This window comes from Peromyscus eremicus, chromosome 9 (assembly GCF_949786415.1).
Source record: "Peromyscus eremicus chromosome 9, PerEre_H2_v1, whole genome shotgun sequence".
NCBI lineage: Eukaryota > Metazoa > Chordata > Mammalia > Rodentia > Cricetidae > Peromyscus > Peromyscus eremicus.
The window spans coordinates 95,345,552-95,487,782 of NC_081425.1; the positions used below are offsets into that span (position 1 = coordinate 95,345,552).

Here is a 142,231-nt window from a genome sequence, read left to right on the forward strand (position 1 = left end):
TCAGTATGGCCTCCATCACCCCATCAATCTGCTTTACTTTCCTCCAGGACAGCAGGTCTCGCACAGGACTATGCACCTATTATATCTTGATCCTGAATTGCTGACTCTATGGAAGGTGCAGGTCTACATCTAAAGGTGACTGGGGGCCCCTTCATTAGTGTCACAAACACAGAGACACCTGAGCTCTGCAGGGAACATATGAGCTGGAACAGGACCATATGTGTTCTGGGCAAAGGGCAGAGTCACACTGAGCTCTGCAAACAAGTCACTGTGGAGAGGAAGACAGAGCTGTGGGTCCACATCTCCTGACATCTGGATGGTTAAATAATTGCTTTAATTTTTTAAATATTGGCAATGAGTTCCAGACCATTTGAAATCAATCTTTAATCCAAATCTCATATAACTAGGGACGCATTTTGAATGCTGGTGCTGGTGGCTGACTCAGGGAGTACATAACCTGCGTGTTCTACTTTAATCTGTATGGTCAAATCATCATTGCTGTCATCTTATCTCACCATAGGGGACATGGAACAAGGGGCAGAATAAGTCATCAATGCCATTACAACTTAGTAAGTGCTATTTGAAAATTGGCAACCTCAGATGAGTTCCCAAAAACCATTCTCAGGGCTTTGTCTCCTTTTATTGTAAGACTTGGTTCATGTAGGACACAGCCAAGGTTCATATCAGTAGCCCGTTTCAGTAAACATTTTATTTGCTTGGTAAGCATATGCTAGCTTGTTCAAGCATACAGCATCCTTGTTGATTCATAATGGCATCTTTACTCTGGGGTTCCGATAACTGAGGTTGGAGGGAGTTACTTTTCCAGGGCCTCTTAGTCTACGTGTAGATGATGGCTGTGACCAGTACTCCTTCCATGGAACCTAGTATCTGGGTCCAGCCTAATGTTGGACTCAACAGGACTCTTGACGCTGGTGGATAAGCATCTGGCATGGCTCTGAGACTGTTGGGAAGTATGCTAGGGCATCTTCCTGGCCAGGGGCTCAGTCCAGACTTGCAGAGGTAGGCTTGATTGTGATCAGCCTTTTGAAGAATCTCACTGGGTTCAGTTCTGCTTGCTTTTCTGTGGAGATAGGCACTGCCAGATTCCTCTACAGACCATCTCGCTGTGCAAGGCGTAGTTGATGGCGTTGATTGTGGGCATGGTTTTGGCAATGAGGGCGGGTACCTGTTGTGTTGGAAAAGCCCATGAAAGATGCCTTGAAGCCTCTACTTCTCTCCCAGTCCCATTTTATAACTTGTCCCCCTTACAACTGCCAATCATTTGTCCTCAGCTTGATTCTTCAGCCTCTGAGCCTTTTCTGGTGGATGTCTATAGTTCATAGAATGTTGCAGAACTCCCTACTACATCCTACCCAAGGCCAACACACCTGTTCCCAACCTGGATGTCAATCACAGCCCCTAGCCCTAGAGCACATGCTCACTATAGGTCTAGCTGTCTCTGTCATCTCAGTGTGGTCCAAGGGGTGGAGAGGTATGGAACAAAAACATTTTCCACACTTTGTGAATATTTAAAGGAAGAAAGAGGGAGGAGAAAGAAAGAGAGAACAAGTGAGTGAGTTAGCAGAAAGCCAGAAGGCATGATACAGCAAGACAGACAGATGTGAAGATGTAGTGTAGAGAGTTCTTTGGGCTTTGGAAGGGTCTGTACCATCTGTAGTTTGGGAGAGATGAAGCTCACATCTGCGATGGCTGCATATAGGTACAGGAGGGCATAGGGGCCCCAGCCCAGCAGCAGCATCCTGCCTGGCAGAGTGGTGTTCACCTAGGAAGAAAACATCAGAAGAAGCATCTGTTCACTCCAGGTGGCCATAGCCATGCAGAGGCAGGGGTGCTAGCACAGACTGGGCTCTAGGAAGGGGTAGAACCAGCAGGAGATCTTGGCATCACGTGAGCTCTTTGCTCTTTGAAAGGCTGTGTTGCCTTAAGCCTGTTATTTAAACTACCCGACCTCAATTGCCTTGTCTATAAAATGGTAAGATACAGCTGGGTTGCCTGGAGGTAGGGGCTGGGGGATGGATAATGAGCTTCCTTCCAGGTCTTTGTTCTTTAGGAAGAATCTTTGACTCTCTGACAATGTACATAGGGTACCCAGGGCTGAGCTCCCCTTAGGCTTAGAATGAATTCACTATCAGCAGATGCAGTCACTTCATGAGATCATCGTGTCTGGGCTCAAAATTTTTCACATTATCAGTATAACCAGGGAGTGGAACTGGAAAACATACTGAGTGAGACCCAGACCTAGAAAGACAAGCATCACACATGTGATTCACTCATATGTGGATCTTAGCATCAAATCTTTATATTTATGTGTTCAATTTGGAATACCTGTAGAATATATGAAACTGGAAAGGGACATTGATGAGGTGAAGAGGAAGATCTAAGGGAGGGGGTATAATAGTGCATCAATGATATGGATGAAAGGGGAGAAAAATGGGGAGGGAGAAAAGTGGGGAGAGGTTTGTGAGTATAACTGGGGAGGTGGGGGGTGGTAGCTAACACTAAAGATGTTTGAACAAGCCAAATGGAAATCTGTTTTTAAACTTCATTCAGATAAGAGACTTTAATCAACATAGGGCTATGCTCCTCCCAGAGGCCAGAGCTTGCCAAACAAAAAGCCCAGTTCCAGGTGTGGGATATCCCCTTGAATTGGTCATAGGTGTCCTGGAAATTCCCCCAAACTATACAAGCTATTGCCATTGTTCTTAGTTGCCCACAAGAACTTGATAGCAGTACTCTATTGATGAAGATGCCATACATGTTGGTCATAGCACACAGGGATATCAAGTTGGTATTGACACTGCTCCATGATGGCTAATTTTCATATTACTGGAAGGTGCTATGCAGGTAGGTGGGACAAAAGTCATTAACAGTCTTACCCAGCTGTGAACCTTGTGAATTACAATAATGACTGGCATGGTAAGATATGACCATGGGTGTAATAATGGCACAAAAGTTACGGGGGTAACCAATCACTTTCTGATTGGATTTAAGGCCCATTGTACAGGAAGAAAAATATGCATTGTACTGTAAATCCAGCCAAGAACCCCATTGTTGAGGAGCTCATAGGCCCCAGGGGTGAACCTACAACTATTATTCTGGAAGATGGGGTACAGGCTGTTAAAGCCCGGGCTCATGGAGGGGAGTGTTCATGAGCTCCACCTCTAAGAAGCTTTGGGCAGTTGAGGGCTTTGAAGGGTGTGGACTTAGGTTGGCTGACTGTTCTCCAGTAGATGGTCCTGTGTGTGTGAATATATGGGTAGCACACATTGGGGCTGGTGAATTAAGTTATTAAAAAAGAGGACATGAAGCTGGGGATTCAAGAAGTAGGGGTGAATCTGAGAGGAGTTATGAGGAGGAGTGGGGGTTGAATATGATAAAACTACATTGTATGAAATACTCAAAGAATTAATAAAAATATTTTTCTAATGTTGAGGTGATCAATGTGGAAGAGAACCTAGGAGGTGATGCTCTGGCCTCCAAAATAGGATACATGTAGCTGGAAGTTTTCCTGTGTCCCACCTGGTCCACAGCCGCTCAGACCCAAGTAAATACACACAGGCTATATTAATTAAAAGTGCTCAGCCATTAGCTCAGGCTAACTACTGATTAGCTCGTACACTTAAACTCAGCCCATTTCTGTTAATCTGTATGTCGCCATGTGTTCCATGGCTTTACCTGTGTGTCGTTACATGCTGTTCCCTGGACGGCAGACTGGTGTCTCCTGACTCAGCCTTCCTCTTCCCAGAATTCTCCTTGTCTGCTTATCCCTCCTATACTTCCTGCCTGGCTACTGGCCAATCAGCATTTTATTAAACCAGTGTACAAAAGCATTATTCCACAGCAGATACAAGATTCTTGTCCCAGTGCAGCCCTCAACCTTTTAGCTAGATCCACAGATGAAAGTAACTTATAATGTTGTTTTCTAATTCATAGTAATAAATTTAAGTGGCAGATTGTCTCAATAAAAAAGAATATTTTTATGCACTGAAATTGAGCACTGAGATTTGTTGAAGAGTTCCAGGTCTGAGTTTTGATCCATCTCTGCTATTACTAAATGTGTGGCATTTGGTGAGTTTGTGCCTCAGCCCAGATTGTGACATGGGAGTCATAAAACTTTCATTCATCAGAAAAGATTCACAAAGATGGAGTGAAAATACATATAATGTCTATAATATCAATATTTGCTTTCATTAAAAACAACCTTTGTTGCTTGTTGTGATTCATCTATTAATTTTTTGTAGGTAGCAGAGTCAAATGAAAATTTCTGGCAAGGGAATTTTAATATAGAAATTCTGAAATGGCCAGGAGGTCTTATTTCAAAGCATCATTTTTCTTGGACAAATGTGCTTGCAGGTGTGATTTTATGTGGTGGGTAATAGCCTGTGACTGTGATTAAATTAAACATCTCAAAGCAATTTAAAAAGCAGCATTTGAAGAGTTCTGCAATTTAGTGCCAAGCCTCAAATCCCTAGGGAGACTGGAGTGTAACAGCATGCATGATGTAATGTAGGAGCCTGGATCTCAGGGTTGCAAGGCCTGGGTGAATCTGTCTTGTTCTGGCCCTTGCTGCCTAAGCTCTGGAAATCTGAGTAACAGGAGGGTGTTTTCTAGCCCTAACAACATATTCCCTGTGCAAGCTGGTTTTTCTCAGCATTCTTGCAAACACAGAAAACACAGACTTCTGCTGTGTCATGCATGTTTCCAGAGTCTCAGAGAGGATCAAGAGACTCCTGCTGCTTCAGGAGCTGGCTTCTTACCTGCAGATGACCCCTGGAGAATTTGTGTTCCATGAGCTGGTATGAAGTGAGTGTGATGAAGAGGGGTACAACGAAGTTGAAAAAGGCCATGATGAAGAGGAAACTGATGATGTTTCTATGGGTAAAGGGTAGAGAAACAGAGGTCAAACTCCAGGATCCAGCAGCCCAGGATCCAGCAGCCCAGGTCCACCGACATCTATGCTGGACAGTGAGAGGTGTCATGCCATCTTAGACAGGCACTCAGAGTAGCTGCTCCTGTGCCCCGCTGAATTCTCCTCAGTAGTCAGGAGCCATAGGTCTTCCTGAAGTTTGCCTTTGGGAACCAGGAGCTGAGATGTAGAAAGGATTTCTTCAAGCTCAAATGCTCAGCCTTGCTGTCTTCTTTGTTAGCTGAGGATAGATGGGATTCTTCAATTTGGAAAATAAGTTCACTAAATCCTGGAGGTATTGGTGGGCCAAGAGGAAAGACTATCCAAGCAAATCTCTTGCATTGCCTAAGGATTTGAAAATAACCTATGGATGACAGAGACTGGATACTATCTCTTTAAGAAATCAATAAAGGGGGCTGGAGAGATGGCTCAGAAGTTAAGAGCACTGGCTGCTCTTCCAGAGGTCCTGAATTCAATTCCCAGCAACCACATGGTGGCACACAACCATCTATAATGAGATCTGGTACTCTATTCTGACTTAACAGGCATACATGCTGTATACATAATAAATAAATACGTCTTTAAAAAAAGAAGTCAATAAAAGGGGCTGGGTGTGGTGGCTCATACCTGGGAGGCCAAGGCAGAAGGCTTGCCACAAGCTCACTGCCAGCCTGGCCTCTAGAGCGAATTTCAGGCCAGCCTGTGCTAATGTGCGATCATGTCTCAAAAAATCAACAATGGCAGAGTCATTAAAGGGACCACAGAGGGCCTTGAGGAGATGGGAGGATGACCAGAAACAAGTAGAAACCACCAGGATACAGAGCCTGACTTCATGAAGGGGAGGCTTCTCAAGAGATACATTCACTAATGGGAAGTATGAGAAATCTTTGTTGGGTGATGTTCTGCGGGACATTGGGACCATCCAAGCTCACAGGTCAGTTTCACCTGAGAAGCCTATTATCAGGTGTAAATGCTTCAGGAGTCTGCATTGTCTGTAAAACGTGAATGTAGTGTGACTGTGCCTGAAACAAGAAGTGGAAGAGGTGGGAGGCATGGTGCTAGAAGCCATGTGACCAGTCCCCAAATTGATCCCTGATGGATTTTCTAAGCTGTTTCTCCCTGGAGTCACACAGATAGTGTGGTAGTAGAAGAAAATTCCATGGTTGTGGAGACTGCATGCATTCAGCCCCATTTTGTCAGGGATTGGCCCACAGTAGGTGCTGAGAGAAGATGGAGAACATGTCTCCATGCTGGGAGGTCCCTACCAATGCAAAGCCCTTACATGATTTGGATATGTTGATCTAAGGGCATGGGTGCCTCCCAAAATCAATGCATTCTGAGCCAAGATAACTCCATGTGCTGAAGAGGGCCAAAGAGTAGTAGGGCTCTGTGATAGTTATGATCAATGCACGTCAACGACCCCAATCATCCTTTGGATTTCCCCAAACGTTGACATTGTTCCAGTTGGGTTTTCATCTGGAACATCCTTCTCACAGAAGCTTAAAGTCAAGATCCCTGTGGAAGGGAGCCTCAAAGCTACAACTTTCATCTCACCTGTCACGTCTAGAATAGTCCAATGTACAGCATGTCCCCAAAGGCTCATAGTCATAGTGGCCCCAGCCCATCAGGGGCAGGGATGCCCAGAAGGCAGATGATAGCCACACAAACATCACCAGGGGGATGGCCGTGTTCCATGCCAACTGTCTACCTGCACGAGATAGAGGAAAGATAGGTTGTAAAGAGATAGGTTGACTACATGGAAAAGAATAGGCTTTGTAGCTTCAGAGCATCCCCAAATCCCTAGTCCAATAGTAATAGCATGGGTATCTTTGAGCCTCAGTTTTCTCCATATTGAGCAAGAAGCTCTCTGCCTTTGAGGACTATGATGAACAAAAGAGATCATGGGTAGTGATGGTCTCCTCAAATATCCTAAATCATCTTCAGAGAACAGAGAGGAGGAGGGAGAGAGTGGAAACAAAAGACAGATGTGTCTTCCAAAGCCAAGGTTAAGGAAGAGACATACACAGTAGTTCGGGTAGAGGCAGGGTACTTGCTGAGAGGCAAGGTGTCTGCTCCACAATGCTCTACAAAAGCTCAGGGCCCTAAGTCCTATCTCAGTACTACTGGCAGAAGCCATTGTCCTGACGGTCTCTTAGGGTGTGGTATGATCCAGCTGTGGTCTTGCTCCCAGTCTTCTGTAGCCTCATTACCGACCTGACTTCAGCACATCTGTCTCAGCTATCCTCATCTGTCTGTCGATTACTTGTTGATCCCTTTTGATCCCAGGACAGAAGAATGGGCTCCAGATAGGCTTGAACCAGCAAAGAATAACAGGTCTATAACCTCCCTCACCCCACACCTAGCCTCTCTTGACATCACCTCAGATGGACTTTGCTTGAATGTGCTTCCCTGCTAAAGATAGGTTGTGTCCTCAAATTCAGGTGCTGAAGCTATCCATTTCCAGTGTGATGGCATTTGAAGGCAGGACTTTGGGAGGGCATTAGTCATGAAGGGGGAGTCCCTGGTGAGTTTAGTGCTCTTTCAGTGTGGATTTTTCTAGGCTGCACCGTGTGCACAACTCTCATACTGGTATAGGGAGAGACATGAGAGCAATGACCTTGTGGAGAAGTAGTTTGGTGAACATCTGCATACAGGAACTGCACTAAGCAAGACTGGACGTGCTGGCACACTGATCTCAGACTTGAGAGAAATAAAGTTCTATTGTTGAAGCCACCTGCTCTTCGATGTTTTGTCATAGCGGCCCAGGCCCACCAAGGCACTCTACTCCAACAGAGAGCATGGCCCACTGCTTGGCCCACATGTGGCAAAAGCCTTTTTGCATGAAAAAGGTTTCCAAGATGAAGTGTTCACTGTTACCCAGGAATGGAGCAGATGAGCCTGGCCTTCCTCCTCTCTAGTCCCTATCTTTATGCTGCTCTGCTGCACCCTCCAAGGCAGGAAGGGATCTGATGTGAAGGCCTGGTGGGACTGGAGGTCAATTACCGAGACATCTCTCTCTCTCTCTCTCTCTCTCTCTCTCTCTCTCTCTCTCTCTCTCTCTCTCTCTCTCTCTCTCTCTCTCTCCCCCCCCAACCCGTGTGTGTGCACACATGCCTGTGTGTTTATGTGTGTATATGTGCGGTGTGTGTGTGTGTGTGTGTGTGTGTGTGTGTGTTGTGATGATCCTGGGGATATTTGAACAGGCAGTATGGAAGCAGTAAAGTGGCGGCCTCAGGGTCATGTTGACAGGAGAGGCTAAACTATCATCACTCGGAATAAAAAACAAGGCAGTTTTTCACCGAGAGAGAGGCTCCTGATGCCTGAAGGTTAGGCTGTGGTGGTCATGGACCCAACAGGAGCCTTCATGCTGAGAAAATCCCCACACAAGACTTGGACTCAGTTGAGAAGGGGAACAACCACCTCTGGAGACATCCTGGCCATACTCAATGCCAGCCCTAACTAACTCTATTTCCTGGGCACACAGGGCTAGTTGCTTACCTTCTGTATGCCTCTGTTTCTTAGGCTACACACTGGAGGTTTTCTGTCTAGGTCAGTTAAACACAGTTCCTCAAAGCATGTTTATGTACCTCTCTCTGGTAATGATAATGCTGTGTGTTTTAACATGTATTGGAATCTAAGTTCATTACACCTGTGATTTCATAGATATCATTTAAAATAAGACATTAAGAAGAATAAAAATTATGGGATTTTGTTGTTGTTTTTAGACAATGACTTGTGTAACTCAGGTTGGCCTTTAATTCATTAAGTAGCTGAAAATGACCTTGAACTCCTGATCCTCCTGCCTCTAACCCCCAGTGCCAGTATTATAGGCATGCACCACCATGCCAGGATTTTGTGGTATTTTTGCTAGATCTAAGGCCTGCAGATGTTAAGTAAGGACCCTACCAATTGAGCTATATAACCAGATCCTAAACTAAGTTCTAAAGAGAACTGGGCATGGCATAGTAATCACACTTGTAATACCTAGTTGTTGGGAAATGGAGACCGGAGGACCAGGATTTCAAAGTCACCTGCCTTCATATGGAGAGCAAGACCAGCCTGAGCTGCATGAGACTGTCAGAAAACAAAACTAAGGAAATAAAACAAAACCCATAAAACTAAAAGCAAAGTTTGACATTTTTAAAAGTAACTCACTTGTTGGGAAAAAAAATAACAAGCAAGGGTTAGGGACACCGCTCACTAGTACAGTGCTTATCTGGCACGCAGGAGCCACTGGGTTGATCCTAGCACTGCGTGAGCCAGGCACGGAAGTGCGCAGCTGTAATCCCAGCACTCCTGGGGAGTCGGAAGCCAGTTTGAGTTACCAGAGATCCTGCCTCAAAACAAAATAAAACAAACAAAAAATGACAGACAACCACAGAGCAGGTGGTACACTGATAACACATCTAACAGTGAGCCTTGGGGAATCTAGACCTGGATTCATCTTTGGGTGGCTCTGCCATGGACCCATGAAATGGCAGGGTGGGCGTGCGCACACACACACACACACACACACACACACACACACACACACTCACTCACTCACTCACTCACCCTCCTTCTGTCCTCCAATTTCATCTGACTGCCAGGACATTTTCTATGTCCATGATCTCACCTGATTTTCAAAATGAATCTCTGAAGTCTTGCAGAGAAGAAAACTAAGGCTCAAAGCCTTGAGTCACCAAGGCTGTAGCAAGGGCAGACTCAGTCTTTCTAATGTGCATCTCAAAGTAGGCTTGTCCACCCTCCCTCTCCCTTTTTTTCGGAAATGAATGGCCACAAGTTGTGTACATGTACCTCCCTCCCACCCACACTCTCTTGTTTGGAAAACTCTGAGCTGAATTGAATACTGACCACCCTGCCCTATCTTCTATCCTCCTACACTCTGCAGTGACCCTACAGTCAGGGGCCCAGAGACATACGGGTGCAGTAGTGGTGGTAGCGACCCCAGGCAATAGCTGCGCTGCCACAGATGCTGGCCAGTGCCGTTGCAAACCCCTGGAAACCATGAGCCTGGCAGCCCTCTGAACCATATGGCCAACGCCTGTGGGAAACAATGAGCAGAGTGACCCTTCCCTCCAGCCTTCCCACCCCACACCTGCCCGGGGGGAACCTGGAGAGTCCCTGGATGTTATCCCCGCTCCTGCAAGGAGGACCTTATTATCTGTGTCTTTCCATGATGCAACTGGGGCCTTGGGGTTTAGGTCAGTGGGCCAATGAACCACCATGGGCCAAAGGGTCTTTCTGCATTCAGATGGAGACCATATGTCTCCCTCACATGTGGGTAAATGGAGGCCAAGAGAAAAAAAATTACTTATCCAGGGTACCACAACAGATGAAGGCAAAGCAGAGGTAAACCCCCAAATCGCTAGACTCTCATCCCCATGGCAAAGCAGAGGAAGAAGCTCTTATTCATCCTCCTTCAAAGAGGAGGAATTCTTTTTGAGTCAGGCTCCAAAGACATCTTTGCAGGCCACATGCCAAGACCCTGGTTTACACATAAGGTATTAGAGTGTGGTATAAATCATGTTTGCTTTACCAAACACTTATTTAGGACCTACCAGAGAGTGTTGGTTCAAGATATTTGTAAATAATTAAACTAGTACATCCAACAAAACATATGAAATAGGTTGTAATATGTAATTGACAGAAGTATCCCAGGACTGGAAATGATGGAGTAAGGACTCAAGGCCAGACCACATGAATACAGGGCTCAGGTTCTGAATCCCTCCAGCCCACTGTCTCTTTGGTCAGGTCTGAGCAACCCCTGCATTCTAGACATTGGCTATATCTTCATAAATAATCAGGAATTTGAGTTTAACTTAATTCAGCCTGTCTAACCTCTGACCTTGTGACAGTTTTCTCTAGGTAGAAAGAAAGACTCTGGTCTGCTTGCCCATGATGTTCCAAGCAAGGCCCCAGAGCCTGTGGAAGGGGAAGGGGCTGGTACCGGAGGAGGCTGGATACAGCTGCAACAAGGGCATTCAGGCTGATCCCACTGTCGGCCAGGGCCAGGCTCAGTACGAGCAGGTTGCTGGGAGTCCGCAGATCTGGAGTCTTGCAGAAAGAGAAGATGGTCAGGCCATTGAGGCTGAGGCCAGAGAGCGCTGAAAGGAAGGGCGAGGGCTGGTATTGAGGCTGGTATGGAGGTGAGGCCCATGTGGGTGTCAGACGCAGGGTCTGGGGTTGATGGGGTTTCAGTGACCTCACAGACTCCACCTCAGCAACCCCTCAGCACAGCTTTTCAAAGACTACTCTGGTGGGATGACCCCAGGCACTAAAATCTGTGGCTCTCCCTGTTCACTGCCTACTGACAATCTAACAGGAAGATGTACGAGAAGACCGCACAGCCCAGTGTGGCTCATGCTGTGACAATTGGTCACTGACAAGTGCTGGACAAGTGGGGGGCCAGGCACCCTGGAGAGCCCGTTGCATGGGTCCTTTCATTCAATCTTCTCTCCATGGCTCAGAGATGCCAAATAGCGAGCGTGCACTGTAAGTGCACATAGGAAGTGGCAGAGCTAGGGACAGTCTCAAGTCTTTCAGATTTCAAAACGCCTTCTTCAAGGGCTGTGGGGCAATGTCAGGGAGGGACCTGGAGAAGAGGATCCAACTTAGAGCACAGAGTGACCAAGACACCAGGCAGCAAGGTGAAATGGCAGGAGGGATTCTCTAGCAGCAGAGAACTGACCGGTTTTAGCTTGGTCACGCTCTTGCTGTTCCTTGAACTTTCTTAACCTTGGCTTCTTGTTTCAAAAGAGCAAGAGAGCTGGGCCTGGTGGGCAAGATACTTAAGAAGCCGAGGCAGGAGAACTACAAGTCTAATGTCAGCCTATATAACCCTACCTCAAAACTAAAAGGCAAAAACCGGACTAGGGATATAATGCAGTGGTAGAGATCTTACCTAGCTTGTAGAAGGCCCTGGGTTACATCCTCAGTTATAACTTGCTCTCACTAGAAAGGGGGCAGGGATGATGGAAAGGGAAAGCTTTTCCTTTAAAATTGTGGAGGTCAGTGCATGGAAAAGAATTCCAGAAAGAGAGAGAAGCATATGCAAAGATGTAAAGTAGAATTTCCCAGCATATTAGAGGACCAGAAAGCAGGCTAAGTTCCCAGGAGATGGGGCCTGATCAATGGTGTCCACTATCTGCAGGACAGTCCTAGTGGCTGGCACTCCCTCCCCATTGTTGGTCCTCAGCATGTAAAAGAATGTACAGATTCCTCTTCTGGGTCTGGTTTGAATGAAGACTGTACTCCATCAGCCTGGCTTCAGGGAGGATTCTATTTCTGTGCTCACTGGGGATCTTAGAGATTCTAGCTTGAGGCAGGTGTCTCTTGGGCCTAAGTAGCTGCTGTTGGAGAAAAGCCTTTGGCTGTAGGACTAGACCTGGTGGACGTAGTGGCAGACTAAGGCAGAGGTGGCAGGGGGATAAGGAACTTAAGTTCTCTAGATGTCTATTTAGACCATGACTTTATACATATAATGATTCAGCTTAGCCTCTGCAGACACACATTATAATGATTACTTTGAGGGTCAGAAAGCTAAAATGACTTGATATGATCCCACAGAGAGCAGGTGCCTGAGATGTCTGTCTCTGGAGACTTCTGAGGGCCTGGTCTAAAATGAGAATCTTAGCAAAGTTTCTGGGGAGTGGATTAAATTTTCTCTTGGCTTGAGGGATATGAAAAGTCTAGGCCTGGCCCAGTCACCTCCTGAGCAGGTATCTTCTGCCAAGTGTCTCTCTCTTTGACCCATGCCTGGCTTCTTTCCCCTGGCTCCTATGCAACACGCTACATCCTGAGGGGGCTGGGAAGAGAATAAGCCCTGGATCCAGACACAGAGGAGAGGCAGCCAAGATGATATACCCACTCCACAGCTGTGGCCTGGGTTCTGGGGACCACTGGGCCCTCACTCCACCCAAGGTTTTGCTTGGCTCACCTTCCATCAGCAGCACTGTTCCCACAGCCAGCACCTCGAGTTCCCCAAAGCCAGCAGGCAGGGCTCTGGGCGCTGCCATCGTTGGTCTCCCTCTTTGTCAGCTGCCCAGCTCTTTTCTGGCTCTCTGAAGCCAGGCTCTTCCTTTTTAAAGGGCCACCCCACCTGCTGGCACATGGGGATTACTACGGTAGCCTTAGGACACCTTTGGTTTTTCTCACCCTTCTAAGTCTCCCACTTGGCTCACACAGAAGGAATCCATTCAGTAGAAGGACAGTGCAGCCTTTGTGAAGCTGGAGCGAGCCCTGCCTTGTTCATGTCAGCCCACTCGGCAGGATTAAGGTCTAGGATCCAAATGGTGTGTAACTGAAAGCTGAATTGGGAAAGGGTTGCATAACCCAGGGAGGGAAGTGGAAGGAAGGGTTTGAGCTGCAGCTGTCCCTGAGAATTGGAGAGTAGCCAGCCCTTCTATGTGCACAGTTGCTGACAAGCTGTGTGTGCGGGTGCATGTGCGCGTGCGGGTGTGTGTGTGTGTGTGTGTGTGTGTGTGCGTGTGTGTGTGTGTGTGTGTGTGTGTGTGTGTGTGCGTGCCCATTCACGGAACCAGAGGCATGTGCAGGGGGAAGGAGAAGGCTTTTGAAGTCCTGTGCTGTCATAAAACAAATGTAGACTGGGACCAGACCCTGAGCTTTGGGTTCCGAATCTGCCATTATTGGCTCTATGTTCTGCACTGCAGCCATTGGGTCATTATCTTTTCAACTTGGGCATTTGTGTGCCATGCCCTTTCCCAGCTAAGTGCTAGGAAATGGTTGAATCCATTGTGGATTTAGACTCTGGGGCTTCACTTCCTATTTCCCATACAGACTTTGAGCTATGCATGCATAAAATATATCAGGATGAAGGATGGTTTGCACTCTTTCAAAGTGCCTCAGGACTCACTAAGAACTTTGGCTTCTATACACAAGGTCTTAGTACAAATTGTATACTGGTTCACAGTGAAATCCACTTCAGAAAACAGTAAACTATGCCACAACTAACTTCAGATGGAGAAACCAAGTCCCAAAGGGCTATTAGCAAAATAGCTCACGTCTATTAAAGTTAGGGACTACACTAATGGATGATTATCAGAAGACTCCTGAAAATAACTCCATGAACAAACTGCCAGTTCCCCTCCATTTTAAATGAGGAAAATGGAGATAAGTTAGTTAGGAATCAGCCCAGGGCTGTGTAGTGAGTGTGGGGGTGGAAGGCAACCACTCTTGCCTTCCATCGTGCAGGCCCTGGCATTTCCTATTGGCCACCTCTGGTCCCCTCTAGAAGAGCAGTTCATTCTGTTCTGGTAACATCCAGGTCATAAACCTTCCCTCCTGCCAATACCCACTTAAGTCTGAATTTAATGACTCTTGGAGCCTGAAATTCCAGCTACATCCTCCAGGGCCTTCCCTACTCTTTTTCTGATTTCTAACTTGCTGGTTAACACCTGCGACTGTCTTCCCATGCCCACAAGATCACCAAAGACACCAGGAAAGAAGAGAAGGGACAAGGTTAGGAGTAAAGTACAGAGTCAACTAGATAAAGTCTGAGTGAAAGCATTCACTCCAAACAAGAGGAAAAGGTGGCCTGGGTGTGGCAGCAGGTCGAGAAGTCTTTGATTACAGGAGGAGGCTGACAGGTACTGCCCTAGCACTGAGAAAATGCTACTGGCTGGATATGAAGAGAAGATATGAGAAGCATCATTTTTTGGGAGCTGATACTGCCTAGACAGGCTTGGCATGGAGCTAGGCACTGTATGTGTATGCACTGGGTTCTGTCTTAGGGTTACTGTTGCTACAACAAAACACCATGACCAAAGCAACTTGGAGAGGAAAGAGTTTATTAGGCTTACACTTCAACACTACTATTCATCATTGAAGGAAGTCAGGACAGGAACTCAAACAGGGCAGGAACCTGGAGGGAGGAGCTGACACAGAGGCCATGGAGGGGAGCTGCTTACTGGTTTCCTTCCCACGACTTGCTCAGCCTGCTTTCTTAGAACCCAAGACCACCAGCCTAGAAATGGCCCCACCCATAATGGACAGAGCTGTCCCTGCTTAATCACTAATTAAGAAAATGTCTTACAGGCTTGTGTACAGTCGGATTTTATGGAGGCATTTTCTTAATTGAGGTTCTCTCCTCACAGATGACTTCGGCTTGTGTCAAGTTGACATAAAACTATCTAGCACAGACCTCAGCATCTTCTTTGGCCAACCTCATCAGCCTAGGCTTGACTAGGCTCTTGAGCATTCCAGAGACAGAAAGCAACACCAGTGAATGGGTGACTTACCAGGAAGTCTAATATTCACTTCTCCCTGGCATTTCGAGAAGATTTTCCAGGATGGAGTTGGAGAAGAGAAAACAAATACAATCTCCAAAAACCTCTGTGAGATCCAGCTCTAGGACCCTTCCTGCTGCATGGCCCTTGAAGAGGGTTGACCTCTCTCCTCCTGCAGTGACACACTTGCCGTCAGCATAGGTGGTAATGCCTCAAAAGGTAGCCCACTGACAGCTTTGGGTTCTGAGACTGGGTGTCCATGGGGCATTAAAGAAAGGCAGATGTTTGCCCATGTTCATGAGCATATGTAGACATCTCTAATGTCTCCCTGCAAGGTCAGAATCTCCTCTGTGAGCAAGTGCCTGCAAGTTCCAGAAATTTACAGTTTGTGGGAAGGTTCTGTCCCCTGGACAGTCAAGGATGGGCAACCCTGGGCTACTTTTCAGCAGCACTCCAGGTGGAAAAGCTTTATTTTCTTTTGTAACTGATGATCCGAGGTCCGAATACAGGTATTGTGCCCTGAAGCACAGACTCTTTCTAATGCTTGCGTGGTCTTCAGAAAGCCTTGCTTCATGTCGCTCCTTTTTTCTAGAGACTATCATAGGAGACAATTTTCAAAGGCCCTTCTTAGAGACCACAGTCTCTTTTTCTTTTTTTCCTTGAGCCTAGCACCTCAAGGAGACAGATGTTACCCATGGCCTGGTTGAAATAGAGTTCTTTGCAAGTAGACAGCCCATTCAGCTAGTCACTAGTCGCTTGCCCCTGGGCAGCTGCCCATCTGCTTTATCTTGCTGTACCCCAGCTTCTTGTGGCCTGAGCTTGTTTCTATAGAGGGATTCTCTCCCTCCCCTGAAGACTGGGTGATTCAGGAAGCAATAAGCTGCTGAGTGCTGGGGCTGGGGCTCCCTCCCTAATCCCCAGCCTGTGTTTATCCCATGGCCTTGGGGTGGGGGTTGGAGAGTGATGAGCAAGTGGGTAGCTGCTGGACCTACTGGACAAGCAGGACGGAGCACTCCCGGGACAGGCCCCCTGCCTGGGCCCAAGAGGAGCCAGAAGCCATGTGGGTGGCTGTGGGCATGCTCTGGCTCCTTGCCCTTGGGGGACCTCACCAGGCCTGGAGCTTCTGCCCCTCTCAATGCAGCTGCAGCCTGCACATCCTGAGTGATGGCAGCAAGGCCAGGTAAGACACCATCAGGTGTGGGATGGGTCATCAGGCCTTCATAGGTCCACCAGCTCGGCAGAGTCGGGAGGGGTTGGATGCCAGCAGCTGTCCACTTACAAGACACCTGCTCCCACCTGAGGCCATCTGGTACACATAGACATGCCGGTTTGGGGGACCCTTGAAACCCAAGGTCTTGTGAAAACAGTCACTGCTATGTCATCTTCAGTAAGCAGGGGGTTTACTCTGCCCAGAAGTGTGCGGGCCCTGCATGGGCCAGGTTCTGGAAGTTCTTCCTGAGCCTTCCTTCATGTTTCTGGTAGGGAGAAGCCCTCTTTAAATGTGTAGAAGTTTCTTCCTTATCTTATTCTTTCCCTCCGTTTGCTTCCTTCCATTTTTATCTTCTTCTCGGTGTCCCCCAGCTCCTTCTTTCTAGGCATCCCTCATTCTCATGCCTGACCTCCACAAGATACCCAGTCACATTCAGGTGCTTTTATCTCCTAACCCATGGTGGGACACATGCCTCCTGATGTACTTCCCTCCTACTTGGATGTCTATAAGACCAGCAGTACCCACTCCCTTGCAGGAAGCTCCCGCCATCCTCAGCCCACTTCTTGATTTCCCTCACGCTTTCTTCTCCTCTTCATGGACCTTCGAAGCCAAAGCCACTGTGGTTGGTGGACCCTGGCTTTTCTCATGGAGCTCGATTTCTTCCTCTTGTCAGCCAGCTTTAAGTCATCTTTTCTCAATGTTCTTGGCTTATTCTGGAGGGAACTTATTTTCTGATGTCTCAAGGATTTCAGTCCCTCACTCAGGGCTTTTCCTACCTGCTTTCCAACCTTGTGGAATCCATCATCCTTTCTTCTTTGTCTCACGTGAATACTGGAGAAACACTGATGGTTTCTGATGGTGGAAATGAAGTTATTGAAACTACTTTTCACATGATGCTGGCAATGTTGAATTGATCGGGGATGGTGGAGGCTGGGAATGGAGAGGGACCTCCAGAAAAGATAACGTGTATGTTCTGGAGAAAAGAAAGCATTCCATTGTTGATGTGTTTGATGATTTCATTCATATGGAGAGTAAATTTCCTTTCACTAAGTGAGAGAGGCTGATGCTTAATGATGCTTAATCAGCCTGGAAAATGGCTGGTGACTCAGGACAGTGTGGTGAGGGTGCTTTTTGTCACCCTGGTCACAAAGGTAACATCATCCACAGAGAGCAAATGCCTCAAAGTCACATGCCGTTGGTGATGGAACCAGTACCAGAATCCATGGATCTAATTTTTAGATGCTGGGAATTCTGCCGTGTGTGAGGAGCAGGAGATTCAGCCATTTACATAGAGTGTTCTACGAGGGCAATGAGGCCATGAAAGTCTATAGGGAAGCCCAAGTCTCTAGCCACCACAGACATAGACTGATATCAAGGCTCCTTTTGTGTGTTAAATACCTTCCTCAGACCCAGCTCTAACCTTGTAGAGTAGCATCCTAGCACCCTTCCTGCTTCATGTTCAAATCCTGAACACAGTATGCATGCCTCTGGGAATCACAGATGGAACTGTGTGTGTCGGGGAGTGGCTTGCCTGGGGCAATATGGGCACCTAAATAAATGCTTCCCCTTTCTCTTAGTGCACAGTTTTTTAAGGTGGCTCATGTTAGGCTCTTCCTACCCTTTAAGTCTTCCCTTAACCATTTCTCCCCAATTTAGGAATAATTTCCCTATCAATTCCCTTCCTTTACCTGGATCCAAACCTTCCTTATTAACATCCTACCCGTACACATCGGCACTGTATGTCTATGCACTACCCATTAGGGTCTTTCTATGTATGTGTTAGGGTCTCTCTTCCTTGGCTAGATTATCAACAGCAGTGGGCAGGCACTGTGACTATGATGCAATGTTGATGTCTGTGTTAACAAGCAGATCTGGGGACTCATAAGGGAAGGATGTTTGTTCAAATATCCCCCATTTCTGTGACCAGGACAGTGGTGTGCAGCGACCCTGACTTGACCTTGCCCCCAGCTTCGATTCCTCCGGACACCTGCAAGCTGCGCCTGGAGCGGACCGCCATCCGTAGGGTGCCTGGAGAGGCCTTCCGGCCTCTCAGCCGCCTGGAACAGCTGTGGCTGCCTTACAATGCTCTCAGCGAGCTCAGTGCCCTCATGCTCAGGGGCCTGCACCGCCTGCGAGAGCTGCGTCTGCCTGGGAACCGCCTAGCAGCTTTCCCCTGGGCTGCGCTCAGGGATGCTCCACAACTGCAGCTGCTCGACCTGCAGGCCAATCGCCTGTCGACCTTGCCACCTGAAGCTGCACACTTCCTGGAGAACCTTACTTTCCTGGACCTTTCCAGCAACCAGCTGATGAGGCTTCCCCTGGAGCTGCTAGACACCTGGGCTCACCTGAAGATCGGACCCTTCCATTCAGGTCACCGTGCCAGGCTAGTTCTAGGTAATCAAGATGGCTTCCTTCATCCTGAACCATCCCGGTGCATCTTGGGGTTTTAGGCAACTATTCAAGCCTCTCTGTGTCTGATTGACATCATGCTCACCTTCTACACCTGAGGGAAGATGGAAAGATGTCGGCATTAATCTCAGGTTTAGTAGCTCTAGACAAACCAAGCCAGCTCATATTCCAGCATTAGAAATAAGAAAACTGAGACTCAGGAGGTCCCTAGTCACACAACCAGTGTGTGGCCTGGTTAAACTCAGGTTCACAGCTCAGGATAGAATGAGTCAGCACAGTATGTCAGCCAGACCCTCTGCCTCTTCTATCCCTCTTTGCTCCTAATAAACCGAAAGTTTACCAAGTAAACAAGCAAGTCTTTGCTGCCCAGGGCACCTGCCTGCTCTTGGGGCTGACAGGTACAGCCATAACTGGAAAAGCCATTAAAAGCAAAGCAAAGAGGCTAATGATCCCTTTGTCCCTTTTCCTACCCTAATCCCTCTCCCAAGGGCAGCTTCCAATTATCATGTTTACTTACAAGATCCTTATCTTTTACAATATGTTTACATGTGCATACAAATACACACACACACACACACACACACAGAGAGAGAGAGAGAGAGAGAGAGAGAGAGAGAGAGAGAGAGAGAGAAGCTGTGTAATATTACAATTTTTTAATGTATTTGTCTGTGTACCACATGTGTGTCTGTGCCCTTGGATGCCAGAAGAGGGTGTTATATCCCCTGTATCACTAGTTACAGATGAGTGTGAGCCTACATGTGGGTGCCAGATCCTCTGGAAGAGCAGCCAGTGCACTTAACCACAGAGCCATCTCCAGCCCCTGGTGCTAATTTTTTTAAACCATATTGTATATATTAACCACTACCAATTTTTTTTCATTCAACAATGTATCTCAGAACTCTTTCTAGATAACTGCAAATGAGAAGGTTCATTTTCCACAGAAAAGCAGCCATCCTCACTTCAAAGGTCTATAGATTGTTCTTGCTGTCTTATTAACACCTTTGGTGCCAGAGACTATTCTCAGCCATGTATTTTTAGTATGTGTATACCAGTGCATCTGAAGTATAGAAGCTGAGAAGTGAAGTTGCCAGATAATACAGTACACATGTTAAAATATTTACATTCAGTTTGATCGCTTCTAAGGAGGTTGGTACAATTTTCAGTCTTTGTCATACTTTGTGTATGTGGCATGTGTGTGTATCTGCTTGCATGTGTATGGCACGTGTGTGTGTGTGTGTGTGTGTGTGTGTGTGTGTGTGTGCAAGTGCACACTCATATGAATGTAGAAACCTAAAGCTGATGTTAGTTGTCTTCCATGGCCATTCTCTGTTTTATTTATTGAGGCAGGGTCTCCCACTAACCCAGAGCTCACTGATTCAGCTGGTCTCACTGCAGCTTGCCCTAGGGAGTCGCTGTCTCCACCTTCCTAGTATGGAGAATATAGGCTTCCACCACGCCTGCCTGCCTTTTATGCATATTAGGAAAACCAAACTCTGGTCCTCAGACTCATCCAGCAAGGCCTGTATTCACTGGTCCAACTCCTCAGACCCAGTGAGTACTTTTGAGTGATTTCTAATTCTTGATACTAGAAGCACTTTATGAAGAGAGAAGCAGTGAGGGAAAACAATGCTCTCACGGAAAATGAAAAATCAAGTTTAGCAATTTAGCAAGATGAGGAGCTGGGATTGGAGGTCAGTTCTGTTGACTTTGAGCAGAAAAACGGCCTCATCTTCCCAGAGGGGACATGGACTTGCCAATGGATCTGGAGATCTGGGGTTAACCCCTTGCTTACTTTCTCACTTCTGCAGGGCTTCAGGACAACCCCTGGGTATGTGACTGTCGACTCTATGACCTGGTTCATCTCCTAGATGGCTGGACTTCAAACTTGGTCTTCATCGAACCTAGACTGAGGTGCGCCAGCCCACGCAGCCTGGCTGGAGTGGCCTTCAGCCAGCTGGAGCTGAGAAAGTGTCAGAGCCCAGAGCTCCGTCCAGGGGTGACCAGCATCATATCCCCTTTGGGTAGCACAGTATTGCTACGTTGTGGAGCAACTGGGATCCCAGGTCCTGAGATGAGCTGGAGGAGAGCCAACGGACGCGCACTCAATGGCACAGGTGAGTGAGCAACAAGGCCTTCCGTGTTGAGTGCTGGATTGATACATGTGGGTCAGCTTCCCAAACGGCGAGTGGACAGAATTAGCAGGCACTGGTATAAGCCAGCCTTGGCTCTGATCTGTCTGAATGCAATTGGCTAGAATCTGCTCATATGCTGGACATTGATTATGACAATGGCTTGCAATCCATCCTGTTATTTCTCATTAGTCACTTTATTATCAGAAACTCAGAGCCCATGTTGGGAGCAATACAAAGTTAATTTTTGTTTTGTTTTGTTTTTTGAGTCAGGGTTTCTCTGTGTAGCCCTGGCTGTCCTGGAACATGTTCTGTAGATCAGGCTGGCCTTGAACTCAAAGATATGCCTGCCTCTGCCAACTGGATTTAAAGGTGTGCATTGACCCACCTGCCACAAAGTTGATTTTTAGGAAAAAAATACTCAATATATTTAACATTTTAGCAGGTTTTTCTTTTTAAAATATTAATGCAGAATCATCAAGGGTAAAAAATGATGGCATGGCCATCTGTTGAGATATTCTTATGGGTCTAATGTTATATTAAGTAAATTATGTCCATAATGTCACTGAACTTTAAAAAGCAGGTGAGGTTGGGCATGGTGATCTAAATCTATAGCCCTAGCATTTGGGAGGCAGGAAGATCAGACGTTCAAGGCCAATCTTAACTACATTGAGAGTTAGGGGTCAGTCAGGCCACATGTGACCTTCATCAGAACCACCCCCACCCTGAGCCAAACCAAGACAAAACTGTAAAAAGCAACCTGATTATCTTTATTCATGCAAATAAATGGAAATGGTGAGAGGGAAATGCTTGCCCCGCATCGCACAGCTCCTATATGAAGAAGCTGGGATTCCAGTCAGTCTAGCACTGGATTCACAGTGTGTATGAAGGGTCTATTCTGGCTGAGTTGTGTGGCAGAGATGGATCATCTCTTGCTGTGGCAGTGGGGACAAGAATCACAGTCATACACAGGCAGAAAATAAGTCGAGGAGAAATAATTTCTTAGCACCTAACCAGAAAATCTCACATCACTCCCAGCTTTCTTCTGTCTCCCTAAACAAGGCTGACAACCATTGCTCTAGAATAGGGATTTTGGATTGGTTTGCAAAGCAGTGCAAAAGGCTCCACTGTGTAAAAATACAAAGGTGAGGATGCTGATTAGACGTTTCAGTTGGGGTGTGCAAGGGGGTATGGCACTTCCAGATTGTCCTCTCTGCCTCACACTCACCCCTGAACCTACCTACCCCCAATGCATTTGCCTGCTCCCCTGAGGGGTCACCTTTGCAGCACTCTGGAAGCTGAAGGGGAAATTCTGGGCATATCAGACTTTGAAGGCAGTTAGTTGTTCTTTGACAGTTCTTGAGTAATCGAGTGAGGGAGGCCTTGAAGGACTTGAGATTTGAGTGCATATTTTCTTGGGATGAGTGGTATTCCCTACAGTTGTGTAGACCAGGGACTATGTGTGACCTTGGCATTAGAAGGAAGCCTGTGAAGACCATTCATTCATTCATTCGTTCATTCATTCATTCATATCTGCCTCTTCTCTCCCTAGTGCATCAGGAAGTCTCCAGTGATGGCTCAAGCTGGACTTTGCTGGATCTGCCTGTTGTGTCTCTCTTTGACTCTGGAGACTACATCTGCCAGGCCAAGAACTTTCTAGGGGCTTCTGAAACCCTTATCTCCTTAATTGTCACCGAGCCCCAGACTTCTACAGAGTACAGTGGGGTTCCAAGGGCCCTGTGGGCAAGGACAGGGGAGGGGGCCGAAGCTGCTGCTTACAACAACAAGCTGGTGGCCAGGCATGTTCCCCATATTCCTGAGCCTGTAGCCATGGCCACCAAGCCCTCAGTGCCCAGCATAAAAGAGGAGCTGGAGCTCCAGCACTTTCAGATGGATGTCCCAGGAGAGTTCTCCAGAGAGCAAGCAGAACAGCAGGAGGCCCAGATGGTCAGGTCTCTCAAGGTGGTGGGAGATACTTACCACAGTGTGTCACTGGTGTGGAAAGCCCCTCAGGCTGGGAACACAACTGCCTTTAGTGTCCTTTACGCAGTCTTTGGGCAGAGTGACATGCGAAGGATGATTGTGGAGCCTGGGAAGACTAGTGTCACCATCGAGGGGCTTGCTCCAAAGACCAAGTATGTGGCCTGTGTCTGTGTGCGGGGCCTAGTGCCTACGAAGGAGCAGTGTGTCATCTTCTCCACTGACGAGGTGGTAGATGCAGAGGGCACCCAGCGGCTCATCAACATGGTGGTGATCAGCGTGGCAGCCATCATCGCGCTGCCTCCCACCCTGCTCGTCTGCTGCGGGGCTCTCCGAAGGCGCTGCCACAAGTGCCGCACAGGGGGCGCTGCAGAGGCGACTGGTGCCTATGTTAATTTGGAAAGACTGGGCCACAGCGAGGATGGTTCAGAGCTGTCCAGGAGCAGCTTCAGTGAGGCAGATAGGCTTCTCTCAGCACGCTCCAGCCTGGACTCCCAGGTCTTGGGAGTCAGGGGTGGCAGACGTATCAACGAGTACTTCTGCTGAGCCTGAGTCCCCACTCACACCGGCCTAGCCACTCTCCCCCTTCAGTCTCACACACTTTCACACATGATTGTGTGCTCAGCCACCCTTAAGGTCTGGATACTTGCTTACGTGTACATTTACATCAACAACAGCTGACACAGCTTATTAAGCACATACTGTGTGCTAGCAAGTGTCCGAAGCACTGCACAGGTGTTAGCTCACCGGACTCTCATAACAGTCATTAGTATCAGGACTCATTTTTCTCTCTATTTTCGTGGAGAAGAAATAGGTGTCAAGTATTTTGCCTGTATCAGTCAGTTTCTGCTACATAACAAATAAAGCAAAAACTCTCTAGTACGCAGCATTAAGATACTTTCACATGATGTGTCTGTAGATTGACTGTCATGGCTGTAGATTGACTGTCGTGGCTCTGCTGTGTGCGTCCCATCGGGGACCAGAGGTGGAGTGTAACAGTGGCTACCTGGGGCAGACTTTTCTCAGATGACATAAGAGGAATGGTAAAATCATGCAATACCTTTCAATGTCATAGTGTGAGATTGGTACACTGCTGCTTCTGCCCGTATTGTATCTGCCAAAGAGAGTCTCATGGCCAAACGCAACTTTAACAAGGCGAGCAAAGACACTAATCCTCTGAAGATGATAATGGGAGACAAAACATTTGTGAAACAAATTTACTATATGGCCCACTATAGTACTACCACTGGGGAGTGGCAGCTCTAGCTTTGGACCTAGCAATTGGGCAGTTGGTTCTTCTGGAAAGTCCTTACTACTCTCTACATTCCTTTATGGTTGCATTTATGTCAACTCATAAACACACACAGTCTTTCTATACATAGCCATGTTTTTTAACATACACACACACACACACACACACACACACACACACACACACACACACCTCATCCATATTGTGCCCCCTTATTGAATTCTAACATTTAACCTTTGGGATGCCTGGAGATAATCTTTTTTTTCTGCAATGAATTCTCGAGAATACTGCTCTTTTGTTCTCAGCATGCCCGGAGAGAGCCAAGAATCATCTACAACAGAGAGAACTGTCATACCATTCTTGTCTCACACCCAGCCCATTCCCATGGAGCTGCCTTTACAATGATTTCTGAAATTTTCTTGGTTTTGGAGAGGATCTAGGAGCTTTTCTGGTCACCTGGCAGACTACTTCAGAGAATTCCTGCTGAGTTCTGCCAAAGGCAGAGACAGTAGGGATATTTATGCACAGGAGTGAGTGAATGTTCCTAGCAGAAGACCTCCATTTATCCCTTGTCTACAGAGAAGATGGGTATCAAGTCTTTTGGTAACAACTGTAGACTTTCAGAGTCAGAAGTGATCCTCGGAAATCATTTAACTAGTACCAAACAAGATAATTCACATCACGTGAATGTTGACTAGATATAAATCTCCCTCCTATTTGCAAAAGACCTCACAAAATGTTCCTATCAGCCCATTCTGGAGGCCAGGATATTTGATTTTATAGAACTAAGAGCCAAAGAACTAAATGTGTATACAAGGGAGAGATAGAGTATCTTTTGGAATCCATATCCTAATGTCTATATTCAGTATTAATCTCTGAAGTGCAGTCCACAACACGTTTACTATGAAAAATAAATATTGGCAGCCTCCAAACCCTGGAATCAGAACCACAAGAACACATGTGTGCATGACCATAGATTCACCAAACTTGGATGTTTTTCTGTCCCCTGCCCCTGAAGGTTGCATTTGATTATGACTTGTGAGTCATCACCATTAGCAAGAAAAGTTTTTTGGTTGGACAGTAATGGCTGTGTCTGCATCAGAGATCAACATAATTTTTTTTGTAAACAAAACCAGGTAATAAATATCACAGGCTTTGCCATTGCTAATGGAACGAAGGAAAAGCAAATATAAACTATGTGTGAATTAATGGGCATGGATGTGATCCAGTAAAATGTTTACAAGAACAGATGGCAAACTGGAGACAACATCCAATTAGCTTTATTGAACCTTGTGGAACAAAATCAGGAACTTGAAAGCAAAAAAATAAAATTAGTATACCCAATATTGACCAAGAGATACAGGAGGAGGAAGGAGAGGAGAATGTGAGAGAGTGGGGGTGAGAATCAAAATCCGGTAGGACTACCTTCAGGGTGTGGGTGATCATTGACTACAAGATGCTGGCCTCTTAATGTCCATGTATCAGCTTTTCTTTATGTGTTCTGTTTTTCTTGATTTTTCTCTTATAGGGAAGAGTCATTCTGGATTGTTCTCATGAGTATTTATGTTACTAAAACAAACTCCTCTGGCAAATGAAAAAATAAATGGTTTCTGGTTTACATACTAACCTTTTAGTATAACTCATCCTTTGAGAACTGGATGTTCTCTGAATAGCCTAGAAAAACAGTTTCTGGTCTTTCTGTACTAAAGGCCAGCTGCCACCTGGGCTATGGTGATCCTGTGGTACACTGCCCCTGGGTAGCTAGTTTAGGAGTTGCAAATCAATGTCAATCAGTTTACATGGTTTCATGGCATCTCTGTTATATATTCTCCAGGCCACAGAGAGGTTGTATTCCTCCTGCCTACACAGGTGGTATGTCCCAAGTCACTTGTTCTCAGTTGCCTCTCCATATTGCAGGATACAAAAAGGCAAAACCAAATTATGTGCTGGAAAGAGGATGTAAGCTGTCAAGCGAGGCTGTTAATGAAGGGACCCAAAGAGCTTGTTCAGCTAGAGCTGAATCTACTGAAGATAAGCATCAATTCCCAGGCACTTGAGCATTTGTTGACTTGCAAGGGCATTGTAGGCAGGACATATCCAGCTTATGCTATGGCAGCAGCTTCCACGCTTCAGCAGCTTAGCACATAATGAGTCATTTTTGCTCTAGCAGTCTGCTCACTGGGTGAATGGGGAATGGTGGAGCGAGGGGTCTACTTCACTTACTCAAAAACATAGGCTGATTGAAACCCCACCATCTGGGGTTTCTCAACAAGGAGAAATAAAACAAATCTAGAGAATCATGGAGGGGTCTTCACACACCATTACTTCTAACATCTCAGTGGCCAAAATATGGGTCCTATGGCTTGACTATTTTAAGGGAGCTTTGAAATGTGGTCTTTTGCATTTCTCTCACTGCCATACAACACAACATGAGTGGCCAAGGGGTCATCTTAGACATCGTTGTCAAAAGATAGAAAGGGAAGCCAGGCAATGGTGGCACGTGCCTTTAATCCCAGCACGCAGAGGCAGAGGCAGGCAGATCTATGAGTTTGAGGCCAGCCTGGTCTACAGAGCAAGCTCTAGGACAGCTAGGACTACACAGAGAAACTTAGTCTCAAAAAAACGAAAAAGATAGAAAGGGCAAAGACTTTATCTAGAGGAAACAGAGGAGTGTGTCTATCTGCTACCTGGTGGCTCACCCAGTTCTGACTGCTCTAGGCTTTCTCAGAGTGGCTAATATTGGGGAGTAGGGGCACTTTCCAGCTGAATAGGATGTTCTTTTATTGGGAGTCTGTTCAGGTAAAAAGGAACTGTCTCCCATAGCAATTTATATCTATGTCGCAATCACACAGTAGTTCTCCAAAAACTATCTCTTGAGAGAATTCTACAACCCAAATTCTTAAAAGCCTCCTTCAGAGAGGAGATAAAGATGAAATACCCTCAGATCCTCTCTTCTTTGATATCAGGGTCTCATGACTACATTTGGCAGCATGTTAATTAAGCTAAACAACAACACTAACCAAGTAATTGTATTAATCAGGGTTCTTCAGAGAAACGGAATTTATAGAATGAGTCTGTATATCAACTATGTCTCTCTCTCTCTCTCTCTCTCTCTCTCTCTCTCTCTCTATATATATATATATATATATATACACATGTATATTCTAATAAATACATCTAGATAGATATAGAAAGGGTATTTATTAGAATGACTTACAGGCTGTGGTCCAGTTATTCTAAAAATAGCTGCTTATCAATGAAAGATTCAAGAATCCAGTAGTTGTTCAGTCCACAAGGCTGGATGTCTCAGCTGGTCTTCAGCATATGCTGGAATCCTGAAGAAGTAGGTTCCAATGCCACTGAAGGAATGGACTTGCCATGGAGGGTGAGAGCAAGCAGGCAAAGAGAGCCAAGTTTCTTCTTTCATGTCTGTTATATAGGCTTCCAGCAGAAGGCCCAGATTAAAGGTGGATCTCCCCACCTTAAAAGAAAGTTCTAGGTTAGAACTGGGTTTCCAGCCACCAGGAGCAGTGGCTCGTACCTTTAATTCCAGCATTCAGGAGGCCAAGGCTGGCAGATCTCTGTGAGGCCAGCCTGGTCTACAAATCGAGTTCCATGACAGTCAGGGCTGTTACACAGAGAAACTCAGTCTCAGAAGAAAAAAAAAATGAGTCTTCCCACTTCAAATGATTTTTTTTTTCTTTTCAAGACAGGGTTTCTCTGTGTAGTCCTGGCTGTCCTAGAACTCGCTCTGTAGACTGCCACGGACTGGCCCCTCGGGGGTACCACGACCATAGGAGAACCAGGGCTTGGGTAGTCAGGAAGGCAAGGATTCGGCGACTGACAGACAGACAACACACTCAGAAGTGGTTTGAATCTGCTGCAATTTTACTTTTGCAAATCAGTAGTTTATATACAGTAAAGAAAACTATCAAGTCATACAAGGAACAACAAGAGCTTGGCAATAATTCAATTACATCACCTTTAAAAAACAGCAAGCACACAATTATTAATCGGCGCTAGACATATCCCTTCACTCACAAGAACTTTATGACCCAAAGAGCAGTCTGTGATTTCTTTTTTTTTAATTTTTAATTTTTTTTTCAGTCTGTGATTTCTAAACTTAATACAGTCCCTAGACTTGTGTAGACTTCTTGCGGTTGCAGCTGTGTCCTTCATCTTTATCTCAGCCGCTCTCTAGTTTATTATACATTTTTACTTTTTTGGTTCTCATGGCCTATTTAGCCAATTTGGATGCTGCAGACCCTCTCTAAGTCTTTCTTCAGTTCTTTTATCACATATTTCCTTTAATATAAAATCTTTTTACCTGCTGGAATATGGACTCTTGTACTTTTACGCCTGTAAGGGGAAGGAGTTCTGCTGTAGTCCTTAAGTTTCCCATGCTGAACTTCCTCAACGGAGGGGCCCACCATCTGCCTCCTATGAGATAACGTTTTCTGCCATAAATCACTTTAGTTGGGATTCCCAAAGGATTCCTAGTGGGTGAGTGTTTATTCCCTAGAAGTGTCTAAACCTTTATACTTTCTTTATCTAGCGTCTTGGGGTTTTTAAGAAATAGCTCATTCTGTTATATCTGATTAAAATCCATGTCCAGCTTCCTCTTTCCTCCATAGTTCACAACCCAATCATTCATTAATTTTGGCTGTGTTTTATAGATTAATTAGAACATTATCAGAAAAGCAGTTATACAGAACCTATAGCCCAGGGAGCACATGATCTGTGAAGTACATCTTCTTTGAGAAGGAAGCATAACGTGGGCACTCTGCCAGGGACCTCCAGGGAGCTTAGTCCCGGACACGTATCTCCTGTCTGCTATTATTGACATAATTGTTCATGTCACACAGATGACACTGGAGTTGGTGTGGCAGTAGACCAGGCTGGCCTTGAACTCACAGAGATCCTCCTGCCTCTGCCTCCTGAGTGCTGGGATTAAAGGCATGTGCCACCATCACCCGGCCCCATTTGGGATGATTTAATGAATGAAAAATTCCTCACAGGTGCACCCAGCTGCTTGGATTTTAGTTAATTCCAGATTAATCAAGTTGACAACTGAGACTAGCCATCACAAGTTCACCCTTAGTCAATTTGACATGCAATCATACCTCCTTATGTCATGCTTAATTTCCAAATGAAAACAATAACCAGATCATAATTATGCCTAACATGATATAATTATCTCTCATACAATTGCAAACACATTATAAATTTTAGAATAAGTGGCAATGTCCCTTGAGGGACACTCTTTTGGTATTTCAAAAATTAAATATGATAAGCACTGATATTCTCTTAATTGATATTGCATTATAAGAGAAGTGGAATGTTTTTTTGTGTTTCGTGACAGGAGCACTGGAACTCTTGGAACAAAAACCTCTAGGTCAGCAGAACTTAAGGTGACAGGAACAGGAAGGAAATTTTTCTCTAGTGAGTCATTAGAGGTAATAGCAAGTGAATAACACCTTTTTCCACCCCATAATTCATCCTGACTATGGAAGAAATTATACCACATATTGAACACTGATTCAAAGCATATTCCACCTTCTGGAGAACCCTGCCGCAGTCCAGGCTCCTGCCTGCTCCTCCTCCAGGCTGCTGCCACCTAATGGTGCTGTACCTGTGTCTTCAAAAGGCCAGCTGCTTCAGGCTGGTGGGGAACATGGTAAGACCAGTGGATTCCACGACCATGAGCCCATTGTCACTCTTCTCTGCAGGTGAAGTGAGTTCTTTACTCAGAGCAACACTGTGTGGAATACCATGGTGGTGGATAAGGCATTCAGTAAGTTAATTGATGGAGGTTTGGGCAGAAGCATTATGTACAAGAAAGGCAAACCTATAACCAGTATAATACAAAGTCTTTCCCATGGAAGATGTGATCCAAGGCATTTAACTTGTTATCAGATCGCTGACCGGTTGGACTAGCTGGACCACAGCCTGAACCATCCAGAAGTGGATAGCTGCATCATTACAATCCTTCTCTGGGACATCAGTGAAGGGAAACCTTCACAGTGTGTAGAACTTCAGGCAGTACACATAGTCTTACATTTTGTCCACAAGAGAAATGGCCAGATGTATGATTGATCACTGACTCTTTGGAAATGGCCAGATGTGTAAATGTTCACTAATTCATAGGCTGTAGCCAATGGATTGGCTGGATGGTCAGGGACTTAGATTAGACGTGATTAGAAAATTGGTGAAAAAGACATCTGAGGACAAAGTATGTGGATAGATCTCTTCAAATGAGTAAAGAATGTGAAGATACTTGTGACCCATACAAATGCTCATCAGAAGGTAACTTCAGCAGAGGAAGAGTTCAATAACTAAGTAAATAAGATGACCTGTTAGTCCACGACCAAAGTGGTCCTGGTGGCAGAGATGGAGATTATGGCCATGGACTTGACAACACGGACTGCTACTTACCAAGGCTGACTTGGCTACAGTTACTGCTGAGTGCCAGAGCTGCCACCAAGCTAGCTTTAATTGTTCCCTCTCTACTCCCCCACAGCTACTTCCTATGCCCCTTTGCAAAATAAGGGGGTGATGATCAGAAGAGAAATTACAGAGCTGAATGACCCAGGCGATTCCTAAGATGACATGGCAGTAGACATTCCTTACAAGCTCTAAGACAACGTCTAGGAAAGTGAGTAGGTCTGAATTTATGGTAAGTAGCACATGGAGTGGACAGAGAAGACATTGTAGGAAAGGGAGGGTTGGTTTTTTTTTTGTTTGTTTTTTTTTTTTTTTTTTTTTTTGCTTTTATATTTGGGTATAAGAGGAAAGAGAAATTTGCTTGGGTTCTCAGATACCCATCCATTGAATTGCAGAGTCCCATGAAGTAAGTCTAAGTCCTGGGAAATTTGGCAGACGGTTCTGGAGTAAAAATCACTTCATGTTGATTCTTTGAGGTCAAACTGGCCAGACACTGATATCCTCTCCAGCCTGCCACTGAATGTGTGCTGCGTTGGGAAGAACCTTGCTTTGTGAAATCACTCCTTGCAGCTGAGGATCACCTCCTCATCTTTTGAATGTAATGACAGCAGCATATCTCACCTAGACTTTGTGTCCACAGCACACTCCCACTTTTTTTTTTGTTTTTTACCTTGAAAGGAATTGCAAAGACGTATGAGTTAGATTGCCTAGGAATGCCAGTGAATGCATCTGGCATGAGTGGGAAGCCTGGGATGTAAGCAGCTTAGCTGGTGACCCATTTCCCCTCACTGGTTAGCTACTGAGCGGATTTGTTTTCACTGAAGCCTTTTGTAGGGTATAACGTATATTATGAGTTTTAACAAGAACTCATGGAATTTTGGTATTTTCTTGCAGTGGCCCCAGTTAATGAGAAAGTTGATCCTTCTGCTCACCTAAACTCTGTCATTATCAGGGGTAAATTGTTGGGCAATGACTGTGTGCTTGGCATCTTAATTAATCTAAACATGTCCTGCACATATTTTAAGATGTCTGTTAATATTCTCATTCCGTAGAGGAGAAACAGAGGCTCACAGATTAAAGGGCATTTCCCCAACCTTCAGATTCAGAAGCATAATCACAAAGAAGACTAAATGAGGAAATCTCTATAGCAGTTTTTCTCACCACCATCATGCCTGGCAAACGTGGATTACAGTGAATAAACAATAAATATTGGATGAGTGAAGAGTGGTATAGCAATATGGATTACCATAGATAACACTTACAAGCTTGAAATTTGCTCTTTTTGGTGTGAGGCAGTGTTTTGGGAAAGTCAAGGAAAAGATATGCATTAAGCTTCATGTCCCAGACCCCAAAGCTTTGGCTTTATGTTTTTAAACTTCCATGGGAAAGATCATCCTGATGCATCTCTGATTCCAGTGATATGAGTTGCAGAAGCAGCTGTCATAATGCAGTAGATGTATGACTAAGCACATCACCCATGGTGCTGGCAGACAAGCAATGGACAGAATCACAGAATTGCTTTGTTGTTCATCATCTGCTTTCACTTCAAGAAAATAGTTAGAATGAGGTGTTTATTTGTGAATTAGGAAGTATGAGATGCATTCTGGCCAAGTCCTGAGTGGTGGTGCTCAGGATTGCAACATATGATTATTTCCCCTAGTTTCCTTGTAAGAGGTTGAGAGAAGGTAGAAGCAAAATAGAACTTGATGTCTGATCTATAATTCTCTTTCCAAACTCAAGAAGCATAGCTTGGTGGACTTTCTCACTTTAATTAAGAGGCCCAACTCCTTCCACATGGGCTTAGCCTGAGCCTGGGAGCTGGACTGTAACAGACCTCAGAGCATTCGGGGCTTTAGTGCTGCTGTGCTGACCTACATCTTCATGGATTACCAATAATAGGATTTGCTACTCAGAAGCTGAGACCATACCTACTCAAAACACACAGGGTATTGCCTACAGATAAATATGGCTTTTGTTTTTTACTGTTTCTTGCAAGTTCTGGTCTCTTGGGATACAAACGCAGCTCAGTCTTTCTGTCTGCCAGGGTGTACCTGCTCAGAGGAGAGTTTCGGCAGGTGCGCTATGCTGACAGGATTCCAGAGGGTGATAGAGGTGAGGGGGGAGTGGGCTGTCTTCTGGAGTGATATGGAGTGACACAGGCTTAGAGCTTGTGGGAAATCAGCTAAATCTCTGTGGGATTCCTTCTAGTTGGTTCTGGAGTTTATTGAACAGAATGTTTTTACCAATGTCAATCACTTTTAGTTCAAGTTCATTAGTTTTTATTTAATCCCCATGTCTAATGATGATATCCACCCAATACCACTTCTAGGTCCCCTGATGCTTATCAAAGTTTTCTGCTTTCCTATACAGGAGTCTACAGTGCATGTCTATGTCTTTGGGAAAGATTCCAGGCAACTTTCCCGAAGAACTCAAGCAAGTGAGAATTGAAAACTCACCCTTATTTGAACTTCCCCAGGGGTTTTTCGCCAACATGAGTACCTTGGAATACCTTTGGCTAAACTTTAACAATATCACTGTGATCCACCTAGGCGCCCTGGAAGATCTGCCAGAGCTAAGAGAGCTGAGACTGGAGGGGAACAAACTCCGTTCAGTACCGTGGACAGCGTTCCGTACCACCCCTCTCCTACAGGTCTTGGATCTCAAACACAACAGGATTGATGCACTCCCTGAATTGGCTCTTCAGTTCCTAGCCAACCTGACATACCTTGACATATCCTCCAATAGGCTGACAGTTGTATCCAAGGGTGTCTTCTTGAACTGGCCAGTCTATCAGAAACGCCAGCAGCATGGTTATGGAGCTGAAATTCTCTCCAGCATGGTGTTGGCACTGCACAATAATCCCTGGTTATGTGACTGTCGTTTAAGGGGGCTTGTTCAGTTTGTCAAGTCCATTGGTCTCCCATTCATCCTGGTGAATTCTTACCTGATATGCCAGGGCCCTGTCTCTAAGGCAGGACAGCTTTTACATGAGACTGAGCTTGGTGTTTGTATGAAGCCAAATATCTCAACCCCAAGTGCCAACATCACTATCCAGGTAGGAAAGAATGGGACCCTGCAATGCTTGGCACAAGCCAGTCCCTCACCAAGCATAGCATGGAAGTATCCTCTGAGCACGTGGAGAGAATTCGATGGTAAGCCACATGTACTCTCTGGAAATATATGGGGGAGGCAGTGTAGAGGTGTATCTGTGACACTGTCTTGTTACAGAGGTTTAAACTGTGCCTGTCATAAAGGATGGGTGCAGGTAAGATAGGCATATATGTGCATTGACTATTCAGAACAAAAAAGAGTCCAAGATAGCATTCTACTATCAGCACTGTTTAAAGTGGGTACATGCAGATCTCATATGTAAATAGATATACTGGAGCTGATGATTTTATAAAGCATGTAAATGTTAATAGAATTACATATGAACAAATAAATTTTGGGGGAAACCTTCTAGACAAAAAGCATAATATTGACATTTTAGAATTCTAAAATTTCTAACTAGAACTTATTCTACCATATGTCACCAGAATCATGTGGGGTGCTTATTTGAAATAGTATTTATAAGGTCCTGCCCTGGAGATTTGAACTCAGTGAGTCCAGGGCCAATAATATGCATTGTTACATATGTACTCCTGTGGTGTTCCCCTTGAGTGTCCCCCATAAGATAAGGATAGCAAGTCCTACATACCAATTGAATATTTGCTTCAATATTAGCTCAAAATTATAATAGGGCCTATGGGTAGGAAATGACTTCTAGGGCCCAAAACTGGGACCTAATATTGCACCTCCTTTCTTGGAGTAGGTTTCAGCATTTTCCAAAGCCAGGCAAGGGCTCCCCAGGAGCATGTTGGAGCTGGAAGGACATTCGTAGCTTCTTAACTCTTCCTCTGTCTAGAACAGTTGAAATGGAGTAAAATTTGAGGGGTGCAGCCAAGTCAGTTATCATAAATGATGAACCCTCAGGTGGTTAAAAAATACACAATTGACTGAATTTTTCACTTTTCTCTTTATTTTGATTTTACCTTATGGACTTGGGGGTTAAATACTAACAACAGAGAAGGACGTGATTCATCATTGTAGTTTTCTTTTAAAATCAAAAAATGTTTCCAGAGATGCTCTTCCATTGCTTGTTTTTAAAATGTTTTATTTGTTTATTTTATGTGTATAATATCTTAGTCAGGGTTACTTTTGCTGTGATAAAACACCGTGATGAAAGCAACTTGGGGAGGAAAGAGATTATTTGGCTTATGCTTCCTCATCACTGTTAATCAATGAAGGAAGTCGGGATAGGAACTCAAACAGGGTTTGAAGGAACCTGGAGGCAGGAGCTGGTGCAGAAGCCATGGAGGGGTACTGCTTACTGGCTTGCTCCACATGGCTTGCTCAGCCTGCTTTTTTAATAGAACCTAGGACCACTAGCCTAGGGATGGTCCCACCCACATTGATCACCAATTAAGAAAATGCTCTTCAGGATTGCCTACAGCTTGATCTTAGAGAGACATTTTCTCCATTGAAGATCCCTCCTCTCCAATGACTCTAGCTTGTGTTAAGTTGACATAAAACTAGGCTGCCCAAGAAGTGTTTTACCTTCATATATGTCTGTGAACCACATACATGCCTAGTACCTGCAGTGGCCAGAAAAGGGCATTGGATCCCCTGAAACTGGAGTTAAAGGTAGCTATGAGCCACCACGTGAGTGCTAGGGATCAAATCCTTAACTGCTAAGGTATCTTGCTGGTCCCACAATAATTACTCTTAATACTGTGCTATATCTAGCCTCCCAGAAATAGTAACAGGTAAGACTTAGTGACGTTTTCTATAAAACTTGTGGAGTGCATGACATCTCATTTTCTGGACAAGGATATTGAGGCTAAGAGAACTTAAGCACTTTGCCCAGGACCATGTACTTGAAAGAGGTGGGAGCTCGGGTATTTGATTTCCAGGTTCTGAGGCACATCTGGGAAGTAAGAACTCATTTGGACCTCACAATATCTCTTAATCACCCCATTTTGAAAAACCTCCATAAGCCATGGTATTAGGCTCAGCAAGGCCAAAGTGGGCACTACTAATGTTAAAAGAATATGAACTCCTTAGATAGAAGAATGGGATCCATATACTTGTGGTCTGTGAACAACTATGGAAAAGTTAATCAGCTACTCCAACCATCAATATGCAAATTAAGTGGTTACCCCATAGAATCTCTAGAAAGATAGCCCCTGACACAGGTACATGCTTAATATACAGTAACCATCCTTTTAACACAAGACCGAACATTGCTAGAACTTCCCAGTTACCTATCAAAGAAATGCACAGCTGGTTTGTTCTTCTTTTCACCCAGTGTTGGCCTCATCAATTGCAGAAGATACCATCCTGTCCCAGCTTGTCATTCCAGCAGCTCATCTGATAGACAGCGGTAATTACACTTGTATGGCCTTCAACTCCATTGGCAGAAGCTCCCTTGTCATCTCACTCTACATCCAGCCTGCCCAGGCTATGCCTGGATTGCATTCTTTTTCCATCTCCTCAGAAGGCAGTGCCTATGTTGACCTACGGGTCATCAAGCAGACAGTACATGGCATCGTGCTGGAGTGGCTCACAGTGGCCAACATCCCAGAGGAGCAGTGGTTCACCCTCTACATCGAATCTGATGAAGCTTTCAGGAAGAAAGCGATCCACATAGGCCCTGGAATCAACACATATGCTGTGGATGACCTCCTCCCTGCTACAAAATATAAAGCATGCCTCAGCCTAAGGAGTCAGCCTCCAGGCCAGGGCCAGTGTGTGGTCTTCATGACAGGCAAAGACAGTGGTGGGCTGGAGGGTCGTGAGCGCCTCTTGCATGTCACTGTGGTCTTATGTGCTGTGCTCCTGGCACTACCCGTGGGTGCTTATGTGTGGGCTGCCCAGCGGCCATACAACTGTAGTGAGTGGTGTTTATGCTGTGACTCTCTTCACAGGAAAACCCTCAGGTGCCCCCAAGCCAGACCACAGTGCAAGGATAGCTCTTTCAAAGATCTTCCAGCTGTCTATGAGGATGGTGAGGGTCACAGGGTCATGGAGGGCATTGAGGAGATAGAAAAAGAGAGTAGCAGTTAACAACCCACCATGGAATGGAAATGGGTGGACCTCCATGTAGCAAGCTTTCATGTTGAACTATCTTTGGACCACTAGCCCACAAATAATGATCCAGAGACTCATTAATTATGAAAGGTTGGCCTTAGCTTAGATTTGTTTTTAACTAGCTTTTATAACTTAAATTAACCCATTTTTATTTATCTACATTCTGTCACGTACTATCCATCCTGCTTTTTCCGTGTCTCCTCTCTGGGTCTGCAGAGCTGGTGACCCTGCCTTTCTTCTTCCCAGAGTCCTTTCTGTTTCTGGAAGTGCCACCTATACGTCCTGCCAAGCTATTGGCAGGTCAGCTTTTAATTACACCAGTCACAGCAATCCACCTTCACATAGTGTGCAAACGTCCCACAACACCTCCAGTCCCTGAAACAAACCTTCCATGACAGAACTTGGCTCCACCCATTTATCAAACAAGTATTTGTTGAGTATCCATTGTATTCTAAACAAGGAACTTGAAGGAGGGAGTTCAGACATAAGAAAGGGAACACAGTATTTATCTTCACACACCTAAAGCCAATAGAGCTCTGTCTTATTAAACTGGTCATTTTATTATGCCTGACAGTGGCTAGAAATTAATGAATGTCATTTTTGTATATATTCAGTTCTACAGAACACAAGATATCTCATATGCATTATCCTTCAAAGAATGTCAGAATAATCCTTATTGGATTATTCTGTAATTATGATTATGTAAAGAAACTTGACCTCAGAAAGGTCAATGATTTGCCCATCACCTATCTAGCAGGTGGCAGAGCACTGGTCTACAGAGGATGAATCCTCTTGTTCTACAAATGAGTCAGAGCCTGACCTTACTACAACCACTGTGCTCATCAGGATGTACTGAGAACCAATGGCAGGTCAAATAACATTTTGAGAATTAATGACAACACTGATGTTGAAATTAATCATCCTTCATTTCTTTAGGTTCTTTTTTTTCCTTCTGAGAAGAAGAAATAAACCTTTTTAAATGGAAATTCCCTGTCTGTGCTGGATAGTTTTACATTGAATTGGCACAAGCTAAAGTCATCTGAGAAGAGGGAACCTTAATTAAGAAAATGCCTTCATATGATGCAAACCTGTAGGGCATTTTCTTAATTAGTGATTGATGGGGAAGGCCTAGCCCATTGTGGATGTGCCATTCCTGGACTGGTGGTCCTGGGTTCTATAAGAAATCAGGCTAAATGAGCCTTGTGAAGCAAGCCAGTAAGCAGCACCCCTCCATGGCCTCTGCAACAGCTCCTGCCTCCAGGTTCCTTCCTCTTTGAGTTCCTGCCCTGCCTTCCTTTGATGATGAACAGTGATATGGAAGTGTAAGCCAAGTAAACCCTTTCCTCCCCAACTTGCTTTTTAGTCATGGTGTTTCACTGCAGCAACGGAAACTCTTCTAAGACACTATTGTACTAAAGGTAAAAAAAATTACATTGTCACCTCATGCTAGAAACTGAGTCTTTTAGAGCAGCCACCCAGCCCCATCCCTCAGTTCTTCCTGATCCTCCTAAAGGGCCCTCTGTGTGTCCACATACCAGGTATAGCCTTAGTCCTCATGCGGCATCTTCTCTCTTATCTCAGTCCATTTCCCAATGAAGAGTCTTGATAACCATCAGAGAAGTTGCTTGCCAACTGATACAACATCCATGGTAGGTTTTCAGAGTCTGGATTCTCTCAAAGCTCCCGTTGTGACAATCGTGGAGTCTGTAGTCTCAACTACTTGGAAAGCTGAGACAAGAGGATTATTAGAGCCCATGGGTTCAAGACCAGCTTGATCAGCACAGGAAGATCCTATCTCAACAACAAAACATCAACAACAAAGCACCTTTGTTTAAGTAGACAAAACCCTTGAAGGTCTTGAGAAATGAGGGCAGTTTTCTTATCCCCACCTTTTACCACATTTGCCAGCTTGGCTCTGAGGGAGAGCAGCTTCAGGACAAAGTTCCGCAGACTCTTAGTGACATCTTGTCAGCTCTTGCTTGGAGCGAGGATGCCAAAAAGGCTCCAAGTTACAGATGGGTTATAGGGTGTCTACCTGCTTTCCTCCAGTTCTTTCCACCTGTCCCCCTCCCTTCTCTGTGGACCATCCATGTGTAAGGCTGTGGACAAAGGTCCTTTCCTCCAGGACATGCGCTTTTGTATGTGGGCCACAGCAAGCCATCCTCAAATGCACCTTACACAACTCAGAATAGCAGCTGAGCTTCTTGCAGTAGCTACAAAGCCGACATTGGGTGTTTGCATCTATTAGCTCTTGCTGCCCTCACAACAATAAGCCTTTGCACTCTGTGCTGATGAGAAAAGCGAGGCCCAGACAACCTTGGTCTTTTGCACAAATTCACACATAAGTAGCAAAACCTGTGTTCACACCTAAGACTGTCAAACTGCAAAAGCACCTTATTATTTCATAAAATGAGAAAGTCTGAGCTTGGAGGGCTGAGGAGATGGCTCCGTCAGTAAGGTGCTTGCTACGCAAGCCTGAAGACCTGAGTCTGATCTCCAGAATCACATTTAAAAAAAAAAAAAAAAAAAAAAAAGATCAGGCAGGCATTATGGAACATGCTTGTAGTCCCAAATAGGCACAGATAGATAGGCAGATTACTAGAGCTTGCTGGCCAGCTAGTCTAGGTAAAAGTGAGAGACCCTATTTCAATAAACAAGATGGAGAGTAATTGAAGGAGACATCTGAGAGAGACCTCTGATCTCCTCATATGCATGGGTATCCCCGACAGTGTACCTGCATACACACATATACACATGAGTCCAAGTTCACAGGGACAGAAAAATGGCTTCAGATCCCTTAGAATCACCCCTACTGATTGCGCATGAGGCTAATGCTCCATTAACGGGCTTTGAAAAGAGGATGGCATTCTCAGTAGCTGTTCCTGTCTCCCTCCCACCTACTGACTTGGAAACCTATCATCAAGGCAGACTGTAGATCTGGACCTATCTCAGTATGCTAGAGTAGGCTGCCCTTCAGCTTGCCACTTCCTCGTGCTGTGGGACTTGGAGGCCTCACCCCACTGACAGGGTCTTCTCCAGTGCTGACCACGTTTGCTGGTCTTGTTTGGCTCTATCCTCCTCTCTTCCAGTGGCTGATGTTGGCTACTAGGTCCTTTCTTCTTCCGTGATCATTTCCAAGACTGGCTCTCCTTGGTCAAGGTCCTGAGTTTGGCTACAAACCCATTCTCCTCCTAAGGACCACAGTGCTGAACAGAACTTCCAGTCCGAAGGTCTTCCCTACCACATTGCCAGAAATAAATGGCTTCTCTGGCCTCATGCCCACACGAGACCTTACAAATCCTGCCCCTCCTGGACTGCTTTAAGGGTCATTAGCCCATGCTTCACACCTATTTCTTCCTCCAAGCAATCCTGATTGGATCCTTCTAGATTAGGAAAAATAGAATTTAAATCCAGGACAAGACAAGGTCTGCCAAGGTGTGGAAATTAAGATGTAGGCAGACAATTTAGACAAAACGTTGCAATCTCCCTCAGTGTCAGAATGGAGGTAATGAATAGTATCTCCCACTGAATGAGCTATGGGGTCAGTGATATTGGTCTCCACAAGTCAGTAAACATAAACACAAGAGAACCAGGAGGTCAGTTTATCCTTTGAATAATGGATTTTATTTACCACTTACAAAAGAGTTTGACTGCATGCGTATTATAGGATGTTAAACTCCCTGGGTTGGCAAACATGATCCAGCCCAGCACTTTCCTGAAACATGGGCTAGATAGTGCCTTTCAGGCTGGACTTTTAATGTCCATACCTCAATACTGCGTAGGCCAGCAACAGCAGATCTCCGGGTGAGGACTCTGCATACTAGCACATCTGCATTAACACCTCAGAACACAGACTGGGGCATCAAGAAAACCATATATTCATACAATCACATCAGAAACCATGGAATTCTAGAGGGCTTTGCCGAGTGTACATATCTAAATTTCCTTAAAGTGTTTTCTCAAAGGACAACAGAACCTCTATGTATTAACCATGGCAGATTGCAGGATTTCTCTCCTGTAGGATTATCACACACTAACAAGGTGTGTCCCAACTAGAGAAAAACGGTGTGGACCAGGAGCTCTCAGACTAGATACCTGTTACCAATCCACTGTGTTCATGGAGCAAAGCACTCTGGGAGACTCAATTCTCTGTGTCAGTAAAATAGACTTGGACTGGATATTACTGCCTGACTTTGCTTCTTTGAGAGTGACATGGGGTGAGGGGTGAATGGAGGGAAAGTTGTATGAGTCCAGGGAAAGCCATGATCAGACTATGGCTGGCTAGGATGGTGGTTGTCTCCAATCTCAGTATAGTCCCTCCTGGGGACACTTGGTGGAGTTGCTGAAGGTGCTTAATACTTTCTGGATGAAGTGTAGCCAGAGAACTGGCTTAGGACAAATACTTTGTAACCATGCACTTGGTGAAAGCCTTCAGAGTCACGGTTTTCTTAGGGTTTGCTTGCTTCATTTTACAGACAAGGAAGAAGATGATTAGAGTTTAAACAGTATCTCTAAGGTCATGTGATTTGAGAAGAACTGGATCAACACACAAGTCTTCCCTGAGCTCAGGCCTGATATCCACCTACCGCCTTGCCCTGTCTCTTCAAGCTAGCGTGGAGACATCTGCTCTCACTCTTAGAAAAGCTCACCTTACACCTACATGTCTGGAGCACAGTCTTTTCTAGATGCCAGTTCTATTGCATCTAGTTAAACAGTTAGCATTAGTTTTAAGAGCATTTTGGCCCTTTTCTATAGCCCACAAAGCTCACTGACTTTCAGCTTTAGCTGAGGACAAACCTCCATTAACCTGCTGTTAGCTGAAGCTTCAGGATCTAGACTCTTGCCAGTCTTGCCATCCGTGGTCTGGGCCCTACTTCTCAACTAAGGATGACAAGGTCCCAGTAGGATTCCAGTGCCTGTGGGGTCTAGGATTGGTGAGTAGAAACACACAGACTTGACTCCCTGTGGGCTTCTAGTCTCTGAAGAATAGAAAGCCTTGTAGCTGTGCCAAAGATTTGGGTAGTGGGCCTGTGGTTGCCAACTGCATCCCATCTGAGGACTCTTTGGCCCAAAGCCCTTTGTAGAGCCCTGTATATGGGGTTACAACATTGTACAAAATAGAAGTGACCTTGAGGGTCAGCACTGGGGGAAGGGAAGAGAAGAGAAGAATCATGGGACACACTCTAGAAGTAAACCTTGTTGTCTAGACTCTTCTTCTCAAACTTTTGCTTGAGCTCAGAGACCAGAGAGGACTGAATGGGGCCTCCTAAGGGCTTGGGCTTGGGTAATTGTTGGGGTGGCTGCGGGGTGAGGGATCCAGATACAGTAGGCACTGTCTGTTGGGCCACTGTATTGGATGCCATTTTGGGGGGTGGCGGAAGAGCTGGAGCTCTGGGGGGCACTGTGATTCCCGCCCTGCTGTTGTTGCAGTTCTCATTGGGAGGATCCTCTTTGAGTATGAACTTGGTCGCAGCCTTGGCCCTCCTGAATTTTAGCCACTCTATTCGAACCGTGTGGGGTGCAGGGCTGGGCCGTCTACGGAGCACACGCCTCACAGGCAGGACCTTGTTGGACTTCTTGTTACGCCAGAAGGTGGCGGTGGAGATGAGGACAGTTATGGCCACAACAACGGCCATGACTCCAGCCAACACACCCACAGCCTTCATGGGATTGTCCTTGGTCTGTATCAGGAAGGCAGCCATGGAGCCTCGGGACAGCGTCTGGAAGAGAAAGCCACACTGTGTCAACTGCTTCCTCCTCTTCCCTGGAGGACAGCGATTGTGTGAGCTTCCCTAAGCCTGACAGGTTTAAACATCCTGCACCAAGGGCGTCCCTTTGAGAACTTCAGGCAAAATAAACTGAGACAGACCACAGTAGCCTCCTGCAGATTTCAAACTTCTGCTTTGCTGGAGTCGTTCCTTGAAATAACAGAATATTGCTTGTCTTTGGTTACAGGGAAGATCATAAACCAAAATGAACCAGGAACCTCGTGTTTGATGAATTCCTGCCAGACACCGAGCTGAGAACTACATATAATGCTTTTACTTTTACCTTCTAACACAGGAAAGGTAATGGAGGCTTAGACAGCCTAGAGTCACACCACTAATATTGAAGGTAGAATTTCAACTTGATTCCCAAGCCTATGGGTTTGATTTCACAGAAAGTCCTTGACAGGACTCAGTATCCTTTGGCACAAGTTGCTCTCTGACCCCTTTTCCTGACCACAGCATTGTACTCACCTCTGTGTCTGTGATGTCAATCTTGAGTAAGGCTGTTGTGCTGAAAGATGGGGAGCCCCGGTCCTTGGCCTGTACCTGTAGGGACCATGAGTAGTCCCCACTGGGTGTGATGTTGTGTAGGGCCTCCAAGGAGCGGATGGAATTCTTGAGCCAGATCTCTCCCGTGTGTGCATCAATGTCAAACACATTGGCTGGCTCTGCATGGGTGATGGAGTAGTCTACCAAGTTGTTTGGCTCCTCTGCATCCTGGTCCGTAGCCTGGGAAGGGCAGGGGTCCGGGGGTAGAGGGTCACTTGGGGAAGATGTCTTTGAACATTGGCTAAATCAGTATATAAAGTGAAGCTTTCTGGGTTAATGGGAAAGGATTCCAATCCTATTTGGAGTAGATAAAGTTGAATGTGTGTGCTACTCTGAGCCATGGTCTATGTTAGGCCCTAGCAGGTGTTATGTGGCTCTGTCCTCAGAAGAAGTCTGTGAAGTGGGTGTTGGTGACTCCTTACTATACACGCAAGGATGAAAGCTTAGATGCCAAGTGACTGGTCCAAGATGAGGTGGAAGGGGGATAGCTGGTATTCAAAGCATGTCTGCTGGGATTCAGAACATATGACTTTTCTGCATTGAGAAGATAGTGTACAGTGGGGAAAGTGTGCTTTGTAGGCAGGCAGGTCAGTTACACGAATTCAGGCAAGAACAGGACTCGAACCCCCTGAGCCTCAGGTGTTTCATTGATGATGTGTTCTTTCCTAGGGAAGTTTTCTAGTTGGGATGGAAAAGAAGCTATGTATAGTGCCATGTAGCCTAGTGCCCTTATCAGGATACATTCATTTTAAGTTAAATTCTCATGGCCCAGTCAGGGGTGCTCAGCTGCCTCTGAAACCCACCTCAATTTTCACTGGGGTTCCCAGCACCATTGTCTTCTCCTGGATGCTCTGTACAAACTGAGGGTAATGGTCATTGACATCCAACAGAGTAACAAACACCTCAGCCAGGCTGTACCTCCCATCCATATCTTCTGCCTTCACATAAAAATTGTACCTCGAAGTGCCCTCAGCATCCAGGCTGGCCCAGGGCTGAGTGTAGATAAGCCCAGTTGATGGGTGAATCAAGAATCTACCAGACAAAGAAAGCAGAAAGCACAGTTGCTCATGCACACTTGTACATGCATGCTCATGCCTATACCTACACACACACACACACACACACACACACACACACACACACACACACACCTGCAGTAATAAGATGCATCCAAAAGTCTTCAGTGAGACATCGGGCAGCTTCTGCAAGCATCCCACCTGTTTCTGCCCCGTCCTTACGATCTGACTCTAGCAGGCAGATCCAGCCGTTGACTATGGAGCTCAACAATCCAAACTGCAGTCTGTCTTCCTTACCCCTGGCCTGTCACCCCACCCCCACCCCATCCTATCCCTGCTTACCTGCCTTCTGAGGTCAAGACCGACACCCCAGGCCTTCTTCTTTTCCAGTCACCTCACTAGTGTGTCCCTTATCTCTACCTCAGGCTCTCCACAGCTTCCTTCCATTCCTTGCCCCTCTCTACCCTGTACCCTGGGATGCTCACCTCCCTAAGTTGGCTCTTATCCTTTTACTGGTCCCCTCTACTTAAGCAGAGGCTCCCTTCACTCAGAGCCTTGTGAACTGCTTTGTCTGGTGTTCTGGATCTACTTACAGGTCTGACCCGGTCCCATAGATGGAGTACTGGACTTTGCCCCATGGTCCTGTATCTGGATCCACAGCCTGGAAAAAAGAAGACTCCTAATGGCACGGGCACTGTGGTGAGGCAAGTGGTAGTCAATGGAAAGCTGGCATAGCCCGGTGTGTGTCCCGCTGGGGAGGAAGTAGCCTGGGGGTCGCTCTGTGCCCCAGTTTTCTTCAGGGAGGCGGCAAATGTGAGCAAACAAAAAAGGTTTGTGTCTGGAAGACATCTGTTCTTTTTTCATAAGTGAGGAGGAGAGGGGACTGGACCTCAGACCCTGTGCTTGGTGTTCACACATACATCTCCATTATCACTAGCAGGAATTGGACTAACCGCTTGCTTCTACAACACATGGCAAAGGGAAGGAGATAATCCTTAATGAGCAAATTATAAGAGACTGTGCCTTTTGCCATGATACAAGACGCTTTCCTCCTATGGCCCCAGCTACATAACAGTGAGGGAGGATGGACTATCATTAGGTGAAGAATGAGAGAGTTAGAGAGGGCAAGGAGCTTATTCAAGGTCACAGCTAACAGCTGGGCAGTGGTGGCACACACGTTTAATCCCAACACTAAGGAGGCAGAGGCAGAGGCAGATGGATCTCTCTGAGTTTGAGGCCAGCCTACTCTATAGAGCTAGTACCAGGACAGTCAAGGCTACACAAAGAAACCCCATCTTGAAAAACAAAACAAACAAACAAACAAAAAGATCACAGCTCATGACTGTAGGCCTTGTGAGCCAATCCCCAACCTACTGTGACAGCCACCACGTTGGAGCCCCCTGGAGCATTCTCTGGGATCCTGGCAATGTAGTAGTGAGAGGTGAACTTGGGGACATTATCATTGGTGTCCAGAAGCTGGATCACAATGTCTGCTGTGGAACTGAACTTCTCCGGGGTGTTCACTTCAATAGCCAGGAGCTGGAGGAAGATGGAGAAACACAGTTGACTGGGAGGGCAGCTGCCCACTAAAAGCCCACTACCACCCATCCCTCCGAGAACTGGTCTTGCAACTGTGTGCTCTTCTCTCTGTCTTTTGTTACTGTGGCATTGCATTTTTTTTGGTGTCAGGCTCTTACTACAAACTCCAGCCTTAACTGACAAGCTTTCTTCCTCAGCCTCCTGAGTGCTAGGATGACGGCCATGTACCACCACTCCCAGGCTGCATCCGGTGCTTACTCTGGCTCCCAGTGGGCCATCCTTGCTACCTTCTTCACACTCCCTCCTCATCCCTCCCTGGTGAGTCTGCCATTCTAGTGCCATTCTATATTAGTAATATACTAATGGCCATTTGCTGTGGGATGTTCTGTATGGCAAATGTGTTGCTAATAAGTCAATAAATAAAACACTGATTGGCCATTGGCTAGGCAGGAAGTGTAGGTGGGACAAGGAGGAGAATAAAGCTGGGAAGTGGAAGGCTGAGTCAGAGAGACACTGCCAGCCGCCACGATGAGAAACAGCATGTGAAGATGCTGGTAAGCCACGAGCCATGTGGCAAGGTATAGATTAATGGAAATGGATTAATTTAAGCTATAAAAACAGTTAGCAAGAAGCCTGCCACGGCCATACAGTTTGTAACCAATATAAGTCTCTGTGTTTACTTGGTCGGGTCTGAGTGGCTGTGGGACTGGCAGGTGAGAGAGATTTGTCCTGACTGTGGGCCAGGCAGGAAAACTCTAGCTACAGCCATTCTGCCATTCTGGCCATTAGTATATTACTCAGGCCTGGGATCGCTATTGTGGTTGTCTGTTCTACGGAGCTACATATTCCTTTCTAATTCAAGTTTCCAGCTGTTCTTATAAGTTGATTTCTCCAGATACAAACCAGTATAATCCTATCAAGTTTTCTCACTAAAGGAAATTCTAGGTCAAAGGTAATTTGGCTTGACTAGCCATAGCGGCACCTGCCTATTATCCCAGTACTCAGGAGGCAGAGGCAGGAGGACTGTGAGTTTGAGCTACACAGTGAAATCCATGTCGGCCTGAGCTACATGGCAAGGCTCTGTCTTAAAAACAAAAACAAAACAAAACAAAACAAAAAAAAAACCAAAAAAAAAAAAACCCAAAAAAACAAAAAACAAAAAACAACTTAGGGAGATTTGCATTTTTGAAGGTAGGACCACCTTCCTAGCCTTGCCTTCCTTAGGTCCCACTGGGAATATTTGCATTTTTCATTTAAGTGTCACATGTTTCTCATTAGGGTAATTCCTAATAATGTTGCATTAATTACTTTTGCAAAAGTGTCTCTTATTCCACTGTATTCACATTCTCTTCCCCCTCCTCTCACTCCCTAAGAAAACTGTTGCTGTAGAGTGCTAACTTTGTGCTGTGACTTTGCTTTACTTATGATAGTCTTTCAATCATTTTTCTTAGATTTTTTTTTCTGAGAAAACAATAACACTTTTTAGCTCCTCCTTCCTAAAATTTTCGGCTCTTATTTCCTCTTTGTCTGGAATGGCATCATTCCGAACATTGAGCTAAATCATCTTGGTGACATTTGTGTTTTATTTGTGTTTTACTTTTTACTCCCAACTTCAGACAAAGCCTTTTAGTATTTCACTTTTTATCATGATGCTGGCTACACACTCTGTGTGTATATAGAATTTTAAATAATGACAAGTTAAATAATATTATTGAAGTACTTATTTTCCCTCTTAATTAGTATATTACTCACATGTTAATATATGACAGAAATAATTTATACATATTTACAGTTTTAAATAATTATAAATGACATCAAAAATATATTTCCCCACTTCTGTGAAGGTTGTTACTGGAACAGATCACAAATGTCAAAGGCACCTGAGAAACCTGTATTTTTGATAATCACACAGTTTCTCTCTCCCTCTATTAACACAGCAAACTATATTGGTAGTATGCCCTTGACTCCCCAGCTCTCAAATTCCTCAGCCTGTGGTGGTTTAGAAGCTGGCACCTCAGTAAGGATGAGGCTGTGAGCACTCTGCAGAAGCTGTGTGTGTTGGGGGTGGGGTAATGTCCCCCTACCCCCACCCTACCTCCTATTGTCCACATGCCAACAAGATGAGCAGAGACTCTGGGAAAAAAGGAGTGGAACCACTCAGGACTGGCAATGACAATGGTCCCCCACACATTGAATTCAGACAGTGGTGTGAGATAGCCTACTCCCAGCCCTACCTTCCCATTCAGGGCAGGGCAATGCCCCACCTACCTTGAAGGTTAACAACTTAGACTTTTCAAAGTCAATGGCGGCTGAGTTCTCTACTATGATGGTGACTTGGGCTTCATTCAGGACCGTTTGTGGCACGACTCGGAAGATGCCTCCAGGTCCCACCAGCCGTAAGTTGAACTTGGCATTGGCTCCCTAGGCAATGGAGTTTGAAGAGAGAAAATAGAAGATAAATAAGAATAGAAATATATTATATATTTGTGCTAGCTGAAGAGCCCTTACATGCCCTTAACCCTAAGCAGTAAGTAGTCTTTCTCTATAAAGGTGAATTAAGAATCAGATTTAGCAGGGCATGACAATTAAGCAAGGTAAAAGATAAATACAGCTTGGCTCTGTGCTGAGCATTGGAGGAGGCAAAGACATTTACACATGTGCATGCAGAAGGTCAAATGCAGAAGACTCATTCTTTGACTGCCTTTTACTTTGCAACTGATTATTAATGTCTAAGCAAATAGTATGGGATTGACTACCTTTGCTCCACTACTTCTTAGCTGACTATCTTCTTTCATTCATTTGTGACTTTCCTGGACCCTCTCACTGAAACTGAGCACTGACATAGACCCAGTCAATTGCAAGGGCATGGCCACACACCTGGTCAGAGTCATTGACAGTGATCTTGAGTCCACGAAGGATCTCCCCCTGGGGTGGGTGCTCACACATAGATAGTTCAAACTTGTTCTGGGGTCCACTCTCTCCATAGAAGGTTGGAGGATGGTTGTTGAGGTCCACAATCCTGATGGTGACTGGGACCATGGCCTGAGCACCTGGGCTTCCTGGAGAGTTGACCTCTGTCACCTGGGATGGGAACAGATGGCTATGGCTGTGTGGCACGCGGACTGTTACTGGGCCTAATAATTTTTCCTCTTGGTGTGCATACCCTTGTAATTCCTCTCTTTAAGAATGGCCTGATCTGAAAACTTGCTTTTGACTGGCAGTGTGGTTAGATTGCTAGAGATTATAATTCCTTTTTGCTAGCAGAGTTTCCCGTTCCCAAGGCTTTCACAAAGCAAGCAGCTATGCTAGAGAGGCTACGGGATAAGGAGCTAATGGTCACCCATAGGCAACAGCCAGTGAACAACTGAGTCATACCAAAATCCAAGTGAGCCATAAAGCCAGTCCTTCCCCAGCCAAGCCTCCAGTGAGATCCTAGCCCTGACTGTCTCTGATTGCAGCTATGTGAATGACCTTGGAATCCAAGATCCAGTCAAGCTGAACCTGGATTTCCTACCCCTGTATATTGTTTAAGCTTGGGGTGATTTCTCATGAAGCATTAGCTAACTAATACAGGCTGTAAAGCCAAGACTGGGTGATCATAGACACTCCCATGAAACTTGTGACAAATATCCCTTTTCCAGGAGCTCCTTCCTGTGCTGCATGAGGATGTTATACTTTTATACTTCTAAAAAGATGCTCTAGAGCAGTGGTTCTCAACCTTCCTAATGCTACAACCTTTTATTACAGTTCTTCATGTTGTGGTGATCCCAACCATAAAATTAGTTTCATTGCTACTTCATAACTGTAATTTTGCTGCTGTTAGGAATCATAATGTATATATCTGTGTTTTCCAATGGTCTTTGGGGTCATGACCCATAGGTTGAGAACCACTGCTCTAAAATGACCTTCCCAGACCCCATTCCCCACCTGTCTGTAGACCTACTCCTTCTCAGAAGCCTCTTCATGCTGTCTCTCTTTCCTATCCCACTCAATTCTCACCCATCCCCATTTAGATTCTTCACTCAGACTTCCACACCACATCTGGTGCTACCATCCTAGCGTCAGAGGGCTCAGCTCCCTTGGTTATGTGAGTCAGTTCTTGGCACGTTCTCATGGACTTCTCCAGTCCCTGCTGTTTCTTCCACCTGCTCCCCACATCCTCCTCACCCTTAGCCTCTGAGGCTCTGCAGTTGCGGATGTTGCCAGCAGCTCCTCTCCTGGCACAACCATCCTCTCAGGGGACTGTCTCATTCCCTCCATGCCTGTCCTAGTTTTCTTTCAGTCGCTGTCCCAGAACATTCTGACTCAATGCATCTTGGGAGACAAAGGGGTTTACTCCTGCTTACTGTTCCAGATACAGTTAATCACTGCTGGGAGTTACAGAAGTAGGCGCTTGAGGCATCTGGTCAGACCACATTCACAGTCCAGAGCAAAAGGAATGTATGTGTTCATGTTGCTAGCTCCCTGCTGCTTACAACACATTTAGCTCTCTCTATTTGTATGGAGTCCAGGCTCAAGCCCATGGAGTGATGCACCCTCTGCGTTTTCAATAACCCTGCTTGTGATCTTAAGTTTCTCTTTGCAAGTGTTTGTTGCAGCCTGGTGTAGGTGCTCCTTGGAGTAACATTTCAATCCCTCCCAGACTGAGCCCTTGGGTCTCATCAGTTTTTGTTGCACTCCAGGACTGAAGAGCAGTGGGGGTAAGCCAAGCAAATGGGGTGTCACCTGCACGTGAAGCTCATACACCTCTCTCCGGAGCTGGGCAGGGCTCTGAAGGACGGAGATGGCTCCAGATGTCTCATTAATTTCGAAGACTCCATCACTCTCTGTCACAGAAAAATGTCCCGCAGTTTAGCACCAGGTCATAGGAGGTAGCGTGGGAGTCATGCCACACAGTCCTCTGGCATCTCATGGAGAGCTCCTCATAGAACAGAACCCTGTCAGCCATCTGTGTCTTGCCCAGAGGGGCCAAGTAACTTGTCTAACGTCCCTCAGCCAGTACAGATCTGAACTTGAACTTTTGTCCAGCTCTCAGGATCCAACCCATGTGCGTTTTCTTATACATAAAAGTGCGTGCGTGCGTGCGTGCGTGCGTGTGTGTGTGTGTGTGTGTGTAGGAAGAAAAGGAACAAGAAGAGCTAAGAAGAGAGAGGGAGATAAGAAAGAAAGATGGAGAGAGGGGAATGGAAGGAGGGAAGAGGAGAAGGACAGAGAGGAGCTTGGAGAAGGTGCAGGAGATGGAGGGTATAAAGGAGAGGAGAGAAGGGATGTGGGATGAGCGTACTGTAACTGGAGGACAGTTTCAGAGGTGTTGGGCAGGGAAGACACCTGGAAAAGTAGCCCTACACGGTGATTTCTGGTGGCCATGGGCATGTTTTTATTTGAACTCCTGCAAGGTGACTGTGTGCCAGCATGTCTTAGGGGAAGGATAGTGCATTACAGATGTAAGTTCATCTGGGATCAGGCTTCAGGTGTGCTAACCTGGTCTCCTGAGGCCATGGAGCCTGCCCCAGGGACACTGTGGCCTGCTTGACTGCTGTCCAGCTGTAGTAGTAGAACATTCTAGAGTCATCTGACTTAGACTAAAATCAAGAAGTAGTCAATACCTATCAGCCTTCTGGACCTGTTTTCTACATACAGGCCTAGTATTACGGAAATGCCACGACATCATTATATCTAAGTCATTCAGTCATCTGCCCCAGTCAAACAGAAAAGAAAAAAAACAAAACACAGAAATGCTGAATGTGGGAGACATGTTGCTACTTATGTCATTGGCAGCTACGTCTGAGGCACCCTGTGGTGTTCCGTCTCACTGGATGTAATGACAAGTACAGAGCAAAGGTGTCATCTGAGGAGATTAGACCCCATGCCCCACCCCCAGCTTCTTGTCATCCCGGTCCCATAGGTGAGGAAACCAGAATCCAGTTGCACAGAAGCAGAGATGTGGCAGAGAGTTACCTTCACTTACCGTTCAAGAGTCTGTAGAGAATGTGGTTGGGTTTGCCTCGGTCTCCGTCTATGGCAACCACCGTCAGCACCTCCGAGCCCTTGAAGAACAGGAACCGCTGTCTGAGGCTGATGGTGATAGGGGTGTCTCCCCTAACCCAACACTGCCCCATCATGGACAGGAGGAATCATCGCACTCAGGAAAAGAGCTAGGCTTTGGGCGGCTCCAGAAGGTGACCCTGCTGTGACTTGCTTAGGGCTCTCCACACCTGGCCTCCCAAGGCTGAAGAAACCACCTGAATGAACTTTGCCACTCCCTGGCCCCAGGATCAAAGCATTAGTCTCCAAAAACTTTTGGCCTCCTGATTGACTCCTAGCCAGCCTCCCAGAGAGGAGACTGGCTAGTGTGCAGTGAATCCAGCCACCCTCAAGGCAGTCCCAGGCAGTCACACAAGGAACACTGGGTAGGTGACGCAGCCACTCACCGGAAGGGTGTCCTCGTATACATAACCATAATAAGGTGTACCCACGAACATAGGGGCCGTATCCTGAACGTCTTCCACATTGATGGTGACTGTGGTGGTGGCTGAGAACACCACATCAGCCCCTCGAAGCCTGCCTCCACCATCCTGGGGAGGAATTAGGCCAGAGAAGGAAGGTGAAGCCAGTTGGTCCCTTCTAGTGTCTACTTGCTCTTGGGTCTCTGGAGTCCATTCTCCTTTTTCAGTGGTGTTTGGCATGCCAAAGAAATGACCACATGGGGGCTTTGTGTCAGGTGTCTGATTGGTTTCTTTGGACACAGAATTAACTCTCCGGGTACATTCTCTATGTGTGATTAGTGCCGGGGAGGAAGAATCAGACTGAAGTCCCTATTCCTAGCTGGAAACCAAGCCTCAAGCAGCTCCTAAGAACCTTCCAGATGTCCAGTCTATGATGGCGGCCATGGAGTCCCAGGAATGTGACTTGGGTCCTCCTCTATTTAAGAGTAAGGGAAGTGAGCAGCTAGCAGGTAGAGTGGTACCCAGCCTCCTGGTACAGACTGTAGGAGGGTGGCCTACAGCCAAGCTGTGATCTGAAAGGGAGCTTCCTGCCTAAGAATCCAGTAAGTCTAATGGGACGGCTGGGTTTTCCTTCTCCCTAAGGCAAGAGGCTTGGCTGAGTGCCTGCTCATTCCCACCTTCCAACTATGTGCTTCCTAAACTGCAGTGAGGAACTTCATTAGGCTTCAGAAGTGGGCACTTGGGGAAACCGAGTTCAGAGAGGACAGCTGATCACACGGCAAGGAAGAGAAGCATGAGCCACTCTGGCTGGAGAGAGAGAGGCACCGGAGGTTGTAAGAGGGACACAGATCTGTGTCATGGCTCCCTCCCCTACGAAGGGACCTAACTTAAGTTTCTAGGGAGTCATACTACATCCCCCTAGAAGGAAATGTGGCCCCTCTAGCCTAGAGACACCAGCCTTCCTGGAAAATGTGTTCAGGCAGGAGAGATTCCAAGCAGCTGCCTCTTGTCCTTCCCCACCCCCGCCTCGCCCACATTGTGTCTCTTGCTGTTGAAAATACCCGTTCTTTCATAGAACCTCACTGTTCTCCAGCCTAGCAAAGGATGAAATTACCACTGGATGCTCCCCCTAGATCTTCCTTTGGTACCTTGGCGACCACAGTGATGAAATGAGCCCTCGACTTCTCATAGTCCAGTGTGGCTCCAGTCTGGAGACGCAGCACACCACTGTGGCGGTCCATGGTGAACTTGGAGGAGTGTAGGTTCTGTAAAATTCAGGAGCAGCTGAACTCAAGGAGCAACCAGACCATTCCAGGAGTTCTCACACTGCCCACTGAAGGAGTCATTGACCTTTATCCCAGAAACCCTGGCTCCCAGGCTTAGATTCCGAGTTCAAGTGTCCTGCCTGTCTGAACTCAGGGTTTTCCGTCAACAAAAGTTTTGCTCAACTTTCTACATCTTCAGGCAAAACCAGCTCTCTCCCTCTCAGCAAAGCCTGCTAACATGTAGCAGGAAGAAACATTCACAGTGTTCTGATTTGGTTTGAAGCTGGGGCTTAAGCTTGGCTTAAGCTGGGGCCAAAGAGAGAGATTTGTGGACCTTAAAACCAGACCAGGTAAAAATGGCTGTGGTGATTATAAGTAGTGTCTGACAGGAGATGGCGGGTGACCAGGAACAGGCTGTAAAAGCACTTCCTCTGCTAGGGTGCTCAGGGGCTCTTCCAGTTGGGGAAGGTCGGGAAATAGACTCCAGATACTGCAATTGGAGCTTTACACATGTTTAATCCTCATGATGGGATGCTTCTCACTCCCAGCAGAAGAGTTAAGGAATGTGTTGAAGGGACATGAGTGGTCAGTGTGTGTTTGTGGGGGAAGGGTTCTTCTCTAGTTCTTATGAGTTCAGAGGATTTCTCTAGAACTTGCAGTGTTAGCCACGAGGCTGTATTGCCTTGAGAATCTGAGGGCAGGTGAGCAAATATGGAAAGAATAGGATGTGCTGCAAAAACAGCAGCCATTGCCATTCAAGGGTGGACAGCGGCTCCTGGGAGAGCAGGAGAAGGTAACGGTTCAGGGGAGAAGCCCCCATCTTTGCCAACACAGCACAGAGGGATGAGAGTGGGGGCTGGGGCACCCCGGAACTCTTATTTGGCATAGTCCTTTCTCTTCTTTTTCCTATTGACCATTTGAGTCCTAAATGGATTTCTTGCATTCTGCGTGGGTGCTACGTGTCCAGATCTTCTTCAGGGAAAAGGGTGAGGATGTAGAGAGCCAAGGGTCTAATAATCCTAAAGAGAGAGAGAGGGTCTAGGCCAACTCAGAGGAAGCCAAGATGGGCCTATTAGGGGAAGAGGTCTTCTGTCTCCTTCTGGTCTTCATCCCTGTGGGGTGGCCTTGAGAACAGAGACACTGGCAGGCATGGGGGACATGCTAGCTGGTGATGGAAATGGAGAACATCCAGGTGTCCTCTCCATCTCAAGGCCCTGGTTGCATCTGTGTGTCCTATCTTACCTGTAGGAAGTAGGTGACACTCCCTCCAGAGCCTGTGTCCTTGTCCTCTGCGTGGACCTTAAAGATGCTGCTGCCAGCAGGTGTGTTCTGAGGGGTCACAGACAGAGAAGGGTCAGTGTCAATGACAAGACGATGTGGGAGACAGAGGCATGGGGGCCATGGAACAGAGGGATCAGCAGGGTGACTGAACAGTGGTGACAAAGCACACAGCAACAAGAATGGAGAGGGACAGGGACAGACGGGAGCTGAGGGAGTGGATACAAGGAAAAGGGAGGGGAAGGAGGAGGGCAAGAAGAGAGAGGCTGTCCTAAAGGGGAGAGTGAGAGGCACAAACTAGGCCTAAAACTAGACTTAGCAAAAACTAAGAGCTAAAGGATTTAAATATGAAATTGTAATTTACAAACAATGACACAGCCCATAAACATGGGCATATTCAGGACCACCAGAGAACAGTTTACAGCAAGAATGGAGTATCTTCCACCACTGACGTAGAAGACTTGCTTTTTGAGGTGCGTGTGTGTGTGTGTGTGTGTGTGTGTGTGTGTGTGTGTGTACTCACACACATGCCACAGACTCTTGTATGTGGGTCAGATTCTCTCCTTCCACCTTGTGGGTCTTGGGGATCAAACTCAGATGGTCAAGATTGTTGGCAAATACCTTTACCCACTAAACTCTCTGAGTGGCCCCTTAGCAAACATCAGGATGGAGACAATTGCTCTCTTGCATCATAGAGCAGAGGACAAACAAAGCGACCTTTTAGTAAAGTACTTTGGTAAGGTAAGAAATGAGTGACGGCTGCTCTTTCAGAGGACCCGGGTTCAGTTCTCCACACCCACATGGGGGATCACAACCATCTGTAACTCTGGTCTCTTCGGGCACTGCACACATGCGGTGCACAGATATGCATTCAGGGAAAATACTTATGCTCATAAAAACAAATAACAAAAAATTCATGTGAGCAAATCAGTACTGTAACTTCGATTTTTTTTTTCACTCTAAATTAAGGATTTTTTTTATAGTAGGGGGCAAATTCAGGGCCCCAAGCATTATTGGCAAATTTTCTTCCACGGAACTGTACCCCCAGCCTGGACACTAAGGATCTCAGGTGGAGATAGGAGGAGCAGAATTCAAAGCCATGCTTTCTACATAGTGAAGCTGTCCCAAAAACAAAAAAACAGAACCTTTTGGTTTGGGTGACACTCCTGCCTCCCCAGTAATAAGACTATAGATGTGTGTCACCACATTTAGCTCAAAAACAATCAAAATTAAAAGTGGAAACCCAGCGGTGATGGTGTATGCCTTGAATCTCAGCACTCAGAGGCAGAGGCAGATCTCTGCATTCGAGACCAGCCTGGTCTACAGATCGAGTTCCAGGACAGCCAGGGCTGCACAGAGAAACCCTGTCTTGAAAAACAAAACAAAAAAATGAACAACAATAAAAAGAAAATTAAAGGGGGAAAGTATGTCTGTGTGGGGCTGGAAAAATAGCTCAGTGGTTTAGAACCTTTGTTGTTCGGTTTCCAGCACCCACATGGCAGCTCACAACCATCTGTAGCCCCAATTTCAGGGGACTTGACCCCTCTTCTGGCCTGTGTGTGCACGTGGTACACACACAGTCACATACACATACAATAAATAAGTGAATATTTTTAAAAGCTGTGCTTAAAGGTTGATGTTTCTTGTAACAGTAGAAATTTAAAGCTTAAATATCCAAATATAAGGGATTCTTGGGTTCCATCATTGTATGATGGCTGTTCACTTGATAGAAGCTATCAAAATGATGCTAATTACCTGAGCTTGACAATCAAGGAACAAAATAACAAAATTCTTAGATTGTGATGAAATGAAGAAACAGGATACAGAGAGCATATTTTAAAAATCACAATTATCAAACAAAAAGAATAAAAACCCTATAACCACACACACACAAATATTAAAAGGAAATACAGCAAAATTTAGTGAGATCTCAAAGCTGGAGAGTGAGAATGACTTTAAAATGCATTTAACATTTCAACAATAAGTAGGCATTTACAATTATAGTGAAAATAGCAAGCAGGTGCAGTGAGTAATGGAGAGCTGTACTATACCCAGGGCTCTGGTCCTCTGCACAAGTCATAGGGCAGCCTTGGCATGATGCCGGGGACCCAAGTGGGAGCTTTGTCCCTGCCTGGGGCCCCTCACTCACCTCTGGAACCAGGACAACGTAAGGCTCCTGGATAAACCTGGGCGCCTCATCATTGGCATCTGTCACCAATATCACGACTTTCTCTGCCACCTGAGGAGTAGAAGAGTCAGGAGTCGGAGCAGGAAGACCTTCTTGGGAGGTTAAAAAGATGGCCTACTATTAAAAAATGTTTTATTCTCTCTCTCTCTCTCTCTCTCTCTCTCTCTCTCTCTCTCTCTCTCTCTCTCCCTCTCCCTCTCCCTCTCCCTCTCTCTCCCTCTCCTCCTTTCCATCCTGCTTTTGTTTATTCATGCAACAAATATTGTTCAGCAACCCTTTGATGACAAGCACTTCGTTTCACCCTAGAGACAGAGGGACATTTGATGGGATATTTTCAGGGACCACAGTGGCTTAGACATGGGGAGAAATCAGCACATAGAGATACCATTTAGAACTGTGATGATACAAGTCCTGAGAGCAATGCTCTAAATAGAACCACCTGAGAAAGTCTTTGCCCATGACCTCTGCCAACGTGTCCTTTGTGCTGAATGCTGCAGCCAGAGGTCCTGCAAGGATTCTGAATTGTGGTGGTGGGAGCCTCTGGGACCAGAGGTCCCAACCCTGTGCAAGTTTGTCAGAGGGAAAAGGCAGAAATGAACTGGGAAGCTGGGGTCAACGTGCAAAGCCAAGAGGAGATGGACACAAAAGGAATTCAGAGCACAGACGGAGAGTCTGTCTGGATGGTTGACAGGATGGATGGGGGAGAAGAGTTAGGAGAGGCAGATGGTACCTGACAGGGAGGCCTTGCAGGGCAACTTGGATTTCATCCTGAGGGAGGGGAGGGCCAGCTGTCAGTGCTTTCACAACTGGAGAGCAGCCAGATCTATGTCTCATAGTGAAAGCCCTGACAGCCCTCTGAATGCAGATTGGGTGGTCAGGGAGCCCCTGGGGCCTGTTGTAATCATGTCAGCACCGAAGTGACAGGCAGAAAGTAGTGGCTGTGGGAGTGGAGGAGAAGTGAGGGAGAACACCTGGTACCCCCGGGCCAAGAGCCAGAAGCAGAAGCTGGCAGATGGGGAATGAGTAGACAGGTTTGAGAAGATGCGTGGTGTAGGTGAGACCCATGTGAAGCGAAGCTGGGAGGCCTTGGTCTCCGCTTATCCCTTTTCTTCCTTCACCTATGGCCTGACTGTGCCCCTTAGATGTGGGCACTTTGGGCAGGCCTGCACAGTCCCTGGCTTGTTTCGTTCAGAGAGTGCCACAGCTGGAAGAGGAACCATGCCCCGTTCAGGCATAGATGATGAAGGCTGACTCACCAGGTTCAGGCCATCGGAAATGCTGATGATGGCTTCGATCTCATCTTCCTTCTGTGAAGCAAAGAGACTGAGTGACAAGCTGGGAGCAGCTTAGACTGGAGGCTGTGCTAAGCCCCGTCAGAGAAGGCTGTTTTAAGAAGCCCAGGAGCCGAACAAAACTGTAATAGTGTGCAAGTCCTGTGAAGCTCCCTCCTGCCAGGCTTGAGACCTTATTTGGGAGGGCTCTGTGTGTCCAGAGTTCTTATAGATCCAGAGGGCTCCTTGTGTCCCCAACAGATGTTGCCCTGCTAGAGAAAGGGGAGGGGGCAACTCTGGTGTACCCAAGAGAGGAGTTTTCCTCACTTCTCTTTTCCCCTCCCCTCCCTTATTTCTCTGCACCTCTCTAAAGTCCAGAGTTTGGCAATGGTCCATGTTCATGGTGTCCCAAGTGTTCCCTAAGACTTGGTGGCATTTTGAGGAGGTCACCAGATCCACAGATATGCAGGGCAGTGTGCTGGCAGCAGTCTGCCTCCACTACAAAATCCTCACCACCGTGCTGCGTGCAGTCGTTCCCCCCAGCCCCCTCCTGTCCCCTCCACTCACCGGTGGTTAGTGGGTTTTGCTGTAGCCCCGGGGCCAAGGCTGAGTTATGTAGGCAAGCAGAGAGAATGGGAACCTACGTGCTCTATCATTCCATGGTTCAGAAGTACCCAGAACCAGGGTGTCCCAAACTCAGATGCACTCTCTCAGCCCCTCTCTAGCCTCACCTGTGGAAGTCCCTGTGGTTTGTGGGGCTCCTCCAAGGTCAGGCTTAAAAACCCACTCTGACGGGGACTCTTTCAGAAACTCTCAAGAACTGATTTTGTTTTGCTTTGTTTGTTAGTTGAATGTGCTTTAAAGGCAAGCAAGGCTGAGAGCTGCCACTGAAGGATTGATACTATTCACCCTGGGAGGATAAAAAAATCTTTGCTAATGTGACTGGTCTAGGGGAAGAGCTGAAGTGTAGGGATCACCCCCTCCCTCACTCCCTCTCCCACAGAGAGCTGCACAGAGGTTCTGAGTACTAAGCAAGCAGTAGCCCCAATTTTCTCCTGTATTTCTTTGTACCTCTCTGTCCAGCTCTTCCACCAGGGTGATGTTTCCACAATTGGGATCAACAGAAAAGACACTTCTAGTGCTGGGGTCAAAGCTGATGTGGTAGGAGAGAGGGTCTCCCTCGGGGTCAGTCCCATTTAGGGTGTACACGTGAGAACCTGGAAGGAGACAAAGGGAATATCTGGAACCTGGGACCCAACTTTTCCTGAAAATATCGGATGCTCGGAGCTAGAGATTCTGCTGTAAATACTCAGTGCCATGGCGACAGCCCAACCAGGCCTCACCCCAGCTGGCTGCTTCCTACGTTATCTTAATTCTCTAAAGTTATCAGATGTTATTATCAGCCACTTTACAGATTGCGATCTGTAATACAGCCTGGAGAGGAGGTGTCTAACTGTAGTGACTTTCCCTCTGCCTGGAATGAATTCTCTCTGGGAAGCGGAAGCTGGAGGGGTCCCTGGGGTCAGGAGCCAAGTGGAGTAAAACATAGTTGTTTGGAAGAGGGACTGGCTCTTAGGGGATTTCTGAATTCCAGCACCTATGTTTTTCTGCTCTCTTCCCAGGAGCTAGGTAAACCTTGACAAGGGGAAGTACAGGGTGTTAACTTTCCCTCTCTCCTTCTACCCACCACTCTGCACATCTCTTGGTTATTCTTGGGTGGTTTTAAAGTAGGCGTGTGGAGGTAAATATGTTTGCTCAAGGTCACACCCTAAAAAGCAGCAAGCACCTCACAACTATGCTTCAGAGGGAGTCAGCCCACCCCCATCTTTGGGTCTTCATCCTGGTTTCCAGGAGGGGTCCAGTTTAGGGCACCATAGCAGCAGTGACCTTCCTTGCTATTACCCTGGGGCATTCAGAGCACAAACAGAGTACCCATGGGAGCCCATACCGTGCGGCATGAGCATGCCATAGGCTGCGAGGAGTCATGAGTCGTGCCTTTGATTTCTGGGGAGATGAGTTTCCCCTGGGAAAACTCCCTCGGAGACCAGGGATGCTGCGGCCAAGGCTACTTTCTTACCTACAGGAGTGTCTTCTGGGAGGCTGAACAGTGCCATGTTGCCGTTGGTGCTGCCCGCTCCATTGTCAAAGAAGTGAGGGGCAAAGTTGGCCTGGGCTAGGAAAAGAATGAAGACAAATAGATAGACACCTCGAGGGAGCTTCACACCAGCAAAGTCACCTGTCTGGACTTTGCTAATGAAAGAGGGGCTCTGTCTCCCTGCAAGGAGTTCCTCCCTGGGGTACCTGATGACGGTATGCTTGGGCGAGGTTCAAGCTTTTCAGGGACACATTTTATCTCAGGCACCTAGAATCAAGGTGAAGGACAATCCCACCCCATCAAAGAGCTCAAAGATGGGTAGTGTGCCGTCCAAGGTCACATTTCCTGCCTTGCCAGGGCAGCCAGCAAATCAGCCCCCTATCCTCCCAGCTGAGTTAGAAGGAGCCAAAACATCCCAGTCTGCTGGGATGCTGGCTCTCAGCCTCTGGAGAAGCACCCAGGGAGTGTCCCATCGCCCTGCCTCGCGGCTGGAAGGCTGCCCTCTTCCCATAGCCTGCAACTGGACAGTGCAGCCTCAGTCTCCGTGTTTCCCTAGGAAGCGCCAACACCCATCCTCCCGGGCCCTCGCCACTCACCCAGGTAAATGCGCAGCAGCCCCAGGACCAGGGCGGCCCGCGGGCAGCACCTCATGTCTCTGCAGACTGGTCCAGAGCCTGGCCACTGCCGAGGCCGGGTGCTGGACCTCGGAGCATGCCCTGGGCGCGGGAGGAGAGCAGAGGCGACGATGCAGGTGACGGCGGCGGCGGCAGCGGTGGCAGGGAGGGAGCGCGGGTGTTGTGAGGGCGCTAAGCGGATGACAGCGCTCCGGGATCTGCACCGTTGGATGGCTCCGGTCAGACAACTAATGAGACCAATTACTGGGACCAGCTTAGAGCAGCGGGCGGGAGGGCGTGACAAGACTGCCTCCCTCCTACCACGCCCTCTGTGCCCTAGCAACCCAGAAGCGCCAGGTGCAGAGGTGGGGCTTTGCAGAGGGACTGTGTGCCTGCCCCAGACTACCTTGAGCAAGCCACAAGAAATTCAGGGTTCCCCGTGGTTTGGTGGGGCTCCGGCTGCGCAGGAATTTTCCTGACTTATTTAACTTCGTTTTGTGGCTTTCAGGGGGTCAGACCTCTCTAATCAAAGCATTCATGAACATAAAATAGTGAGCAGGAAAACAGCCCAGCCCCTTCCAGGGCGGCGTGGAGGGAAAAGAAAGGGCGTTGAAAAGCGGCATTGCCTTGGCAATTCAAATAGGCCCTTTAGCTTTGAGTTAGACCAAAGAGCAAGAGTAGAGAGGATACTATCGGAACGGAGTAGGAACAGGAAAGCCCAGGAGCGTTCCTGGCTTGGACCCTCCTTCTCTGACACTAGAGTGTGAGCAGAGATATTCCCTGTCCCCTTCTCCGTGTTGGGCCATTCATCAGCTGGGATGAGAAGTAAGGCAAAGCTTGAAACCACGTTGCTTTCAAAGCTGCCCATGGGATGCTGTACCCTGAGACAAAGGAGACCCTCTGTGTGTTCCATGCAGCTCTCAGCATCCTCCCTTTCCAGGGTACTTCAAGGAAGCAGAGCACCTATACCGCTTGGGCCAGGCCTCTCTGATCAACTCTTAGCAAGGACCAGGGATTCAGAGAGCAGCAGGGAGGAGCTGAATCAGGACACCTAGGAAGTGCGGCAAATTCCGGGTAAGTCTGACCAAAGGCCTTTATATGGACTCTGCTGGGCCTTTGGCTGAGAATGTGCACAGCACATTACACAGGTACTTCTGAATCTTTGCTTTTCAAAATCCTAGGACAAAGCCAGGTCCCACACAGAGCGCATAAGATAGGTTTGCTGGAGCTTGCTCAGATATAAGAGTTCCTGAAGCAGTTATCTTTCTGATGTGTTGAGATCTGATTTTTCTCTGAATCTTGTCTACCACCTCCTCCCTAAGAGGCTCCTTCAGGCCACTGACTTCTCTGCTGTCAGTCCATTCAATCAAGGGACTTGCACTGGAGAGGGACAGAGAAGATGTATAAGCTACATGCCTGCCTAACGTGTGTGTGTGTGTGTGTGTGTGTGTGTGTGTGTGTGTGTGTGTGTGTATACTCTCAGCCATGTCTCTCATTTAGCCTGCACAGTCTTTCTGGTGTAATTGCCCATGCTTTACAGAAGAAAGTTTAAAGACAAGAGAAAACTTACCTAGACTGTCTTAGTTAGGGCTTCTGTTGCTGTGAAGAGACACCATGACCACAGCAACTCTTATAAAGGAAAACATTTAACTGGGGCTGGCTCACAGTTCAGAGGTTTAATTCATTGTCATCATGGCAGGAAGCATGGTGGCATGCAGACAGACATGGTGCTGGAGAAGAAGCCAAGAGTTCTACAACTGGATTGGCAGGCATCAGGAAAAGAGTAACACTGGTATAGCAGAAGTTTCTCCGGTCCCACCCGGCCCCAAAGTCCCACAGCGGCTTATAAAATAATCATTCAGGGGCTCATCTTAATTACCAACGGTATGGCCAATGGCAGGCTTCTTGCTAGCTAGCTCTTTCATCTTAAATTAACCCATTTCTATTTATCTGTGTATTGCCACGTTTCATGGCATGTTGCTCCTTGGACTGCAGTTCTGTGTCTTCCCTTCCTCTCCTTTCTCCTTTCACCATCTCTCTTGGATTTTTCTGCCTGGCTCCATCCTGCCCTGCCATAGGCCAGTGCTGCTTTATTTATTAGCTAATGGGAGCCACACATATTCACACCATACAGGAAGACATCCCACAGCACACTGGGCCTGCCTTGAGCTTCTGAAACCTCAAAGCCTAACCCCAGTGACACAAGATCACATCTAGTCCAACAAGGCCACATCTCCTAATAGTGCCACTCCCTATGAGCCTATGGGGGACATTTTCATACAAACCACTACGTAGGCTCACCCAGTCAATGAGGGGCAGAGGTTGGAGTCATATCTGGTTTGTGCTGTCTTTCAAGTCTCTGTGTTTTAGGTACACAGTCACAAAGCTACTGAAGCTTTAAACTTCAGGCCCTTCGATCATTCACCTGTCCTTCCAGAACTGTAATTTCATACTTATATCCTAATGTTCTTTTCCTTAAAGAGGCTTCCCTGCCCACAAATGTGCAAGGTCTGCTAGAAGTGCTGCCGTTCATCTGCATGACTTTACCTACAACTTAGGGATTTCCAGGAATGCAAGACTTTCAATACTAAAATCAGGAACATCTCAGGTTACAGGGGAGTGGGTTACCTGAGATGGTCAGATGTAGCCCTGTCCTCAATACACGTGAAAACAGCAGCTTTTCCTGTTGACTCTGTTGGGTACCATAATCTTGACCTTACAGTGTAGAAAGTCTGGATGCTACCTGGACGGCTTGGTTTGATGCATCAAGGGGGGAAAATCGTCTGCTGTGGAACTCAGGGCTTGATTCTTACTCTGTCACCCTGGGCAGCTTCATATACATCACTTACCCTGACCCCCAAACGCCCATCACCTCTGCAGGGTGACTTATGAGCTTTTATTCTCCTTGTATGCCTTTCCAAATTAGGTCGATTTAATTCAGGTTCTGATAGCTCTTCCTCTGATGGATTTATAGCCGCTGGCCCAGTTCTTGATAAACAAGACTTAGAATGTCACCTGCCAGCCTGTCATGAATGTGTGCTCCAGGTCACTCTGCCAACATGTCAGCACAAGTCCTCTACCTTCATCTGATCTACTAGAACAGTGGTTCTCAACTTTCCTAATGCTGGGACCCTCTAATACAGTTCCTCATGTTGTCACCCCATCCATAAAATTATTTTCATTCCTACTTCATAGCTGTAATTTTGCTACTGTTGTGAATCATAATATAGTTTTTTTTGGAGACAGAGGTTTGCCAAAAGGGTCACAACCCACAAGTTGTAGCAGAGCATGCTAAGCCACAGTCCTTTTCCCTCATACATGTTCCCACAGCTATCTACAATCATGAGTTCTACTCCTGTTTGCAGACCCCTTTGTACACACACACACACACACACACACACACACATACACACACACACACACACACACACACACACACACACACACACCATCTGCATGTGAATTTCCTCATCTACATGTGACCTTATCTCTCGATGTAAATATACACGCTCATCATGAACGCACAAAAGGGAGGTGGGCCAGGCTTCCCAGTCCCCCTCTACTGTGGCAGGTGCTCACTATGCTATCAAGGCTCATGTTCCTGATGACCATTGGCACACAGATAATCTGGGAGAGGTGATGGGTAATGTACAGTATTTTACAGATGGGAATACTGAGGATCTGAGAAGTCACCTGACCTCATCTAATATTTCATAAATGTATGTGTGACAGAGCCATTGCTTGATCCCCAAATCTGTCTCAGACGTTCATGCTCTATCAACTGCTCCAAGTGTCCCACCCCTTCAGGGACCATGGACTCTTTTAGTTACCATGGAAATCATAAACTTTTTCTAATAACCCTATTCTATCCTCTAAACATGCCTAGATTCTTCAAGGAGCTAACAAAGGCAATCAATATGTGACTTGTAGTCTTATTATTTTACAGTCACTTCTATATGCTTGGGTTTTCTCCCTAAGCATGAGGAACTACATTCATTAATTTCCCTGTCTGCCCTTTGTGAACAAAGCTCTTCACTGCTGGGAATGTTTAAAAGCCCATGGTGCTGATGCTGGAAGCCAGTGAAAGAAGGAGGAGATAAATGCTTGGTCTGTGGGGATCAGCACCCACCTCCTTGGTTGATGGGCCTTGGTGAGGCCTGGTAGTGAGCTAAGTTCCAGCTAGAAACTAGACTTGAGATTTCTTTTATTCCCTGGGGAAAGGACATATGTGGGGTAGGTGTGAGTTGGGGTAGGGAGGAGCAGGTGCCAGATTGTAGTTCCTTTTTAAGTCCTTATGACCTGGGCTCCTCTGGGGCTGGTGTCCCTAGAAGGCTGACCTTCATAGTAACCTTTTGCAGATGTAGCTTTGAGCTGGGATACTGCAGTCCCTACAACCCCCTGTCCTAGGAGCTGCTCTCTTCTCCAAGGGTCAGCTGTGTCCCTCTATTACTTATTAATGTTAACTAACTTGTCCCCCTTCCCTCAGGGATCCTGAGGCTTCCATGTGTGCTTCCCTTGTGCCCTTTTCAGGATGGCACGGGCTTTGTCCTTGGACTCTTATCTTTCTTTCTCCTGGTAGACCCAAGTACACGTGTAAAGTCTTATACATGTGTTTCTTTGCCTTTTTCAAGGGAGAATGGAGGGCATATAAGGATGGGAGAGAGAAGCTACCAGACCTCCCATTGTCAATGAGGTAGGAGTTTCAGACACAAAGGAGCTCCTGATAAGGTCTGAAAGTACCATGAATGGACTGTGGACACATCCTCCACTGCCCAGGAAGCTTAGGAAGCATGAAACCACACCACTGCCACCCTAAAGCCTGTTCCTGCCTTCTGTACTTCTGCCACCTCAGCTCACTCTAGCTGCTGTTACCCGCGTTTTTCTCCTGCTTTACCCTATTCTTATCCTTCCTGTTCTCAAGGCAAATCCAAGGACATGCTGAGTCCTTCTCATTTTCTGCTTCTCTTCTGGCCCACACCACAGTTATCTAGTTAATGAATTCTGCTCCAGTTCTCAAATCTTCCTACCTCTACATCATCCTAAAACACACAGGGCCATATACACACTCTACACTTACATACCACACCAACACTTACCATGCATAGTGAAGTACACACGCCACAGCCCATATGCCACCTCTCCCATGCACAGCACATCCCTCTCTAGTGGGGACTCTGACTCTCATTGAGTTCATACCTCAGCTACTTACCTTCTTTGCTTTACTCTTAAAAAAAAAAGTTTATTTATTATGTATACAGTATTCTGCCTGCATGCCAGAAGAGGGCACCAGATCTCATTATAGATGGTTGTGAGCCACCATGTGGGTGCTGGGAAACGAACTCAGGGCCTCTAGAAGATCAGCCAGTGCTCTTAACCTCTGAGCCATCTCTCCAGGCTCCCTTTTCTTTATTCTTACACTTCACCTTCTGCTCTTCTCCTTGTGCTTACGCAGCAATGGCAGCCTCTCAGCTGTCAGAGGACCATGTTATTTGAACCTTGGGACCCAGTGCAGAGTCTGACCACTGTTCTCCCTGGGAATGGTAAGCGGAGGAGTGAGTGAGTGAACAGTTCTGAAAGGGAGGTGGAACGTTGGCCCCTGACAAGCCACAAGCTCTGGTTTGCTTGGGCATGGCTGTCCTCAGGGATGTCCTGCCTATCCGCTTCACACCTGATGGCCCTGGTGTTCTCACTCAGGCCTGGGAGAAATACAGGAAAGGGGGCTTCTCTCCTTGCTGGGAGGATCCGATTAGAGGAGCTTTACTGAGACAAGCCTCTTAGACCTGAGCCACCTGTCTCCTCTGAGCTCTTTGCTCACTGTGGAGATAAACACTGCTCCAGGGTGGGTGGTTTGCTGGGCCTTTCTAAGCCTAGTACTTTGCAGGGACCCTATCCCTGTCTGCTTGCTCCTAAGTAGATCCTTCCTATCATTTGTTTTACAGAAAATTGAACTGTCAAGCCTACAGAGAAACCTGGGCAAGACTAGGCTCTGTGTCCTGGTGTGTGGAACCCAAACACCTAACTACTGTCTCTTTCTTACTGTCAGATTGTCCTGTGATGGAGCAGCCACCAAGTTTTTCCAGACACTTTCCTTCTAGCATAACATTGTACTTCAGGCTACATTACGTTCTCAGACAAGGATGTTCCATGTTTAGCCAATTTATTATTTATTCTTTTGGGTGCTCTCCTGGTGATGTAATTAGGAAGTTACAGGAGTTGGTTCAGAGACCATTGGTTAAATGCTAGGAATTTGAGGCTGTCTGTGGCTGCCCGTGGTGCTGTAGTCCTGGCTGATCCACTGAGGTCTTGCTATTCTGCACTCTGGCCAGCTTGGAGATCTCTGGCATTGTAGTTCCCACAGGACGAATCTTTGACTTCCACTCTTGAGGAGCCATGAAGACGTGGGCTTCATAGTGACTCTAAAGGTTGGAGGCACCGTTGGAACCAGGTCTAGGAATTCTGGAATGTTCCTGGATGTCTGAAGTGAAGCCTCCCAGTATCACAGCTCACTGCCACGATGAAAGTTGGCAGGGGGCAAGTCAAAGCTTCTGGTGCCTCCACAGCTGGGCATGAGGGTCTCATCTGGGTGGAGCCAGGCTTCAGGAGCTCTATACCTGTGGGAGAGCACCGGGCACCACCCATGACTTGGATGGTGGCTTGCTTCCGCATGGTCTGCAGTGCCTCGTGTAGTTTCCTGGGGATGAGTGACAGCAGAGAAGAAGGAGGGGCATGGGAAGGCAAAGTGAAGAGGATAGAATAGGGTGAAGAGAAGGAGCAAGACACAATTAAAACTCACTCTTACACATTAGAATTTAAAGAAATCACATAAGTGGATCTTATTGCCCTCTCTGGAACCTATGGGGCCTTTCCTAGTACTAATTAAAATAACACTAAGTAAGTGTTACTTGAGTGAGAATGGAAAGGGTTATTAAGTAATGGTGATGGGATTATTTTTCTTTGTGTTTCCGGTTTATTCCTATCTGCATTGTGGTATGGAAGTTAATGACATGGAATCTGAGGCTGAATTGCTTGGATTCAAAGCCTGTAAGTAATATTCACCAGCTTTCAGCTGACTAGACCTTCAACAAGTTACTTGAAACTTCTCTGTTGTTTGGCCCCCTCATCCATAAAATAAGAACCCTTAACTGTAGCTAATTTTCAGGATCATTGCAAGAATTAAAAGTGTTAGTGGATATAAATACTAATGAAAACCAATATTTAAGTACTTTATTCATCCTCAATCTCATGCAGTCATCACAAATAAGACCCCATTATGCTATCACAAATATGCGAACAAGCAAATAAACAAACAAATGAGTGTGATTGGCTATGATGAAAGACATGCCTATCTGCCATGCAAACTCACTGAGAACTATGCCTACTGCTTTGGTTTCCCAAGGTGAGGGTAGCTTCTTGTGTAGCCAAGGCTAGTGAACAGAATTACAAGGATCAGGCAACTGTTTCCTCTGATTGGACTGCCCGGCAGTAGAGTGGCCAGTCCTGGCCACCACCTCCTCCCTAGGGTTTATTGTCCTAGGTCTATATGTTGTGTCCACCCTGGTATTGCTATCCCGGAACCCTCAAGTGGCCCTTCTTCCCCAGTGAGTGACCTTTACCACTGTAGTTAAGTCTCTTTTTAAAGACAGACACTACATGGTGGGCAGTGGTGGTGTGCGTGTCAGGGTAGGGGGGTGGTCCTGCAGACTTCTACCCTGAGCCTGCCCCTGTGGATTAACTCATTTTGTTGAGCTTTGAAACAGGGAGTATGGCACAAATCCTCAGGACCTGGGCTTGTCTCGGGTCTACATGGCCTCGCAGGAGCTTCCCCTGGTGACCTCGTGACACATAGAAAGAAGATGGCTTCACAAAGGCTCCTAGCTCCTGACTTTGATCTGGTGGGATCTAAGAAGCTAAGAGTCTGGCTCAGACCATTGTCTGTGTCAGTGTATTGCACGTTCCTTTCAAAGGTGCTGCCTAGACAGTGTTGCTACGTAACTCACTCTACAGTTTGTAAGCCTGCTTGAAGAAAACTCTGTCCCATCTCCTTCTAGTAAACTCGTAAGTACGGTCACTTCAGCCAGACTGCTAGTCATTTATCCCGTTAACTTTCAAAGATGTTTTTGTCACTTCCGCCCAGAATCCCATGCCTTGCACATTGGGTCATTCTGTGGGCCTAGCCCCCAGCACGTAGACCCAAAGCAGAGCTCAGGAAAGGTTTGGCATGAACTGCAGCCACTCTGAGTGCCTCTATTGTCTCAGCTGGCATCAGTTTCCTTTCTTGTGGAAAGTGGAGGCCCCGCTCTCGTGCCTGTGAAGCAGGTACAGGAGACTAGATTATGGGAACACAAAACACCCTGAAATCCTGTGCTGATTGCCCAACACCCTGATTCATCTTCTCTTTTCTTCTCTCTGGATCTTAGGATCTGTCCCGGGAGACTCTGGGTGGAAGCACCAAGCTTGGGCAAACATGTTCTCTGGGTTAGGTGTTGGGTAATCAGCAGCAGTGAAGAGTCAGGACTGAAAGGAGAAGCTGGAAGGAGAGGTACACACACACACATACACACACACACACACAAACGTACATAGATACATATACAAATACAACATACACAACACCTATGTGCCATGTAACTCCATCCACAAATATACACGTTACACATGGGCTCTGAGGTGGGTGCAGCTGCCCTGGAAGCCCAGCCTCCTCCATTGTGACAGCAAGACAGTTTATAGGGCGTTATGGGCTTGACCCAATGCCGTGTGCTCTGTGAACATACCTTACTGACTTCTCAATACCAGCAAGCTGGATCCTGCAGCCACACACTTTCTACAGAGGAGGAAGAGCCTGCTCAGGAGCACAGAGCCAGCAGGTGGTGGAGCTGGGACCCCACCCCGAGGGCACTTCCCTTCCAGGAGGTTTCATGCTCACATTCTGCAGAAAACTTCCCTCCAGAGACCAAGTTGTCTGTTCTAGTGCAAGAGACCCACAGACGCTGGTGTTTAGCTCTGCTTTTGGGTCCTTCTAAGCCTCAGTTCCCCAATCTGTATAATTGTGACAAGAACTCCCTGGCGTAGGTCTGAGGCTTCAAAGGCAACTATGTGCCTTTAAAGTCCAGTAAAGATGCCTGATTAAGTCTTCTTGTTCTAAGTTGCTCATGAATTCTGCCATGGAATTTTTGAAATATATGCTCAAATGGAAATCCAGTCTCAATATAGGATCCCTGACTTAGCTCATTCTCCCATAGAATTGTGCACTCAACAAAAGGCTGTTCTTGTATTGGACACAAGGAGTGTACCTGGCCATGTTCCACATTTCTAGGAGCTGTGTGTAGAGTGTGGTGAATGTGTTTATACATGCCTCTCTGTACATAGTCTGTATGTGCATTTATGTGCCTAAGTCTGCGTGTGACATGTAGGTATGTTTGTGTGCATGTGGTGTACATATCTGTATATAGTTGGTATATATATATATATATGTGTGTGTGTGTATGCATTTATTTGTATGTCTATATGTGTATAGTATTTGTGACTATATATATAGTAGGTGGTATATTCACATGTATTTGTGTATCTGTGACTCTAGATGTGTGATATATAGTATGTGTATGTATGTATGTGTGTGATGTGGTGTGGTGTGTGTAGGTTTGTGTGTGTAGTGTGTAATTATGTGGTGGGCAAGTGTTTGCATGCATGTACTTGCATATGCATCTGTATGACTGTGTGGGTATAAGGGTATGTGTAGTGTGTGTGTACAGCCCTCCTTCCCCCCAGTTTCTCTTTCCTGCCTCCGTGCATCTGTGCAGGGAGGGGCTAGAGGCGAGGACAAGTTCCAGCAAGCCACCCTCAGTGGGAAGCTGGCATCTCTCTCCCCTACATTTGCACCTTATTTCACAAGCTCCTATGGGAAGCAGAGCTGCTGGCAGCCAGTGCGCACCCTCCACCTTGCCGAGGCGGGTGCCTCACACTTGGTTATTCACATGGCATGTGTGAGAGAAGTGGTTATTTTTACCCAGCCCTGACTGGGTGTGATGGCAGTGTGGAGGAGGGGCTGTCAACCTCTCAGGGGTACCAAGGTTGGAACTATCCTGTCTTCCTAATTCTGTCCCCTCTTCATTCACAGGAAGACAGGAAGCCCTTGGAAGACAGCACCCCTGGTAGCTGGTTGTGGGCTTCAGGTGCCGCAGCTTATAGCAACAAGGGGAGCTGGAGCCTTGGGCTCCCAAGAATTAGCTCTGGGGCTACAGAGAGCTGAGACACAGGCCCTAAGCTCAAGTCAGGCCATGTCTGCTCTGAGTTCTGCAGCCTGCCTTCCCACAGGTCTCTGCCTGCTCTAAGCTCCAGGACTCTCTGTACAAAAGTCGCCAAGTTCCAGCCATCCTAACCACCCACCCTGGGCCAGCACCTCAGAGCTTTGGCCTGCTGCTGGCCTGGAGTCCCATTGCTGGGATCTGTGTGCTTTGAGATCCGGACCTGGGCCTATCTTTGTCACTAGCCATTGTTAGGTCCCCCAGGTCTGGGAGAGGGCAGCTTGGCTCTTTCAGGCCTCATGGTCATGCTGGTGTCAAACTGAGCCTCAGTGTACCTGTCTACATCTCTGGCGCTGTCTTGTCTCCTAGAGTTCTCTGCACCCACATACTCCACACACTGGCTGGAGACCTTCATGCAGGTCCTGCTTCAGGTCTCCAGGTGGGCTATGGTTTGCAGATCCAATGGGCACCTCCCATCCTCTAGCTCCCCTGTCTCTGTGTCTCCTGCTTGCCCACACCACACCTTCATGCCTGTCGTTTCCTCTGTACCAGTTTCCTATTCTCTATCATCTGCAGTCGGGTTCCTAATCTTTCCCATGAGGCCTCCCATCCATGGATGGACGCTCCCCCACATCTCTCCTCTCTTCTCTTTTTCTTGCAATAGGGACTGAACACAGGACCCTGAGCTTTCTAAGCAAGCATTTTTCCACTGACTGAGCCAGATCCCAAGCTCTTGAGCCTTGAATTAATTGTGTAAGCCCTTGCTGGTCTCAAGATTCATCATCATGTTTTGTTAGCTTCTCTAATTCTGGGATTGCTATGTGCTACCATGCCTGGTCCTTATGCCATTCTTAAGAGTTTTTTCTTGACAGAATGTGTTCAGTTTTAAATGGCTAAGTCATTGCCTCTTCAGAGGACGCTAACCTCTGTGATTGAGATTGACTGTGGGTCATCTGTCCTAGAGCTTGTCACAAGACACTGGCTGGGGCAGATCACAAATCTGGCCTGTCCCATGGCCACCCTAGAAATCTTCCCACTCCCAGCCCAAACAGGATGAAGTTACTTACCTTTCTGGGTTGTCAGTCTGGATCTAGGAACCAGGTTACAGCAAAACCTGAGTTTTGTGATCTTGGCAGGATGCCTTTTCCCTGAGAAGTAAAAGGGGACAGATTCTCCAATTAGTGGGCCAGGGCCACCGTCAGGCCAATCTGTACTGGGATATGACTGGGAGGGCTTCTACTGAGAAGACCCAGAGTTCAAGAATATTTGTTAAAAGCTGGACAGTGGTAGCACACTCCTTTAGTCTCAGCACTGGGGAGGCAGAGGTTGGCAGATCTCTGAGTTCGAGGCCACACTGGTTTACAGAGCAAAAATAGCCTCGGCTTCCCAGAGAAACCCTGTGTTGAAAAATAAAACAAAGCAAAACAAACAAACATTTATTAAAAACAAACAACCAGTGCCAAAAACAAACAAACAAACAGGATGAGGTGGGCTGGGGGCTGGGGAAGAAGTAGCCTATATTGTGTGACTTTCCAGAGATAAAAACAATGTTGGAGGTCACTGTGCCCTGTGGATGTTTCTTCTTCATAATGCTGTTTAGAAAAGCATACCACTGAGGAGAAATGTCTTTGCACTGAGGCATGAATTCTGACTTGATAATCCAGATCTGTAGTCTAAGAAAACAATACAGGAAACATTTTATATACACAAAGCTTTTGTGACGGTATGCTTAATATAGTGTGTCCAAGCACATGAATTCATGGATGAACACTCATAGGTTGGCAACACATGTCTTTTGAGTAATGACATAGCCTGAAGCTCCAAGACACAGTCCTGAATCGGGGGAAGGTTTACAGTCAAAGACATTCATTCTCATTGATTTTCCACTAGAATCGTATTGGTGACCTTGAAATAATTCAAAAATAGCGGTATGATAAATGTCATGCTGTGGGCTGTGCTGACCTTTTCACCACAGAAACTTGAGCAATGAAACCAACCAACCAACCAACTAACTAACCAAAAACAAGTGTGAAAAGTTTCTGCACCCCATAAGCCTCTTCTATGAGGCAGCAATCCACATCAGGCCAAAACAAACCAAATTAAGAAAAAGCCTAGGCTTAATGGGTAAAGCACTCCTGGATTATCTTCTGGCCCCTAGAGAGGAGACTGGGAAGAGAGACAGAAAAATCATGTGTCTGTTTTCTGGGAGGCAGTTTAAATACCCTGTGGGAGTGGTCTTGAGCATCTCTGGGGGAGGAGTCACGTTTGGTGGGCTTCTGAGATCAGGCAGGGTTTGGGGAGAGCTGCGGGAAGGAGACTGAGGTAGGGGTTCCACCAGAACAAAGTGCTTCCTGTAGCCCTACTATTCAGAGATGATGCTGCACAGGACTAAGGTCAACCATCAGTATTTTGAGTGATAAAGTAATATGGTGAGGGGTGTCCTTTTTAAAAAACCTTTTATGTCTACTAAGTGTTAAAATCATCATAACTATTGATACAAAAATTAATTGGAGGTTAACTAAGAGAAAAAGGCTCCAATATTCACCTTTTTTGTTTGTTTGTTTGTTTGTTTTGTTTTTTGAGACAGGGTTTCTCCTGGCTGTCCTATAACTCGTTTTATAGAAGACCAGGCTGGTCTGGAACTCACTGAGATCTGCCTGCCTCTGCCTCCTGAGTGCTGGAGGCACTCAGCTTTTAAAATGAAGAAAGATAGTAAGAAGATGGGGAGGTGACTCAGGCCTTATGAGCTCTTACTACTCTTCTAGAGGACCCAAACTTGGTTCCAAGAACGCAAGTGACTCACAACCACCTCTAACTCCAACACCAGGGAATCCAGCACCCTCTTCTGGCCCTTGGGGGCATCTGCACACATGTGGCATATTCACACATCTGAACACACAGCAGCATCCCACACACATATCCCCTTATCATGCATAACCCCATTTCACTTGCCCATGGAGCTTTCCTCTCATGAGGATTTGAGATACTCAAGTTCAGAAGGTCAATTGTTCATTTACTTTGTCCCCAACATAACACAAGTGGCAATAGAGACTCCCTGACTTCCCAGTCAAGACTCAGGTGAGTAGCTCTCTGAGAGGATTTGTGTTTGCAGGGTGAGCACGCAGCTTCATACAGGTGTCAGGTAACAAAGGAAACTCCACTCCCCCGAATTCCATTGCAGGTTTTCCTCAACCCAAGGAGCCATTTCCTTATTACTTTTCAGACAACTGGCTGTCTGTGGTGCCCATTAGCACACCAAAGCACATGCAGCCTCTCCAGGCTCTCTCAGTAGAACAACTACAGTAGCTCCTCTCAGCTCTTCCCACCCTGCCCCCAACCCTACTCCTCCAGCTCACCTCCCAGCTTCTTATTTCCATGTAACCTTGCCATTTCGGCCAGGCACTCTCCTCTGTCTTCCTCTCTTGGCCTCCTCTCTCTTGGTTTCCTTTGTTGGGAACTCTTTATCTTCCTGTCTCACTCTCCCATCTCTCCTCTCACGACCGAGTCCATTCTGCTGGCCATGTTCAGTTTACTACTTCCTCTCTTTGCATCTGGCTGTACTTACCTTATATCTCCTATAAAAACCTTCCTTTCAACCATACCTTGGAGTGATCATGCCCTCTCTTTATACATCTGACACCAAATCCCTCAGTTTATACATCTGGTGTCAAAACCCTTAATTTATACATCTCGTGCCAAACCCTTAGTTTATACAGTATGCCCTCAGCGTGTTTGGGAATATAGGACTGCACGTAGAAGATATAAAGCCAGATGTCCCCAAGCTACCTGTTGGGCACAGTGGTGGACAGAGTATCTGCATAGTTCTTTCCCGCGTTCAGGACTGTCTGCCGGGACCTGCTCCCCATTAGTTCCTGTTTGGAACCTTTCCAGACCATGGAATCACTACTCAGGGACTAGAGCCCAGAGGGCAGCCTTACCTTCTGAGGAGAGAATGGAGAAGCAGAGGAGCAGCACGCAGAGCAGACTGGAAAGGGCTAGAAGTCTCATAGTGAAGTAGCTGGAGTCTCACAGCTAGGGAGGGAGCGATGACACAGAAGGCCTCTCTTTGGCCTCTGAAGACATTTATAGTGAGAGAGAGAGGCGTTCCCCCACAGGCAAGGCATCCCAGCCCTAGAAGTCTCCTCCCAACAGGATAATAAACCAGCTCTTCAAGAAGTCAGGAGGACTAGATGACATTGCAGGGATTTGGAAATGTGCAGCCCTGAGAGCTGGTTAGAGAAGGAAGCTCTCGTGCAAGGAAAAGCCATTGTCCAGGGTTGAACGTTAACTTTTAGAGTCAGCAATAACTCCATCAAATGCAGATCTTCCTGCTTTCTTGTAAATATGGCTGGGGAAAGGGGCCATAAAACCAAAGGCAAAGCCTTAGGGAGAGCCAAACGGCCTAGGTTTAAATCCTTTCTCTCATGTTTATCAGCGTGTTATCTTGAACTTGCTGTCATTAAATGTCTCTGAGTCTGCTGTCCATATGTGAAGTGGACACAGAGCTGCCTGACGACATGCTCCAGAAGTCATCTGTACCAAGCTGGGTACTTATGCCACTGTGAGGTTATGTGGGGGCCACAGCTAGCCCCTGGTGGGCAATTGGCAAGATGTGTAGAGTGCTGCATGTCAGCCTGAGCAAGGCATGACGTTGGGGAGAAGCTGACTGGAAGAGTAAGGGAATGTGTCACAGTTGCAGGAGGCTAGGTCACCCATCCCTTAGACATAGGCCCTTCACTGGGATGTCAGCCAAACCACAAGGACATGAAAAATACTGTGCCTGGCCCCAGAGACTGCTGTGCAAAGAGGTGACTGCCACACTATGCCGTACCATACCAAAGGCCCACGAAAGGCGTTGTCTAGTTGGTTGGAGGAAGGAGAGAAGGCTGTGCAGAGATGGAGTAGATAGGGTTGGGTAGAGCAGTGGTTTGGTATGGTAGGTTAGGTCATGGTGGGCTTCATGAACAACAGAGGAGTTATATGGGCCAAGATGAAAAAGGGAGGCCTGGTGTCTTTTGGTTGGGTAGACAGATGGCTGGACACTTACGGTCCCTTTTTCTGTTAGGAACAGTCTATGAAGCCTAGGGAGTGAATGGAAGACAGCTTCCTGTGGGGCAAGGCAAGCACCAGGGGCCTTTAACAATACTGTATGGGCATCTCAGCAAGTGCCAGGCCCTGGTCTTGAGGATAAAAGGGCCAGGTGATCTCCAGCCTATGAGGGATAGTGGGTGGACAACTCCCACCCACTCCGCTGAGCCTTTACCCAGCTCTGGCCAAACCCTAGATTCCTGAACCAGCTCCTGCTCCTCCTTCCAGACCCAGCTCAGGAATCTTCTCTCCCAGCTTTCCTGGCCGCTGTGGTGATGATGGCGGCTGGTGTTGACTGTTAGCTCTCTGACTTCTCTTTCCTCCCAGCTGTAGAGGTCTGAGAGACAAATGGCCTGAACCCACAGAGCAAAAGAAGAGCAGGGCAGACACTGTGGGCCTGTGGCATCCTTGTGATTCGTGGGCATCTCTGGGCAGCTGGGGGTGGTACAGGCCTCTCCAATGCCTTGGTTGTGCTGAAAGTTGAAGGCACCGGGCCACCTGGCCCTAGGTCAGGCTGTCATTCCAGAGATGGTTGGAAGATTAAGGCTCTGCCCAGAAGAAGTAAACTAAGAGAGAAAAACTGACTGCATTGCATATGGTCAGATCAGAACCTAAGGAGTAAAAGACTGAGAAGCATGCAATGTCCTTCCAGCCAAAAGAGTGCAAGGAACATGTGTGGGCGGGGCTCTCCATATGGGTGGGCACAGGGCAGCAGCTGACTCTGACCTAAGAAGAAATGTGAAGTTTTGGCAGGTGGGCCAGCCTGCAGGAACTCCCTTCTGGAAACAGACAAGTCAGATATCCCCTGTTGACGGAGTCTGTCCCATGGTACACTTAACCTTGGGGCTCTGTTTGTTGCAGGCCAGAGAAGCAGTTTAGACTTGTGCCCCAAATAGTTCAGTGGAAAAAACCAATGGGCAAGGGACATCTTGACCAGCAGCCTATGCTTTTTATAGGGTGAAAAACTTCAGTTAGTTCACCCACAGAAACTAGTTCAGGTTCCTGGTCTGTCAGACTGTAGGTCACGTTAGGGCAATACTTACCTTTCTGCCAGCTAAGTTGTTCTTTTTCCTTCTAATATCACCTCTAGAGAATACACACCTTGCTCCAACAGTGGCTGCCCCACCTCTTCCCTGGGCACCAGCTCTAGTATTGTTCCTGAACGTAGACTGCTTAGGGGAGGGCTGCCTTCGCCTTCTGACCCACTAGGACAGGCTGCCATCGTTCTCCAGGGAGTTCTCTTCATTCCATCATGGAACCAGAAATGGGCTTTCAGTTCTTAGCACAGCTTGTTCCTTATCACAGGAGAAAGCTACAAGGGCAGTATCAGCTAAGGGTTGGGGGAACTGGCTATCTTGGGGGCTTTTACACACACACACACACATACACACACACACACAATTCTCACATTTGCAGGTTTTCCTGGGGTCCTAAGTTTCAGGGGAATAACTGAGTCCTATGTTGGGATTCTGCCTGCTTTTTAAATGCTCACAAAAACTGACTGAAGCAAATTAAAATAGCACAGGGTATTAACATAAACTCCAAGCTCAGCCCCAGGGACAATGACTCTTCTCAGATTTTCACTTACTTTTAACATTTCAAAGATAACTGTCAACTTCTTACTTTAAAAAAAGGAAGAAACACCTCTGGCTTTTTAGAATATTCAAAATCTCATGTTGAGCTGAGAGGTGAAAATGAGAAGTATAATGGGGATGCCTGTTAGTCTCAAGCATATGCAACTTTAGTATGGAAAAAAGAAATACCCAAAATTTGAATGGTTTCCAAGGATGATTTTGAAAACTTGGCGGCCATCCTGAGAAGAGAATCTCTCGGAGACACACCTAAAACAAGGGGGGTTTATAAGGAAGAAAAAAGCATTTCAAATCAACTTTGTCATTTCTGAGAGCCCTAAGGAGGAAGCTGCCTGCCACCTCCCCACCCAGTTTGCTCACTCTTTGGCTGGAGTTCCACACCTCAGGCAGCACCTACCTTTTCTTTATAGACCTTGTGGTTGACCAGAAATGACTCTCCCTCCTGTGTGCTTCGCCAACTGCGGAGCAGCAACTAATGGAGGGTGACAAGAGGCCCCAGGTCCCAGGCTTTCATCGCTGCACTGAATTCCCTTTCTACTTGATCCCGGGGAATGTCAAGTTTCAATTGGCTTTGCAGTCATGAGGGTCTCTCACCTGGAACTAGGTTTGTCAGACTCCAAAGCTGTTGTTCTCCCTCAGAGTTCCAGGGTGCGTGCACAGTCGGGAGGAAGCCCAGTAAGATGGTTTTAATTACTTACAGCTAACCTGAACTGAACTTTCTCACATGCCTTCGTTCTATCCACTTGGTCTTGCCTGCCTATGGACATTACGAAGCTGATAGCAAGGCTGGTGTACGTGGTGGGGTTGGGGTATGGCTGTGGAGGTGCTCCCTCAGTCCTTGCCCTTGACAAGGGCCTGACCTCTGTTCTCACTGCTGTGGTGAGTCTGAATCGTCCTATTAACTCACATCTCTGGGCCCCCAGATACTTCTCCCACAGCCTTGATTCTGGGGCCACCCTGACTTTCCATGGAAGCAGCTACTCTCGGGTTTCCTCCACTGATGTTTCCTGAATGTCATGTTCTCTACCAGCTCAGAGGCTTGCAGGAAGACTTTTTTTCTGTTTTCTCTGTTCTTCCATGGCCACTGCAAGTTGGTGTTGAAGTTAGGACGCCAGTCTCTGTGCTCTTGATGGAAACAGCCCATTCCATTTGCTGCTTTGCTTGAGTTTAATGGCTTGAGTTCGTATAAGAGCACACATTCCTTTTGTTTGTGCCTGATCCCCACCCCACCCCACCCCCCTCAAGACAGGTTTCCAAGACAGCCTTGGCTGTCCTGGAACTTGTTCTGTAGACTAGGCCAGACTCGAACTCACAGAGATCCACCTGCACCACCACCACCACCCAGCCCTGTGCCTTGTTTATTTCATTTAACACAATACCCAGGTGGTTGCTTATGTTATGGTAAATTTGCCTTTTCAAGGTCTAGTAGGACTATGTTGGACATATATACCAGATACCATTTATCTACTCAGTCACTGATGGACACTCAGGTTGATTCTCTACCTTGGCTATTGTGAACAGGGCTGTGATGAATTCAGGTGCACAAGTATCTTTTCAACATATTGACTTCACATCCTTGGGATATATATATCCAGAAATGGGGTGGCTAGCTCTTCTTTTCCAACAACCAGTCTCCAAATAGTATTCAACTACCACCTGTGTTAAAAGATATCTGATGCTTTAATAGGTACTTTCTCTCTTACTATACTAGGCACACACACACATACACACACTGAATTTTAGGTGTTCCTTAGTTACAATAGGAGACAGACAACACTTGCACATGTGGATTTTTTTTTTTTTTTTTTTTTTTTGAGACAGGGTTTCCATGTAGCCCTGGCTGTCCTGGAGCTTTGTAGACCAGGCTGGCCTCAAATTCAGAGATCCATTTGTCTCTGCCTCCAGAGTGCTGGGATTAAAGGGATGCGCTACCACTGCCCAGTGCACATGTGGATTTTGATAGAGAAAGGTGAGGACAAGTAGAGCCCATGTGAGAACTGGCAGGGAGGGTATGGATAGAGCTGGAGGGACAAGGGTTTCTGCTTAGGGCTGCAAGAAGGCTCAGGATGGATCCTGTTGGTGTGTTCTGTTCCTTGCTACTCAACAGCAGCCTTCCCAGAAGGTCACCTTGCTTCCCTACCACTAGAAGACCCAGAACAGAATGGAGATTTGTGTGGAGCTGCTGGAGATGGGCAGTCCTGGGGTAAAGTCAACTCAGCTGGAGGAATCAAGGTGGCAAAGAATGCTGGGCCATGGAGGATTGAAGGTTTAAGGCCAGTGCTGCAGTGGGTCTGACCTTTTTTCCAGGAGCTCCCTATCAAGTGTTTCAATGTCTCTCCATATGGATTTTCATTTTTAAATTTTACCCAGGGACTGGAGAGATGGTTCAGCAGTTAAAGGCACTGGCTACTCTTCCAGAGGACTCAGATTTGACTCTCAGACTCACAAAGCAGCTTACAACTGTCTGTAATCCCAGTCCCAAGAATTCTGACATCCTCTTCTGGCTTCAGAGGGCACCAGGCACACACATGGGTCACATATATACATGCAGGCACAACACTCATGTAAAATACTAACCATGGGCAATTGAACTATACTAAAAAATATCAAACTCCCCATTTTCCTCAATTTACCAATGGAAAAACAAAAATCTCATTTTTGTAGTTTGTTACTTTTGTACCTGTGTGTGTGTGTGTGTGTGTGTGTGTGTGTGTGTGTTGTGTGTGCGTGTGCATAGGCACATGCATGCACCCGTGTATGAGCTGTGATGCCTGTATGAAGAGGAGAGGCCAACTCACTGGAGTTGGTTCTCACCTTCTATCATATGGGTCCTAGGAATCAAACTCAAGTCATCAGACTTGGCACCAGGTGCCTTTACCCAGCAAGTCATCTTGGTGCCCCCAAGCCCATATCAGCTTTAGGATGCATTATTCTACTTAAATGAGTCCGCTGATTATACTTCTATTTTGAGACACCCAGAGTGGCAGTCCTTGACTTTGAGCACAAGTAGAGTCCTCCAGACTTTACAGCTTCCAATACCATGCAGGATTTGATCGGATCCTGCAGTGGAGCTGAATTCTCTAAGTAGGCCAACACTCCCCACACCTGCTGCCTGTGGATATGAAGTCAGACTTTCTTCTTCCCAGAAGTACCAAGACTTCTCAGCACTCGTTAAAATTAACTATGGATAATTCGTTTTTTATTTTCTGGATAATCGTGAGTCACTTAAGTATTACTTCTTGTGTTCCAACTATTACTTAAGAGTGTCTAATAGATACACCAACCCCCTAAGAGTGATTCATGGGTCACTCAGGTGTGCTGACATCTGAAGTGACTCAAACTCTGAAGGATAGTGCTGTTGAGACTTTAAAATTCTCCACCTCTGCCGTAAGCACTGTGTGCTCCAAGGTCAGCAAGGCCAACTGCTTTAACAGTATTAGACCTCTTTTGGTTACTGGTGATCAGTTGCAAGCTTTCAGACTGACATGCCTCAGGCCACTCACTCTTCGTTTCCAGTTGGTGCCAAGAATTCAAGGACTACCAAATTTCATAATCTTGAACACAGATCACATCAACCAGTAAAGATCTCTCAATTTCCATTCACCATTCAGCCTCAGTCATTCTACATTGCCAAGATCAACTTATTCAACATGCTTTCAGAACATAACTGGGCTGACTTGTCCATGCTTTCTTGTAATGCTCTTTGAAGTTCCACCTCCTTAAAAAAAAAAAAGACACATGGGCACACATGTAGAAGCTAGAGTCTGCAGGATTTGTTCTCTCCCTCCACCATATGGGTCCCAGAGATCCAACTAAGGTCATCAGGCTCTGTGGCATGTTACCTGCTGAGCAATCTCTCTAGCCTTCATTAAAAATAGTAAAGGCTGGTTGGAGAGACAGCTCAGCAGTTAAGAGGGCTGGCTGCTCTTCCAGAGGTTCTGAGTTCAGTTCCCAGCAACTACATAGTGGCTCACAACCATCTACAATAAGATTGAAACCTGGTGCCCTCTTCTGGCATGCAGGCATTAACACTGTATACATAAATCCAAAGGGGGGGGAAAAAAAAAAGGTAAAGGCAATTATAGATGCATTTCTCTGCAGTAGGATGTAAAGTGCTGTTGGAATATGCTCAGGAATGATCTAGTTGGGTCATGGTAGTTCTGTCCAGCTTTTTCAAAACCCCTAGACTGATTTCCAGAGTGACTCTACTAGTTTACACTCAAGTGTCCTTGAAAGTATTTGCTGTCATTTGTATCTTGATCTTGGCAGTTCTGAATGATGCCCAATTCATAGTCACCAGGAGATGGCACCACCAAGATATCAACCGATGAATGATTAAGTAGTACTCAGTAGTATAGAAAAATTATGCAATTTGCAGGTAAGTGGAACTAGCAAAATGAAAGTAGTTTCTCGGGGAAAGTAAGACAAAAGCCATGTTTCCTCTTATATGTGGATCCTAGCTTTGGTTTTATTTATTTTTTTTAATGTTTAACCTGGAGTACATGTGGAAGCCAGGAAACTGGAAATGAGCCATTGGGACTGGATGCCTAAGGGAGGGGCTAGTAAAACACAGGTAAAATCAAAGTAGAGAAGTGGTGGAAAGGTTCAAACATGGAGGGGGTGGGGAATATGGCAGGCAGAAGACTCAAACAAGGGGAAGAGGACATGGCAAAGCTGTATGGAAACCCAGGATCTTCTAGTCAAAGAAAAAAAGCTCCATTAGAGGGGGCAGTAGAATACAGGTTACAGGAAAAAGGGGAAGAGGGGATTCTTGGGACTACATAAACATAGGGTGATCGGTGTAAGGAGGGTAGGAGGGTTGCTAACCAAAACTAAGAATACATGAAGATTATGGATATCAGTTAAGTTGTAAGCTAACATATGAAAGGAACTTGAACAAAACTGAGTAGATGCTGTTGCTTCCAGAAGGCATGTTTAAAGGAAAATCTCAGTGCCAAGTACGGGATCTAGAATTATTGGTCTGGTAGGCCCAGAGGCACCCCAAATAAACTGTTGCCATTGCTCTTCACTGCCCACTGCAAAACACTTGCTCAGGACATACAGAAATCAACTTTGAACTGGCCAGGATACTTTCCCTCCTGGCTAACTTAAATAGTGCCAGAAGGAGTTGAGCAGGCTGCTGATCTTATTTGATGCTACACCCTGAATGCTACAATACTGACTTGTAGGCAGGTGTTACATGAAGGTTATGAAGGTCACCAAGTGCTTTCTGATTAGATATGGTCTGTGCCTCAGGAAGGATTTCATATTTGGCATTATAAAAGGCTTTTAACTTAGGAGATCATAAACCCTAGGGAATAAAATGTTGTTTTGCTAAAATGTCATGTTAACTTCCAAATATGTATGTCAATACCCATAGCCTAATGTTGTTTTCACCTTTGGTCAGAGAGTTGTTTTTTTTTTTAATTTTTTTTATTTTTCAAGACAGGGTTTCTCTGTGTAGCTTTGTGCCTTTCCTGGATCTCGCGCTGTAGACCAGGCTGGCCTTGAACTCACAAAGATCTGCGCCTCTGCCTTCCGAGTGCTGGGATTAAAGGCGTGCGCCACCACTGCCCGGCTGAGAGGCTTCTTTCTGCAGTGGGTAGTGGCTGCTGCAGACTCCTAACTGGCTAAAGTACTGTCTAAGTGACTGAGTGCTCAGCTGTGGACGAGTCATCTATAGCAACTCCCAGCATTCAAAGCTCAAGGAACTTGACGGAATGTGCAAAGAATTGTAGGAACAGTACTGTGAACTGTTGACTTCTGAACATGGCTGCTACACACATCCACTCACAGCATGTGACTACCTGCACATCTAGTCAAAACTCCAGAATGGAGGGACCTCTGAGGTCCCACTCTCCTAGAAATTGATTGTAGTTGATGGCAGCTGAGGGAGTCACTCTCCATCAGGGACATATATCCATGTGCATATGGACTCTAAGTTATTAACAAAAAAGGGGACTGAGGGACAGGGAGCACACAAGGGTGTGGGGCACTAGGGGGAAGAATGAGTGGGTATTTATGATAAATGTATAGAACTTTCAAATACTAAAAACAAACCAAAAAAACCAAACAAAAACAACTTTCAAATACTAAACAAACAAAAATCCCCAAGCACAGAACAAACATGTTTGCCACTGACTAGAACAAATTGATGTATACTACTTTAGCAATTACATGCCTCCAAGCTTTGCCAAAACAAATTAAAAAACAAAACCCTTCTAAGCAATCCCAAGGACCTGTGATTTTTAAACCATCTATTTGTTATAACTTAAGATTTCAAACGATACAAAATTTCCATTTTTGCCGAAAATCTATTATTTTGCAGGTCAATTCTACTCTGTGAGGAGAATACCTACTCACCCACCAAGATTATATCAAGATCCAAGAAACCAGGTTTTTCCATTATCATTTCAGAACCACTGCCTAACTAATCACATTTTATATAACTCATTTTACAGTCTTCACTATCTCAGCGATGAAGTTGCTATAAAATACTATCATAAAGTAAAACAGTTGACAGCAGGCAAAATAGCTTAGTGGGTAAAAGGTGCTTGCTACTGAGCCTGATGACTTCAGCTGAACCCTTATGACCCACACAGTAGAGGAAGAGAACCCTTCAAGTTGTCTTGACCATCACAGCTCACAGGACCCCATGACATGTGTGTACTCACCCATGCAAAAGAACCCTTGATCTTATCAATTTCTACCTGACACTGCTGTTGAAATCATACTGTTGTTGTAACTATACAAAACAAAGGATTAAACTCTGGGCTCTAAACTGCACCTGAAAACAATAGGTGGTTTAAGATTTAAACTTAAAATGACAGTGAAACTTTATGGAGACTAAAAGACAAAAATTAGGCATTTAGTCTTTTTTACTTAAGGGAAAAAAACCCAGCAGCAACAGCTAAATTTCAGACAATGCCCAACCATGTCTGAGTTTAGCCTTAACCCCACAAGGTAGATGTTGTCTCCATCTTACAGACGAGGAAACTGGGTTTGGGAAGGTTAGGTAATTTGTCCCACATCAATTAAGAAATCAGTGAAAATTTGAGTTGAGATCCAAATGGAGACAGGCCACCCAGCCACAAGTCTCCCCATCTTACCAGACTGCAGTATGTACTGAGGGGCAAAAGCCCAAGTTGCTTTCTTATCCAAGACTCCAGTGGGGTGGAAGTTTCAGAGAAAAGAAACGTACGGAAATCACCATCTAGCTAGAACTTTTTATTTTAGAAATAAGCATTCTGTGTACTTTAAAATGATTAAACTAGTCATTTCTTGATTACTGTAATAAATATTTCTCAAAAATAGCAATTGTGTATATATTTATACAGACTACACTGAAGCCCCCTCACCCCCACATAACTGACCTGTATTAAAACCTTACAAATGTCACTGGTGTACACGGAGAGAAAGTGCTAAGGGGGCTAAAGAAGCACCTCCCCATGGTATTTTTCAGTCAAATATTTCCCAAGGTCAACTAAGTTTGCTTTGTTTGCCCATGTTTAACCTGAGAAGGAACATAGGAAGCCAACAGTTTTAGAAGAAAAAAGGCTCCTAATCTTAGCATAAGCCACAGAGGCTTTTCTGACAGCTGTCAAAGCTGTGATGAGAGAAGCAAGCATGCTTTCAATTAGACACTGAGAAAACACTCAACAAATTTCTGCAACTACAAATAGATCATATATTTGAAAACAAATTTCGTGCTTTGGAGTATGTTATAGTGAGTATAGTTTTAAGGAAATTTGTTTAAGACGACTTCACAGTAAAACTCACATACACATAATTCCACCAGGAGTCTCTGAAGGATGAACACTCTGGACTATCCTGACAGTGAGTAGTCAACACCGGAAAGAAACATCTGTGTCTTCAGTCACAGACCATGAACAGTGGTCAATTGTTTCCACATCTCAGACATCTCTCATTGGCTCACCATAATCAGTGCTCTCCTAAGCATTCAAAATTATGACTGCAGGTGATTTTACCTCTCTCTGATCTCTATACTAAAACCTCTACGTCATTCATGATCTTAAATATTCTGCAAGCTCCCCAAAATATGAAGACATGCAAATTTGCTAAATTTTACCTATCCAATAAATTAAAAAAAAAAAAAAACAAACTTGAAATCTTGTAACACAAATCTTAGTTCCCACACTTATCAAAGCATTTTTAAATTACTCAAATATGACAGGTGAAAATATATGTGCTTATTTGGAAGACATCTATTGAATTTATTCTCTAAAAGAAAAAGCAAGCCTAAAGGGTCACATTACTGAACATTTTCAACATGGTGACAGGTTATCTTCTAAACCTCAAAGGAGTTTTGCTAGTGCAAACTGTAATGACTATCTGCTCCTAATAAACAAGCAAGCATCAGTGAGCAGAGACACCACAAGCGGTCACTTCATTTCTTTCTGTTGCCTCCAGTTGCTAGCATAGTTGCAACTCGCATAAATATATTTAATGTATCCATGTAGATTGTCAACATCCTAGAAAAGAAAATTATAGAAAGATGTGACTCTAATAATAAAGATGACAATCTATTTCATAGTACAAAAAAAAGGGAAAAATAATACTCATTATTCCTAGTGTTATTAGTTAGAAACTAAAAATACAATGTTTAAAAGTCAGCTAGAGTCTTAAACTAGATAATGCTCAGTTGTCCTTCTGTAAGACTCATCTTTTAAATGCAGAACACAATTTTTAAAAGGATTATGTATTCTCTGACATCCTGCTATAAGGATCAAACCTGAGTGTTAGACAATGGCATAACCAAAACAAATCAAAGAAACACACCTTTAAAAACTTGCAAGACAGTCTGGCATTTTCAAATAGAATATCTCCATTTCATCATCTTTAAGAAAGCTGCTATAAAACTCCAAGTGTTATAGCAACATTTTAAAAAGCTATTACATTATTTTATTTTTAGTAAAGAAAAGCATTACTAAAATGTGAGAGACACCCTGGAACTCTAGGCAGAATCCAAGAAAAGTGAAAACATTATTTTATATTATTGAATGTCAACTAAAGTTGAATGTCTCTAGCACAAACACAAGGAAAAATATTTTGAGAACTAGTTTCCTCTCCTTAAACATTTCAGTTAATTATATGCCTTCCAACAGACACTACTTGTAACTGATACCTGAATGCTATACTCAGCTGCAATGCAATCAGTTTTCTAAGTAGAGAGCCCAAACTATACTCCAACAGAAGTAGCAAAATTTAACCTGTTGGAAGTCCCAGTACTGGTCCTGTGTGCCCTTATTTGGAAATAAAGTCTTCAAAGATGTAATTATGTGGGTGGTGATAGCACACCTTTAGTCCCCAGCACTTGGGAGGCTGAGGCAGGCAGATCTCTGTGAGTTCAAGGCCAGTATGGTCTACAGAACAAGTCCCAGAACAGCCAAGGCTTACACAGAGAAACCCTGTCTCAAAACAAACAAACAAAACAGATACAATTACAATGTGAGTTAGAACGAGGCCATATTGGAATAGGATATGTCTGGTGGCCTTCTTAAAATAAGAGAAATGGGGCTAGAGAGATGACTCAGCAGTTAAGAGCACTGGCTTCTCTTCCAGAGGACCTGGGCTCAATTCCCAGCACCCACATGGCAGCTTTCAACTGCCTGTAATTCCAGTTCCAGGGGATCTGGCACCCTCATAGACATATGCAGGCAAATCACAAATGCACATAAAATAAAAATAAATCTTTTAAAGAAGTAAGAGAACAGACAAAGACATACAGCACAGAGACAATGGCAGGTGAAGATGAAGGTGGGTATCTACTAGTCAAGGATCACCAGCAGTGATATACAGCTGAGACAGAGGATACAGTCTCACTCAAGGTCTTCAAAGTTCTCCACCATGCTCACACCTTTAGTACTCTGGCCTTGAAAAAGAGAATTTTTTTTTTGGTGGGTTTTCCAGACAGGATATCCTGGAACTCTGTAGATCAGACTGGCCTCAGATTCAAAGACATCTGCTTGCCTTTTCCTCCCATGCCTGGCCTGAAGAGAATAAATTTTAGGCCACCTATCTTATGCTACTTCGCTATGATGGTACCTTGTAAAACTAATGCAACCAGAACCAAAAAGCCATACCCATGTAATATGGCAGTAACAGTAAAGTTTACTTACGAGTTGATGGGATCATATTTTTGAACTCCATACATTGGTGTTATTTCTGCACGTTTGATTACTTTCTGAGTATCATACAGAAGGAACATACTGAAAAGAACTAATCCACCATATATTGCCACTGAGTACAGAGTGGCACCAGCCACTGTGGTAGGGGGAAGAAACATAGACCCTGAAATAAGGGGAAAAAATAGAATGTATTTATATATATTTAAAAGGGATTTCCTGCAACTGCACTTATAGTTTCCATTATTTAAAGCTACCTTGGTATATCTGATATTTGAGTAGGTGCTTATACAATCTCACGGATTGCCTTTCCTCTAATGGGTTATGTGCCAACAGTAGAGTAATTTCTAAGTCAGCTTGATCATTTCAGAGGTATTTAATAAAATGAATATTTAACCATGAGCTAAGATTTTATGATGTCAAATAATCAAACACAATCAAATTAGTCTATCTTTTAAACAACTTTTTAAAATAAATCTTAATGCTTCAGGAACCCAAACCCTTCAAAGCATAGCAGCTTACCCAGTGAAGACACAAAGACAAGGCCCAGGCCCACTCCCAGGGGTGCTCCCATGTTCAGAAACTTCTCACTGGGTGCACACATGGCCACAGCAGAGAGGCCTCCCACGATACCAGCAGTGTACCATGCAGCCCTCAGGAGAAGAGGCCCCCCTAAGAACGTCAGAGGAGCCACCACTGCACCCATCACACCTGGGGAGAGAGCAAGGTCATGTTAGAGATCTACCAAATGACTATCAAAGAGGTAATATCACTGTGAAGATTATCTTAACACTGTACTTTGTGTTAAATAATGTTAGTACAGTAAATTTCATGTTTGGGTAGTTCTACCCTACCATCCAAATTATACAATCAATGGCTATACAAATTCTTTACTACATCAACACTTGAGTCACAATTCAAATACAATTCAAATACAAACATTTTTAGTAACTGTTGGAGCCTCTCTAGGTTTCTTAGTGGCTTTACCCAGCAGAACTGTCTGAGGCTGACTGGACAACGGGCCTGAGTACCAGGTGTTTGGAAGGGTCTACACTTGGCTGTATCTAGCAAGGGGGAGGTCCTTTGCTCCTCCCACTGGCATTACTATAAAAAGCCCTTTTGAATAAAGCTCTAGGCTGGTGGATAAGGATCCAGGCCCACTTGAGTCTATCCTGCATTTCTGTTTCTCTCCCCTCTTTATTTCTACCTAAGTCTCTTATCCCTCATTCCTCAAGAGTCCCTGGGGTAAATAAATGTGGGAGCTGGTCTCCCACAAGTAACTTTGTAAAAGTCTGGGTAGGTCACTATTTTGATTGGAGACCACCACTAGATTTCACGATTACTGAAAGGAAGTATGTGATGGAATTCAGAAATGTAGAGGCTTCCCAGGCAGGCACTAGATTTGCCTCACCTAATAAGAAGCATAGAAAGAAACCTCAGTTGTCAGAATTTACAAAAAAACCTTCCTTAAGAATTACAGGGGAGGTGGGCATAGTGGCACATGGCTTTAATCCCAGTACTAGGAAGGAAGAGGCAGGCGGATCTCTGTGAGTTCGAGGCCAGTCTGGTCCACACAGGACAGCCAAAGCTACACAGTGAGACCTTGTCTTGGGACAAAAAAAAAAAAAAACCCAAAAAACCAACAACAACAACCACCACCTATTACAGGAACATGCTATTGCCAATCACCAAACATCAATGGAACCCCTCCAGCTGGAAGATTCCAGGTTATGAAATTATTTCAATAGAGAAATAATGTAGTTGCTTCCCCTAGTTTTCATGGTGCTGGGGATCAAGACAGGGCTTGTGCAGCAAGCCTAATACCACTGAGCTACGAACCTGGCATCTGTCTTTTAGGATAGTGTCTCACTATGCTACTTAGGCTGTCTTTAAACTTGTAATCTCCCTGACTCAGCCTCCTGAGTAGGTATGATTACAGGCCTGTACCACCAAGCTCTTGTTCTAAATTACTATTGTATAAGCATGTATACATAGTGTGTGTGGGGGCACACGTCATGCCATACTGTGGAGGCAAGAGGACAACTTGGTATAGTTCTCTTCTATCTTTGCGTGGGGACCACAGGGGTTGAACACAGGTTACCAGGCTTGTGCAGCAAATGCCTTCATCTCCTGAGCACCTTGCTGGCTCTCAGCTCTTTATACATAGTATATCTCACAGCCTAACCTCAGAGCTATCTTAATACCAACCTTCAATACCAACACATTTAAAGCAAAGGCCTGGCAATAATGCACCAACAATGACTGTATGAAATTCTGCTTTCTAAAAATGATGTTTACCAAGTCATTTACAACTGAAGAGCCACTCAAAAAGGCCAATATTTAAGTCAGGTGAGTCAAGGGACTGAAGCAGGAAGACAGCAAGCTGCAGGCCAGTGTGGCGCACATGTCAAGACCCTGTCTCAAAATCTGAACAAAATAAAACATACCAAACAAATAACAAACAGGAAAGTGAATATTACTCAAGACAGTTTAATAAGAATTTCAAACAGAACATACCAGAATGAAGCATCCAAGCCAGATGCTTTGGGCCTGGGCTCTGATCATATGGTATTGATTGTACCAGCATTCCAGCTCCAATCATGGCTGCAATGGTTGCACCAATTGTCTAGAAAACACACATTAAAAACAAACAAACAAACAAACAAACAAACATATCCTTAAAGTAGAAGCCCACAGATTCAAGTACAATTAATCACTATGAAGAATAAGAAACTGAATCCTGTTTTTCTCTAGTACACTTAGGTTTCTGGTTCATTTCAGCTTTAGTCAGACCACATTGGCAAGAGTGCCCTCTAGTGTCACAGGTGTAACTTTCAACCTGATGTAAACCTAGGAAAATCAAACAGCTGCTTTTGTGGAGGACAAGAAAAACCGATGCTGATAAACAATGGATTCTACTTCATTGTTTTCTGATGGGAGAAACAATTACTACAAACTGCTCCACACATCCTTTGTTCATGGAAATTTCTAGTTGTTTATCTCAATTGTATATTTTTCTTTAAAAATCTTTTTTGCTTTTTACCTTTACACATTCTACATTTAGTGATACTGAACTGGTAGGACTGAATAAATGTTTCCTTAATTGTATCCACCGTGCCTTTAAGGATGCACTAATTCCAGCACTTGGGAGGCACAGTCAGGTAGATCTCTCAATTAAGGCCTGCCTGGTCTACATACTAAATTCTAGGACAGCCAAGGGTTGATACAAAGACCCGTCTCAAAAAGCAAACCACCCAAAAGTAACCAAACAAAACAAACCAACCCAACCAAACATCCTGGCAGGCCAGTGAGATGGCAAGCTACTTGCTGAGCCCCAAACGTAAGCCTGAGGATCTGAGTTCAAACCTCAGAATACAAAGGAGAGAACCAATTCCATAAGGTTGTGCTCTTACCTCTAGATGCAAGTCACGCACTCACCCCTACTTTACTACCTGACTGACTTACTAAACTTATCTCAGAAGCTTTCCTAGTAGGCACTTTGCTCAATAGTGGCAGATGACTCTCCTGTTCCAAAGGCACTTGAGAAAACTGTGCTTTCCTGCTTATCTATCTGTATTACCTCCAAAAGGCTCCTCCCTCCTTTCTGTAACATTTACCTAGCTTTCTCAACCATTTCTCTTAACTATTCTTAGTAGCAGAAGAGTTGACATTTTGTTGCAGAGGTTATGGTCTCACCACAAAGCTTCCTTGTCATCTTTGGTATTATATTTTTATGTACATTTTAATCTTTCAGAATACTGCTGTGTTTATTATGCTAAGCATCATTTTAAACTATTTGCTTTTATTCAAATGGACTTTCCTAGTGAGAATTCACCTTCACCTATTCTTTGCCATGAACCTCTAGGCTAGAAGAGTCAGGATACTCACCTGATAAGTATGGTCCTTAGACTAAGTTCAAATGGCTATATTATTATAATGGTTTTCCTCTTGGTGAACATGGCTTTTAAGACTATGCAATGTCTATATTACCATAAGTTCTCGGAATATAGAACGTAGGAAATGTCATGGATTCCAAACTTAACAGTTCTGGGTTCCCAACTATGGGAAACAGTTTAATTTCCATCTCTTTCCTCACCCACACTCACACTCAGTGTAGTTTGTGTTCTAATCCCTCATTTTGAGACTTTCAGGAACAGCTGGTGCACCTGCTTTGTGTCTCCCACATTAGTTCTTAACACTCAAACAGAATCACATTTTCTGCCACTCCAGTCTGTACAGTGATCTCTGTTAGGTTCTTCGCCTCAGCTTGGAAATCAAAGATATCCTTTATAAGCATCTCCTCTCACTTGAAATTTCACTTGAATGGGACTGTAAACCACTTTACCCATTAGGTCTTCCTAACTCCTAGCTCTTCTCCTTTGTCCTGCTGGACTGGCCTTGTCTTCTTCTGAAACAAAACATGTTTGCTAGCAACAACCCTGAAGAACTAAATACCAGGGGCTGCAGAGATGGCTCAGCTGTTAAGAGCACTGACTGCTCTTTCAGAGGACCCAAGTTCAATTCCCAACATCCACATGGCAGCACACAACTGTAACTCCAGTTCCATGGAACCCTACATGCAGGTAAAATATCAATGCATATAAGATAAAAAAGAACTAAGGCTCTTCTACAGGACTGCCCAGATGGTCTGAGGCAGTCTTTCAGCTGACTTTTTACCTCACTTTCAACTTTCTATGTCTTATTGCACATCCAATATGATGCACTCTAGACCTCCTCTACCCTCGACCAGAGCAGAATCCATACCTGAAAGCACACAGTGCTAGCTAGCACAACAGCAAGTGCTTAAGAAATAGCCATCCACTTCGTTGGTCGGTGGTGGCATACACCTTTGATCCCAGCACTTGGGAGGCAGAGACAGGTGGATCTCCGTGAGTTCAAGGTCGGCCTGGTCTACAGATCGAGTTCCAGGACAGCCAAGGCTACATAGAGAAACTCTGTCTCAAAAAACAAAAACAAAACAACCAAAAACAAAAGAACAACTATCCACTGATTAAAGCACCTGTAAGGCAGGCAGCACAGGAGTAGCAGCAGCACCACGTTAACTTGTTTTCTCTGACAGTGCAGACAGCTTGGCCTTTGGAGACAGGAAGTTCACACTGATCTCAACGTGGATTTGCATTTACTTTGTTTTTTGGTTGTTTTTGTTTCTTTCTTCAAGACAAGGTTTCTCTGTAGCCCTGACTATCCTAGAACTCACTCTGTAGACCAGGCTGGTCTGGAACTCAGGGATCTACCCACCTCTGCCTCCTAAGTGATGGGATTAAAGGCAAGTGCCATCATCACTAGGCACATTTACTTTATTTTTTACCAAGTGGGTACAAAACAGAAATTGTTTGCTATCTGCTCCTAAGTTCAGTTTTCAACTCCTTTGATCTGATTAAAATACATATTTGATAAAGAGTAATACAACATTCTTCCATTTAATGTCCTCTTCCTTTCCCACAATATAGATTTTAGCAAATCTCTTTTTCTTCCCTATATCAAGAACTGAACCTATAGTTCAACAGATTCTAGGCAAGTTCTTTAGCACTGAAATATTAACGGTCCTACTTCACACTCTTTTGATCTTTATACCAAAAAGCAACAAAAACAACCAATCACCCAGCACCACCTTCCCCAGAAAAATAGCAAGTAGTTAACTTACCACCCAAGAGCCTCTCATCATGAAGTTCATGAGAGCAGGTGTTCTGGCTACTGCCAAGGCAGACAAAGCTGTTAAACCAATACTCCCCGATAAGTACATGTAAGTAGAATGAATTCTATCCTTCACATACTGAGGCCAAATTCTGTAAGAAACATGACAAGGTTAGCTTACAGAACTATGGGTGTCAATTCTGAGTAAATCATTTGTTAGACACAAAAGACTCTGGAATAAATCACTTCAATGTTCTCAATCTAATTATGATGGAAATAATAATAATTGTTTTTGGTTTTTCAAGAAAGGGTTTCTCTGTATAGCCCTGGCTATCCTGGAACTGGCTCTGTAGACCACAGACCAGGCTGTCCTGGACTCATCTCCTAGTGTTGGAATTAAAGGCGTGCACCACCACACCCAACTATGATGTAAATAATTATTCACATCTTGGAGCTATTTATGATTAAATGCAATAAACATACACTTGAATGGCGCTGGTGGCACACGCCTTTAATCCCAGCACTTGGGAGGCAGAGACAGGCGGACCTCTCTGTGAGTTTGGAGGCCATCCTGGTCTACAGAGTTCCAGGAAAGGCACATAACTACACAGAGAAACCCTGCCTGGGGGGGGGGGGGGGGGGGGGGGGATTATACATTTGATACACATAAAAAGCAATACATTTTTCTCCTTGTCTGAAAGCATAACCTTGGTAAAAGATGCTTATATAGGCTTGAATAAATCTATGACAAATGAATGAAAGAGACTTTATATAATTATGCACATTCAAAAATGAAAACCAGACAAGGCATTCCAAAAGTGACTAGAGTCTCATGGATGGGGAGAAAAAGGGACCCTTTATTTGAAGGAAGGATTATGGTTGTTTGGAAACAATTTACTTACACAGCCTTTTCGATAGCTCCAATCTCATTAGACATTCCCAAGCCATAGTAGCACAGCGCTCCAAGACCAACAGCTGCTCCTCCCGCAACAAACCACCTTCCCATCTGATCAACTGCAAGCATAGCACCAAACACAGGCTAGGGTCAGCACATTTCAACTAAATGAAAGTGCTGGGGTTAACTATTCAAAATATTCTGGAGGGGATCAAATCATAACTGCTTCTTCACAGTAGTATCATGGGGGATATAGAGAATTCTCAACACTAGGAGACCAGAAGGAAAGGACACTCTTGAAACAAATGTACAATAATCACTGCAAAGAATAGAGGAGCATTTTGGTACAGAGGTACACGTAACTGTTAAAGCACTTGGGAGACTGAGGCAAAAAATCATGAGTCTAAGACCAGCAGAGTCTACATAGCAAGAACATATCCCAGATGAATAAACCTTTAAAAAAAATGGTATCAGTCATTCCACAATGTGCCTTAGGTATTAACCCAGGTGAAGCTTTAAGTGAGTCTAGAGAATCAACACAGAAAAATACTATTAATGTTTATGTGCCCAACAAATGGACACTCTTGCTTTAGAATACTGAAAATTTATCAACTCTGTGGAAGGTGTTCATGCTGCTCTTTTTCAGAGGACCTGAGTTCAGTTCCCAGTACCCACTTTAGGTGGCATACAACCACCTATAGCTCTAGTCCCAGGAGATGAGATGTCTTCTTCTGGCCTCTGTGAGCACTGGCACACACCTAGTGGATACTCACACATACACATGAATAAATATAAACTTAAAAAGATAGTGCTCTCTTAAAAGGACTTAGGAAAGCTCATGGACTCTTCTTGAATGAGTTAGCTTTTACTAAGATCTGTTTTAGTGATTTATTTCTAACTTGAGACATTCACAAACACATGCTTGAATGAAGATTCTAAATAACCTGAAACAAACTTCCTGAACAGGTTCTACCACTTTAGATAATAATATGATAATAGTTCCCCCCTAAAAACTGTAAATCTTAATATAACCAGCAAATATCAAACCCAATGCAAAGCACCACTTTTTTTTTGGATTATCAGATTTCCTTAGAAGTGTGACCTTTCTTGCAGAAAATACACATACACATGTTTGAATGTATTTTCAGGAAGTTGTTCATGGACTTCTTAAACACACCTAGTAGCTTCACATTAAGTACTGAACTTCCACCTACTTTTAAAAATTTTTTCCATTGATGGTTCCAAAGCTGCCTCTTTCAGTCCTTGGTCAGTTTTTCCACGGTGGATCCTTACTCTTGTCTTGGCAGCATATTCCTGACATATACAAAAAAAGACATGTACTTCAGACCAACAGTATGTCAATAAAACAGAGGATCTTTTTACACTAATACAGTATTAGTATAAAAGTTAACTAAGATTAGATGTAGGTTGACATGTGCTCCATCTCTGAAATGATTATACAATTTTCCCCAGGCAGTGAGGGCTGAACCTAACACCTCATGAACTGTAGGAAAGCATTCAATCATTTAGTTAGTTCTTTCCCAGTAGTAGCAAAGTTATTTTAAGAGGAAATTATCTCCTAACTACTGTATAATCTCTTCTCTATATTAATTACTTCACACTTAAAAACATACATGGTATACTCATTTAAATGCTAGAAGACAGACCTATTAGTTGGCTTGCAATCTCAGCACCTGGCAGGAGAAATCACTATCTGGAGGTCAGCTAGTTTTATAGATTGAGATCTTGTCTCCAAGGAAAAAGCCTGTTGCCAAAGAAAATAGGCCTTTCTCGATAACCTGACAGATTTTTATCCTCATTTAAGCAAAAACTATAACACCATCTTTAGTAACTAACTGATCAACTGGACCAACCGGTAATATCTCTGGGTCCTTAAGCATTTGACTATAGTTCCCACTTACAATCCTTTTGTTGTATCATGTAACTCAATTTCCCAATGTTTACTCTCAGTTTTCTGAGTGAGAAACTCCAAGAGACATAAGGTATAAAATCTCTCATTTGTGATAAAGAGAGACTGGAATAATGTAAATTGATAGGGAGAACACTCACTGGAAACTTTACTGTTGCTTTACTTAGTCACTGTTACAGTAAGTCACTAAAGAGGGTAAGCTAAGCACAACCAGAGAATCTCACAGGCAACTCACAAATTAACCAACCAAAAAAAGGGGAAAAAAGAAACCCTAAAACAAAAAACCTGGATGGGGGTGGAAACCCATGTTGAAAAACCATTCTTTACCCTGCTGGGTGTTAAGAGCCATTGATTCTTCGTGATGGAATTCTTCACAAGTGGGGAGGCCTTGGTGAAAGTGGGCTGGAAAACCCTGGAAGGTAGTGTCCGGAGACACACGAGCCTTGCAACCAGCATGGTGGGTGATACACCGGTTCACTAAGCAGATCTGAAATGCTAGTTAAAAAGGTAGAGGGGAAATAATTAAGTAAATTGACAAGGGAACAGAATAACCAAAGAATAGAAGAAACAAATCAAGGTTCTGCAGAAAACAAAACAAAAACCCCCACAACAGTAGCCTCATTAATTCTTAGTGTTGAATCCTTCCCTTGACCCTTCTAACTCATGAAATCCAATTTTAAATGGGCCACCCAATAATATAAATCCCAGTTTAACTAGATATATGTAACAGAATGAATGTTACTATGTTAACACAACTACAAATTCCCACAGATTTTACAATCATAGTGTTGACTGATATTTATACCATCACTCAATGAGTAAAGTTAAAAGAATCTGTGAAATTTTTCAGCACAGGAAAAACATGACCCAAGGAAAAGATGAATAACCATTTGAGGTCAAACTGTACAAGACTAAAAGACATCTACAGAAGCCAGGCATGGGAAATGTCTAGTAAACATTTCAAATATTAAGATACGACAGACACATTCAATTATGTTATTTTATTCCACTACTACATAACACCTGATCAAAATAAACATAATTGCCCAGCTACGTTTCCCTACTATTAAGACTCCTGGTGTCCTCAACGGGGTAAACAAAGAGTTCTCCCCCAACACACTAAAATTGAATTGTCTTAGCTCGAGGAAGACTATATCAGATCAATGGCTACGGGAGGTCTTTTGTAATGCTAAATGCACGTTTCTGGGCAATGAGATACGATGAATCTTAGGCAAGTAACTATCCTTTGGCGTCTTTTTTCCTCCACTTGTAAATACAAGAAAACTGGACCAAAGCAGAGCCTTGGGACTTTGAAATCGCTCAAGATTTACCTTAAAACTCTGGGAATGTAATGAGAAAGAAATCTTAACCAGGATCTTCAAAGTGAAGAACGTTACTTTAAAATACCCGAGAGTCCTTCCACAGGAACTATGAAGTGCACAGAACTCTACGCATCTGACCTTGCTGGGGAAAAAAAACCCGAGGGCCCTTCTGGTACTTTCATGCCATTACATCATCTCAACCTGTCGCTTCCTCAGCCTTTAGCCTACTGACCCGGACAGAGACCCAAGTCTGAGTGGCCTTACGTCGTCGTGTCAGGGCCACACTTATTTAAGGGAGGGTTCTGGACCTCAGAAACGGGGCCTTGGGCTAGCTTTGTACCAACTACAGCCCGCCCTTCTTGAGGCTTCCTGGCGCACCGGTGCTCGGGCGCCTGGTCCTTCCCTCTCACCGCCAGCCCCCGGCCTCCGCGTCTACGCACCACCCCACGGCACCCTCAGCCCGGCCGGCGAGGTGGGCGGCGCGGGTCCCCGGGGGGCTGACTCAGCGGCTCCCCGCCCAGGGAGAGGGACGGCGAGGGCCCGCCACGCCCTCCCGTCCCGGCCGCAGCGGCCGCCCGAGACCCCGCAGGGACGCAGCCCGTCTGGAGGACTGTACCTCAGCTCCGGTCACCTCTACCACGGGGCTCCCCTCCGGGCCAGCCAAACCGAGAGCGCGCGACCTCCCTCTGCCCGCTCCTCCGCAGCTGCGCGACTCACCGCGTGACGCAATATCCGGACAAGAGGTAAATAGTCCCAACAGCCAATCAAGGCCAGGCCTCTGACGGAAGGGCGGGCGCAGCGGGGGAGGCGGGGTCTTGGCTTAGGGATGGGACCAGTGGTGATTTGAGGTCGGAAACGTCACAGTCAGCGTTCATTTTGGGTGTGGGCTGCGAAGCCGACGCGGCCATTTTAGCGCTGGGCAACGGAGGTTTTTCGTTTCTTGAGTAGCTCTTCACTGTCAGTGGACACCTGTTAACAATGAGAGAAGGGCGTAATGGTGCATGCCTTTAATTCTAGCCCTCGAGAGGCAAAGGCAGATGGATCTATGTGAGCTCAAGACCAGCCTGGAATTACTTTCGTTATTGGATTTAGGTTTAACAATGAATCTTCACGTATAAGTTGGATTTTAATTCTATTTGAGAGTCATCATAAAACACGTTTCACACCGAGAACAATTAGTTTGGGTCAATTGTATGATCGTGGCGGCTGGCACGATATTTACCAACCCTAAGAGGTATAACTTACTCAAACTTTCGCTAATTGCTTGACTTTTATCACTGCTGGGTTCCGTGGAGCTGTGGCTAGACAGGATGTCTTGAGCTATGTGATATGTACTTGATATCCTCTCCTTTTAATTCATCACGTGAATTTTAAGGGATTTGTGGGTTTTGCATGTGTAAATTTACCTCGAATTAATTATAAGGCCCAAGACCAAAAATCTTTTGTATTTATGGGATGAAAGGATCCATCTAAGCATTTTCAGTGTTTTGCACTTGTTATTAAAATGCATGTACTAGGTATAAATATATTTATATGTAAAATTTACTTGAGAGTTTTAGTAAAGTTTAAGTTTTTATGACTAACCTTTTATATATATATATATATATATATATATATATATATATATATATATATGCTGAAAACTAAGTATTCATTGGCTGAGTTTCTTGTTTTGGGGGTTTGGCAAGAAAATAATGGCAATGGTCTACATAGTGAGTTCCAGAACAGCCAGAGCTACACAGTGAGACTCGGTTTTGAAAGAAAAAGAAATTGGAAGAGAATATGGTGCCACAATTGAAAATCATGCCTTTCTGATTGCCATAAAAACATTCTCAACAAATGTGGCAGTTTTTGATTAGAGCCAACTTGATTCTTGATTCTGCTATTAGTGAAATCTGGAGGGTTTTACCTCCTAGTTTTTCTTTTTTGTTGTTGCCTTGTGACCTTTTAAGAGTGGTTTTTTGTTTGTTTGTTTGTTTGTTTTGTCTTTTTCCCCAAGCTTCAGGCTATCCTGTGTAACAGAACACTTCCAAGCTACTCTGCCTCTTGTTGCACTCAAAGTCCCATGTCCCCAAAGATCACCAAGAGACCTATTCGAATGCAAAAGCAAAGAGTTTAAACCCAGGCCCCTTGTCCATCCTTTGGAGTGGTGAAGTGAGAGGGACCCAGAGCAGTAACAGGATAGAGGTTTTTTTTTTTTTTTTTTGGTTTTTCGAGACAGGGTTTCTCTGTGTAGCTTTGCGCCTTTCCTGGAACTCACTTGGTAGACCAGGCTGGCCTCGAACTCACAGAGATCCGCCTGGCTCTGCCTCCCGAGTGCTAGAGTTTTTATAGTAGTTAGGGTGGGGGTCTAGGGGAATTCCAACATTATATAGTCATAAGCTCAGGACTGGTGCTTACTTCAGGCTAGAGACACTTGGTTTGAACTGACTGGAGAGTTGCAGCTGCAAGGAAATTGCCATATCCTCTGGCAGTTTATGCCATCGCATCTATATCAGCAGCAGACACATTTCCTCTGAGAGTTAAATATCCCGTTTATTTGCAAGAAACTCATTCCCTCTGACAGTGATGGTATACAGTCTATAACAGCAGAAAACATCCCCCAGGACATATCTGGTGCTTTGTTCATTATACGCCAGTTATGTCATATCATATCCTTTAGGTTATGGCAGGAACTGTCTGCAACTTGTTTATGTGTAGTTTCTTAATGTCTGGGCCTAGGGGCAAAGGGGCAGCACATCCTTTGGTGAGGTTTTTTTTTTTTTGGAACAATTAGTTCAAGGGCCTGCTGCTGCTCACTGTCTGACCTTTCTCTAAGATGGCTGCAACCCTGGCATCCTCTCACTCTTACCAAGGGTTTTTGTGAAGGCTACTGGAATGCTTCAGTGCATAGTAATTTATTACAAAAAGCCATTTCTCTTATATTTTTGGTTGTGAGTCTATCCTTTAAGGCCTGAGCCATCTCTCCAGCCCTAGAGTTATTTCTTGTAGCTGGAGTTTTCTCCAGTCCTGCCTGGCCCACAGTCAGGACAAATCTCTCTCACCCGCCAGTCCCGCAGCCGCTCAGACCCAACCAAGTAAACATACAGAGACTTATATTGCTTACAAACTATATGGCTGTGGCAGGCTGCTTGTTATCTAGTTCTTCTATCTTAAATTAATCCATTTCTATTAATCTATACCTTGCCACATGGCTCTTGGCTTGCCAGTACTTTACATGCTGCTCCTCATCGTGGTGACTGGCCGCATCTTCTCCACCCTGCCTTCCTGTTTCCCCAATTCTCCTCTCTGCTAGTCCCGCCTATACTTCCTGCCTGGCTACTGGCCAATCAGCATTTTATTTATCAATCAATCATCTACAGCACTCCCCCCTTCTTTTTTTTAAAAAATGAAGGTTTTAACTTTAACACAGTAAAATTATATATAAAACAATTATCAAGCAAGAATTATAGTTAAAATATTTAGTCTGTTTATAATATCTAGTTTATTTGTATTTGGCAAAATTAAAGAAGATATCCTATCTATCTTACACTTGTGAGTCTAAGGTTTTATATCTAACTTATCTCTTATCAAAACTAAGGAAATTATAACTAACTAGTCTTTAACTACATCAAAGACCCCAGAAGGATATTCTATTACCTGAGAAATGGGAGAAAGGACTCAAGCAACTTTCGGGAGTCTTGCGAGAGTAGACAGAGCCAGCTGACAGCCTGGACAATCATCTAAAGTTTCTCTGTAAAGTTGGGGCATCTGTCTTTAGCCCACAGGCCTAGAGTCTCTCAGTCACTTTTCTCCGTGTCCTGTAGAATGTCTGGCAGTTTCCTCTGTGAAGCAGGAACCTGAAGGACCATTTTGCCAAGCAAAGTTCAGTGGTCACCTTCCTATGGGTCCTGCATGTCCAGTTGATCAAGCAGTCCTAGCAAGAACAGTTTCTTGCCCAAATGGCTATTTTTGCCAAGAAGAAGATAAACTCCATATGGAGTATCTTCGATGCCCATCCTTCTCTCTGAAGTATATTGGTGCTGCCAGGAGCAGACATGTCTCACTGTTCAGAAAGTCTAAATTTTTAAAACATTTTAAATGCCATATTCTGTAGGTCTTTGAAGTGTTTGAAGATTACCTACCTAGTTGAATTATATCTATGTATATCTAGAAAACTTAACATGACTATAAGTTTGACTATCATAGAAGACTAGTTATTAATCTGTATTTCTTAATTATCCATTACAATTTAAATGAGTTACATAAACATAATACCTCCAATGAGAGTAGAACTATATATACAGTATAACAAAATTAACTTTAAATTTGTATCAATAAACTAAAATCCATAGCATGTAAAACATTTTTAAACAAGTTGTTCTTTAAAAGTAGGTTCAATAATCTACCCCTTTATCTTGACATTATCTATACAGCAATTGATAGAATCAAACCAAGAATTCTTTCAGTGTTGCAGTAAGGAACACATGAACAAAGCCAACGTAGTTCAGTAAGGCAATTTATTTTTGTAAAAAGTGTGTGCCAAAAGCTAAACCAGGATAAGGAGCATATCAGGAGAGGAAGTTGACTAGGTTTTTATTCTGTCATCAGGGATGGCTATGTCTTTTCCCCACTGGCTGGGGTCCCACCTCACAATTTTTTGTGATTTGCTAGTTTTAAAAGAATTTGTGTAAAGAAAATAAAAGAAAATGGGAAGGTGGTGGCCTTTTAACTCAAGTAAATTCTAGAATACTGCAGGCCTTTGTATAAACAAAAGTTTTACCCAGTGGTGTGATAAGGTATTAAAACATTTGCCTAAAGGTTTTACAAGGAATGTGGACAGGTTCCTGATTAAAAGCTTTGCATAAAAGTCTTACAAGTTGGGGAGATAAAAATATTTACTTTTATACTATTTGACAGAAAAGACTAATTAATAGTTCTTATACTATCTATATTCCCTGGTAAACAAATATTTACTGGATGTTCATTTTGAACCAAGTAATAGGGATGATTAATAACTGAACTGGTTACTCTTGCTGTTAGGCATTCACTTTCTGGTGGAGACAGAAAACACAAAAGCATGATATTAGGTGGTAATTGTTATTTATTAAGTGGTGCTGTTTACCATACAAGAGAAGCCTCGAGGCACAACAAAACCCACTCTAAGAGTTTATCAAGGGAAAAGAATAGAAAGGGTGTGCATAGGCCTATGGAATGACTGTGCAGGAAGAGGGAGAAGGAATAGGCGGAATCCACTTTTATAGGTCCACCCCCACCACCCCCTACCCCCCTGAACATGCACATAAGGGCTTACATAGCTCTGCCACTCATGCACATAGATTACATGATCATGCTGATGCAAATTACATGATCACGAAGCGCACGGATTACATAGAACGGAAGGCCCTAGGATGACTAAGCATCTTGCCTGGCTACTGGAGAGCGCATGCGCGGTCACGTAGCTGGGGGAGTGGATAGGAATTCTGACAGTAATAAGTACTACAAAGAAGAAGGGTAAAGCCCTAGAGGTCTGCTAATTTAAATAGGATAATTAACAACATGTAAAATTTATGAACCTTTATTATCTCCTAAGCAATTGTTTATTGTGATTTATGATCATCTAACCAGGTGAATCTTGACAGACAAAATGATTTGCTCATTATATGGGTAATAAAACAGTCTGACACCATCAAAGTTCTTATCTCTTTACCCTGCAAATGGCAAGAAAACTCTAGAGAAAACTGTCACCAAAGACATTGACTATATGCAACATAGATGGAGGATGAGCAATTTAACCTTCAGATCGTCACCCAATTTGAGTAGCTCACAAACAGGATCACTGTTTAGTTCCTTCAGTTGAAAATATTTTTCCTACATCCACAGTATCTGAAATAAACAAAACCTAAAAGTCAACGACTCAAAGTTTCTATTAATTAAACCTTTTTCTTTGTATAGAAAATAGGGTTTTTTCTTCCCTATTTTTCTTTCTCACATTTGAGGTGTGTATCGTCATATTAGATATTTTGAAACAGGGAATCAACTTGCTCACATAATAAGGAAGATATGCTCTCTTCTGCCAGTGTGGGTGGGGAGAGGTTGAGGGTTTAGACAAAGAAGAGAGAGAGAGAAAGAGAGAAGAAAAGACAAAAAAAAAAAAAAAAACCCTAATTGTAATAATGCAAGCAAAAGGTGATGAAGGCTAGAATTAAGGTAATAGAGGACAGAGAGGTTAATGACAGACACATTGCTATACTGGATAAATGAATGTGTGTCAAGAAGAGTGAAGATGAGTGATCTCTCTGTTCTGAATGCAGTGAATTTGTGTGGATGATTATACTATTAATTTAGAGAAAGGATACAGGAAAAGGTACAGATGGCAGAGAAATACTTAAGTATAAAATGAGTTTACTGCTTCTAAAATGTTAGTTCTAAGGCAGATGAAAAGACTTGAATTATGAATTCCAATGCTCAATGTACAACATCATTTTTATTACAGGCTACTACTTGGTTCATTACAGTGGAATAAAATTCCATTGTGTGTACACCATATATTCTTTATCCATTCATCCGTAGACAGACAAGTAAGCTGATTCCATGATTGACTACGGTGAATAGTGCTGCAGAGAACATAGATGTACGAGCATCTCTCTGTGGCATGTTGCCTTGGAGTGCTTAATGATAGTCATTCTGACTGGGGTCCTAGAATCCTCAGTGGTTGGATAAGCACAGCAGGAGGCTGGGGACACACAGCTGCTTGCTTGTTCCTTTGAAATGCTAATCAGTTGTGTTTTTAGAGAACTGAAGATGCACCTAGGTTCTTGGGTTTAAGGCTAGGGAGTTCTCCCCTGTAGCAGGAATCTTAGATGGTCTTATTAATAAAATCAAACCTGAGCCAGGTATTGGGGTGAACTGGAAGATCAGAGAACCAGAACAAGCCACAGCTAACCTCACCTGGCCAACTTCTCAGCTGGTCTTGTTTCCTTAGACTGGAAGCTTCTGTGTCCTCATCCCAGTGGCTCTCAGCTGAACTGCTGCCGAAAGCCTGAAGCTTAACCAGCTAAAAGCTTCTAGTTTCTGGTCCTCACGCCTTATGTACCTTTCTGCTTTCTACCACTGCTTCCTGTGATTAAAGGCTCGATTTCTGAGATTAAAGGCGTGAGTCACCATGCTTGGCTGTATCCTTGAACACATGATTTCTGCCTCTGGAATGCTAGGATTAAAGGCGTGTGCTAACACTGCCTATCCTAAGTATCTAGTGGCTTTTCTGTTCTCTGACCCCAGATAAGTTTATTAGGGTACACAATATTTTGGGGAACACAATACCACCACACTCCCCTAAAGGCTTTCCCAGACACAACCCAAGAGAAACCTGAAGTAAGGTTAAGGGAGCGTTAATAGGGAGGATAGGACACCTTGCAAGAAGGGGCAAGGTGGGCATACTGGGAAAAGGGTAAAGAATTGGTGGCTTGAATATTTGATCATTGTGGTTTTTGTTGAGGTGGGCACAGAAACTACATTCTGCTCAGTATGGTGTAAACTTGAGTATGGAAGCTGTGCTCCTCTTCTTCCCAGACTAACTGAGGAAGAAATAAATGCCACATCCTATTACTGTTGGCTTAACTTTGCACTCAGCTTGAAAGACCCTAGCCCTTCAGGCTTACACCCCCAAGCCTCAGGAAGAGAGAAACTTCAAGCACCAGGAAATGAGAAACTAAAAATCTAGTTCCAAGGGCCACCTGACTCAGCCACTACTCAATCACCCCTGTAACAATATAACAATGTAAAAAGATTTCTGTTAAGAGATGTGCTCAACTGTGACTGGGATAGTTGCAGATGTTCCAGGAAGGACCACCGTGACCTGTGTGTAAGCTCCACTCCCGCCCTGATACCCCCTTTGAGGTTTCAAGAAAAATGTGCACACTGACGTAACTGTACCCCCTCTGTGATCACCCTGTGATCAGGCCATGAAATTGTATGGGAATTGTAATCTTGTGGGTTTTGTGGTTTTTTTCTTTAAAAGCCCTCATGGGGCTGCAGTAAGATGTGACTCTTGCTCTTGGGAGCAGAGAAGCCCTTCTGTACAGAAGCCTTAATAAATTCCTTGTGCTGTTGCATCAACTGGACTGGAGTCTGGGTTCTTGGGGTGCCTACTTGAGACCCTAAACTTTGGGGTCCAACAAGCTAAAGGCTGTATTGGTTGGCCACTCCAGAACCTGGATAGGTATGTTTTCTTTTTTTTTTTTTCTCTCTCTCTCTTTTTTTCTTTCCTCTCCTCTCCTCTCCTCTTCTCTCCTCTCCTCTCCTCTCCTCTCCTCTCCTCTCCTCTCCTCTCCTCTCCTCTCCTTTTCTTCCTTCCTCCCTCCTTCCCTCCCTCCCTGCCTCTCTCTCTCTTTTCTTTTTGAGATAGAGTCTCATGTGGCTGAGGATGACTTTGAACTCTTGATCCTCCAGCTTTTAGCGTTCCATTGATGAGATTATAGGTATACATTGCCACACCCAGTCTATTTGCTCCTGGGGATCAAACCCAGTCCTCTGCAGGTGAGGCAAGCATTCTGTCAACTGTAGCATAGGGTGGCTGCTCTTAAATTTATTTTTGAAAACTTTTATGCATATGAATGTTTTGCCTTCATATATATATATGCTGCACACATGGTACTTATGGAGGCTAGAAGAGGGCATTGGATCTGCTGGAACTCAAGTTACAGCTGGTGGTTGTATAAAGTGAGGAAATGACTCCTCCAAGGTATAGTTGAAGGGAAGGTTTTTATTGTAGATATGAAGAAGAGGACAGCTAGTGGCATCTGGAAGAGTCCAGAGCAGGGAGAGAAAGTAGTATACTAAACATGGCCAGCAGAATGGGCTAGGCCATGCAGGGGGAATAGAGGAGAGGGAGAGAAGAAGAGAGAGAATGTGTAGGCCAAGGAGATCAAGAGAAGAAAACAAAAGAGAGGACCATGAGAGCACAGGGTAGAAATGGCAGGGTTATATGGGAATACAAAGCTAGGGAGGGAAGCCTATGAGCTGGAGAAGTTTAGGGTAGGGGTGGGGTGAGAAGAGCCACAGGTAGTTGGGATATGGAGGATGCCTGGAGGCCACATGTCCTTTGGTATGTTAATAGGTACAACAGACAGCCATTTGTCCCTCCTAACAGTGATAAGGAAATGGCTCCTTTGGTAGAGAGGAGGTTGCCAGAATTTGGGGGAGTGGCATTTCCTTTGGATCTGTCAGGGTCCTGGTGTTCTTTAAGAGGGAACCCACGCTTCCTCTCTCCTGGTCAGGAGAAGATGAGAAGATGCTCCCTGTAAGGCAGAGAGTTGCTCCACAGGCCCCACCTACCCACCCTGCTATACATGATTGTGGACTTCCAGCTCCAGAAAAACAAGGATACACTTCTGTTATTTAAGGCATTGAGACTGACATTTTGTTATAGCATCCCAAGAAAACTAATACATTATTTCTACAAGAATAATTATAATGCATATGTCACAGGGTTCCAATGATGGTTAAACAAAACAATGTGTACAATTTATAAACACTAATACATGGTTATCTGATGATGACTGTTATTATTTTATTAGTAGTACTAACAAATAGTGTCTCTAGGAGTTTTAGATTCTTTGTATTTTTTTCAGCTTCAGCCATTTTTCTTGAGATGAACCAAAGAGGCTGATGCATCATACATGCAGTGTTGCTTAGGGCACCTTCCTTTGTACATTCTCTTTGTAATCTGCTTACGTTAATGTCATACTTTCTCTCCCCATTCTTGGTATATCATATTGATTAGTGTCTCACTTTAGTAGTTTATAGTGCCTTCTTTACTGGTTTAGAGCAGGTGCTTCTGAGCTCATTACACTATAAATATGGATTATATTGTTTTTTTTTTCCCCCTTGAGTGAATTATTTTGTATCCATCCCTGAAGTTCACCTGCCATGTTTTGGAATGTCAAACAGGAGACCCAACATCGTTTTCATTTTGATCCCATGTTTGTAAGTTGCCTTGAGTTTCTTTTTGGTGTATAAATGCTTATGATCAGAAAGCATGCATTTCATACTATTCTCTATGTAATTTTCAAGCATTAAGCTTTTAGTTTTGAATAAAATAACAAATAATAAAAATGTTTTAGCTTTTAGTTAGCTTTATTGAATGGTGGGGATGTTTAGAACTGTAAAATACTGCTATCAGAATCTTGTTCTGGCCCACATATCAGAACATGAAAGTGCTGTGACTGTGTGTTTAAAACATGAATAGCAGTTGTCTTCGTTAGGGTTTCTATTGATGTGAAGAGACACCTGACCATGACAACTCTTACAAAGGAAAACATTTAATTGGGGCTTGCTTACAGGTTCAGAGGTTTGGTCTAATATAGCGGGAAGCACAGTAGCACACAGGCAGACATTGTGCTAGAGAGGTAGTTGAGCACTCTACATATGGATCAGCAGGCAGCAGGATGAGAGAGTGAGCCACTGGGCCTAGCTTGAGCTTCTGAAATCTCAAAGCCCACCCCCAGTGACATAATTCCTCCAAGTAGGCCACATCTACTCCAACAAGGCCACACTTCCTAATGGTGCCACTCCCTATGGGCCTATGGGGGCCATTTGCATTCAAACCACCACAATAGTGATGTTGTAATTCCTTAGCCATCCAGATTGTATAATATTAAATCCAGGCACACTGGGACTACTGCTTATATAAGTGAGATGGGAAGATTGCTTGAGGCCAGGAGTTTCAGGCCAGCCTGGGCAATGTTGTGAAAGTTACTTTGAAAAATATTATGTAGTGTTATGAATAATGTAGAAAGTAGGCAAAACAACAGTTTGATAAAAGCTAAAAATGGTTGATTTTTGTGGGGGTAGACATTCCTATTATTCTGGTCACTATATGTTTGTTCTATTGTATACTTTTCTGAGATAGCCCTAAGGGCTTGTCTATCCCCTATAGAGCACACATCTGAAAGAGTTTAAATAGCTTAATTGGATTTAACAAAAGGCAGAGCTTTTCCAGGTGAGTGTGAAATGGGGCAAAGTTATTAAGGGTTTTCATGAGAGAGATTATAATAATGTACTGTGGGTTTGTCTGGGTGAAGATGAAGGTTGAGAAGGGAGGGAAAAATGTGGGAAATAGATTAGAAGGCTTTGAATCTACATGACTTCTAGAGCTAAGTGTGGTGGTATACCTTTTAAGTACTTGGGAGGCAGAGGCTGGAGGATTTCAAGTTTAAGGTCAACTTAGCCTAAATGTTGAATGAAAATGAGGACATGACCACTCCTACAGATGGTTAAGGAGAAGGTTTTCATTGTAGATATGAGGGAGGTACAGCCAGAAGCAGCTGGAAGGATCCAGACTGACATGGACTTACCCGGGCCATGAGAGGAGAGAAGGGAAGGGAAGAGCAAGAGAGGGTTGGAGAGGTTTAGGGTGAGGGGTAGGAGTAGGGGGTGAGAAGTGCTGAGGAGCTAGGCCTTTGTGCTTGGTGAGAGCCTGGCCGCCAGCACCCACTTTGATATGTTAATAGGTACCTCAGTTGAAAGGGAAAAATCAGTAGCCATCTTGAGAGATGCTCCCCACCCCACCCCCCCACTCCCTCCTCTAAAGGTATTTGCTGACCAGCACTTTTAGAACTGACCGGAAGTTGAACTTATGGGAAGATAAGACTGAAACAATAAATCTACGTATCCTTGGCAAAACAAGATATGGGGAGTAATGGGCTCAACTGACCAGAAGTTGAACTCAGGGGAGAGTAGGACTGGAAAAATAAATCTGAATGTATATATCCTGGGTTCAACAAAAGCAGGACATAGGATATAAAAATTTATGTCTCTATAGATACCCTGAATCCTGTTAGCCATCAGTAAGCACACTTCAAAGAACTACCTCACCTCTAGCTCCCTTGTCCAATCCCAAACTGCATGTAAATCTTTCCTATATAAACCCCTTAAAGTGAGTTCTGGGGGTGGTGAGGGCTGTCCTCTCCACCTGCTGCTGTGTGGGATGTAGGGATGTTGGATAAGGACCAAGTCCTGGGCTTGCTTGTTTGGTCATTAAAGAACCTCTGTGTGCTTGCATCGAATATCAGCTCTGTGGTGGTCTTGCTTGGGGGTTTTGTGACCTGGGCACAACAAGTAAGGCATTTGTCCCAGGTTTCTTTGAGACCTAACATGTCTCACAAAGCAAAACAAAACAACAGTAACAAGAGATGCCTAGAGTTGGTGATTTCAATGAAATGAAGTTGTAATAAAAAGCAAAGTGTATTTGAAGTTCACATTTTAGAGGATGTAATTATCGGTTATGAGTATGACCTCAGGGTAGGTAACTTAGGTATCATAGAAGAAGTTTGTAGGTGACTTGGAGATCTCAGTATTGGATGAATGATGAATCAGAGAATGGTGACAAAAGGTAGACATTGTAGGCACAATTGTGACACCTTGAAAATGTCCATGTTGCAGCTGGGTGGTGGTGGCACATGCCTTTAATCCCAGAACTGGGGAGGCAGAGGCAGGAGGATCTCTGTGAGTTCGAGGCCACAGAGTGAGCTCTAGGACAGCCAAGGCTACACAGAGAAACTCTATCTTGAAAAATCAGAAAGAAAGAGAGAGAGAGAGAGAGAGAGAGAGAGAGAGAGAGAGAAAGAGAGAATGAGAATAAAATATCCTTGTGGCAGCAATTCCCAGAACCTACAAGTATTTATTTATTTTGGTTTTTCGAGACAAGGTTTCTCTGTGTAGCTTTGTACCTTTCCTGGAACTCACTTGGTAGCTCAGGCTGGCCTCGAACTCACAGAGATCTGCCTGCCTCTGCCTCCCGAGTGCTGGGATTAAAGCCGTATGCCACTACCACCTGGTAAGTATTTATTTATTTACCTCACAGGCACATGTGAGTATGTAAGAAGTCATTGCATGTCCATATGTCCATCCTGGATTGTCTGGAAAGGGTTGGGCCACCTAAAACATGGGGAGAGAAAGAGAGAAAGTAAGTGTGTGTTGTGTGTGTGTGTGTGTGTGTGTGTGTGTGTGTGTGTGTAGTTGTTTTCCATTTCAGAGCTCAGTTGTTCTAGGAAGGACTCTTTGCCCTCCTTTGTATGACAGGAAACTGGTCCCACAGACTGCATTTCCCAGGCTCTGTCCTCCTGGCTGTTGCTTAGGTTTTTGAAAGACCCTAGCCATTCAGGCTTACACCCCTAAGCCTCAGGAAGAGAGAAACTTCAAGCACCAGGAAATGAGAAACTAAAAAACTAGTTCCAAGGGCCACCTGACTCAGCCACTACTCAATCACCCCTGTAACAATATAACAATGTAAAAAGATTTCTGTTAAGAGATGTGCTCAACTGTGACTGGGATAGTTGCAGGTGTTCCAGGAAGGACCACTGTGACCTGTGTGTAAACTCTACTCTTGCCCTGATACCCCCCTTGAGGTTTCAGGAAGAATGTGCATGTGGACGTGACTGTACCCACTCTGTGATCACCCTGTGATCAGGCCATGAAATTGTATGGGAATTGTAATCTTGTGGGTTTTGTGGGTTTTTCCTTTAAAAGCCCTTATGGGGCTGCAGTAAGATGCGACTATTGCTCTTGGGAGCAGAGAAGCCCTTCTGTACAGAAGCCTTAATAAAATTTTTGTGCTGTCACATCAACTGGACTGGAGTCTGAGTTCTTGGGGTGCCCACTTGAGATCCTAAACTTTGGGGTCCAACAGTTTTAACAGTGGGACAGCCAAGGCTACACAGAGAAACTCTATCTTGAAAAATCAGAGAGAGAGAGAGAGAGAGAGAGAGAGAGAGAGAGAGAGAGAGAATGAGAATAAAATATCCTTGTGGCAGCAATTCCCAGAACCTACAAGTATTTATTTATTTTGGTTTTTCGATACAAGGTTTCTCTGTGTAGCTTTGTACCTTTCCTGGAACTCACTTGGTAGCTCAGGCTGGCCTCGAACTCACAGAGATCTGCCTGCCTCTGCCTCCCGAGTGCTGGGATTAAAGCCGTATGCCACTACCACCTGGTAAGTATTTATTTATTTACCTCACAGGCACATGTGAGTATGTAAGAAGTCATTGCATGTCCATGTGTCCATCCTGGATTGTCTGGAAAGGGTTGGGCCACCTAAAACATGGGGAGAGAAAGAGAGAAAGTAAGTGTGTGTGTCACTTCCCAGAATCTAGTCCTTCCTGTGCCTGTAGTGGAATTTGAACTTCCTGGTGTCTCTTCCGTTGTTCTATCTCTTCTAAGTGACTTGGTTCCTGTGGGGGATCTAGCATCACCTGTAGAAATATTCTCTAGGTTCTAGATTTCTAGAGTCTACAAGGACATGAAAAGAGTTTGAGAGAAAAGGGTATACCTAGCCTCAAGGGGCAAGAGGGAGGGATTCAATCCACAGAGGCAGTGCAAATTGAGGATAGAAGTCATGTGACAAGTCAGAGGCATATGCACCTCATCTTGGAACAGCAGTCCAGAAGGCTCTAAAAGGAAATTTAAAACCTATTTCCACAATAAAACTCATGGAAGATCACAAGTCATTATGATTTAAATTTGAAGAAAAAAATGTTATGATATTTAAACCCAATTGATGGAATGTTCCAGAACCCATTTCACTGAGAGGGAAGGATCACCCTCTTCTTCATGGTCCAGGAACTGACACTGGAGTGGTAAAAAGAGAAACATAATCCTCCCTTTGTTCTTGGCCTTGTGGTAAAAATTAGTGTCGTGTTAACATAAAGGTTGTTTATCGGTTTTAGCTTTTAAAATCAACTGAGTATGAAGAACAGAAGTCTTGATTTTGGTTGCCGCGGAGACTGTTGTTGACAGCCTTTGTGCTGCAGAGGGAAAATGAAGTTGCAGAAGGTCAAGGGTGGAGAGAGGGGAAGGGAGGGGTAGCGCCCCGCCCCTCGCTTTGCAAAAGGAAGAAGGAAGCCAGCAATACTGGTGGAATAGGGCACCACTGTGTTATCCAAACGAGTGAGCTAGCGGGGGTAGAGTTCAAATCAGCTCCATGGTTGGCAGACACTGGGGCAGCACTTGTAGCCGTCCATCGTGAGTTCAGTAGATAAGACCTGTGGTCGGAACATATGGAAGAGCTTGCTAGGGCCAGGGAAGGGTGGAGATCAGGGTTGGGGCAGCCTGTTTCCAGCTAGCTCCTCTACATTCTTGAATATGTTGCCACGCGTTACTTTAAACATGGAGGGATTTCAGAATATAGTGTAATGACACTTGCATTCCTGGTCTCTGGGGAGATTCTCCTATATTTTCTTTTCTTTCTTCCCAGAAGGTTTTTGCTTTTCCTCATGTAAGAGATAATTTAAGTCCAAACTCCTTATATTAACAAGAGGCAATGTAGAGTAGTGGTTAGGAGCAAGCTTCAAACCTTCTCAGTGATGACATGCTGGAGAAAGGATGAAACTTTGCTGTGTTTCTGTTTCTTATCCACAAAACTGCTTCTCCAGTGGGCCATTCTGAGGATGACATGAGTCAGTCTAGGGGAACCATGTAGGCCGGGGTTCAGCGCCCTGCAAACACGACCAGGTGCTTCTGTGTCATTTTGCAGTCCGAGAGTCTTCATATTCTGCCCCCAGGACAGCTCCCCAAGTATATCTGTCCTTACTTTCAGTTTGAACTGTTTGCTTTTCTTTACACACAGACTGTATATTTTCCCATTTTGTCTCTATCCATCACAGCCACACTCCTTCAAAGTCCAGCTCCCACGTGACTTCTCCATGTAGCTTCTGATCTGCCGTACTAGAGGTATCTCTGACTTTCTCTCCAGAGCATACTTTCTTCGGGTGCCACGAGAATCTCCCCATACTTCATAATATTGTTAAAAGTAAAACCATAGACCTTAAATTCAACAAAGTTTAACTAACAAGGAATGGTTCAGAAGACAGACGAGACTCACAGGCAGAATGTACTTCGAGTCACTGCAGGCTGCCATGTGGCTGGATAACATTTATAGACAGAGAGGGAAGTGACTGCAAGACTCAGAACTGAGATCTGAAGACAGTGGGATGGGGGAAAGCTGACAGCTGCCTTCTTTGATCTGGTTTGCACAGGTGGCTGTCCCTGAGTCCTGGAAATTCATCTGCTTGTGATTCACCAAGTCTCTGCTACTTGTTCCTGGGTAAGATACATGTTGTTGATACATCAAATTATGGTGCAGTTTGCACCTACAAGGAACCTTTAGGCCAAATTTGCAATATATTCAGAGGCATCTTTAGGCCAAACTTAACACTGTGACAATTCCAACATTGTATTCTACTGTTTGTGGACTGGGCATTTTTCCGTTCAGATCCTACGTTCCTGGAGGAAGGAGTATTTTGCTTTTATGTACTTGGCAGAAAGTAGGTAGGTATTCCTCGAATATTTAAAAATGTAAACAAACCAGTTAATGAAGAAACACACAAACAAGAGAAGACTTGATAACATCCTTTCCCTGGCAAACCTGTGAAGCTTTCTTTTTGTTTTTCTCTTGTCACCGGGTAAGACTTAGAAGTGGCCTTGATAATAAATCATGTTTCCATTTCCTGTAAATCTCTTGCAGCTTATTGCCGAGGCTCATTAGGCTCTGTTCCCTTTGTGTACTGGATGAAGCCCAGAATTTTCCACCAAAATGCTGACTCACTTCTTTGTGACATTTGAACCAGTTTAGTAACTGCAGAGAGCCTGTTTGTGGAAGGCAGACATTTTGCTTCTTGTTCCTATAGGTGGCACTAGCTGAGCATGTTAAAATCACAAAGTGGGCTAAACATTAACCTTCTCTGGAAAAAAAAAAAGTGAATGTTCATTTGCTTTACATTCTTTCTCTCAATCAAGCCTTTTGCTTCATTGTATTTATTTTTCCCATAAAGATAGCTCCAAGCAATGTTCTAGAAATGCTGAACTAACTAAGATGGGTCATTGAAACCAGATCTGCCATCTGGGCGATGGTGACGAAAGCTTTTAATCCCAGCACTTGGGAGGCAGAGGCAGGCAGATCTGTGAGTTCAAGGACAGCCTGGGCTACAGAACAAGTTCTAGGACAGCCAGGGCTACATAGAGAAACCCTGTCTTGAAAAACCAAACCAAAACAAAACAACAGCAACAACAAAAACAAAACAAGAATAAAACTAAGTTTGCCAACCAGAGACTATCTTCAGTGTCTTTGGTAATTCCACTTAAAGAAAACCAAATGTTAAATAAAGTCCTCACATTATTTACAGTGATTCTGAATCTATTATGCTGTAGGATTAGTTGAAAGAAACTATGTGCTAATCCCACCTGGTTAAACACAGACTGCTAATTGTTAATATCATGGAGCTATGCCTCTTTCAGTATTTCATATTTTAATTTTTGTGTCTAACCTCCCTGAAGCCTTTTCATTATACCTGGCATTGCCTCATTTTAATTTTCAATATTATTTTTTTTTTATTTTGAGTGTAAGCTTTTGATATTATTTTGCTTAGGGCAGTATTTTATGTTCAGCAAATAATTTATAGAAAGATTGAAGGTAAGGATCTTGAGCTTTGCCTGTGAGTCCCAGATCTAAAGAAAGCTAGCAGTGAGGTTGGGGCTTAGTCAGAGAAGTGCTTGCCTCACACTTGTGAGGACTGGATTGCTGATGGCCAGAACCTTACAAAAAGCCAGCTACGGGGGCGGGGAGATGGCTCAGTAGGTAAAAGTTCTTGCTGCTCTTTCAGAGGACCTGAGTTCTGTTTCCAACACCCATTCCAGGTGGTTCACAACAGTCTATAACTCCAACTTCCAGAGACCCAGTGTCCTCTTCTGACTTCTGCACACCCACACAGACACAGACACAGGCACACACATGCCCACGCACGCACTCACACAAAGGGGAGGATGATCTTTAAATAATGCAAAAAGCCAGGCATGGTGGCACATGCATGTAATCCCAGCATGTATGTGAAAGTCATGAGTTAAATAGCCTGGCCTACATGTATGGCAAAGTTTCAAGAGAGTGAGAAATCCTTTCAAAGAAAAGGTGGAAGGTACGTGAGGACTAACAACTGAAGTTGTCCTCTGATATCCCACATACCCAAACACATGAACCTATGTTCACACAAGCACACACACACACACACACACACACACACACACAAGCAAGCCCAACAAGACAGTAAATAAGCCAGTATTCTCTATCCTTCTTTTAAAAGTATACTCATTCCCTGGGGTTCTTGGCACATATACCTGCATGCACACATTCATGTACATGCATCATCTATATGAAAGTGGTCAGAGAATCATGTTATATATATAGAAGTATAGCAAGTATATGGCATATGACACTAATTTTTTTGGAAGCTGGGTAACATTTCTGTGAGCAGGGGACATGTTCAAGGAAATGGGAGCTCTGTGCTCAGGAAGTGTTCTGTTTTTGCTCTCTTGCAATTCTTGATAATTTAATATTCTCATTTTTCAGCCCGGCCTTACAAAATATGTGTCTTATCCTGTTTGGGGGCTTATTGACTTTAAAAACAAGTTGCAGTGTCAGACTCGGGAATTTAATAGATGCCATTCCCTGTGTGATTGTCTCTGGGGTTTTGAGATTGGATAAAATGGGGATGCAATAAAACTTCCCGAAAATGGCCTTTGCACAGGGTCACTGCCAGCGGATCACAGAGCAGCTTTCTCTGCAGAGACTCAGTGGAAGGCAGCTGAAAATGCCTTGCCAGCTTTGCTCACCAAATTTCAACATGCACACTCAGCATGCTCAGGCTGAAGACTTTTTTTTATTAAATATTTCTGACACTATTCCAGAAATACTCTTACTATTTCTTGTTTTTGTTTCTTGAGCAGATATCATATGGAACATGTTTTCTGGAAGGTGGAATACATTTCCTTTCAGTTCTTCTAAGAAAGACAATAAGTAAAGATAGAGTTTAATTGCCTATGTATTCAGCCAGGTGCAAGAGAACGACCTAGCATTGCCCTAGTAACTAGGCTGGGTGTTGAAATTTGGAGCTGAAACGTATAACTATGTTCCCAGCATCCTTTACACACAGAGAAGATATTATTAACTGGTCACATGTCTGTGCTCATCAGCAGAAAATACATGAGTCTGTGTTCATTACATATCTCCTTGGAGTGAGCCTGCTTTCAAGTTTTTAAAATTAGATCTGAGGAGAACTATCTGAGCCTGTGATGGCTTTGCTTATTGCTGTATGTCTTAGGTGCCTCTCCTGGTTTATTGTATGGGGTTCCAGGCACTTATTTGTTACAAATATTTAACATTATCATTTATTTAATGAGAGACACATGTTCAAGAATTTAGTTTTTAATAATTTATTATATTTTGTGTACATTGGTGTTTTTTATTTTTTTATTTTTTATTTTATTTATTTATTTATTTTTTTAAATTTTTATTTTGCAATACAATTCAGTTCTACATATCAGCCACAGATTCCCTTGTTCTCCCCCCTCCCGCCCCCCTCACCTTCCCCCCAGCCCGCCCCCCATTCCAATCTCCTCCAGGGCAAAACCTCCCCCACAGACTGAGATCAACCTGGTGGACTCAGTCCAGGTAGGTCCAGTCCCCTCCTCCCAGGCCGAGCCAAGGGACCCTGCATAGGCCCCAGGTTTCAAACAGCCGACTCATGCAATGAGCACAGGACCCGGTGCCACTGCCTGGATGCCTCCCAAACAGATCAGGCCAATCAACTGTCTCACCCACTCAGAGGGCCTGATCCAGTTGGTGACCCCTCAGCCATTGGTTCATATTTCATGTGTTTCCATTCGTTTGGCTATTTGTCTCTGTGCTTTATCCAACCTTGGTCTCAACAATTCTCGCTCATATAAACCCTCCTCATTCTCGCTAATTGGACTCCCAGAGATCCACCTGGGGCCTAGCCATGGATCTCTGCATCCAGATCCCTCAGTAGTTGGATGAGGTTTCTAGCACGACAATTAGGGTGTTTGGCCATCCCATCACCAGAGTAGGTCAGTTCGGACTGTCTCTTGACCATTGCCAGCAGTCTGTTGTGGGGGTATCTTTGTGGATTTCTGTGGGCCTCTCTAGCACTTTGTTTCTTCCTATTCTCATGTGGTCTTCATTTACCATGGTCTCCTATTCCTTGTTCTCCCTCTCTGTTGTTGATCCAGCTGGGATCTCCCGCTCCCCCAAGGTCTCTTTCCCTCGACCCTCGCCCTTCACTACCCCCACTCATGTCCAGGCTGTTCATGTAGATCTCATTCCATTTCTCTGTCATTGGGCGATCCCTGTGTCTTTCTTGGGGTCCTGTTTTCCAGGTAGCCTCCCTGGTGATGTGAGTAGCAGTCCAGTCATCCTTGTTCCACATCTAGTATCCTGCTATGAGTGAGTACATACCATGTTTGTCTTTCTGAGTCTGGGATACCTCACTCAGGATGATTTTTTCTAGATCCATCCATTTGTCTGCAAACTTCATGATGTCATTGTTTTTCTCTGCTGAGTAGTATTCCATTGTGTATATGTACCACATTTTGTTTATCCATTCTTCAGTTGAAGGGCATCTAGGTTGTTTCCATGTTCTGGCTATTACAAACAATGCTGATATGAACATAGCTGAACAAGTGCTCTTGTGGTGTGGTTGAGCATTCCTTGGGTATATGCCCAAGAGTGGTATAGCTGGATCTTGGGGGAGATGGATTCCCAATTTTCTAAGAAAGCGCCATATTGATTTCCAAAGTGGTTGTACAAGCTTGCATTCCCACCAGCAGTGGAGGAGAGTTCCCCTAGCTCCACATCCTCTCCAGCATAAGGTGTCTTCTGTGTTTTTGATCTTAGCCATTCTGACAGGTGTAAGGTGGTATCTCAGAGTTGTTTTGATTTGCATTTCCCTGATGATTAGGGATGTTGAGCAATTCCTTAAATGTCTTTCAGCCATTTGAGTTTCCTCTGTTGAAAATTCTCTGTTTAGTTCTATAGCCCATTTCTTAATTGGACTGTTGGGCATTTTGATGTCTAATTTCTTGAGTTCCTTATATATTCTGGATATCAGTCCTCTGTCAGATGTGGGGTTGGTGAAGATCTTTTCCCATTCTGTAGGCTGTCACTTTGCTTTGTTGACCGTATCCTTTGCCCTACAAAAGCTTCTCAGTTTCAGGAGGTCCCATTGATTGATTGTTTCTCTCAGTGTCTGTGCTACTGGTGTTCTATTTAGAAAGTGGTCTCCTATGCCAATGTGTTCAAGTCTACTTCCTACTTTCTCTTCTAGCAGGTTCAGAGTAGCTGGATTTATGTTGAGGTCCTTGATCCACTTGGACTTAAGTTTTGTGCACGGTGATAGATATGGATCTATTTGCAGCCTTCTACATGTTGATATCCAGTTTTGCCAGCACCATTTGTTGAAGATGCTTTCTTTTTTCCATTGTGCACTTTTGGCTTCTTTGTCAAAAATTATTTGTTCATAGGTGTGCGGATTAATGTCAGGGTCTTCAATTCGATTCCATTGGTCCACATGTCGGTTTTTATGCCAGTACCAAGCTGTTTTTATTACTGTAGCTCTATAGTACAGCTTGAAGTCAGGGATCGTGATGCCTCCAGAGGTCGTGTTATTGTACAGGATTCTTTTGGCTATCCTGGGTTTTTTGTTTTTCCATATGAAGTTGAGTATTATTCTTTCCAGGTCTGTGAAGAATTGTGTTTGTATTTTGATGGGGATTGCATTGAATCTGTAGATTGCTTTTGATAAGATTGCCATTTTTACTATGTTAGTTCTGCCTATCCATGAGCATGGGAGATCTTTCCATTTTCTGACATCTTCTTCAATTTCTTTTTTCAGGGACTTAAAGTTCTTGTCATATAGGTCCTTCACTTGCTTGGTTAGTGTTACCCCAAGGTATTTTATGTCATTTGTGCCTATAGTAAAGGGTGATGTATCTCTGATTTCCTTCTCCGCTTTTTTGTCCATTGTATATAGGAGGGCTACTGATTTTTTTGAGTTGATCTTGTATCCTGCTATGTTGCTGAAGATGTTTATAAGTTGTATCAGTTCCTTGGTGGAATCTTTGGGGTTGCTCAAGTATACTATCATGTCATCTGCAAATAGGGAAAGCTTGACTTCTTCCTTTCCTATTTGTATCCCCTTAATCTCCTTATGTTGTCTTATTGCTCTGGCTAGAACTTCAAGTACTATATTGAATAAGTATGGGGAGAGGGGACAGCCTTGCCTCGTTCCTGATTTTAGTGGACTTGCTTTGAGTTTCTCTCCATTTAATTTGATGTTGGCTGTTGGCTTGCTGTAAATTGCCTTTATTATGTTTAGGTATGTTCCCTGTATTCCTGATCGCTCCAAGACCTTTATCATGAAGGGGTGCTGGATTTTGTCAAATGCCTTTTCAGCATCTAGTGAGATGATCATGTGGTTTTTTTCTTTGAGTTTGTTTATATGGTGTATCATATTGACAGACTTTCGTATGTTGAACCATCCTTGCATCCCTGGAATGAATCCTACTTGATCATGGTGGATAATTGTTTTGATGTGTTCTTGGAGTCTGTTTGCCAGTATTTTATTGAGTATTTTTGCATCAATGTTCATGAGGGAGATCGGTCTGTAGTTCTCTTTCTTTGTTGTATCCTTGTTTGGTTTGGGAATCAGGGTAATTGTAGCCTCATAGAAGGAGTTTGGTAATGTTCCTTCTGTTTCTATTGTGTGGAACAATTTAGAGAGTATTGGTATTAACTCTTCTTTGAAGATCTGGTAGAATTCTGCACTGAAACCATCTGGTCCTGGGCTTTTTTTGGTTGGGAGACTTTTAATGACTGTTTCTATTTCGTTAGGGGTTATTGGACTATTTAAATAGTTTATCTGGTCTTGATTTAATTTAGGTATGTGGTACCTATCCAGAAAATTATCTATTTCTTTTAGGTTTTCCAGTTTTGTGGAATAGAGGTTTTTGAAGTATGACCTGATGATTCTCTGGATTTCCTCAATGTCTCTTGTTATGTCCCCCTTTCCATTTCTGATTTTGTTGATTTGGATGCTCTCTCTCTGTCATTTGGTTAGTTTGGATAAGGGCTTGTCTATCTTGTTGATTTTCTCAAAGAACCAACTCTTTGTTTCATTAAATTTTTGTATTGTTCTCTTTGTTTCTATTTTATTGATTTCAGCTCTCACTTTGATAATTTCCTGGCATCTATTTTTCCTGGGAGACTTTGCTTCTTCCTGTTCTAGAACTTTCAGGTGTGCTGTTAAGTCACTAGTGTGAGATTTCTCCAGCTTATTTATGTGGGCGTTTAGTGCTATGAATTTCCCTCTTAGTACTGCTTTCATAGTGTCCCATAGGTTTGGATATGTGGTGTCTTCATTTTCGTTGATCTCTAGGAAGTCTTTAATTTCTTTCTTTATTTCTTCCTTAACCCATTGGTGATTCAGTTGGGTATTTTTCAGTTTCCATGAGATTGTAGGTTTTCTGTAGTTTTTGTTGTTGTTGAAATCCAACTTTAGACCATGGTGGTCTGATAGAACACAGGAGGTTATTCCAATTGTTTTGTATCTGTTTAGATTTGTTTTGTGACCAAGTATGTGGTCGATTTTAGAGAAGGTTCCATGGGGTGCTGAGAAGAAGGTATATTCTTTTTTGTTAGGATGGAATGTTCTGTAGATGTCGATTAAGTCCATTTGAGTCATGACATCAGTTAAGTCCTTTATTTCTCTGTTAAGTTTTGATTTGGGAGATCTGTCCAGTGGTGAAAGTGGGGTGTTGAGGTCTCCCACTATTAATGTGTGGGGTTTTATATGTGATTTAAGCTTTAATAATGTTTCTTTTACATATGTGGGTGCCCTTGTGTTTGGGGCATAAATGTTCAGAATTGAGACTTCATCTTGGTGGATCTTTCCTGTGATGAGTATGTAATGCCCTTCTTGATCTCTTTTGATTGATTTTAGTTTGAAGTCTATTTTGCTGGATATCAGGATGGCTACACCCGCTTGTTTCTTAAGACCGTTTGATTGGAAAGTCTTTTCCCAGCCTTTTATTTTTAGGTAGTGTCTATCTTTGAATTTGAGATGTGTTTCTTGTATGCAGCAGAAAGATGGGTCCTGCTTTCGTATCCATTCTGTAAGCCTATGTCTTTTTATAGGTGAATTAAGTCCATTGATATTGAGGGATATTAATGTCCAGTGATTGTTCATTCCTATTATTTTTTGGTGGTGATGTGTGTGTACTTTTCTTCGTTGGGGTTTACTGCTGTGGCTTTATCTATTGCCTGTGTTTTCGAGGGTGTATCTGACTTCCTTAGGTTGGAATTTTCCTTCTAGTGCTTTCTGTAGGGCTGGGTTTGTGGATAAATATTGTTTAAATCTGGCTTTGTCATGGAATGTCTTGTTTACTCCATCTATGATGATTGAAAGTTTTGCTGGGTATATTAGTCTAGGCTGACATCCATGGTCTCTTAGTGTCTGCATTACATCTGTCCAGGTCCTTCTGGCTTTCAAAGTCTCCATTGAGAAATCAGGTGTTATTCTGATAGGTTTGCCTTTATATGTCACTTGGCCTTTTTCCTTTGCTGCTCTTAATATTCTTTCTTTATTCTGTACGTTTAATTGTTTAATTATTATGTGGCGAGGGGACTTTTTTTGGGGGTCTAGTCTGTTTGGTGTTCTATAGGCTTCCTGTATCTTCATAGGCATTTCCTTCTTTAAGTTGGGAAAGTTTTCTTCTATGATCTTGTTGAATATATTTTCTGTGCCCTTGAGTTGGTATTCTTCTCCTTCTTCTACCCCTATTATTCATAGGTTTGGTCTTTTCATGGTGTCCCAAATTTCTTGGACATTTTGGTTCATGACTTTGTTGGCTTTAGTGTTTTCTTTGACTGATGAATCTATTTCTTCTATTGTATCTTCAACGCTAGAGATTCTCTCTTCCATCTCTTGCATTCTGTTGATTATACTTGCATCTGAAGTTCCCAATCGTTTTCTCAGATTTTCTATTTCCAGCATTCCCTCTGTTTGTGTCTTCTTCATTTTTTCTATTTCCCTTTTCAGGTCTTGGACTGTTTCCTTCATTTGTTTCATTGATTTTTCTTGATTTTCTTTCAGTATTTTATTGTTCTCTTCCAGGACTTTATTGATTTCTTCTAATTTATTTGCCCTTTCCTCTAGTTGTTTACAGCGTTCTTCACATTTTTTTGTCTTTCCCTCTACACAAGCCTCTAGCTTCTTCATGATGACATTCATAAGGCTATTTTCTTCTGCTTCTTCCAATTTCTGATGTTCAGGTCTAGGTGTTGGAGGAGGGCTAGGGCCTGGTGATGGTGTATTGCTATTCATTTTGTTGTATGTGTTTCTGCCTTGACGTCTGCCCATCTCCTTGTGGTTCATTCTTGGCCTTATCCGCACACTTGGTTCAGACAGAGCTGACAGATTCAGGAAGTCTCTCTCTCTTGTTCAGATGGGAGCTCTCTTGTCCAAATTGGAAGTCCAGGGCAGGATGGGAGCTCTTGTCCAGAAGGGAAGTCCGGGGGAGGATGGGAGCTCTTCTCTCTCTCTCTCTCTCTCTCTCTCTCTCTCTCTCTCTCTCCTCCAGACGGGAAGTCCGGGGCAAGATGGGAGCTGGGGGCCAGCCTCTAAGTCTCAAGAAGAGGATTGGGGCTCAGGTGGATGGGCGTGGGGGCAGGGCGTGGAGACTACAGGGTCTGCCAGGGGTCTTGGAGAAGGGGATCCTTCCCGGTGGGGCTAGAAGGGAACCTGCCCGGTGGCCAGAACCTGGGGCCAAGTTGGACAGGTCTTCCCCGGAGTGGCTGGTGCCCAGGGATGGGGTCGGGGGCAAGCTAGGGCACTCACCTGTCGTGTTTTTTTTTTTAATTATTTATTTATTTATTTATTTATTTATTTTGCAATACAATTCTGTTCTACATATCAGGCACGGATTCCCTTGTTCTCCCCCTTCCCGCCCCCCTCACCTTCCTTCCAGCCCACCCCCTATTCCCATCTCCTCCAGGGCAAAGCCTCCCCCATGGACTGAGATCAACCTGATAGACTCAGTCCAGGCAGGTTCAGTCCCCTCCTCCCAGGCCGAGCCAAGTGACCCTGCATAGGCCCCAGGTTTCAAACAGCCGACTCATGCAATGAGCACAGGACCCGGTCCCACTGCCTGGATGCCTCCTAAACAGATCAAGCCAATCAACTGTCTCACCCATTCAGAGGGCCTGATCCAGTTGGGGACCCCTCAGCCATTGTTTCATATTTCATGTGTTTCCGTTCGTTCGGCTATTTGTCCCTGTGCTTTATCCAACCTTGGTCTCAACAATTCTTGCTCATATAAACTCTCCTCTTTCTCGCTAATTGGACTCCCAGAGCTCCACCCAGGGCCTAGCCATGGATCTCTGCATCCAGATCCCTCAGTAGTTGGATGAGGTTTCTAGCAGGACAATTAGGGTGTTTGGCCCTCCTATCACCAGAATAGGTCAGTTCGGGCTGTCTCTCCACCATTGCCAGCAGTCTGTTGTGGGGGTATCTTTGTGGATTTCTGTGGGCCTCTCTAGCACTTTGCTTCTTCCTATTCTCATGTGGTCTTTATTTACCATGGTCTCCTATTCCTTGTTCTCCCTCTCTGTTGTTGATCCAGCTGGGATCTCCCACTCCCCCAAGCTCTCTTTCCTTCAACTCTCGCCTTTCATTACCCCCACTCAAGTACATTGGTGTTTTGCCTGCATATATGTCTGTGTGAAGTGTCAGATCCCCTGGAACAGGAGCTATAGATGGTTGTGAGCTGCCATATGGGTGCTGGGAATTGAACCCAGATCCTCTGGAAGAGCAGCCAGTGCTCCCAACCACTGAGCCATCACATTTATAATACACATTTAAACAGGGGCTCTTGGAGACCACACCCATGACACCACAAACTTGGCTCAGCAAGGATTCTGAAAACATGCCCGGATACTTAATGCGATGGAATTTTTGAATTTAGAGTAAAACAGAATGATATTTAGATTCAAATCCTTTTGTGTGGAAGTATTTATGTTATACTTCTACTTTGGGAAGTAGAAAAGCAGCTCCCTCTTTAAGAGGCTCAAATCCTCCAACATGGCGCTTTCAAGGAAGAGAATTATTTACTCGACTGTGAACAATTTCTGAGGGAAGAGTCAATCAATCATAAGACTTGTGTGCAACTGGTTGGACTTTATCATAGCAATTTTGTGTCTGGTCCTGGCTCTGAATTGCAGGGTGTTCCATTGTGTTCTCCAGCACCTTGGGAAGAGAAGCTTTCTATGGGATTACTCCTTTCTGGCCCTACTTGTCTGTTCTTCTGGCTTTTAGTAGCTCTTTTTCTCATTGAGGAAGAAGTTTTCTCTCCTGATGAAACTTCAAGTTGCTGTTAAAAAAATAAAGAAGTCAACTTCACCTCTGCCTCTGTAAAGTAAGAAAGAGAGGAGAAGGTGAGATTGAGCCATTTGACCCTCCTCATTTCTTTTCGAAAGGTTTATTTATGTGCATGGATGTTTGCCTGCATGTATATATGTACATCATGGGCATGTAGTGTCTGCAGGGGCCAGAGGAGAGTGTCAGAATCCCCAGAACTTGAGTTAATGATGGTTGGAAGCTGCCATGTGGGTGCTCAGAACCAAGTCCAGATACTCTGTAAGATGAACCAGTGCTTCTAGCCACTGAGCCATCTCTCCAGCCCTTCCACATTTCTTTTATTTGAGAAACTTTGGTTCCTTGTATCTGTCTGTATTCATTTTGCTCTTTACTAAACTATCAGCTTATAAAGCTCTCAAGAAGGGACCCAGGAACCCAAAAGTCAATAGGACTCAAAGAACTGTCAATACTTATATGTAGAGAAATGAACCAGTCTCAATCAACTCAAATGAACAGGGCTAACATTTGTCTGTAAAGAAAAGCTATTTCAACTGTTTGTCAAGGTGGAAGTCTATAAGCCATTTTATTTGCCATCTTCACAGATGCCATGTTATTAAAGTCACTCAGCTACTGGGAATATTTTCAAGAAAATTTATTCTCTCCCATGGGAAATTATGTAAAATTTAGGATGATACATTTTAACTACTGAATATTAATGCAAATTTTCCTAACTGAGGATAAAGAAAGAGGAGGAAACTCAAGAGAAGAAGTGTCTTATGGGGAAGGGAATAGGCACCCAGAGTTATAGGAAAGTCAAATCCCTGGGAATATTTTAAGGAGGTGGGTAAGGCTATGCCTTGTATGCTCCCACAATTTCCTGACAGTGATGCACATTTTTCATGTCAGGATTTAAACAGGATTGCAATGAGACAAGGAAGAGCAGGACTATGCACATCGTGAATGTGCACAAAGGTACCCATCATGGAAATTGACTGTAGTGCTCACCTTTGAGATGAATGAGTTCAGAGTTCCAAATTCTGTTTTGTGACGTACACCATTATAGGGTGTTACAACCTGCCAGATTTTTTCTTTCTTTCAAGACAGAGTTTCTCTGTGTAACAGTCCTGGCTGTCCTGGAACTCACTCTGTAGACCAGGCTGTCCTCGAACTCACAGAGATCTGCCTACCTCTGCCTCCTGGGTGCTAGGATTAAAGGTGTGGGCCACTGCCACCTGGCCAGATTTTTTTTTAATTTACTTTTTGTTCTTTGTTTTTGTTTTGACAGGGTCTCACTGTGTAGCTATGGCTGGTTTATGTATGGTCACATATAGACCAGGATGGCCTTGAATTCACAGAGATCTGCCTGCCAGCTTCTGCCTCTCAAGTACTGAGGTTAAAGGCATGAGCTGCCAGGCCCAGCAAGAAGTTTTGATTAAACTGTTGGTAAAATTGAGTCGATTACTTTGACTTATGTATGACATATCATATGTTGAATGTCATACATCGTCATGTGAGAGACCAGTGGATTTGAAAATCATGTGGCTTGGATTTTTATTCCTATATTAACTAATGAAAATTAAGAAACTGATCATGGACTCTCTCTCTCTTCCTCTCTTTTGTGTGTGTGTGTGGGGGGCATACCTAAATATGAAATAATGGGGCTGGTAGGGTGGTTGAGTAAAGGCACTTGTGAACCAAATCTAATGACCTGAGTTTCATTTCAGAACACACAAGGCAGAAGGAGAGAGCTGACTCCTACAAGTTGTCCTCTGATCTGCACACACGCATCATGATACAGACCCTACAAATAAATGTATAAAAGGTGTGTGTGTGTGTGTGTGTGTGTGTGTGTGTGTGTGTGTGTGTGTGTATGTGTGACAACGTATACTATGTTGTGAATTTTTTGAGACAGCATCTTATCATGTAGTCCAGGCCAAGTCATGATCCTCCTGCTTCAGCTTCCTAAATACTAGGCTCACAGACATGTGCACTACACTTAGCTAGGGTGATTTTCTATTCGTAGAATTCCATCTATATTTGTTAATTGGGGTTCTTGTAAGGAGGAGTCACCAAGTGTTTCGAGGACTGATAGGATGACTCTGATGCTGATATGGATGATAGACTGAAAGGAAGTAAGGCAGACAGTAGAGAGACTGCAATAGTGGAAATCACAAGGGCTTGAACATGGGTGGGGCAATACAGATATAGGTAATCAATATGAGAAACAGTTAAGATCGAATCAAGAGAATTTGGTGGTCACATCAAGAAAGGGAGAAATCTAAGACAGTATCAAGATTTCTGTCTTGAGATTAAGGAATGCTGGAATAAGGTTTTTTTGAAGAGAAAGTAAATTTACTTGTGGATATGAAAGTTTGAGCTGACCGTGGAGTGTACAGGGAGGATGGTCTAAGAAACTGACCATATGAAAGGTCTAGAAGAGAGGCCTGGTATAAAAAAATTACAGATCTTTAAATTATTGATTCACAAGTTGGTGCTGGAACCATGGAAATGGGTGACACTGCTCAGGAAAATTTGTAGTGAGAGAAGTCCTAGCAAGGTGAGGGAAGCCAACGTTTAAAGACAAGGAGAGAGAAGTCACTCAGTGAGATAATGTAGGCCAAGGGAGGAAGAGCCTATGGAGTACGGAATACACACTGGCACCCCGAGTTTTAGAAAAGTCCACATGGAAAAGGCTGGCATGGGCAATATGGCAGCTGTGAGCTTTCCGTGGCGATTAGGTCAGCTGCTTCCCCTTTCAAGAAGCTGGAGTCCTCAGACATGTTGCTTTTAAATTGTGAACAATTTCAAGGGGACAGTCAATCACCAGGCTGTGTGTGGTGTGCTCCGAATCTTTCTGCTCTGATAATTTGTGACTAGGCCTGTCTGTGAGCTGCAGACTGTCCTGCAGTGCTCTCCAATGGAGATAAGAGGAGAGACTGTGTGTACAGATAATCCTCCAATGGGTCTGAAGAAGATGAAAAAGAGACAGCGTGCTCGGATGGGAGGTGACCTTTTAAGAGATCATTATTTCATCCTCTCCCAATTCATACACACAGACTATGGTTATGGGTCTGGTATTTATACTTCAGACATTAGCAGGGCTAATTCTCTAGATGGCTCCTTACCCTGCCATCAGTGCATGTGTTCACTTGTCTGGTCCAGAACCACTTCCAAGCATTTCACTTCAATGTTATATCTCAATTTAGCTTCTTTGGGTGGAACATTTGGCCAAGGGCTCCGTGTGTGCAGTGAACAAGTCAATTCATTTCGTGTGACCAGGCAAAGCAGGAAGCTTGGGACCCGGCCCCACAAACACTTCATCATCAGCTGAATGGAGAGTGAGGTGAAAGGGGAGAGGATAGCTCAGCTTAAATCTATCCCCATGAGGAGAAAAGCAATTCGAAACACATGCCCTGCTCACGGAGGAACAAGGATATTGCCAATGTATAATGTTTCTCAATGTGGAGGTCAGAGTTTTCCTTCACAAACAAAATTGCTTCCTTTATTCTACCTAGAGAAAAGTATTTGCTTCTAGACTATCATGAGAGCATGAGAAATTAAACCTGGATTATAAACTGTTGGAGCTAAAAAGCACAAGATATTCTGAAAGTGGAGTTTGGACCTGTAACTTTATATTTGTAAAGGGTTTCTTTTCATTATAAAGCAATGTAAATAATTTTGCAGAATTAGAAAATAAAACTATCTCTAATCCTACTAACACAATTACTATCCTCTTTTAATATTCTTCCGTATATTTCTTCATGCATCTATATTTTTACTTAATTACAATCATGTGAATTATATTGCTTCATTCTTGGCCTTTTCATTTGTCTCATGAGCATTAATTTAAAAATTGTGATGTAGTGTTTATAATTATTCTTTTAAATGACTGAATAGTATTCCATGGCATGGATATGCAATAAGTTAATTAAACATTTCTATGTTGTAGGACATTAGTTGGCTTCTGGTTTATCACTATAATAAATAAGGCTGTATTGGAAAATGTTACATCCTGTACCCTTTTCCTTACCCTTTGAATTCTCTCTTTTTCTACTGGCTCCCTTTTTTCTCCTTGAGGTTTTTTTTTTTTTCTTTCTTTCTGAGATAGGGTCTTGTATTAGAGCACAGACTTGCTGGAAACTTAATAGGTAACTCCCACTGGCCTTAGACTTGCTGCCCTCCTGCCTCTGCCTCCCAAGTGCTGGTATTACAGACACACACCTCCTGGCCAGACTTATTTTCACTGAGTCAAAGGGAATTGTATTTCATTGAATATGAAATGTCCCCCACAAGTTAAGCTACAATACTTGGTCCACAGCAGGTGGCATTATTTTGGTAGATGATGGAAAATTTGGGTGGTGAGTCTTAGATTGAGGAAGAATATCGCTGGCACAGAACCTTGTGGGTCTTTTGTCCCTGTTTTTTCTGTCTTTGTCTGCTTTCTGACTGCTATAAGTTGAATAGTTCTGCCCTATCTATTATCATGGACTCATAAACAGCAGAGCCAAATGATCGAGGACCGGAGCCTCTGAAAGGATGAGGCAAGATAAGAACTTGCCTCTTAAGCTATTTCTGTCAAATATTTTGTCACAGTGACAAAAAAGTGTTTAAGAATGAATATTTAAATTATGTTTTCCCTCCTTCCCTCTTCCCTCCCCTCTCTCATACACACCTATTCATATTGCCTTTTAAAAGGACTTATTGATTATAATGTCACCCAACAACTAGATTGCAAATCCAAGATGTCTGAGCAGGATAGAGTGAGATGGGTCCTTGTAGGTGGGAAGAGCTGGAAGGGAAGCATAGTCCTATGCAGGAATCTGCTGACAAAAAATTTAGTGAAGCTTAAATTCTCAAAACTCTAAGCCATAGGTAGAATTTCAAGTAGAGGTACAAATGAAAATAGAAAATAAAAAGAAAGGGCCTAAAGTCAAGTAGACACTTAGAGGAGCGAAGAAACATTGGAGTCATAGAAACTAAACGGTGTGAAGTACAAGGCCATGTTAGGCAGTAGTTTAGTAATGTGTATTAGTTATAGACTACACATGTGCGGCACGAAAACTTTGAGTGTATCTAACACGGACACTGGGCACGGCAATTACTGAATGTATGTGTTTTTCACTATCTGTAGGTTCCTCTTAATCTTTCATGGATTAGTTGTGGTCCAGCATTAGCAGGTTCTATTGTTTCCCCCATTTCCAGCAGAGAACACCAAAGCTTAGAGATGACTGGTCAAGTGACTTTCCCAAGAGTCGTCACTGTGCTCAGCTCTGGATCTGAGCTTCAAGGCCAAGTGCCTTCACACCTGAGTTCTCTCTGATGGTCTCTGCTTTCCTGGACATTCTCATTTTGTTAATGGAATGAGGGTAAAAGTATGCCTCATTCTTAGTTTAATTTATTTTATGTTTCTCTACTTTCTTGTCTTTCTTGACACTTGAATATGATACTTTTAAATATTGGAACATGGATGATAGCTTCATTTACATATTTGAAAAATTTACCCAGAGATTAGGGGGGTCTGTACATATTACTAAATGCAAGCATCTGTTTTTATTTTTATTTTGTGATACTTGGGACACAATGTAGGGTCCTGTATATACTAATCAAGAGCTCTAAAACTGAGGTAAGTGCTCAGCCCTCAATTTTTAAATTTAGAAGTGTTTTGCCTAACACTGATACTTCCTAGGTAATAGCTACCTATTTATTGTAAATATTGTCTTTAGTAATAAAGAGATATAATATGACTTCCTATTCCAGTATTTCCACCATGTTGCTCATGGTACTCGTTTTCTTCAAATACAATCATGATAAAAAGTATTGTCTTAGGGCTGGGTAGTTTAATGTCAACTTGACACAAACTGGATTCATCTGAAAGGAGGGAACCTCAATTGAGAAAATACCTCTATAAGATCAGGCTGTAGGGCATTTTCTTAATTAGTGATTGGTGGGGCAGGGCCCAGTCCATTGTGAGTGGTGCTATCCCTGGGCTGGTGGTCCTGGGTTCTATAAGAAATCAGGCTGAGCAAGCTAGTAAACAGCACCCTCCATGGTCTCTGCAACAGCTCCTGCCTCCAGGTTCCAGCCCTGTTTGAGTTCCTATTCTGGCTTCCTTCAATGATGGACAATGTGGAAGTGTAAGCCAAATAAACCCTGTTATAAACCACTTGCTTTTTGGTCATGGTGTTTCATTACAGTAATAGTAACCCTAACTAAGACAGAATAGTGAGCTGGGGATGAAGGCAGGCCTTTCTGCAGGAAGGAAGGCTGAGGATGAACCTGGATTTTATATGTCTAGTCTACGTTCTAATAGAGGTTCTGAGGACAATGTTTCTATGGCTTAGGCAGTCTTTGGTTTTGAAATGCAGTGTGAACTTAATTTTTCTTGTTTTGTACCCACTAGAATTAACTTTCATATATCTATTTTTAACATAAACATTTTGCAGTAAAGAATCATCAGCTATTTTAAAAATTAAAACCAACTAGAATTAACTTTCAAATTCAGTATTTGCAGGTATGAGAAACCACAACATAGTTCACATCCCCTCTGGCCTTCCACAACCTTCTATGTACCTTCAGTCCAGTCCTTTGGTTCCTCAGACATTTACTTCAGACATTGTCTTTTCCTTTACTTCTCTTATTTTTTTTTTTAACACAGAAACTTTGTCTTTCTCATGGTTTCCCTCAGTAGTGTAGAATCTATTGTATGGCTACAACATTTTAAACAAGAACAGAAATACATGCATATACCACAACAAGAATAACTCTAAATTTGCATCAACCCCGTACCAATGTGAAGCATCTGAAACTAGCAGTAGGTTTTTTTTTTTTTTAACCAATAATATTTGTAACCAACCCCTCTAAGTGATGACAACTATTTATAATCTCTTGGATCTAAATGATCAAAGCAGCCCTGGCTACAGCATTATAACATAGCTGCCATAGCTTAGCAACCAGAGGCAGTGACACTCCATTCTGCCCTTAGAGCCAAACCTTGGTCAGGTTTAGTGGGTAGCTCCCAGAGCAGGTCTTGGGAGTCCCACCCATCAGCATGAGACTAAAGATTGTTGTTAACCCCAGATTCTCAAGTGCATGAGAATGACAGACTGGAAGTAGTCACTCCTGGGCCCTGAGTGGATGGGGGGGAGGGAGATTACCTATAGGCCACTCCTTGGCTTTGACCAGAGTCCCTGCCCAGCTACTGCTCATTCAGCATGTGTACAGCACCACAACAGTGTGCTTCTCCACTGCATGTGCTCTGGGTCAGAGAGCAAGGAAACATTGGGGGGTAGGAGTACTTAGTCTGTCCCAGTTTAACCAAAGGGACCCTCTGTCCCTTCTGCTGGCCACCTGGCCCCAAAGGCTGTCCATATACAGTTTCTATTAGGAGTCACAATGCGCACACAAGCCCAGGCATAAAACATGAATACTTGTGGCCACATTTCTCATACATTCACACATTCATAAAGGTAAGACATTCCAACAGAAAGGCAAATAAAACTTTTTCACAAGGAAACAGTGTCAGATGACCAATTCAAAAATCCTAAAATAAGAGCCTACAGATTTCATAAGTCAGGAAAAGAACAAAATTACAACAAACAAGACAATAAAACAGCTCTCCTGGTGCCTGGAGACAAAACCAAAAGGAAGACGCCGGCCTCATGCTGGTCCCTGTTTATACAAATCAAATTCAAATACAAATCAACCAAAGGGATCCAAACCCATCCAAAGGACCTTCTGCAGGTACTTACAAATTTTGGGCTCACTTACAGAAGGATATCCAACAGGCCAAAAGACACAGTTACAAAAGGATATCCAAATGAAAGCAAACACGGTAAACATGAACGTAAACACAGGCACATAGAAAGCATACGGGCTTCAAGCTCTACAAGTGGTCCAGGTGGGCTTGAGGGATCCTGGGCAGGGCCCCAAATGTTATGCCCAGATTGTGGGGATCCCCAAAAGACCACCATGGGGAGCAAATTCTGTAACACAAATCTTAAAAGGTCTTATAATAAAAAACCCAGAGCCAGATTTTGGGGTGAAAGCTTAAAGATCAGAGAAGCAGAACAGCCAGGCACTAGTTTACCTCTACTAAATCCTCAGTCCCAAGAGAGTGAGTTCCTGTTTCCTCACACCTTGTATGCCTTTCCGTATCCTGCCATATTACTTCCTGGGATTAAAGGCGTGTGTCACCACTGCCTGGCTCTGTTTCTCTCATGTAGCCCTGTACGGCCTTCAGCTCACAGAGATCCAGATATCTCTGCCTCCTGAGTGATAGGATTAAAGGTGTGTGCCACCACTGCCTTATCTCTATGTTTAATTTAGTGGCTGGCTCTGTCCTCTGATCACCAGTTAAGCTTTATTGGGGCACACAATATATCACCACAGAGTCCCATATGTAAAAGCAAAGAGCCTTTATTTCAAGCTCGGAGCTTGGACTCTCTGTCCAAAGCAGTGGTGAGAGCAGAGAGCCACTTCTGTAAGTCTTACTCTTACTTTGTGGCTTGCTGTGTAGCTGGGTGGCTGGTCCCTACAGTCCTCTTCCTTCTCTGGCTACTATTACCTCTTCTCTAAGATTTCTCCTTCTATTTCTTCTCTCTGCTTGCCAACCCCGTCTATCTTTTCTCTTGCCTCGCCATTGGCTGTTCACCTCTTTATTACACCATCAGGGGTTTTAGACAGGCAAAGTAACACAGCTTCACAGAGTTAAACAAACGCAACATAAACAAAAGTAAGACCCCTTAAAATAATATTCCCTAACAAACAATCCCCTACTTTTTGCAGTATCACACCAAGAAAGATCAGTATATTTAAGAGCAGGTTATAGACTAAAGAACTACAAGTACAGACTCTGAGGAGGAATACTTAGGCAAGCTTAAAGTAAGCAAGGGGACAGAGCAAAGATACTAAAGGAAATCAAAGCTCTGAGCAGTTGTACCAAATATTAACTAGAGCCTAAATACTACCCAGATGACCATAAGCACTCACACGAGATGCTCATTCAGCTCAGTTCTCATTACCTGATTCACCACATCAATATTTCAACATAAAATCACAAGGCATAGTACAACAAGGGAAATACACCACATGGTCTGAAAACACCATCATCAGAAACAGATTCAAACATAAAGCAGATTTTGGAATCATTAGACAGACAATTTCAAATAACTATAATTATATGTTTTAAAAATTACATTATATATTTTATGTGTGTTTGTGTGCACGTGGAAGTTGATTCTCTCCTTTTCATATGGGTTCCAGGGATCAAACTAAGGTTCTCAGGCTGGGCAGCAAATGCCCTTACTACTAAGAAATCTGGCCAGTTCCAAAGCTAAAAGCTGTCATATAAAAAGTGCAATATGCAAGAACATGTTAGAATATAACCAAGCTGGAAACACTAAGAATCAAAAGGAATTATTAGGAATTAAAAACACTATACCATAAATGAAGAATGCTTTGACCAGCCCCTGAGAAGGAACAAAACTAAAGAATCTATAAACATAGCATTTGTCAACACAAACTTCCCAAATGGACAGAGTCTTTCTGTGTAACCCCAGCTGTCCTGGAATTTGCTCTGTAGACCAAGCAGGTGTCGAACTTAGAGATCCACCTGCCTCTGCCTCTTAGTGCTGGGATTAAAAGAGTGCACCACTACCACCACTTGATAAGAAACATATTTCAAAATTGAAACAAACAAATAAGAGGACACTCGAGAATTGAGGGACAATTTACTAGGGTATAATATATGTGTAACTAGAATATCAGAAAAAAAAGAGCAGAAGAAATGTTGAAGCCATAAAGGCTGAAACCTGCCTTTTAAAATGAGAGATGACAAAGTACAAAAGCAGGAAGTGCAGAGTACAGAACGGGTTAAATGACCCAAGAAAGCCTCACCTAGGTGTATCATGTTCAGACTGCAGAGAATCCACAGAGACAAGAAAGTCTCCAGAGGGACCAGTGGAAAAGGCAGGGGACCCTCAGAAAAACAAAGACAACAATTACACTGGACTTCTGTTCACAAAGCGTGTAAGCAAGAAGAGAGTGGAACACAACCTTTGAAGGACTGGCCAAAGCACAAACTAAACTAGATTTCTATAAACAGCAAAATATACTTCTCTAGACAAGCAGAAATATTTCCTGTCATCAATAAGCCAGAGGAAATTTGTTGCTATCACCTCTTTTTTGTAAGAAATGCTTTAAAAAAGTGTTAAAACAGAAAGAAAATGATATAGGTTAAAAAAAAAAAACAAAAAATGTGGATCTACATAAAAATAGTATTGGGGAAAGAGTAAAAGAAAGTAACATAATTTTTTTTCTTTCTTTCCTTTTTTTATGGCTAGGCATTAATCCCAGAGCTTTACACTACATCCCCCAATGTCTACCACTGAACTCCAAGCCCTCTTCTTTTTCTAAAAAAATATTTATACAATGGATTTTGATCATACCCATCCAGCACAACCTCCCTATAACTCCCGCTAGAGCCTTCCACTCTATCTCCCTCAAACTTCATCTCCTTCCCCCTTTGCTATTAATAAATTCTGAGTCCAATTAGTGCTGCCCATATTTCATGGATGTGGGGCCATCCACTGGAGGATGGGATACCCACCAGAAGTCATGTCCTCAAAGGAGAGTGACTTCAATTATCAGTAAGTCCTCTATCAAGGGTGGGTCCTTGGGGCAGTTGGAGGGAGGTAGAATTTTGACTGCCTTGATCTTATGAGTTGATTATGTGCAAAACAGCCAAGCCATGTCCAGAAGTCAGCATCTCACAGTTCTCCTCCCCATCCTTCAGCTCTTATATTGTTTTGTCCACTGTTCTGTGATGGTCCTTGAGTCTTGGGTGGGGTGAGGTTAATATAGACAACTGATTCATTCACAGCTAAGCATTGATAGTTTCTTATGCTTTTCACTGTGACCAGTTGTGAGTCTCTGCATTAATTCTTATCCATGGCAGAGAGAAGCACCTATGTCCAAAGTTGAGAGCAACCCTAATACATGGGTATAAACATAAATATTTAGAAGGCAGTTTGACAATGTCAGGTCCAAAAGAAACTCAGGGCCAGTAGCTAACTGTGGTACCTAACCAAAGTGTCTGCTGGCTTCTAGGTTCTTTCAGCATCTCAAGTATCTGTTATAGGAGTCCGCGTATGCTGCTGGCATCCTGGCTCTCACCTTGCCCCTATGTTAAACTTCTCCAGTTCGTGGGCTTCCCTTCTCCCAGATTCTCATTCCTATATAACCCTACAATTTCGACCATGCTGTCTCTTGGCTGTTGGTTCTCTTTGCCCTTTTGCCCCTCTCTCTTGGTCCTCTCTCTCAGTCTCCTTTTCTCCCTTTCTCTCCTCTTTCTCTTTTCTCTCTCCCAACTTCTCTTTCTTCTCATGGCCTGGTTCAGACTGTTGGCTATGTTTAGTCTAACTACTTTCTCTACCTGCTCTGGACTCTTCCAGATACCTCTGGCTATACTTTTTCTCACACCTACAATAAAAACTTTCTCAAAGTTGGGCAGTGGTGTTTCACACCTTTAATCCCAGCACTCAGGAGGCAGAGGCAGGCATATCTCTGAGTTTGAGGGCCAGCCTGGTGTACTATAGCATACATGTTAAGACAAGATCATTTAGCAAAACAATAGTAGTTTCCCCTACTAAGGCCAATGATTTCCCCAGTTATGGGAAATTTTGACCAGGTTTACAATACCAGGCATGTAACCCCTCCTGGGAGCAGACCTCAAATCCAATCAGAAAGTGGTTGGTTATCTCCATAGCTGTGATGCCACTATTACACCAATGTGCACATCTTGCCAGAGAGGTTGGTATTGTAGTATGCAAAGTATGGTGATGACAAGACCAATGATACTTTTTCTCCCTCGGCAGCTAGCATAGAACTTTCTGGAAATTAGTGTCTATTCATAGTACTAAACAATGGGTTTTATTGTGACATTTTCATATGTGTATATTAATATTGTGTGTTTTGCTTACTTTCATCTATATTTAACCCTAGGTCTGCAGGCAAGAGAAAACATGCATTATTTACTGTTTTGAGTCTGGTTTATTTTACTTAACATGATGATATCCAGTTCCACTCATTCTCTTGCAAATGAAATCATTTCATTTATCTTTATGCAAATCCTTTTGTTCCCTTTTTGTCTCGATAAATTAAGTTTTTAAGTTAACAGCTCTTTTATCCTCCATGAACAAAGACAGGTGTTTCCAGTAATAATAGTGACACTTATTAGGTGATTATTAGCATATAATTATAACAGTTGCATGTATTAGAATTACTAACAAATAGACAATTTATGCGACAGCTGTATCATAAAAGACTAGAGAGAAAAATGGGACTACTGTGGTTTTGAATGCCTGGGCCACATGTGGAGGGGTACTGTGTTGTTTGAGCATAGGTTCAGATTGGTTTAGCCATCCCTAACCTTAGGGAACTGGCTCCAATTCTAACCTCCTATTCCCTACAGACACAAAATGTGCTGGTTCTCAAGTCCATTCTGTAAATCAGTACAGTACTTGTACATAACCTATGTACATTCTTCCTGTATGTCTACCAGTTCTAGATTACTTATAACACTTACCACAATATAAATGCCATGGATAGTTAATTGTATTGCTTGGGGAATAATGACAAGGAAAATGTCTGTATGTGTTCAGTACAGATACATTCTTAATTTACCTAGTGATATTTGATCCATAGTTAGTTGACACTATGGACATGTAACCCAAAGATATGGAGGTTTGACTGTATGTGGTCTACATTAGATAGAGCAGGGCTTCTTAAATATTTTCTTCTTTTGACTCCTTTTTGACTGAGAAATTTTTATATGACCCTGAGTATAAAGTATATTAAACAGGTACAAAAATCAAGTATTTACTCATGATAAATCACAGGATATTTAAAAATAATTTTCAGTATGTATTAGAATACCATTTACTAAATATGAAAGCAAATTTCTATAATGAGTTGATGTATTTGTTTATTTTCACATAAATAATTAAATCTTGGCTGATCATTTGATACTGTAGGATGTGGAACATTTGCATTTTTTCAGAGCTGATCATATTTGGGTTTTATAATTGTCAGCATTGAGAACACTGCTTCACATGAATACATAGTTAAATGGCAGAAATATGTTAAGGGCCTTTTCAGATACTGTTGAAAATTTGTCCTTACCCCAAGCCAAAATTTACTTAATAATTTTTGTTTTGTTTTTCAAGACAGGTTTTCTCTGTGTAGACCTATCTGTCCTGGAACTCACAGAGATCTACTTGCCTCTGCCTCCTGAGTTCTGAAATTAAAGGTGTGTGCCACCACTGCCTAGCTATTTAACAATTTTTTTATGAACCTCACTTCAGCAACTTAAATTGCAAATTTTTTAATTGAAAATAATTTGTTTCATAGAATATATTTTGACCATGGTTTCCCCTCCCCCCAGTACTCCCTGATCCTCCCCTCCCCCTCCCCCATCCAACTCTATGCCTTCTTTCTCTCTTTCTTTAGAAAATAAGCAGGCAAAAAAAAAAAAAAAGCCAAACAGACCAGAATAAATGACAACAACAAAGAAAAAGTGCTAGAAACAAACACACACACACATACACAAAAACCCCCCCACAAAAACACAAAATTGGAAACCATAACAAGCAAAAGACCAGGAAGGTAAAAAATGCCCAAACAAAGCAATGTGAGACAAAAATTTCCCCAAATACCATTGAGTTCAGTTTCTGTTGGCCATCTACTGCTGGGCATGGGGCTACCCTTAAGTGTGGTTTATATTTCTGGTGAGACTCCGTTGGAGAAAACTAATTTTGTTTGTGAGTGGTTGTCAGAGATAGCTTTTGGTTAGGTATGAGAGCTCATGTCTACTTCCCTCTCTCAGCACTGGCACCCCATCTGGCTTGGGCCTCTGTGCTCAAACAGCAAATTTTAAACTCAACCCATCTAGCACAATACAACCCAGAGATACACTAATTTGATACTTAGATGCTGTGATGGCTATTCTTGGTTGTCAGCTTGACTACATCTGGAATTAACTAAAACCCAAATGACTGGGTACACCTGTGAAGGATTTTTTTTCTTAATTAAAGCATTTGGGGGCTGGAGAGATGGCTCAGAGGTTAAGAGCACTGGCTGTTCTTCCAGAGGTCCTGAGTTCAATTTCCAGCAACCACATGGTGGCTCACAACCATCTGTAATGAAATCTTGTGCTCTCTTCCAGCCTGCAGTGATGCAGGCAGAACACTGTATGCATAATAAATAAATATTAAAAAAAAAGAATTTGAAGTGGGAAGACCCACTTTTAATCCAGATCTTTTAAGGTGGGGAGATCCACCTTTAATCTAGATCTTTTGAGGTGGGAGGATCCACCTTTAATCTGGACCATACCTTCTGCTGTCAGTCTATATAAAGGACATGGGAGTAGGAAGCTTGTTCTCTGCCTGCTTGCTCTTGCTTTCCCTGGCAAGTCCATTCCTTCACTGGCCTACTTCTTCAGGATTCCAGTGTATACTGAAGACCAGCTAGACATCCAGCCTTGTGGATTGAACAACTACTGGATTCTTGGATCTTCTGTTGGTAGACAGCCATTGTTGGATTAGCTGGACCACAGTCTGTAAAAGTCCCCTTTCTATATTCATTCTATAAATTCTGTTCCTCTGGAGAACCATGACTAATACACCAACAGTCACTTTAAATAAGGGTGATTTTAGCATACTAAAAGAAGGAAGGTTTTCAGAGTGGAGCGTGAAGTAAGAAATAAGATTCTAACATATGTTGTCCATAAGTAATCCAATTTTAATCAATGGTAGGCTCAAAGTAAAGGCATAAAAATTAGTATTAAAAGGTTGTTGTAGCACTCGGGAGGCAGAGCCAGGCGGATCTCTGTGAGTTCAAGGCCAGCCTGGACTACCAAGTGAGTTCCAGGAAAGGTGCAAAGCTACACAGAGAAACCCTGTCTCGAAAAACCAAAAAAAAAAAAAAAAAAAAAAAAAAGGTTGTTGTAAACTTTTTTTTAGGGGACAAATATCGCTGGCCTTGGGCTACTCTGCAATTGTGTGTATGTGAAAGAACAGTTTGTTCTATGCAAGCCTGATGATCTGAGTTTGATCCTTGGAACTCATGTAAATGTGAGAAGGAGAGAACCAGCTCCACAAAGTTTCTCTCTATCCTCTACATGCATGCACTGGTATACCTTTCTCCACCCCTAACATTATACATACAATAATAACAAGTACAAAATCAATAAGTACACAAAAGGACAAACAAGAAGCTCTGCCAGTGTGGCTTGGCACTGTGCTTATGAAGGCTCCCAGGTGATTCTTATGCTCATTCAGGTTTGAGAACCTGTACTGTTAAGGATGCTTATGTGAGTTTGGTCATGGGTCACATTCTGGACATTTTCTAGGTATTTGTTTTCATACATATGTTCTTTGGTACTGCTGATAATATAGGGATGCATTTATTTTCCTAGTCAAAGTACAACCTCTGAGGATCTATTTCTTATTATCTCCAAATCTCTAAAACCCCATTTCTTATATTTTTGGTTATGAGCCTAGCCTTTAACTGCTGAGCCATCTCTTCAGCCCTAAAATCTCATTTTTTAAAGGTTGATCCAGGGGTGGAAACTTCAATATCAGCTAGGGCTTGTTATCCGTGGTCACTGTACCACAACTCAGACTTGCTGGTCAGTCTGCATTTTAACATGACCCCTTATATTTAGTGAATTGAGCAATTGGGTCATGAAACCACCCCTTAAACAGCAAGCATTCCTGTGTGCGGTGGAACATGCCTGTAATCCCAACACTCTGGAGGCAGAGGCTGGAGGATTGCTGCAAGTTTGACTCCAGCTACATGAGTCACAGACTAGTCAGGACTACATAGTGAGAGCTTTTTCAAAGAGCTGAACAACTCCCCCTGCTCCAAGCAAACAGGGAGAGCTGGAAACCAAACCAAACCAAACCCCCTCCTCACAAGCCCCATTTACTTTTATCATGAGTGTTCAAAAGGGCACTCAGGATCACCTGCGGATACCAGAAGGGACCATGATACCTCTTGGGAAAGAAAGTTTCCTTCTGAATCAAGAAGGAAGCATCCAGAGCCCAGAGATGGTTGGGAGGCTTGAACGTGTTTGCTATTCAAGTTTGTGTTCTGGGATTTCACAGGAGATTCGAGCAAGAAGTATGTGTGCAGTAGATAAAGACTGTCAGGATCTATGAGCAAGGTGGGACCAGGGCTGCTGCTCATTAGTGCAGCGCTTGCTTAATATGCACAAAACCCTGGGTTAGGTTCCTGGCATCACAAAACCAACCCCCAAACCAAGAACAGTGCCTTGAGTTGCGCAGAGTAACAGGAGCCTGCCTGCTGTGTAATGTTGATACTCTTAGTAGGGGTGGTGGAAATTCCAGGATTTTAGCTGCTGAGGTGGGGGTTTGTCTCATATGTCACCAGAGGGACAGTAACTGTATCACAAAAAACCAGTGTTTTCACAGACACACCTAGGGTATAAGTGGGAACTCCAAGAGAGAGTGAGTCTGGGAGGGGCCAGTGAAAAATGAAAAAAAATTTTAAATGCATTTTTTATTTTTATTTGTGTTTTTGTATTATATTGTGTGCATGTGTCCTCAGAGGCCAGAAGAGGGCGTCAGATCCCTTGGAGTTGGGATTACAGATGTTTAGGAGACACCTATCTTCATGCAGGGTTACCAACTCCATCCTCATTCTTGACTGCCTGGCCATCTCTCCAGCCCTGAAAAATGAGTTATTTCTGCTCATGTCCCCATTAGCTCCTGCAGGATGTGAAGGGCAGAGAAGCTCCCATTCTGTTTCGAGAACAGCTTTGGGTCCTATTTCTGATCCTTGTTTTCTAATCCTTGGTTACCCTAAAGAAGTATTTAGATCTTTTTTTTTTTCCTAAAAGGCTGGGGTGTAGCTCAATGTGTGTTTGCTTAGTACACACAAGGCCCTGGGCTCCTTGTCCAGCACTGAAGGAACAACAAATCCCCGAAGCCCGGGAAACGATGGTGTTGTAGAATAGGGGCCTCCCTTTGCATACCCACTCAGTTATTTCTCTTCCTGATTACCTTTATTTTGGAAAATATGAATTTCATTAGTATCTCCTTGAAATAGATCTTTGGGGTCAGAATATTTTACGTTGTCTGCACCTCCCCGATTCGCCATTCTTGATAACAGAGCTTGTAATCAGTTGAACTCCAGACTACCATGGTTCTCAGCTTTTATCTCATACTTTACAAGTTTCCCCCTAAGAACACTATTTGCTCTTCAGGACTTTGGCTGTGTACTTTATTTTCTCTGTGGAAGGACCCAGGTAAAGTTTAAATTACAGTTAATTGATAGAGGCCAAAGAAGAAGA

General features: G+C 44.3%; 6 protein-coding genes across 8 annotated transcripts; 2 read left to right on the forward strand and 4 right to left on the reverse strand.

Moving 5' to 3' along the window:
- Positions 1-447: 447 nt before the first annotated feature.
- Positions 448-13,181, reverse strand: Rgr (retinal G protein coupled receptor). 3 transcript variants are annotated; one of them, XM_059274555.1, is made up of 7 exons: positions 12,867-13,181; positions 10,878-11,034; positions 9,850-9,971; positions 6,482-6,635; positions 4,779-4,893; positions 1,670-1,783; positions 448-1,186 (listed from the first exon to the last, which is right to left on the reverse strand). In XM_059274555.1, exons 1-7 carry the CDS (start codon positions 12,943-12,945, stop codon positions 1,064-1,066), a joined length of 864 nt encoding a protein of 287 aa, XP_059130538.1. In that variant the 5' UTR covers positions 12,946-13,181; the 3' UTR covers positions 448-1,063. The 3 variants fall into 3 exon arrangements, with proteins under 3 accessions (XP_059130538.1, XP_059130537.1, XP_059130539.1); XM_059274554.1 differs by having other exon boundaries at positions 9,850-9,998; XM_059274556.1 differs by lacking the exon at positions 1,670-1,783.
- Positions 13,182-16,232: 3,051 nt separating this feature from the next.
- Lrit1 (leucine rich repeat, Ig-like and transmembrane domains 1) lies at positions 16,233-23,727 on the forward strand. Its single transcript, XM_059274557.1, has 4 exons — positions 16,233-16,354; positions 18,312-18,778; positions 20,602-20,907; positions 22,475-23,727. Exons 1-4 carry the CDS (start codon positions 16,233-16,235, stop codon positions 23,446-23,448), a joined length of 1,869 nt encoding a protein of 622 aa, XP_059130540.1. The 3' UTR covers positions 23,449-23,727.
- Positions 23,728-32,563: 8,836 nt separating this feature from the next.
- On the forward strand, positions 32,564-36,703 carry Lrit2 (leucine rich repeat, Ig-like and transmembrane domains 2). The gene is made up of 3 exons (XM_059273155.1): positions 32,564-32,673; positions 32,969-33,750; positions 35,946-36,703. The coding sequence occupies exons 1-3, from the start codon at positions 32,564-32,566 to the stop codon at positions 36,701-36,703; spliced, it is 1,650 nt and encodes a 549-aa protein (XP_059129138.1).
- Positions 36,704-41,910: 5,207 nt separating this feature from the next.
- Cdhr1 (cadherin related family member 1) lies at positions 41,911-60,793 on the reverse strand. The gene is made up of 17 exons (XM_059274558.1): positions 60,739-60,793; positions 60,125-60,220; positions 59,119-59,264; positions 58,033-58,083; positions 56,738-56,827; positions 54,553-54,639; positions 53,194-53,310; positions 52,031-52,174; positions 51,564-51,646; positions 50,325-50,421; positions 48,477-48,680; positions 47,868-48,020; positions 45,435-45,599; positions 44,654-44,721; positions 43,848-44,076; positions 42,967-43,224; positions 41,911-42,447 (listed from the first exon to the last, which is right to left on the reverse strand). The coding sequence occupies exons 1-17, from the start codon at positions 60,791-60,793 to the stop codon at positions 41,911-41,913; spliced, it is 2,580 nt and encodes an 859-aa protein (XP_059130541.1).
- A 6,181-nt stretch (positions 60,794-66,974) lies between these two features.
- Positions 66,975-75,005, reverse strand: Gpr15lg (G protein-coupled receptor 15 ligand). Its single transcript, XM_059273164.1, has 3 exons — positions 74,936-75,005; positions 72,065-72,145; positions 66,975-67,447 (listed from the first exon to the last, which is right to left on the reverse strand). The coding sequence occupies exons 1-3, from the start codon at positions 75,003-75,005 to the stop codon at positions 67,362-67,364; spliced, it is 237 nt and encodes a 78-aa protein (XP_059129147.1). The 3' UTR covers positions 66,975-67,361.
- A 10,877-nt stretch (positions 75,006-85,882) lies between these two features.
- Positions 85,883-98,372, reverse strand: Ghitm (growth hormone inducible transmembrane protein). The gene is made up of 9 exons (XM_059274160.1): positions 98,241-98,372; positions 96,630-96,797; positions 95,587-95,686; positions 94,380-94,491; positions 93,488-93,629; positions 90,340-90,448; positions 88,345-88,533; positions 87,817-87,988; positions 85,883-86,169 (listed from the first exon to the last, which is right to left on the reverse strand). The coding sequence occupies exons 2-9, from the start codon at positions 96,756-96,758 to the stop codon at positions 86,085-86,087; spliced, it is 1,038 nt and encodes a 345-aa protein (XP_059130143.1). The 5' UTR covers positions 96,759-96,797; positions 98,241-98,372; the 3' UTR covers positions 85,883-86,084.
- Between the last annotated feature and the right edge of the window lie 43,859 nt (positions 98,373-142,231).

Bases quoted from the DNA above. Each gene is read 5' to 3' on its own strand.
- Gpr15lg (XM_059273164.1), bottom strand. From the start codon at position 75,005: ATGAGACTTCTAGCCCTTTCCAGTCTGCTCTGCGTGCTGCTCCTCTGC. The intron at 72,146-74,935 runs GTAAGGCTGCCC...TTTACTTCTCAG, and splicing joins CTCCATTCTCTCCTCAGAAG to GGAAAAGGCATCCTGCCAAG. The intron at 67,448-72,064 runs GTAAGTAACTTC...ACTCATCCCCAG, and splicing joins CAGACTGACAACCCAGAAAG to GAAACTACACGAGGCACTGC.
- Cdhr1 (XM_059274558.1), bottom strand. From the start codon at position 60,793: ATGAGGTGCTGCCCGCGGGCCGCCCTGGTCCTGGGGCTGCTGCGCATT. The intron at 54,640-56,737 runs GTGAGTGAGGGG...GTGACCCCTCAG, and splicing joins ACGTTGTCCTGGTTCCAGAG to AACACACCTGCTGGCAGCAG. The intron at 51,647-52,030 runs GTGAGTGGCTGC...CTGTTCTTCAAG, and splicing joins TATACGAGGACACCCTTCCG to GGCTCGGAGGTGCTGACGGT.
- Ghitm (XM_059274160.1), bottom strand. From the start codon at position 96,758: ATGCTGGTTGCAAGGCTCGTGTGTCTCCGGACACTACCTTCCAGGGTT. The intron at 90,449-93,487 runs GTAAGTTAACTA...TGTGTTTTCTAG, and splicing joins TGATGAGAGGCTCTTGGGTG to ACAATTGGTGCAACCATTGC. The intron at 88,534-90,339 runs GTATGTTCTGTT...CTCTCTCCCCAG, and splicing joins GGCTTGGATGCTTCATTCTG to GTGTGATGGGTGCAGTGGTG.
- Rgr (XM_059274554.1), bottom strand. From the start codon at position 12,945: ATGGCAGCGCCCAGAGCCCTGCCTGCTGGCTTTGGGGAACTCGAGGTG. The intron at 11,035-12,866 runs GTGAGCCAAGCA...CCTTCCTTTCAG, and splicing joins AACAGTGCTGCTGATGGAAG to CGCTCTCTGGCCTCAGCCTC. The intron at 1,784-4,778 runs GTAAGAAGCCAG...TTTTCTTCCTAG, and splicing joins TCTCCAGGGGTCATCTGCAG to GTGAACACCACTCTGCCAGG.
- Lrit1 (XM_059274557.1), top strand. From the start codon at position 16,233: ATGTGGGTGGCTGTGGGCATGCTCTGGCTCCTTGCCCTTGGGGGACCT. The intron at 16,355-18,311 runs GTAAGACACCAT...TTCTGTGACCAG, and splicing joins AGTGATGGCAGCAAGGCCAG to GACAGTGGTGTGCAGCGACC. The intron at 18,779-20,601 runs GTAATCAAGATG...TCACTTCTGCAG, and splicing joins CCGTGCCAGGCTAGTTCTAG to GGCTTCAGGACAACCCCTGG.
- Lrit2 (XM_059273155.1), top strand. From the start codon at position 32,564: ATGGCTTTTGTTTTTTACTGTTTCTTGCAAGTTCTGGTCTCTTGGGAT. The intron at 32,674-32,968 runs GTGCGCTATGCT...TTTCCTATACAG, and splicing joins TCAGAGGAGAGTTTCGGCAG to GAGTCTACAGTGCATGTCTA. The intron at 33,751-35,945 runs GTAAGCCACATG...CTTTTCACCCAG, and splicing joins CACGTGGAGAGAATTCGATG to TGTTGGCCTCATCAATTGCA.